This window comes from Monodelphis domestica, chromosome 5 (assembly GCF_027887165.1).
Source record: "Monodelphis domestica isolate mMonDom1 chromosome 5, mMonDom1.pri, whole genome shotgun sequence".
NCBI lineage: Eukaryota > Metazoa > Chordata > Mammalia > Didelphimorphia > Didelphidae > Monodelphis > Monodelphis domestica.
The window spans coordinates 125,088,602-125,198,235 of record NC_077231.1 but is presented as its reverse complement, the minus strand read 5'-3'; the positions used below and the strand labels follow the sequence as shown (position 1 = coordinate 125,198,235).

At 39.2% G+C, this 109,634-nt stretch overlaps 1 protein-coding gene across 4 annotated transcripts; it reads left to right on the top strand.

Moving 5' to 3' along the window:
• The first annotated feature begins 19,746 nt into the window (after positions 1 to 19,746).
• On the top strand, positions 19,747 to 103,171 carry SLC2A3 (solute carrier family 2 member 3). Of its 4 annotated transcripts, none has more exons than XM_056799282.1 (13): positions 19,747 to 19,885; positions 25,757 to 25,918; positions 26,160 to 26,263; positions 91,170 to 91,318; positions 93,316 to 93,408; positions 93,934 to 94,094; positions 96,377 to 96,617; positions 97,064 to 97,226; positions 97,469 to 97,656; positions 99,234 to 99,338; positions 99,860 to 99,961; positions 100,054 to 100,260; positions 100,707 to 103,171. In XM_056799282.1, the coding sequence occupies exons 4-13, from the start codon at positions 91,307 to 91,309 to the stop codon at positions 100,938 to 100,940; spliced, it is 1,506 nt and encodes a 501-aa protein (XP_056655260.1). In that variant the 5' UTR covers positions 19,747 to 19,885; positions 25,757 to 25,918; positions 26,160 to 26,263; positions 91,170 to 91,306; the 3' UTR covers positions 100,941 to 103,171. The 4 variants fall into 4 exon arrangements, with proteins under 4 accessions (XP_056655260.1, XP_007503680.1, XP_016281387.1 ...); XM_007503618.3 differs by having other exon boundaries at positions 91,165 to 91,318; XM_016425901.2 differs by lacking the exon at positions 19,747 to 19,885 and adding an exon at positions 20,212 to 20,540 and having other exon boundaries at positions 91,165 to 91,318.
• The last annotated feature ends 6,463 nt before the right edge of the window (positions 103,172 to 109,634 follow it).

Below are 109,634 nucleotides of genomic sequence, written 5' to 3'. Positions count from 1 at the left end.
GATAGATAGATAGATAGATAGATAGATAGATAGATAGATAGATAGATAGATAGATAGATAGATAGAAATGCGTGTATATGCAGATATATGTAATATATGTGTGCGTGTATAAATATATACACACATGCCAAAGTCTTTTATGAACTTGTTAAAGTCAAATTAACAAGCTTTTATTAAGTGCCTGCTATGTGACAAGCATTGCTGTAAGCCCTGGGGATACAAAGAATGGCAAAAAAAAAAAGTCCCAGACCTCTAAGAGCTCACAGTCCAATAGAAGACAGCATGCAAATAACGGTGTACAAACAACCTACGACCTATATACAGGATAAATGAAGTGCAATCCTAAAGATAAGCCACTCACATTAGGAAAAGCCTTGCAGAAGATGGGATTCTTAACACTATAGAAAAGCAATTATCCTACAGCTAATTTGGCAATCCCTTTAACAACATCTCCCTCTATTTCCAGACCTTTTATAGGACAACCTCATCCTTACCGCTTCTGCTCCCTCTTCAGGCCCCCTTTCCCCTTAGTACATATTAATGCCACTGTACAATCTTTTTTTTCTTTTCTGGGCTATTCTATCCGTACTCCCCCTTGCTCCCTGACCCCCCTTCCCCACCTGGGAAAAAAATAACAAAGCCCTTGTAACAAATATGTACAGTCAAGCAAAGCAAATTCCCACTTTGGTTCTGTCCAAAAATGTCTCTTATTCTGCATCTAGGATCCATCACTTCTCTCTCAGGAGGTGGATTGCATGCTTCATCAGTAGTAGTCCTGTGGTATCATGCTTGGTCATTAAACTAATCAGAATTATCAAGTTTTTCAAAGCTGTTTTTCTTTATAATGTTATTGTATGAATTGTTCTCCTTTACTCTGCATCAGCTTCTACAGGTCTGCACAAACTTACACTCTGCTTCTACCTACTCCTCTAATCTGTTACTCTTTTCCCTTCCCCTAAAATGCTCCTCCCCAATTCTGTTTCACAAATACCGTGAGGATAATAAAACACTGGCCATAAGTTATATAAACCAGTTACATATACATATATGTATAAACCAATTATATCTATATATAAATCAATTACACATATGTATATGTGTAGAGCTTGAGCAGTTATTTGTATGCGGTGTCTCTCCTTCAACTGTAAGCTAGAGGATAGGGACTGTCTTTTACTCTATCCCCAGCGCTTAGCACAGTGCTTGACACAAAGCAGGCATTTAATAAATGTTATTTGACTGACTGAAAAGACAGATAAATCATATGGCAAGGTTATTCAATTAATCTCTAATAAAATCCATTTCTCTCCTATTCTCCTTCTCCCTAAAAATACTATATTGTACTTTCTCCACATATCTCTATGAGACTAAAGTTTGGGGACAAAGACTGATCTGAAAATGATGCAGGAGAATAATGGAGGGTATTTGGGGCTGCAGAACTGGAAGATTACTTCAATCGGAACTAGGCAAGGCACAAAGTTGGAAACGCAGCTACTGAAGAAGAAAAAGTGGCATTCGCCTCGCTTTGAAGTCCAGATATTCACAACTATCCTGCTCCACCTTAAGATGGTTCAGTCACTCCCCAGCAACCAGCTCCGCCCTACCCCCACCTCCACCCTCCACCCCTGCTGCTTGGACTCAGGAACCTGTGTATGGGAGGAGAGCCGAGAGACGTGCAGAAAGGGGAGCTTGACACCAGAACTTGGGCTGGGGGTTCAAAAATGATACTAGGCTAGGTGGCCCCGACAAGGGGAAGGGGGATATATACCACTCAAAGATTGGCCTCTTTCTTGGAAGCGGGAAATTATAGGTGGGTGAGTAAGGGGGACTGGGAAGCCCACCTTGGCCTAGGGTGGAGAAAGCGTAAGAGGGGGGAAAAGCTGTGGCCCTCGAAGTAAATTCCACGCTGGATCAATAGGCTTTAATTGGGAGTTCAACCAATTGAAATCTTGCTCAAACCTCTTCCAAAAGAGAGGTCAAGCTTTCATTCCCCACCCCTACTGCTCTTTGCCTCACTCTAATTAGCTAGAGTCTGAGTAGGTTTGGCCCAAACCTGCTTCTCAATTGGCTAATACAACAGTCTGTCATGAGGTCGGCAACAAACGGGTGAAGGGTGGCTGCCTGGGCAGGAAATGGTGAAATTTTAGCCCCGCCCCTTGGCATACTGATTGGTTGGGGTTGAGGATGACGTAAGAAAAAGCATAAACAAAGCACAGTAGAGAGAAAGCTCTCATTGGTAGCCCAGTTCTCGCCGGGTTAGGTTTAGGTTTAGGAGGCGGGACCAAGAGAACCCGATTATTTATTTTAGAGAAGGACGGTAGAGAAAGAGAACCCGGAAATAGGAAGAGAGGGGACTGAGAGGAGGGGAAAAGTATATTTAATTAGTGGATCCCACCAAGGTCCCCTCACACAACTTCATTGATTTGTGTGGGTCTTGTTAATCCATTAAAAGTCAACATGCTTCCTGGTGACCCAGGATATATAAGCAGTATTTCCTTATGCTTCTCATCTGTCACACATACATACACACCTGTTACACATGACCTCACGCGGCTTCCGAAGGAGAAAAAGAAGGGAGGGAAGGAAAAAACCATCTCTCTCCCTAGAGAAGTCAGAAGACTGAGGTATAGAGAAACTGGGGGACTGCTCCCTGGGTCACACAAAATATCATCTTGCCTGCTTCAGGTTTCCAGGTGGTTTTTCCATCACTGTTAAATGTAGCAGATAGAGTGGTAAGAAGTGTAAGACTCTATGGCTTACAAGATTCATCCACATGGTCGGCCAGTCCTGTGACATCCTGTTTGGGGTAACGAAAAATGAAGAGTAACAAAAGAAGAGATGGACACTATATGAAAAGAGAGAAATAGTGTCAATTTTATTTGCTTCACACAGAACTTTTATAGGCAAAGACTACTTAGACAAAACCCACAGGAATTTATGATTCTTCATTCCAGAAACCCTAACCTTGGTCCAGGGATAGGCAGGTGTTCAAAGGTTAACCTACATTCTTCGTTTATTACAAATACAAACAAGGGGAAGAGGGGCAGACAAGGGTATAGGCGCCCACCTAATCGCAATTTGCCCTTCATAAATGTTATCCCGCAGCCTTCATGTTTACTGTTCCATCCTTGGTCCCAGGATGGGTGAAGGTCAATCCTCATCTTTGTCTGAAGCAAAGATAAGTAAGTCCACAACTTTATCTTAAGCAAATACAAATAAAGAAAAGAAGAGGTATTCCTCGACTACAAAGAAGGTGAAGAGCTAGGATAGCAGAGTCTCCACAAAGTAATTTGGCTAGATGTGCTTTCAAATCTAAACCTTTCCACCTGTGGAAAAAGTACCATTTCCCTCATCATTGCTTTCCTTTAAGTCCTTTTTCCCCTTACACATTACTTAACATACTTGTCTCACATTTTTCCAATGTACTTTTCCTATAAGGACCTTTCCAACTCTTAAGTATGTCATTCTATTTTAAAATTATGGTCAATTTTTTGTATCTCATATCACTCTACTAAATAATAAACCACATGATTTTTGAGCTGGACCTATGTCTTATCCAAACTTGCATCTCTCCCAGCACCTTGCGCTTTGTATTTAGTCCTGACTGAATCTTTGGCAATTTCTTGGTGGAGAAGTGGGAAGGGTTACAACTTTTGAATAGGACTTCTCTATAAGTTAGTACTGATTTTCAGGAGTTACTATGGTTATAAAAAACCATCACCCTGCAACTAACAATGATAAACCTCTCCAAATCGATTTAAACTGGTCCCCAATGTTGTACTTATAATTGATGCCTATTTCCTTTGTATAAATATTGAGAAGGATTTTCTCTCATCTGTCTCCAAAAGGAGCTAGGAAACATGATTGGGGGTGGTGAACAGTTTTACTCTTTGTCCACCGTAACAAGAAAGTACAAAAAGTAACTTGTAGTAGGAAGAGTTGAGTTGAAACAATATGAACCTTCACATGGTTGTTGAGAGATCATACAAGCCACCAACTGTGGAAGCTGTTGCTTCTTGGACATTTATGAAGATTATAAGTTGGTCTTTTGGGTCAGGCCACATGACCAAACATCAGTAATACTTTCACATTAGAAAAATTCTAGTGTGATATGAAATCTCAGAAAATGTCAACGTAATTAGTGTTAATATCCTACTGCTGTCCATCCCAAGATTAAATTGTTTTATAGATACTTTTTGCTTGACCAAAAGAACCTTTTATTGGGTTATTCTGTGATGGAAGACTAAGAGAATTGGTCTAGGGTTTAAAAAAATGGCTATGAATAACCAATGCCAGTGAGACTCTCATCCCCATCTTTCATCTTCTTGATAGCTATAATTTGGTAGTGAACAGAAGGAAGCAGGAAAATAAAAGTAACATATATTGCCATTTCTAGGCTAAAACTGGAGGATTATAGCTCATTTATATAACATTATAAATGTGTTATCTCATTTGATCTTCACAACAATACTGTATTAGATACTATTATCCCTATTTTAAACATAAGAAAAAAGGCTGAGATGCTCTAGTAAGTGCAATATTTGAATCTAAGACTTATTGATTTCAAATCTAGCTCTCTTTCCATTATACTGTTTTGCTTCATAGGACCATCAGGCAAAGGACAAGAAGGAAAAAATGGCTACAACTTTTGAGGGTACTGTATTTAATTCATGGAACAAGAGTAGATTTTTGTTAATGTTAACAAATATTGGGGGCAGCTGGGTAGCTCAGTGGATTGAGAGCCAGGCCTAGAGACAGGAGACCCTGGGTTCAAATCTGGCCTCAGACACTTCTCAGCTGTGTGACCCTGGGCAAGTCAGTTGACCCCCATTGCCTCACCCTTACCACTCTTCTGCCTTGGGACCAATACACAGTATTGATTCTAAGACAGAAAGTAAAGGTTTAAAAAACAACAACAATATATACTAATGTAATTTCTTTATTTGTTTGCATTTGTAATATTTGTTTTTTTTTTTTAAACCCTTACCTTCTGTCTTGGAACCAATACTGTGTATTGGCTCCAAAGCAGAAGAGGGGTAAGGGCGAGGCAATGGGGGTCAAGTGTCTTGCCCAGGGTCTCACAGCTGCGAATTGTTGGAGGCCAGGTTTGAACCCAAGTATATATAATTTTATGTCATTTATTTCTATGCTACTGATAGCAGGGTGTCTGAACCCTACCCTAATACTCTAAAAAAGCTGGAGAATCTGCCAGCTAAATGGAAGTAGTGTTGATTACGCTTAGAAAATTACAGAACCAAGCCACAAGTATCAAAATTTGTTTTCAATCACTGATTCTGGGGTTCCCTTATTTTAGAGGGAGTATAGGAGCTACAATAAAATACAAGCCCCTTTATTTGACATTTTAAAACCCTTTACAGGCTGACTCAAGCCTGTTTTTCTGAGCTGTTTGCATATTATTTCCCTTCAATACTCTACTCTAACCAAACTGGTCTACTTGTTATTTCCTAGTTCAGGACAGTCCAGAATATCTCTTCCCTAGCCTTTGTAGAGGCCTTTGCCCAAATTCCTGGAATGATCATACTTCTTTGTAATGTATTATTATCCTAAAATGCAAAGTTTAAATTCTTTTGAGAATAAATTTAGGATAAGAAATGTGCTACCTCCCCAAATCCATAAAGTAGCATGTTTCCTATCCTAAAATTACTCTCAAAAGAATTTAAACTTTGCATTATAGGATAATACACTTCTCACCTCTGCTTAGAGGAATCCCTTGCTCTACCTTTCAAAGTTCAGCTCAAGTGCCACCAGGCCTGGTAAAAGAATTTTTCTGATTCTCTGAGTTGTTAGTATCTGCCCCAAAAAAACCATTGTGTATTTATTTTGTAGATATTTTTATTTACTTATCTGTGATCACATATTCTCCAGTACTATCCTCCTAGAAGGCAAAGGCTGTCTCATATTTGAATTTGCATCCTTTGCCTAATATTATGCCTAGCATACAATAGATGCTTAATGCTTGATAATGATAATAATAATAAGTTGGTTAGTCAGACACAAAACCTAAGGCATAGGACCCTCATATCCTAAGGCTACGCTACTTTTCCCCTAATAAAACAAGGATAATCATAGGATTCTTCCACGGGGAAGCCTCATTGAGTACTAACAGAAAACCCTAAAAAGCCTCAAGGTGCATCAAGTTGGCATTTAAGGAAATGAAAGAATGGCAGGGTAAGGGAAATGATAAATGAAAGGCTTTAGATCAGGCAACATGGAGTCTTGGATTATTTTATTTTTGCATAATCAATGTATTTATATATTTCCATGAATTCCCCCTCCCCATACCCTTCCAAACCAATGGGTTCTGAGCCAGAAAAAGCATCACAGCGATGGCTGGAGAGCAGTAATATGTTGGATGAATATATTATTAATTATAAAAGCTGTTGACAAAAATTCAATAAATGCCAATGTGTACTTTGTTTTGTATATGTATTACTTTAGAATACAGCTTAAAACTGAACTTTGAAATCAAAAGATCCGGGTTTGAGTCTGGGACCTTTGATTTAATACTTTACTTCTCAATTACTAATCTATAAAATGGTATGCTCCTACTATGTATCTCACATCCCTACTTCAAATTCCCTCATCCCTACCCACTTTCAACCCTACCTCTCCTATCTCAATCCAGCTTTCCCACCCCTTCCATTAAGCCTTCTGGAACTCTCATTTTTATCTTTAAGGAATTTCTCTTCATTTTAGAGCTCATCCTCTCATTTTCTGGTACATACGTGGAGACCTAGCTCTACTTAGAAGACATTCCCTGACCATCCTTTCCAATATTCATTCCACCTTTTCCCATGTCTCCTCCAACACACCCCAATCCTAGATGGGAGTTGGCACACTCCTTGCTCCTTACTTCCACTTCTAGAGTCTCCCTCTGCCACTATTTCTCAACAACTTCTCTTCCTTTGAGGTTCACTCTATTCAAAGGCATCACCTAGTCCAGATCTTTAAGGCAATTGGTTAGCCTCCAACTCATTCCCCTCCAGTGTTCTTCCCCATCTCCACTCCTGCCCTTTTCCTAGGGAACTTCAATATACATGTTTATAATATTGATGTGCATCATTAACAATCAGCTTTTGCTTCCTGGTTTCTCAATTTCAACTTCCATAACTTACTCTTTTACTTCACCAGAGCCACACACAGGGATCCTTATACCCCTGATCTTCACCATCATCCATAGGTGTTCCCAGTGTTCAGAGAGGACTACCACCTCCAATAGGAGGGCTTGCTAAGCCCTTTTCTCATCCATCTGTCATGTCACCTAGTTCTTACCTGTGACTCCAAGAAGCTGTGGCATGATTAGAAAACACACTCCAGTATAACCATTGGACCAGATGGACTAACCCAAGTTGAGGGTAACCTCAAACACCTTGGTAAATTAAGGAGATGTCTTCCCTAGGAAGGTGAAGACTTCCTCCCATGAAATGGGCAGATGAATACAATTTGTTTCAATGTCCATTCAAGCAGCTGAAAAAGGCACTGTGGAGGACTCAGAGCTTGGTTAGACATCGATGATGCCAACATCATCCACTGCATCCCATGTCATCACCAGTTGTTCATGACTTTTGGCTTGTCACTGGATCAGATGATTCAGGAAGAGAAAGTAAGGCCAACACCTTTGTGTAACTCAGTCTCACTTAAATCCAAATCATATGCAAGACATCACCCAATGATATAACTGGTCCTCTTTGAAAATAAAGAATGAGGCCTTTTTGATTAGAGAAAAGCAAATCTAAACAACTCTGAGGTACCACCTCACACCTAGCAGATTGACCAATATGGCTGTAAAGGAAAATAATAAATGTTGGAGGGGATATGGCAAAACTGGACACTAATACATTGCTGCGGGAGTTGTGAGTTGATCCAACCATTCTAGAAGGCAATTTGGAATTATGCCCAAAGGGCTTTCAGAGATTGCATGTCCTTTGATCCAACTATACCACTACTGGGTTTGTACCCCAAAGAGACCTAATTTGAAAATGTTGAGTCTTGTTTTTCTTCTTTAAAAAAATTAGTAACTTTGGGGAGATTTCAGTTCAGCAATGAAGTGGGAAGATAAATTGGAAATAATTAAAAGAAGGCAGGTACTAGGATTAAGAGGGGCTGGGAATTTTTTTATTTTTCTGTAAAAGATGAGATTTTAGTTGGGAATAGAAGAAAGCCAGTAAAGCCAAGAGGTGGGGATCAGAAGGGAGAGCATTCCAAAGTGCTCAGAATTGAGAAACGGAGTATCTTGTTTGTGGAACAAAAAGGAGGCTAATGTCCCTGTATCCAAGACTCTCAAGGTCTCAAGGTGTAAGGTATAAGAAAAGTGGAAAGGTAGGAGGAGGCTAGTTTATGAAGGACTTTGAACTCCAAATGGGATTTTTTGGGTGGCTATATGGAGGATGAACTGGATTAGGCATAAATGAGGCAGAAAAATACACCAGCTAGCATAAGGTGATGTTATCAGAGGAGAAAAGGTAGTGTATTTGAAAAATGTTGCAAATGGACAGGCCTTGGCAATGGATTGGATATGGGGGATGAGAGGTAATGAGTTGAGGATGACCCCTAGGTTGTGAGCATGAGGGGCTAGGAGGATGTATGGATCTGTATTATATGTATGTATAAAGGTATGGAAGTGAGAAGTATTTGGGGGAAAAGATAGTAGACTAGGGAGGTCAGCAGAGAGGTTCAGACTAAATAAATTCCAGAATCATAAGCAAAGAGATAATTAAATCCTTGGAAGCTGTGATGAGATCACCAACTGAAGGAGTATAGAGGGAGAAGAGGGATGGGGAGCCTTGTGGGGCACCCATTTTAAGTAATGATGAGAGACCCGAGATCATAGACAAAGAACAAGGTTTGGTATGTCAACATGGAATCTAGGGATCCCAAACTTGTTACCTAGTGAGATCTGATGAACCCCAATTTTCAGGACTAGCTTATAGGTTGGAGACCCCAAAGCTTGTACCTGTTCCCTGTTCCCTGTTCCCATGGGAATCTACCCTGAAGGGAATCCCAAGCTAGCAGTTTCAGACTGAGTGGGAGACACTCAGGGAAATGGCAATCCTGGTTGGTGAGACTAAGCATATGCTAAGGACCCTTTTTGATTTAGGTAGTCTCCCCTATTGTATCAGACCCTTTCCCTAGAAGATCCACACCTGGGCAGGAACTGTCCTTTAGTATCTATTGTTAGTAGCCCCTTCTCTTATACCCTAGCCTATAGCTATGATTCCTTTCCCAAGCTTGATTATATCCTGTCAGTGTCGTTTGAACACTCCCATTTTCTTTGTAGCTATAGTGATGTCAATCATCTTTCCTTGTCCCTAGACTCCCCAAATGGTATATAGGTTCCCCAAATTCTTCTGTTCCTTGGAGTCCATCTTGAGTGGTGGCACTCCCAGGGGTCAGTGACCAGAGCAGCCAGAGTTCAATCCTCGGCCACTGTGCAGTTACATGGGGTAAGCAGCTCTGTTGTTGAGGCCTATTAGTGCTGAGGCCTATTAGCACTGAACCCCTTTTGCCCTTGATTAAAGAGTGATTTTGACTATTTAATAATTCTGTGTTTTTTCTAGTTAACAGGTATTAGAAAGCTCTAAGGTGAAAAGTCAATAAACTATAGTTAGATTAATAATTTCAGAGTTCATGAATATGAAGATGGTGAATTTACATGAGAATTTATAGAGAAATGAGGCCTATTTTTCTACTACTGAAAAGCCCTTTGCATCATCCTCTATTCTTACCTCTTTTACTTCATTCAGTCCCTGATGAAGACGTGGTCCTTCCACTGACAAGATCTATACTATCCTTCTGCATCATCTCTGGATGCCTCCTGTATTTTCCAGCAAATTTCCTCTGCCTCCCACAATCATCTTAAAGTTCTCTCATCTTTAATTTCTTACTATTATCTACTTCTATACTGTCTACAAATATGATTAGAACTCCTCAATCCAGTAAAGAAAAAAAAAAGCCTTTCCATGGATTCTTCAGCTCCCATATTGTCCCTTATCACTCCTCTTTTCCCAGAGAAATTCCTATATAAAGTTGCCTATGCCCATGATTTCCACTTCCTCTTTTCTCACTCAACTGCAATCTGGCTTCCCACTTCATCAATGAACTGAAATCTCTCCAGTTACTAATTTTTTTTAAAGAAGAAAAACAAGAACTTCCAGGTAAGCATGGCAGCAGTCTAGATGTGGGATGCTTCCTCTCCCCAGCACCCACTGAAATAGACTACCTCAAAAGAACATAAAAACCATTTTCAGAAGAATGGAGGAACTCTACAGCAGGGCGCATCATTGAAGGTACATGGGGTTTGGTCATTTCCACACTATAAGAGGGTAAAAAAGCTCCCACACAAATGTGAGCCAATCTACCCTCCCCCACCCCACCTATGGAGCCAGAGTTAGAGCCAGTGCCCACCAGAATCATCCAGTGATCGAGGGGCACCTCTAGAGTGAGCAAGGGGCAACTCTAGGTCCTTGGGAGCTGACTAGGACTGCCAGGGACCTACCCCTGACAGCAGTTACACCAGAAACCCCAGCGCACTGAGGCGTGCAGACCATGGGCGCTCTCGCAAACAGTGGAGGCTGTGGAGATTCGAGAGCTTGCCTCAGGCAAAAACCTTGCTCCTTAACTTTATAAACAGAGAATCTGCCCATCTCACTCAGATTTCTGACTAATAAGGGAAGGAAACACCACCACAGAGATGGCTAATTGCACCCAGGACCAACAAACACCCTCTAAGAAAAATGGGAAGAAGGCATTGACCCTGGAAAATTTTTACAGAGGGAAAACCCAAGCTACAGAGGATATAGAGGAAGAAATTCAAACAAAATAAAAAATTTCCAAAAAAATGGAAATTATCCACAAGCTCTGGAAGAATTCAAATTGGAGCTTATTAAAAACATGGAAGCCTTCTGGCAATAAAAGTGGGAAATAATTCAAAGAGAAAACAACAGTATAAGGGACAGGAACTCCCAATTGGAGAAACAGCTGGAAGTCACAAAAGCAGGATAGACCAAACTGAAAAGGAAAACCAGTCTTTAAAGACCAGAATTGGGCAACTAGAAGACAATGATCTTGCAAAACAGCAAGAATTAATAAAGCAAAATCAAAAGACTAACAAAATAGAAGAAAACATAAAATATCTCACTTACAAGGTGACAGATCAGGAAAACAGGAAGGAGAAACAATTTGAGAATAATTGGTCTACCTGAAAAGTCAGAAACAAACAGAAATCTTGGCACCATACTACAAGAAATCATCCAAGAAAACTGCCCTAATATTCTTGAACAAGGGGGCAAAATAGACATTGAAAGAGTTCATAAAATACCCTCTACACTAAATCCCCAAAAGACAACTCCTAGGAATGTAATTGCCAAATTCCAGAGCTTTCAAGCTAAGGAGAAAATTCTAAAAGAAGTCAAAAAGTGACAATTCAGATACCAAGGAGCACCAATCAGGATCACACAAGACCTGGAAGCTTCCACACTAAAGGACCATGATATTCAGAAAGGCAAGAGAACTGGGTCTTCAACCAAGAATCACCTATTCATAAAAACTGACTATATACTTCCAGGGAAAAGTATGGGCATTCAACAAAATAGAATATTTCCAAGTATTTGTAAAGAAAAGACCAGAACTAAGTGGACAATTTGATATCCAAACACAAATATCAAGAGAAACATGAAAAGGTAAATATGAAAGAGAGGGAAAAGGAGAAAAAAAATTTTTTTAATTCAAACTCTTCTTTAAGGGCTACAATTAGATCAAATTATATATATAAATATATGGGGAAATGTTATTTGTAACTCTCACAAATTGTATTCATTATCATAGTAATTAGAAGAATCACTCATAGGAAAAGACTGGGGAATTAAGGGCTATAAGATGATATGCAAAAAAAGAAAAAGGGTGGGGGGATCAATGATGGTACCAAGAGATACTTGAAGAAATAAAATAAATAGAATAATCTTTTCACACAAAGATACACATGGGAAGGGGAGGAGAAGAATACTCTTATAAGAAGGAGAGGAAGAGAGTGCTATTATGTAATACTTAAACTATACTCTCAGTGAAATCAACTCTGAGAGGGAAGAGCATCTAGTTCCATTGTGATCTTGAATTCTATCTTATCCTATAGGGTAAGGGAGAAAGGAAAACTAAGGGGTGGGGGTGGGGGGTAGGGAGTACAAAAAGGGAGGAAAGGAGAGTGGGGAGGGAACTTAACAGACCCTAAAAAAAAAACAAGAAGGGAACAAAAAGGGAAGGACCAGAAAGGGAAGCATATCAGGGGAGGACGTTAGGGGGATTGATTAAAAGTAAATCACTGCTTTAAAAGGATATATAGCAAAAGAAGAAAGGCCAGAACTAGGAGACGATATCAAAATGCTAGGGAATACACAAGTGACAATCATAACTTTGAATTTGAATAGGATGAACTCACCCATAAAATGAAAACAAATAGGAAAGTGGATTAGAATCCAAAATCTCACCATATGTTGTCTACAAGAAACACACCTGAGGTGGGTAAATACTCACGAGGTTAGAATTAAAGGTTGGAGCAAAACCTATTGGGCCTCAACTGATAGAAAGAAGGCAGGAGTTGAAATCATGATATCTAACAAAGCCAAAGTAAAAATAGACATGATTAAAAGGGATAGGGAAGGTAAATACATCCTGATAAAAGGGAGTATAGACAATGAAGAAATATCACTAACCAACATGTATGCACCAAATGGTATAGCACCCAAATTTCTAATGGAGAAACTAGTAGAATTGAAGGAGGAAATAGATAGTAAAACTATACTAGTGGGAGACCTGAATCTACCACTATCAAATTTAGATAAATCAAATCAAAAAATAAATAAGAAAGAGGTAAAAGAGGTGAGTGAAATCTTAGAAAAATTAGAGTTAATAGACATATGGAGAAAATAGGGACAAAAAGGAATACACCTTCTTTTCAGCAGTACATGGTACATTCACAAAGATTGACCATACACTAGGTCATAAAAACATGGCATACAAATGCAGAAAAGCAGAAATAATAAATGCAACCTTTCATATCATAAGGCAATAAAAATATTGATCAGTAAGGGTACATGGAGAGCCAAATAAAAAATTAATTGGAAATTAAATAATATGATTCTCCAAAATCGGTTAGAGAACAAATCATAGAAACAATTAATAATTTCATTGAAGAAAATGATAATGAAGAGGCATCCTTTCAAACTTTATGGGATACACCCAAAGCAGTACTCAGGGGAAATTTTTATATCCTTGAATTCATTTATTAACAAATTAGGGAGGGCAGAGATCAATGAATTGGACATGCAAATTAAAAAACTTGAAAGCAAACAAATTAAACCCCCCCAGAAGAAAACCAAATTAGAGATCCTAAAAATTAAGGGAGAAATTAATAAAATCAAAAGTGATAGAAATATTGAACTAATAAATAAGACTAGAAGCTGGTATTTTGAAAAAAACAAATAAAATAGGCAACATACTGGTCAATCTAATAAAAAAAGGAAAGAAGAAAGCCAAATTAACAGTATCATAGACGAAAAGGGAGAACTCACCACCAATGAAGAGGAAATTAAAGCAATCATTAAAAACAATTTTGCCCAATTATATGGCAATAAATATAACAATCTAGGTGATACAGATGAATATTTACAAAAATATAAATTGCCTAGATTAACAGAAGAAGAAATAGAATTCTTAAATAATCCCATATCAGAAAAAGAAATCAAACAGGCCATCAAAGAACTCCCTAAGAAAAAATCCCCAGGGCCTGATGGATTCACAAGTGAATTCTATCAAACATTCAAAGAACAGCTAATCCCAATACTATACAAACTATTTGACATAATAAGCAAAGAGGGAATTCTACCAAATTCCTTTTATGACATAAATATAGTACTGATTCCAAAGCCAGGCAGGTCAAAAACTGAGAAAGAAAACTACACACCAATCTCCTTAATGAACATAAATGCAAAAATCTTAAATAGGATGCTAGCAAAAAGACTCCAGCAAGTGATCAGGAGGGTTATTCACTATGATCAGGTAGGATTTATACCAGGAATGCAAGGATGGTTCAATATCAGGAAAACCATCCACATAATTGACCATATCAACAAGCAAACCAACAAAAATCACATGATTATCTCAATAGACGCAGAAAAAGCCTTTGACAAAATACAACACTCATTCCTATTAAAAACACTAGAAAGTATAGGAATAGGAGGGTCTTTCCTAAAAATAATAAACAGTATCTATCTAAAACCATCAGCCAACATCATCTGCAATGGGGATAAACTAGAAGCCTTCCCATTATCACCTCAATTATTTAACATTGTACTAGAAACTCTAGCAGTAGCAATTAGATAAGAAAAAGAAATTGAAGGTGTTAAGATTGACAATGAAGAGACCAAGTTATCACTCTTTGCAGATAATATGATGGTCTACTTAAAGAATCCTAGAGAATCAACTAAAAAGCTAGTGAAAATAATCAACAACTTTAGCAAAGTTGCAGGATACAAAATAAACCCGCATAAGTCATCAGCATTTCTATTTATCTCCAACACATCTCAGCAGCAGGAATTAGAAAGAGAAATTCCATTCAAAATCGCCCTAGACAACATAAAATACTTAGGAATCTATCTCCCGAGACAAACACAGGAACTATATGAACACAACTACAAAACACTTTCCACACAACTAAAACTAGATCTGAGCAATTGGAAAAACATTAACTGCTTATGGGTAGGACGAGCTAATATAATAAAAATGACCATCCTACCCAAACTTATCTATTTAGTGCCATACCCATCAAATTTCCAAAAAACTTTTTTACTGAATTAGAAAAAAAACCATAGCAAAGTTCATTTGGAAGAACAAAAGATCAAGGATACCTAGGGAAATAATGAAAAAAATACAAAGGAAGGTGGCCTCAAACTATACTATAAAGCAGTGGTAGTCAAAAGAATTTGTTACTGGCTAAGAGACAGAAAGGAGGATCAGTGGAATAGACTTGGGGTAAGTGACCTCAGCAAGATGGTCTATGACAAACCCAAAGACACCAGCTTTGGGAACAAAAATCCACTATTTGACAAAAACTGCTGGGAAAACTGGAAGACAGTGTGGGAGAGATTAGGTTTGGATCAACACTTCACACCCTACACCAAGATAAACTCAGAATGGGTGAACGACTTGAACATAAAAAAGGAAGCTATAAGTAAATTATGTGAATACAAAATAGTATACATGTCAGACCTTTGGGAAGGGAAAGATTTTAAAACCAAGCAAGTCTTAGAAAGAGTCACAAAATGTAAAATAAATAATTTTGACTACATCAAATTGAAAAGTTTTTGTACAACCAAAACCAATGTAACCAAAATCAGAAGGGAAATAACAAACTGGGAAACAATCTTCATAACAAAAACCTTTGACAAAGGTCTAATTACTCAAATTTACAAAGAGCTAAACCAGTTGTACAAAAAAAAAATCAAGTCATTCTCCAATTGATAAATGGGCTAGGGACATGAACATGCAATTTTCAGTCAAAGAAATCAAAACTATTAATAAGCACAAGAAAAAGTGTTCTAAATCTCTTATAATCAGAGAGATGCAAATCAAAACAACTCTGAGGTATTACCTCACACCTAGCAGATTGGCTAACATGACAGCAAAGGAAAGTAATGAATGCTGGAGGGGATGTGGCAAAGTCTGGACATTAATGCAGTTGTGAATTGATCCAACCATTCTGGAGGGCAATTTGGAACTATGCCCAAAGGGCGATAAAAGACTGTCTGCCCTTTGATCCAGCCATAGCACTGCTGGGTTTGTACCCCAAAGAGATAATAAGGAAAAAGACATCTACAAGAATATTCATAGCTGCGCTCTTCATGGTGGCAAAAAATTGGAAAATGAGGGGATGCCCTTCAATTGGGGAATGGCTGAACAAATTGTGGTATCTGATGATTTTGGAATACTATTGTGCTGAAAGGAATGATGAACTGAAGGAATTCCATGTGAACTGGAACAACCTCCAGGAATTGATGCAGTGAAAGGAGCAGAACCAGGAGAACATTGTACACAGAGACTGATACACTGTAGTACAATTGCAGGTAATGGACTTCTCTATTAGTGGCAATGCAGTGATCATGAACAACTTGGAGGGACATAGGAGAAAAACCACTATCCACATTCAGAGGAAAAACTGTGGGAATAAAAACACCGAAGAAAAACAACTGCTTAATGACATGGGTCAAAGGGGATATGGTTGGAGATGTAGACTCTAAATGAACATCCTAGTGCAAATACCAACAACATGGAAATGGGTTCTGATCAAGGACACAAGTAATGCCCAGTGGAATTGTGTGTTGGCTATGGGAGGGGCAGTGGGAGGGGAAGGAGGAATAGAAAATGGTTTTTATAACCAAGGAATAATGTTTGAAATTGACCAAATTAAAAACAATGTAAAAAAAGAAGAAAAAGAAGACTCACAATTTTCAAATTTGAATGTTAGTTAATGATTTCTTAATTGGCAAATCCAATGGGCTTTTTTCCCTTCTTGACTTCTCTGAACTCTGCTCTCTTCCTGGATACTTTTTCTCTTAATATTTTAGTGACACTGCTCCCTCTTGGTTCTCTTCTTGCTTTTCTGATCTCTCCTCAGGCTCCGGTAATAGATCTTTATAGTCCTCTCTCTATTTTTAAAATTAAATTTTATTTTTAAAGCATTTATTTTTTGTTCCTCCCACCTCCCCTACCTTCCCTGAACAAAAAAAAAAAGTAAAAAGTCTGGTAACAAAAATGCATGGGGGAAGGAGGGCAGAGGGAGTGACCATGTTCATTGGATTGAGAGCCAGGCCCAGAGAGAGATGTCCTAGTTTCAAATCTAGCTTCAGACACTTCCTAACTGTGTGACCCTGGGCAAGTCACTTAAACCCCATTGCCTAACCCTCACCACTCTTCTGCGTAGGAACCAATACACAGTATTGATTCTAAGATGGAAGGCAAAAGTTTAAAAAAAAAATGCATGGTCGAATAAAACAAATTCTCATATTGACCATGACCAAAAATGTATGTTTCACACTGTATATTTAGTCCATTATCTTTCTCTAAGGCAGCAGGTAACATTATTCATTATCAGTCCTCTGTAGCCATGTTTGATCATGGTTAATCAGCTCTTAAGTTTCTTAAACTTAAGGTTTTTTAAATTGTTTTTACAATATTATAAACTATTCTCTTGCTTATGCTCACTTTACATCAGTTCATTAATGTCTTTCCATCTTTTTCTTTGGGAAAATAACCATCCTTTTTATCATTTCTTACAACAGTATTTTGTTACCTCCATATATTCAAATTTATTCAGCCATTCTCCAATTGGTGGCATCCCTTTAGTTTTCTATTCTTTGCTACCACAAAAAAAGAGCCTCTATAAAGTTTTGTATATCTGGGACTTTATCAGTTTTCTTCTATCTAGATGGGGTATAGGCATAGTGGTGATAACTCTCTCCAAGGATATTCTCCAAGGCTTAGTTCTAGACTTTCTTTTCTTATAGGCCTTCTCTTGGTAACTTCATCAACTCTTCATGAATATAGTTAATTTCTCTATGGAGATGATTCCCAGTTCTATATAAATCTAGTTCTAGCTTCTCCCCAGAACTCCAATAAAGCATCTCCAACTACCTACTAGACATTTCAAATTTGAAATCTGATTTGGCATTCAAAGCTCTTTATTTATAATCTAACCTCCTAGCTTTTTATTATAAATTTTAGTATATTATATTATTATAAACCTTATTCACTTTCGCCTCCTTGATGTTCCTCAAAAATGATGCTGCGTCTCCTAACTGGACATTTTCATTGATTTTCCTCCATACATGGAATTTTCTCTCTTCTCATCTCCATTTCCTAGTCTCAAGTCCCAGCTAAATCCCACCTTTCCCAATTCCCCTTAATGCTATTACCTTCCCTCTGAGACTATCTTCAATTTATCCTGTATATATCTTGTTTGTACATTGCTCATTAGGTTTTGAACTCCTTGAGATCAAGGACTATTTTTTCTTTGCCTTTCTTTAAATCCCTGGTGCTTAGTACAGTGCCTTGCATAGTCATGTTTAATAAATACTTGGACTGTTTGACTCACTGAACATATCGAAAATGGAACTTATCTTCTCCCAAAACCCATCATTCTTCTGAATTTCCCTATTTCTTTCTGGCCTTCCAGGTTCACAACTTCAATCTTAAACTCCTTACTCACACTCATTTGTCAACTTTTTTATCTATACATCTTCCATAGAACCCTGAAATGTTCTCCCGTTTCACCCAAACCTTTTAGTTCTGTTCAAAGTTCAGCTTGGGCACCCCAGCCTTTCTTGATTTCCTGATTCCTGAGACTCCTCTCCCTATTAATTCAGTGACACCAGTACCCCCAAAGTAATAAAAAAGGAAAAAAAATGTATATATGCACAAAAATTATTTATAGCATCTTTTTGTATTGGCAAACAGCTGGAAGCTAAGGGGGTGCCTGTCAGTTGTTGAATGCTGATCAATTATGGTATATAAATGTAATTTTGTTGAAGGAAATAACTGAAAAATTCAGAAAAACTGCATTGAACTACTGTAGACTGATGTGATGCTGTAACAACATTGAAAAGATGAATAATTTTGAGAGGTATGTTTTTTCATTAGAATAATCATAATTCCAGATGATCTTTGATAAAGTAAAATGCTTCCCTCCTCCTGCCAGAGAGTGATAGACTTGGGATAAAGAATTTGGATATGGGTAATATGGGAATTTGTTTTGCTTGACTATCTGTTGCAAGATTTTCTTTTTCTTTTTCCAGAGATGAGGAGAAAAAATAATTTCTGTTCACTGAAAATAAAAAAATTTTAAGGTGTAAGGGCAAGTTACTATTAGACTATCAGGGTGGCCCCTTCCTGGTCAAGATCCCATGATGTTATAGTCTAGTATAATGGAAAGCTTACTTGCTTCAAAGTCTTCATCTTTAAAAATGGAGGGGTTTGGGCTTAGATGGCCTAGATTCTAACTAGGCCTCTAAGTAGAATGAATTCTCCCAACCCCAAATCCAAACCCAGGTCTTAAGGATATTGGGGGGGGGGGGGGGCGCAGTTAGGCAGCTGGGTGGCCCTGTGAATTGACAGCCAGGCCAAAGCCGAGAGGTCCTGGGGTCACATTGGACCTCAGACACTTCCTGGTTGTGTTTCTTGTACAAGTCACTTCAACTCCATTGCCTAGCCCTTATAGCTCTTCTGCCTTGGAACCAAAACACAGTGCTGATTCTAAGACGGAAGGTACAGGTTTAAAAAAAAGGTATGCTCCCATGGTCCTTCTGCCCAAATGATTTCAGGCTGTGTTTAAGAAACAAAACAAAAGCCCGGAACCCCGAGGTCAACCACAGTTTGGGGTCTGCTAGAATAAGCCCCACTTAAACCGCACCACACAGTCCGGGAGGGGTGGGAAGTAGGGAAGGGCGGGTGGGGGCGTGGACACTCGAAGGCTCGAACCCTGGAGAAGCCTTTTCCAGGAGCCCGAGGGGAAGAAGCCGTTGGCCTCCCGGGGCGGAGGGGGGGGCGGACAGTGGAACTCGCGGCCAACTCCATCTTTTCTCCTCCGTCTTTTTATCCTTCTCCTCCTCCCTAGAGGCTGCCCCAGCGACCTGGAGGCGGGGTAGCAGGAGGGGAATCTTGGTGGGGCTGAGCGGGCAGCGCTGAAAAAGGAAATGGGAGGAGACCCCTACGCGGCCACCGAGAAGGATGGGCCCCTAGAACATTGACAAGCCCAGCGTCGCCCTAAGCTGAACCTGGAGGAGGAACTGCAGCTCAAAGAGTGAGGGCGCCAGCCCCCGCCTAAGTAAGTGACCAAGGGGTGGGGTGGAGCGGGGCGGGGCGGGGGCGGGGCAGGCTTAGAGGAGGCCGGGATGGGGCGGGGCGGGACAGGGATGAAGGTGGATTGGACCGCAAGGGGCGGGGCAGGGTAGGGCTGGGGATGGGGAGGAGCTGACTGGGCGCTGCCGGGATGGGGATGCGTTTGGGGATAGAAATGGAAATGGGATCCTCAGGCCTCCGGTAGTTGTGTTTGAGGCAGTTCTGCACCTGGGTTCGAGCAGGTGAACGGATAAAATTCAAAAGGAACCTAGATAACGGATAATTCGAACTAGGTTCCTCCGGACTTGAACCTGCGGAGCCATGGGCAGGAAGACCCCGACTTCCCCTCGTCCCGACCTTGGTCTAGTTTCTCAGGGTTGGTGGCTAGTTAGTGCTCAGCTCCCGGTCAAGAAGGGAAAAGATCCCATCCCCACCTCCTGCGATTCCCCTTCCCCGGCGGGGGAAAACTGAGCTGAAAGGGCTCGTTCTAGGTCCGGTCGCTCATTGAGTGGCCCAACCAGGAGGAGAATTTCCTGCTCCGTAATGCCTTATCAATTGAGCTTAATCCCACCCCAACCTGCCTCGCCCCTCTGCAGTAAGTGGCCTCCAAAGAGGACTCAGCCCTTCAGAATTCTTACCAGGTGATCCTGAAAAACTAGATAAGGCTCAAGGGATCTATGGGGAGTTAATGGAGTCTTCTAGCACAAAGGGAGCAGAGAAGCAGGACCTCAGGGGAAAATGGGCTTCTCAGTTGGGCCTTAAGCACAGAGGGCTATGAGGAAATGACTGAGTAGTAACATTGGGAATAAATGGATCTGATCTGCATCTAAGTAACTGATCTCCCTTTGGGTTGTCAAAGTCCTTCAGTTGCTCATTATCTAATGTCTTAGATTCTTGGAGGTAGAAAAGATCTTAAGAGCACCTCTTCTCTCTTCCCTCCATTTTAGCAGAAGAAGAAACAGCCCTAGCGAAGTTTCTAAGGTCACACATTGAATTTGTCGTAAAGTCAAAACTGAAATGCAAGTCCACCCATTTTGTGAAGACTTTCAGGCCCTCAGGGTGCTCTGTCTCATCTCCAACTTCTCTTTTGGTGGTTAATATTTATTATTAGTAGTGGTTCTTATTTTTAAAAATGATATAGTATAATGTCCTAGATCTAAATTTAAAAGGGGCCTTCTAATCCAACATCTTAATTTTACACATGAGGAAATTGAGGCCTACCAAAGTTAATTCCTGGAGGCTTAAGATCATTCAGATAATAATCCTTAGAGGTAAGATTTGAAATGACATACTTGGATTTTAAGTATTTTCATTGTACCAAACCATCTCCCAGTAGTAGTTGATGGGAGAAAATACTCCAAGGGAATAGTAGGGAGGTTTAGGGGTTCATAGATTTGTTGGAATGCAGGAAGATTTGGAGAGAGGTCAGTCTATTTATTGGAAGTTAATATGTAGAGAGACTTTATCCATACTTCTAATTGTTCCTAGACTTTAGGAATATTTCCTCATTAGCTTGATATTCTTATTACCTCCATTCTTTGATGGGTGGAAGGAAGGGTGGGAGTAAATGAAGGACACAAATTTTCCCTCATCCTTCTTTGCCCTACATTATGATCATTAAAATGATTGTTAATAATAAGTCAAACCAATTTTTCTTCCAGCCCAAGATTATGTGTCTAATAATACCATAGCAACACTTTGTGATTAATAACTAATCTCTCTGTCATGTAAATTATAGCAAACCAGATCAAGAAAATGTTAAAGCTGTAAATGTATCAGTGACTGACAATCTCTGAGTGGGGAAGACTTGTATTCCAGTCCCTCTACGCCTTACCCAGTTTGCTATCTGTGTAAGCCTAGGCAAGTCATTTTATCCCTTTCTGCATTTTTCCTGAGACTAAATAGCATTCAGTGCTAACATGCTTCCTTAATGAAAGGCCTCTATCAATGAAAGTGTAGCCTAATTTTTAAAAATATATCAGACCTATAGATCCAAAAAAAGTTAAGCGATTTACCCAAGGCCACATAGATAGTCTTGGGCCTAAGATCTAGAGCCAGGCCTTTGACTCCAAATCCAGGACCCTTATCCACTCTAACCCCTCCCCCCCAGTCCCTTCCCTACAACAACAAAACCTCATAGCAGAGTATGAAACATTCCTCATCCAAGGTCACTTTTCAGCTGAGAAGGAGGTAGTATGGGTCAACATCAACTAGTTTGGAACCAATAATCATTTACTTTGATCTGATTTCTGTTCTATAGTATTGCCTCCACGTACATTCTCAGAATCACTCTATACATTATTTCCCTGTCATTTCTTTCCTTGCTTTGCATCAGTTCATATGTCTGGCCACTTTTCTCTGAATTTCTCATATCTGTCGTTTCTTACAGCCCAGTCATAATCTTTTACATTCATTGACCATAATTTATTCATTTATTTTCCAGGTGCCCAAATGAGCAGCTATTTCTTTTCTAGTTTTTAAGAGATAGCTATATGGCTAAGAAGATAGCTAGAAAGACTTGAATTCAAAACCAGCCCCAGGCACTTACTGTGTAACTCTGGACCACTCACTTTACTTCTGTTTGCCTCAGTTTTCCCAACTGAAAAATGGAGATAATAATGCCTACCTTTCCCTCTTCGGTATTGTTATGAGGTTCAATATAGTAGACAATAGGTGCTTATTCCCTTCCCTTACTACAAGAAGTGCTGCTACTAATATTTTGGTTTTGTCAGAAATTAAACATACTGGGGACAGCTAGATGACTCAGACCCTGGGTAAGTCACTTACCCCCATTGCCTAGCTCTTCCCTTACTGCCCTTCTGCCTGGAACCCATACTTAGTATCAATTCTAAGATAGAAGGTATGAGTTTAAAAAGAAAAGAGGAAGAAGAATAATTATTAAATATATCCTTATCACTAATGTCCAGGAATCTGTAGTTGATAGAGGACCAGTCTTGAGTCTGAGTCAAGGTCTTATATCTGATATACATCGTCTGGGACTATCTATTTTCTGTAACCATTGCCTCTTCTAATGAAATCACAGGTCCCTGCCACCTCCTATCCCTTCCCCCAAAATGGAATATTTTGGTAGATATGGGACCTTTCTATATTTGATCTTTTTAGTGTAAAGGGATCATTTTACTGCCTTCTTTTTGGATCACAGAATCATATTCTTAAAGTTGGAAAGGACCTCCAGGATCCCTGTCTAGTATAATAATCCTTATCTGAATAAGAATACTCACTATAATATATTCAAAGAATAATCATTCATCATGCTTTTCCAGAGAAAGGAGAATCCACAACTTCCCTAGAAAGAGATCATTTTACCTGGAGACAACTTTAATTAGAACTTTTCCCTTATTTTTGCCTAAATTTGCCTTCCAACCATTTTTCTTAATCCCATCTCTGGGCCAAATGTCTAGCTCAAAATCTTTCTCCAAAACAACATTTCAAATGCTTGGGAAAAGGGACAGAAGTGTCCCTTTTGGGGGCATCTGGGTGACTCAGTGGATTGAAAGCCAGGCCTAGAGAAGGAGGTCCTGGGTTCAAATCTGGCCTCAGACACTTCCCAGATGTGTGACCCTGGGCAAGTCACTTAACCTCCAATGCCTAGCCCTTACCACTCTTCTGCCTTAGAACTAATATACAATATTGATTCCAAGACAGAAAGGAAGGGTTTAAAAATAAATACATAAATAACTCTCCCCATTAAGTCTCTTTCCTGGTGCAAATAACCTTAATTTCTTTAAATGATTTTTTCCTGTGTCCAGAAATTGAGGCTGTTCAACAACCTAGTTGCCCCCTTTGGATGCTATTGAGCTTATCAGTGTCTTTTATAAAACATGGCACCAAGTACTGAACACAATACTCCTGATATCTGAGTAGTGCAGGGTAGAATAGGATTGTACATTAGATTGTGAGGTCCTTGAGGGCAGGGACAATCTTTTGCCTCTTCTTGTGTCCCCAGCACTCAGCTCAGTGTCTGATACATAGTAAATGTTTAATAAATATTCATTGACTATCACTTCCCTAATGCCTCCCTATACTGCCTAAGGCTATATTTTTCTTTTTGATTGCTTTTATTATAGTGTTTACTCACTAAGCTTTTAGTTCACTATAACTCCTGAATCCTTTCAGAAAGATTTACTGTTTGGCCATGTCTTCCATATCTTATATTTCTGAAACTGATTCCTTTGTAAAACTTAATTTTTAGCCCACTTAATTTTAAAACAAATTTTGAAAAAATTAATTTTGTTTTTATAGTATGGACATTTTTAATATCCCTGCCATAGTCTCCCCCTTATTACAATTAATAAATAAGGAGAAAAAAACTATTTGCTATATAGCCAGTAACTGAGCTAAGAACTAGGGGTACAAATGCAAAAGAAAATTAGGCCTTGACCTCAAGTAAGAAGTTAACTATATAGGGGAGTAGTGATCAGGAAAGGATAAAATCACAGGGATGATGAACCATAAAGTTGTTGACATACTCTTATCTAAAAGCAATGGCAAGGGGTAGCTGGGTGGCTCAGTGGATTGAGAGTCAGGCCCAGAGATGGGAGGTCCTGGGTTCAAATCTGACCTCAGACACTTCCTAGCTATATGACTCTGGGAGAATCACTTAACCACCCCCACCCCTCATTGCCTAACCCTTACTGCTTTTCTGCCTTAGAACTCAAGATGGAAAGTAAGGGTTTTATTAAAAAGATAATAATTAAAATAAAAGCAATGCAAGTACATGTACTTTGACACTGGCAATGAGATGCTAGGGTGAATGTGGGGGATACAGTTATGTATCTGGGGCCAGTTAGACACAGTACCTTCTACCCAATCATCCTGGTCCCAGGTTGGGAGCTAGACGTCCAATTGGGAAAGCATAGTTGGCATGGAGATGTTAGAACTGTGTTCCATATCCCTAAATCTTAATTAATGTAACTAATAAGATGCTCTAAGCTCTGATAATCTTTGTCAGGTAAGAATGCCTCTTTGAGTTACCAAATCAGTCAATTAAAAGTATAAGCTAGATGTGAATAATCCTAGGCACTTCTATTCTATCAAAGGTATAATAAACTAAGTAAAAATAAGATCTTAATCAATTTGTTAGACTAAATTCCTGGAATTGAATAAAAACTGATGATACCACCCAGGAAAAGTCTTGTGGTTGATTAAAGAGAATTCGTCATGATCTTTGGAGGTTAGATAAAACAACAAACCAATTTAGAATCTAGTGTTCCAATGTCAAGCAGCCTGGTTGTGGAGGAGCTACATCTTAGCCTCCAAGAAGTAATAGTTTGAGGAGGTTTGTTAAGTGAGGGAGAGAAATGCTCTGTCTCTCTCCTTCTCCTTGACTAGAGGATGTATGATTTTATAAACCTGAAAAGGTCAAAAGAGTTTTGCACCCTATTGGCCTAGTTGCCAGCGTGCCAGTGACAGGAAGCCAAGCATTAACTAGCCCACTAGAGGCAACCTCAGGAACCTGTGAAGTCACTCATCCTCACCAGAACTTAGGAAAGGCCTCCACCCACCAAAAGGGGGCTTCATGTGAGAAAAGAACTTTGGGAAACTATACTTTGTTTAAGCAGAGGTTCACTATCCCCAGGGAGCGAATGTTTATTTAGGGCATACTGTGCCCCCTCTGGGGTCCTAACCCCCCACCAGTGTTAATGAGAATCTGGGAAAACTAGTCCTTCTGAAGGGGCTATTTTCTGGGTAATTATACTTTGCTATAGTGACATAAAGGGAAAATGATGGTGAAGCTTTGTACTGCCTGAACTACTCTAGGTCTAAATTTTTTGGCTACTGAGGGGTGAATGGTTTGTCCTCCTACTGAAGTTTTATCTTCTCTATCAAATTTTAGGACAGGTATAAGAAATACCTCCTGCTTCCAGTACCAGGACGTCTAAATGACTTCAGACTTTTTGAGCTCAGAAGATATCCTCCAGGGCTAGATACATCCATCTTCAAAATCATCATTTGGTTTCCTGAGCTCAGGGAAAGAATCATAAAGCAGAAAGTATAGGTAGGAACTTGAAATGCAATCTCAGGCTTATTGAGACAATAACATGTATTCATTATTAGAGAAAAAAGTTAACCAAAACCAAGCAACCCAGCATCTGCTTCAATTAGTAGATTTTCAGTGTTATTTTAATTTGCATGATGATAAATATTGTAAATATTGTTTTCCTGGTTCTACTTTCTTTGCTCTGTCTCAGTCCATGCAAATCTTCCAGTGGTTCTCATTTTCCTTCCTTCTTTTTAAGATAATCAGAACATAAGAAAACCAATTCCAGGCCTTTGTCTTATTCAACTTCTTCAGTGAATTAGGATTCTGAAAAGACAACTTGTATCATCCTCCCATTAGAAGGTAAGTGCTTTATCTTTGTATTGTTGCTTTTAATTACTTGTTCATATTTACCTTTTTATCATTCTTACTCATGTATTGGTATTTCAGAGTTTCTATTTAGCTCTAATCTTTTCATCAAGAATGCTTGGAAGTCTCTTCCTTTAAATGCCCCTTTACCCCATAAGTTTATACTCAATTTGCTAAGTGATTTTTGATTGTAAATACATGTCTCTTGCCTTTTGCAACATTATAGCTCTCTGCCTTTTGCAACATTATAGCTCTCTGCCTTTAAAGTCTTGGCTACTAAATCTTATGTGATCCTGACTGTGATTCCATGGTATCTGAACACTCTGATTGCTTGCAGTCCTTGTTCTTTGACCTGGAAGCTCTGGATTTGGGCCATGACATTCCTGGAGATTTTATTTAGGGTTTTCTTTCAAGATATGCCCCAGGGATTTTTTTCCCCTTTGCAGTTTGCCCTCTGGTTCCAATAGATCTGTCAGTAAATATTTATTAAACAATTTATGTGCCAGGCACTGTGCTAAACACTGTGGATTCAGGGGGAAAAAAGAAAAAGAGCAGAAATCCCTGCTCTCTAGAAGCTCACATTTGAATGGGGGAGACAACATGCAAACAACTTTATAAACAAGCCAAATTCAAGATAAATTGGCAAATCAACAGAAGGCAAGCCAAGGAATTAAGAAAGATGGAGAAAAGGCTTCCTGCAAAAATGCCCTAGCAAAGGTGTATGAGAAAAAGCAGCTAGATAGAAGTGAGAGAAAGCAGTGTTACAGAAACCTAGAAAGAATAGAACATTAAGAGAGTGATTGAATAATATCAAAGGCTACAGAAAGGTCAAGAAGGATGAGGATTAAGAAAAGGCCATTAGAATTGGCAATTAAGAGATATCTAGTGACTTTGGAAAGAGGAGTTTCATTTGAATAATGCTATTAGAAATCATAAGGTAGAGAGTTAAGAAGTGAGTAAGAGAAAGGGAAGTGAAGACAACTATTGAAGATATCCTTCTCAAGGAGTTTAGTTACAAAAGGGAAGAGGTTTGTATAAAACAGTAACTAGTGGGAACTGGAGCATTCAAGGGAGGATTTTTGAGGATGGGACATGAGCATGAATGTAGGCAGTAGGGAAGCACTAGATGGGATAAAATGGGATCATAATGTGCATGTGCATGTGCCCGAGATGAAGGAGGAGATAGTGGCAGAACATATCTGAGTGATATTGGGGAAGTGGTGTTTTTGTGAGTGATGGCAAGATCAAGGCTATGATATCATTTTTGTGACTGAGTTGGAGAGAAGCAGGTCATGTGAAATGAATAATTTGAGGAACTGTGAACTTGGGATGTCTGAGAGTATCAACATATATGTTGAAGCCCCTAGTATGAGAGCAAGAGTTGAGTAAGAGAGAAAAACTGGGGGCCAAGCAGTGAGAGTGTCCTAATTGCCACCAGAATTTTAAATGGATGGGAGATATGGGTTGAGTGTACCTCAGACAGCAGAGATTCCTGAGGAATAGTGGTAGAGGGAGAACCTGAAAGTGGAAATGGGGACTAAGGAGTATTTCAACTCCCTTACTTCAGCCAGTGAGTTGGGGACAAAAAATGAAAGTGTAGCCAGTGCTAAAAGGGAGGTCAGGGAAGCTATGATGTCCTGAGGAGGAGGAGCTGGAAAGAAAAGGATTTGAGGTGAAAATAATTTTGTTACTTATGGAGTAGGCATTCCAGAGAGCACAGTGGTAGGAATTGGTAGGTTTAGGGAGATTAAAATGATTGAAATGGGGAAAAGGAATTAGACAACAAGGGATGAAGAGTGGCATTTAAATGATGATGAGTTTTCAAAATCATTGGAATGGGGAGGATTGGATGGATGAGGTGATAATCATTGAGCATGAATTCAGGCAGGTTTTCTTTGTAGGGGTTTTGCCTCAGGATAGAGTTCTCTCAATTCTGGTGAAGGACAAATGCTGGAAGTTGAAGGAATGGTATTATTATCCTTCCTCCAGAGCAAAAGACCAGTCTAGGAATTTATGGAATGGACTTTCTCCTCTTCCCTAGAATGGAGGAGTCTGGTGCTTATTAGAATGCTATTTCTCTTCCTGAAGGTGAAGGGAACCAGGAAGGAGAACTTGCTTGTTGAGATCTAGGCAGTTTTCTTTATGATTTCTTGAAATATGATATTCAGATCCTCTTTGGGGAGATGTCTTTCAGAAGTGTTTATGATTATTAAATTATCTCTCTTGGATATATTTTCCAGGTCAACTTTTTTAAAATTCAAGAAACCTTATATTTTCTTTTTTTTTTCAGGCTTTTAACTTCATTTTAATATTTCTTGTTGTCTTAATGGAGTTAATCGCTTCTGCTTGGTTCATTCTAATTTTCAAGGAGCCTCTTAAATGAGTAAAGTTGAGTTCAGGGACCTCCTGTTAATTCTCCTTTCAAGTCTTTTTTACTAAAGCTTTTTGTTTCTTTTTCGTTTATAATGTCATTTTTAAACTTGATTCATTTCTATTACAAATTTTAATTGATGTGACTGAAGTGTGTTTTCATTTGAGACATTCCTGACACCATAGCTCTCTAGTCTTTGTGTTGCTGTTATTTACTCATTTTTCCAGCCTTATTTCTCTAATTGGTACTTTCAGACTCTGGGCACTTCTGGAGGAAATGTCTGGCCTTGTTTCAACTATATATATTCTCTGGGGATCTTTTACCACTTTTTCCAGGTTTTGAGTGCTATTTTTTTTAGGATCTCAGAGGCAGCCCAAGCTGAGGACCTACAAGCTTTCATATTCTACCAAGTCTGATCCAGGGTAAAATCTGATTGTTTCCCACCTGATCTGTGTTTTGCAGGTTCTTGACCCTGGTTTGGGTCTCAATGACACAATAGGCTTGCCCTGGTTAGAATTCCAGTAGACTTTTACTGTCTCCAACCTTTTCCCTATCTTCAGCCTAGAAAGCCCTACTGGTTCAAAGCAACAGAACTCCATGCTCCACTTTGATGCAAGTTCCTCTCCCTGGTTACCCTACTGCAGGTTTCACATAGGGTTAGGTACTGAATCCATGACTCTACTCTGGAGTCAGTACCACACAGCTACTGCTCACATCTGTTCCTTTTCCCTGTCTAGACAAACTCAAAACCAGGTCTAGGCTGGATCTGGAATCTTCCTTTGCCCTAAAACATAGCCCCAGGCTCTGTGCCTAGCCATAGGCTCTTGCTTTTAGTCTATGCTCCTGTGGAGCAGCCCAGCTAGGGAAACAGAACATTGATTCACTGTAGCAACACAGCTGACATGCTTCTGTTCCTGTGTGGTATACAGGGTCAGTCCCTAATAGAGATCCAGCTGCTGCTCCATTACTGCTTGCAGTACACACCTGCAAGTCAGTCAATAAATATTTATTAAGCCCCATTATGTTTCAGGCATTGTGCTAAGTGCTGGAGATACAAAGAAAAATAAAAGACAGTCTCTACTCTAGAAGAGCTTAAAATCTAATGGAAACCTACAGACCTGCAAATATGCAAAACAACAACAACAAAACCAACCTATGAACAAACAATGTTCAGAATAAATGGGAAATAATCAACAGAAGGAAGTCACCAGAACTAAGTGAGATCAGGAAAGGTTTCCCATAGAAGGTAGAATTTTAGCTGAGAGTAGAAAGGATCAAGAGAAGCCAGGAAGGCTTTTTAGAGATGAGGAGAGAGACCATTCCAGTCCTGGGGGACAATCAGTGAAAATTATGATCTTGTCCGAAGAACAGCAAGGAGGCCGGTGTCACTGAACTGAAGAGTACGTGGAAATGTGGAACATAAAAAAACTGGAAAGGGAGATTGTTATAAAGGGCTTTGAATACCAAACAGGGGAATTCCTATTTGATCTAGGAGATGGTAAGGGATCTCTGGAGTTTATTAAGTAGGGAGAAGGGCAAGGTCAGATTTTTGGAAAATCACTTTGACAGCTAAGAGTGTATTTATTGATTGGAGTGAAAAGAGACATGTGGCAGTAAAACCAACCAGAAGGCAATATATTGTTTTAGTCTAATGGTGTAGTGCTAAGGACCTGCACCAGAATAATGAAAATGTCAGAAGAGAGAAGCAGAGGTATAATAAAGGTAAAATCAGTAGTCCTTGGCAACCAACTGAAGACAGAGCATAAGTAGAAGATGACACCTGGGTTGCAAGCCTTCCTGGTTAAATAGTGGTAACCTTCCACATTAATAGGGAAGTTTAGAAGGGGGAAAAGAGAGTTCAGTTTTGGATATGTTGAGTTTAAGAGGTCTTCAGAACATCCAGTATGAAATTTCTTGCAGCAAGTTGCAGATGGGAGACTGGAGTTAGTAGAGAGGTTAGAGATGGATGTGTAGATTTGAGATCATTAGTATTTGAATAATAATCTAATCATGCCAGAAGGGAGAAGAAAAAGAACCCAGAACAGACAGACCCCTCAGGGACACCCATGTTTAGCAGATATGATCTGGATGAAGATCTAACAAAGGAGACAGACCTAGGCACATAGCCATAGATCCATCTCTTAGTTCATGCTGGATCTACAACTCGGCTCTAAAGTCCGAGTGCTATAGCTGCTGGTTGGCTCCTGTTTCTGTTCCTTGGGATGGAAAAAGGACTTGTGTTTTCTTTTTTTTTTTACCCCTACCTTCCATCTTAAAACCAATCCTAGGTATTGGTTCCAAAATAGAAAACTTGTTAAAGGCTTAGGCAATTGGGGTTAAGTGACTTGCCCAGTCACACAGCTAGGAGGTGTCTGCGGTCAGATTTTGAACCCAGAACCTCCCATCTCCAGACCTGTCTCTCAATCCACTAAGCTACCCAGCTGCTCCCTGATTCAGTATGTTTTCTGTTTGAATTTCCTGATTACTACAAAGCCTAGTGTACTTAAATCTTTATTAGAGTAGTTGAGGCAGGAGAGTGAGACCGTTCTGCTTACCCTTACTCCATCATCTTGATTGGCATCTTCCTCATAATCACTGTTTCTTGGGATTTTAATAATATCCTATTACATTCATATGCTACAATTTAAATCTATGCTTTATCCAAATCATTGACAAAAGACATTAAGTAGGATATAGGCAATTTAAAGATTACTATGTTGTTTCACTAGAGACTTCTTGAAACCAATATTAAACTGTCAATGACCACTGTTTGGTTCAGACCTTTCAACCAGTTTTGACTTCTTCTTGCTATACTTTTACTGAGTTTACATTTTCCCATCTTGTCCACCAAAATAGAATGGAATATTTTGCCAAATGTATCTCTAAAATCTAGGTGTGAAAAAATTGAAGTAAATTACATTTATAGTATTCCCTTGATCTGCTAATCCAATAACCTTGTCTAAAAAGGAAATGAAGTCATTTATTATGACATGACCTATTTTTGATGGAGCCATATTGCCTCTTTGTGATAACCTCTTCTTTTTTCCCAGACCTCTCTACATATTTAGAAATTTATCTCGATACCTCTCCAGGCATAGATTATAGACATTCTCTGGATTTTTCAGATATTTTTGCTCCACAACATCTAGGCATTCTAGATTTTCTAGGTGTTTCTGGATATTCTAGATGGTCAACCATCTATTAAGTTCTAGAATTTTGCCTAGAATTGAAATCCATTGAAAGTCTTACCTAGAATTCACAGATCCCTTTCTCTTCCCTTTGATAGCCAGGACAACATTTGCCCTTCTCCAGTCCTGTGATACCTCTCCCATTCTACATGATCTTTCAGAGATCAATGACAGTACCTCGACAATTAGACCTACCAGTCCTTAAGTCCCCCAGGATATAGTTCATCTGGGCCTAGTGACATGAACTCATAAAAGGACAGGTAGGTGCTCTTGCTGTTTCCTTAAATTATGGTGAATTTAAAGTCTTTTTTTAGACATTTTTGTTCTGTCCTTGACAAAGAAATGAGATAAGGGGCAGCTAGGTAGCACAGTGGATAGAGCACTAAACCAAGTCAGGAGGACTTGGGTTGAAATCTGACCTCAGACATTTCCTAGCTATGTGACCCTGGGCAAGTCACCTAACGTCAATTGCATGGTTCTTATGACTCTTCCTAGAATCAGTTTAGTATTGATTCTAAGGCAGAAGCTTAGTATTATCATAAAAAATTTAAATAATTAAAAATTTTTAAAAAGAAAGAAACAAGAGACAACTTAATCACTATTTGTACATTCTCTCTGTCCTTTATTAACATTGTCTTACCTGTCCCAAGCAGCAGTTTCATTCCTCTTTTGATGCATTTTGTGTACCAGGACTGTCATGTTTCATAAACTCTTCATTGGTTTCCTCTTTTTCTAGGTAGTTTGTTGTATACTCCAATGACAATATCTGTTGTCAGAAATATTCTGTTTCTCTACATTGATCCTAAATCATTTCCACTTTCTCTTCCACCCTTCCCCAATCCACTTCTAGATTTCTTGATGTAGCACCTGGGGCAGCTTGGGATTCCCCCAAAACTACTCTAGGTTCCATACAAAATCATAAAGCACGTGTTTCCACCATTATGTTTACATCATAGCTAAAAAACACAATTCGTTTCAAGCAAAGGCATGTAATGAAATAGCAAAATAAGTAGGTCATTTCCTCCCCATTCTATAAACTATGCTTCTACTAATATAGCCCAAGACTGGATGGTTTTTATACTTACCATATCATAAAATGAATTCATTCGTCCTGAGCTTGGATTGCATTACTAGCTTAGGGTAAAGGGAATAAAAGTGCAATTTCTAAGAAAAATAGAAGAATATAATTGCTCCTGGAAAAAATTTATGGAAAATTATAATCATGCTGACCCTAAAGGATCAAATATACATTCATATGGACTCAATTTTTCTAAATATAGGTAGAGTTGAGGAAGTCAGAAGGCAATTGTAATTACAATAATTACTAGAAGTGAATTAATTGTTAGTGTAATAATGAGGTTAAAGAGGTAAAGTGAAATAGAATTGGCATAGTAGACACACAATCAGGAATGTTGATCCAATAATTACATAAGAGCAATGAAATCCTGTGGCTACAAAGAAGGTTGATCCATAAATTCTGTCAGAGATTGTGAATGAGGCTTCATAATACTCTATGGTTTGTAGAATTGTAAAATATAGTCCTAGTAAAATTGTGATAAAGAGTGCTTGAATTATTTGCTTCTATTACGCTGTGATGAGCTCATGTAATTGAGACTCCTGAATCTAATAAAATGTATGTATTTAGGGAGTTCCTCCTAAGCTTGGGCTACATTAACAGAAATATAATATTTATAGTGATGAAAGTCCACTGTCTTTTATATGGGGATATTGCCTATACATATATACATATGGTCTGAGTAACAAGACAAAACAACAACAAACATTCTCTACTCAAAAACATTCTGCTGGTGCCTATACAGTTTCATTAAGAATAGGTCATGCTGAACTGGAAGTTTCTTTTAGGTTTTTTAGACATCAAGACATAGCAGGGTGCCTTGCAATATAATAAAGACTTTATAAATGTTTATTAAATTGAATTAAGTTGACTAGGGAATCCCACTTCCTTTTCTGCATACTCATAAGCCATCTCTTTAACTTATACACACACACACACATATACATATACATATATATAAATAAATTTTTTAAAACCTTACTAAAGCCTCCTGGCCAGCGGGAAGCCTTATGGTAGGAAAATAGAAAAGGGATAGAAATTCTGGATCCCGCGAAGGGCATGAAAGAGCCAACCTTTGAGATGTCAATAATGAGTCAGTAATCAGTTATTATTAATATTTTGGAGCCGCAGCTATGCTCGATCAATGGACGTCACTGAAAGGCTATTTCCATCCAGAGATCCCAATTTAACACTGCACTGGTCAGAGGATGATATAGTTAAGCTGGGAGAATGAATAGAGACTAATAGAGAGAATTAGAGAATGCAAGGTATTAGCATTGGAAAAGAAAGAGAGACACCTGGCCGAAGGCCAGGCCTCAGGTAAAGATAGAGAGGAGAGAGAAAGGTGGAAAGAGTGTTGAGCAAACCTGTGAGATCGTCCAAGGAGAGGGGAGCTGGCCACGACTTTCCAATTTATTCTTTTTGATACACAAATGAACTCAATACATATTGATAAGTTACATAATGCCTCAATACATATAGATGAGTTACATTGTGTATTGCCATTGGATAATTGCAAATTACGACAAGGTGAAGGTGGAGTTTTTAACCTCAGGTGAGTGAGACAAAGGGAAGCAAGGTTTCGTGCCCTAACTCCAGCCACGCTGGGAACAGAGTTCATTGCCATGTGCAGAATGGCCATGTGCCCATGCACAATCCTTGTCTCTCCATAATACCTATGGGCTGGACTGCTACACTTACCTTTCATCTTGGAATCAATACTGTATATTTGTTCCAAAGCAAAAAGACTGGTAAGGGCTAGGCAATGAGGGTTAAGTGACTTGCCCAGGGTCACACAGATGGGAAGTGTCTGAGGCCCGATATGAACCCAGGACCTCTTGTTTCTAGGCTTGGCTCTCAATCCACTGAGCTACCCAGCTACCCCCTAACTTACATATATATTAAAAACTGTTGTTCTTACAAATTGATGTCATATTCACCAAGATATAGTTTGTAAAAAAATGTAACTTTCTGCTTTTGAAAATTGGAGCATTTTCCCACCTTCATTACTGTAGCACCTTTTCACTCTCTTTCCACTACCTTAAATCTCCCTGATCCTTCAGAGATCACTCACAATTTCAATTATTATATTCCCAAGTTCTTTTAGTATACTAGGATGCCAATTATCTGGGCTAAGTGACTTGGGAGGCAGCCAGATGTTTTCATTAACTCCTTGCTAGGTCTTAGAGTATAGTACGAAGAGGAGTGGTGGTGAGGGGTTCTTAAACTAGGGTCCACAGACCCTTAAGGGATCTGTGAAGAAATTTTAGGAAGTCTGTGAATTTGAATGGGTAAAAAATGTTTTATTTTCACTAGCCTTTGGTTTCCTTTGTTATTCTACTTTATTTTATGCATTTAAAAATATAATTCTGAAAAAGCATCTATAGATTTTACCAGTCTTCCAGAGGAGTCAGTAACACCCAAAAGATGAAGAACTAGTCACAATCACAAGGTTTCAATCTCAGCTCTGACATTTAATAGATATATGACCCCAAGGACAGATGTCACTGTACATGCCTCCCTTGGCTTCAGTTTGTAAAGAGGGATAATATTATTTATCCTACATACTTAGAAGGGTGCTAGAAGGAAAACATAAGCTATTGTTATAATTCTGGGTTTTGATTCCCTATTAACCATTCCATAGCTCCATTAAGTCTTTCTTAAGATGTGTAACTAGAATTGCATATACTCTTCAAAGTCCATATATAACAAGGTTCTGAACAAGAATAGCAAAACATCTTATAGTTTATTTGATATTTTTCTTTTTAAAACATCTTTTATTGATGCTTTTTGTTTTTATGTATAGAAATTTCTCAACAACTTCTCACTCAATAGAATTCCCCCCCCTTGTAATAAGGAAAATAAGTTAATTAAAATAACCATCAGAATGGCATGGAAAGGAGTGAAATGGAAAATTATTTATTAAGATTACTCTGGGCTAGCCTAGTACTGTGCTAAGGCCTGGAATACAAATAGCTCTTGCTCTCAAGTAGTCATGTAAGACATCCCAGAAAGGAAATTTTAGTTTCTTAGCTGATGGAAAGGCCTAATAGCAAAATAGCATGGCAAATGGCAAGGCCCCAAAGGCCATAGGGAAGAATGGCAAGACAGATGATCCCAGACCAAAAGTAAAGTAGGGTCCTGGAATACCTCCAACAGATGTAGAAACGGGAGAGGGAGGGTCAGCAACCAGCTGAGAGTTGGCATTGATGCCTGGTAAAAACTATCAGGGGACTAGAAATAGTTTAAGGGAAGATTCTGTATCTGATAATGTCTAGAACATCATATACTTATAGCCCACCATTTCTCAATTTAAAAAAAGTATATAAAACTACTGTTTCTCTGGAACCAAGATCTCTGAATTTAATCTAAATTGTAATATCCTTTTATTTGGTTTTCATTGACAGTATTATGATCATCATATATTATTCTCTTGGTTTTATTTTTTTATCTATGCCATTTCATAGAAGTCTTCCCATAGTTCTGTGAATTCATCTTATCATCTCTAATAGTACATTAATATTTCATATATCACAGGTCTGATTGGCATCCACTTAATTGCTAGTTTTTTCTTCCACAAGAAATTATGCTATTAATAATTTGCTCTCTATAAGACTTTTCTGTTTTTTATTTCCTTAGGGTATGCCCAGTAGTAGAATCACTGAGTCAAAGGGAGTGAAGAAGTTCAATTGTCTTGAAAATTCCAAATTATTTCCCAGTCTAGTTAGATCAATTCATAGCTCCACCATGATGGAGATCATTATTGGGCTAGTTTTCCTCAGGTCACTACAGCATTAACTATTTTAACCTTCTATTATTCTTCCCAATTTAGATATGAAGGAAAATATCAGGATTGTTGCAGTTGGCTTTATTGTAGTAGTAGTAATTTAAGAGTATTTTTCATATGTCTATTAGTCATTTGTACATCTTCTGTTGAAAGTTTCATTTTCTTTGACTACTGATATACTAGGAAGTAAGTAGCAACTGTTGGTCTTATTTGTATATTTATGTTGAATATCTTTCAATCTTAGATAGTAGATTTTTTTGTTTATTTAATTAATTTAGAATATTTTTCCATGGTTCCATGATTCATGTTCTTTCCCTCCCCTCCTCCCACCCCACTCCCGTAGCCAATGAGCAATTCCACTGGGTTTTGCATGAGACAGTAGGCTTTTATTAAAGATACTTGATACAAATGTTCTTTTAACAAAATTTTATATTAAAATTTTTTTTAATCCTTACCTTCTTTCTTAGAAACAATACAAGTGTTGGTTCCATGTCAGAAGAGCAAATAAGGGTTAGGCAAAGGAGGTTAAGTGATTTGCCCAGGGTCACATTAGCCAGGAATCATCTGAGGTCACATTTGAACCCAGGTCCTTCTGACTCTAAGCCTGGCTTCTTCTCCACTGAGTTACCTAACTGCTCCAATGGAAGTTTTATTTTTAAAAAATATGTTTTTACATCATGGTCATTTCCAGATAATCCTCTCTCCCCCTATCCAAAGAAACTTCCCTTGCAACAAAGAAAAATAGTTCAACAAAACAAACTGCCATAGCAACTGCATCTGTTCCATGCCTGTAGTTTCCTCTTCTCTCCCCTTGAAAGGTGGAAATGTATGTTCTCATCTTCTCTATAAGACCAAGATTGTTCATTAAAAATATACATGGTTTGACTTTTTTTTGGTTCCTTTTTGTTGTTGTTCTTCTGGATGTCCAGTATTTCATAGACCCCTTTGGACTTTTTTTCTCTATTCATTAAGGAAATAGTATGAAGTGGCTAATGTGATCTCAAGCTGCATTAAAAGGGAGGAATACAGATGTTCGAACCAAGGAGCTGATTGTCCATACAACATCTGGAGTATTTTATTCAGTTTTGGAGGCCATATCAGGAAGGACATTATAAAGCAAGGGCGACTAGAAGACAGAAAGGCCTTGAGATTATGTCAAATGAAATGACTGAGGACACAGGCTGGAGAAGAGACAACTTGGGGAAACATGGAAGGAAAACTTTTCACACTATCTCCACATTAAATGGGCTCCCTTGGGAAGTGATAGGTTATTCTTTAGAACAAATTCTGGACTCAAGACCATTTATCTAGGCTGTTTTACGGCTGATTCTATTCAGCTTTAGACAGATTAGATTGCATCTGAAGTTCTCTTTAATTCCTATTGTCTGTGATTCCTCAGAAATTTTTCTTGCTAGGTTATTGAGAATTTAGAGCCTTTCTTCCTAAGAATACAGTTTAGATACTTCCCTAAATGTATTAACTTGTCCTTGCCCACATTCATGTTTAATTTCCATTCATTCCTTCATTGAACATTTATTAAGCTCCTATCAGTTGTAGTTTAGCAATGAATATGATCTTGGACAGAGTTCAGGAGAGGGTGGAAGATAGAAGGGCCTCATGTGTGATGGTCCATGAGATTATGAAGAACAGAACATGAATGAATGCCTAAACAACATCAAAACTTGTAGTAAATTATGACTACTCACACAGTGCTAAAAGATTCTCCTGATCTTTATCAACATTGATTTCTTTTTATTTATTTTTTGAATATATTTTATTTGATCATTTCCAAGCATTATTCGTTAAAGACATAGATCATTTTCTTTTCCTCCCCCCCCCCACCCCCCATAGCCGACGCGTAAGTCCACTGGGCATTAGATGTTTTCTTGATTTGAACCCATTGCTTTGTTGATAGTATTTGCATTAGAGTGTTCATTTAGAGTCTATCCTCTGTCATGTCCCCTCAACCTCTGTATTCAGGCATCAACATTGATTTCTTAATTCCATGACCTCCCCAAAACTAAAGGTTACCTGTAAACATGAAGGCTTGACTGTATCCTGCTTCCTTCAGATTCTTCATTTAAAAGGGAGCGGTGTGGAGAAGAGAGAAGCATTGCAGGGTTATTTCAATTCACTACTTGTTTTTTCTCAAAACTGATTTCAATTTTGTTTTTGTCTCAACCTAGGAAGATATGCTTATATTCATGATACTCCTCTCCTCAGGATTCCTCCCCAAAGCATCCCCATGGAGAGAATAAACTTAAATGTTATAGAAATATAAGTGAGCTGAGAGCATATGAGAATGAATCTAATGAAGCTTTTCTGAAGAGTGGAAAAGGAAAGAATGACTTAGTAGGAAAGAGGTCTAACTAGGTTTTGGTCAGCCAGGGGTTAGATACCTTGTATGGAGAATGGAATCTTATAAGTGAAAATCTATGAAGGAACTGGGATAAATAGGGTGCACAGTTTAGCCATGAAACGAAGGGGCTCTTACTACAAAGCAGAGAGGTGATTTCCTTCTTCCTTCACCTCCCAACCAATTTATTCTTTTCACTCAAATATTCAGATGCCAGAAGGCCTTAAGTCAAGAACAAAGTAGCTCCCTTCCCAAAGAATGAATGGTGAATTATTTTTATTTTAAATTGTAAATGTAGAGGGCAGCTGGGTAGCTCAGTAGATTGAGAGCCAGGCCTAGAGAGGGGAGGACCTGGGTTCAAATTTGACCTCAGATACTTCCCAGCTGTGTGACCCTGGGCAAGTCACTTAACCCCCATTGCCTAGCCCTTATCACTCATCTGCCTTGGAGCTATTGACTCCAAGACAGAAGGTAAGGGTTTAAAAAAATAAAATAAATTGTAAATGTAAACTCCCTTCCCTGAGTATATTCTATATAAATTCTATATAAAGAACTGGGAGGCAGATCAGAGCTCCTTCCACGAAGGAAGTAATATTGGAGCCACACTTTGGAGGAGTGTGTGTGTGTGTGTGTGTGTGTGTGTGTGTCTGTCTGTCTGTCTGTCTGTCTGTCTGTGCCTGTCTGTGTGTGCGTGCACGCGCGTGTGTCAGGGCGCCACTATCAGGGGATGCTTACCCAGAATGCTCCGTAGTTAACCTGCAGGGAGCGCCTCGCTCTTATTCACAATCAAACCACCAGGTGGCGGTGCTTGTCAAATGGCACTGCACCCTTGGAAAAAGGGACCGCTTGCTAAAAAGCAGGGTTTTTTTCTTGGCCGTAAGGTCAAGCATGATCACCATCACTGGAGAAAACCCTAAAGGCTTTAAGTAAGATTGAGTTGAAGAGGATAAGGTGGGAGTTATTGCCTAGCAATCAGATCCGAGCACATCTTCTGAAAATATCCTGCCATGAAGGAATTCCAAAAGGGAAAGCGGGATTGAGGGAATTCAAGGAACTGACGAAGCCGGAGGTGGGGGAGTCCAAGAAACAGGGTCTGGAGAAAAGTTCCAAATGGAAAGGGAAAACCAATGAGGGTGGGGCACTGAAGGACAGAGCCTAGACAGAGCGGGGAGTGTGACCCTACTGTATGCCAGGTAGGAATGGCGGGCTGGGGCCGAAGGGAGGCACCTGTGCAGGGCAGCGGCACAGGTGAAAAGAATGATCAACTCCTATTTCTTATGATTAAGATTTGGGGAGAGGGGAGAAGAAGCCCATTGGGAAAAAAGCCCCAAAGAGACTTTTGCTGATGACAGAAGTTCAGGTGACTCTGTGAAGCATATGGACTCGTGCAGAAGGGCACATGGGTGACTCGATTTCCTAGGGTAGTAATTGAAGGATCACTGGCAACTAATGAAATCATTCTTCTGGGCAGATAGAACAGACAACAGTTTCTTGGGTCTTCTGTGAAGAATGCTGCCCCATAAAATGAGAGCATGGGGGGGGCAGCTGGGTAGCTCAGTGGATTGAGAGCCAGGCCTAGAGACAGGAGGTCTTTAGGTTCAAATCTGACCTCAGCCACTTCCCAGCTGTATGACCCTGGGCAAGTCACTTGACCCCCATTGCCTAGCCCTTACCACTCTTCTGCCTTGGAGCCAATACACAGTATTGGCTCCAAGACAGAAGGTAAGGGTTTAAAAAATGAGAGCATGCCCATGGCCCCTCAACCAAGGAGTCACCAGGAATATTCCAGCTACTTAACAGTTGCCATGAAGATTGTGTCTGTTTAATTAACTGTTAATTTCTCTCAGCTAATGGAAAGGAGTGTTAGTAGAGCCAAAACATCTGATAATCCCAAATAACTTAAATTCCATTTTGGAGCCTTTGTAATTATTTTTAGATTAATTCTAAAATTAAACTCCCTTCCCCAAGTACAAACTAGTGAAAGATGGTTCAGAAGGGTTCTGAATGGAAGACAGAAAGCAGTCTCTGAGACTCATATTTTGTCATTAAAAAACACACAAGTATAATTAATAGATAATTGAAATTAGACCCCTACACTTTAGCACAGGAGTTACATCAAGCCATATTTTTTCATTTAAGAGCATTAACATTTTTTTTATCTTTTCTAGATTACATGTCAATACAATTTTTAATATTAATTTTATGACATTTTACATTCCATATTCTCTCTATTGCTCTCACCCTTCCCCAAGAAGGCAGGTCATAAATCACTTGTACATATATTATATAATACATATTTCCATGTTTATCATGTTGTGAAATAAAACATGTTACATGATGAGAAAAAAATCAGTGGAAAAAAATGAAGTGAAGAATGGCATGTTTGTACTCTATCTGTTCTTCTTATGAGGGTGGATATTCTTTTTCATCACAAATCCCTTGGAGTTGTCCTGGATCCTTGCCTTACTGATTAATAGTTAAGCCATTCACAGTTGATCATCATACACTATTGCTGTTACATTTTACCTGATTCACCTGGTTCTGCTCATTTCACTTTGTATCACTTTAAATAAGTCTTTACAGGTTTTGGTTATTTTTTTGTGATCATCTTGTTTGTCATTTCTTATGGCAAAATAGTATTCCATTACAAACATATACTACCACTTGTTTAACCGTTTCCAAATTGGTGGACATGCCCTCACTTACCAGTTCTTTGCTACCACATTTGTTGCTATAAATATGTTTGTACAGGTAGGTTCTTTTCTGCTATTTTAAAAATATCTTTGTTTTATAGCCTTTTGGCACGGTTCCAGATTGCTCTCCAGAATGGTGGTATTTGTTCATAGTTCTTTTTACCAGTATCATATTAGTGTCCTGATTTTTCCACATTGACATGACACTAATCAAGTAAATTCATTTAGGAAAGAATTGTCATTTTTGTTATATTGGCTTAGCCTACCCATGAACAATTAATGTTTTTCCAGTTATGTAAATATGACTATGTGAAAAGTGGTTTGAAATTGTGTTCATATAATTCATGGGTTTGTCTTGGCAGATAAACTCCCAGGTATTTTTATATTATCTATATAGTTATTTTAAATGGGATTTCTCTTTCTATCTCTTGCTGTTGGGTTATATTGGTAGTACAGAGAAATGCTAATAATTTATATAGATTTGTTTTATATCCTGCAACTTTGCTAAAGTTGCTAAAATTGATTGTTCTGATTAGTTTTTTTGGTTGCTTCTCTAGGATTTCTTAGATATATCATCATGTCATCTGCAATGGATGAAAGCTTTATTTTTTCATTGTCTATTCTAATTGCTTCAATTTCTTGTTATTCTCTTATAACTATGGCTAACATTTCTAGTACAATATTGAATAGTAGTGGTGATGATGGGCATTGTTGTTTCACTCATATTGGAAATCATATTGGAAAGACTCCTAGTTTAATCCCATTAAAGATAATGTTTGCTAACAGTTTTAGATGCTATTTGTCATTTTGAGGAATGTTCCAATTATTCCAATCTTCTCTAGTGTCTTTAATAGAAATGGGTTGTTGTATTTTGTCAAAAGTTGAAATAATTGTATGGTTTGTTGGCTTTATTATTGATATGTTCAGTTATGCTGATAGTTTTCCTAATATTGAACCATTCCTGCATTCCTCATCATAACATATCCTTGTGATATATTGCTGTAATCTCCTTGCTAGTATTTTGTTTAGAATTTTTGCATCAATATTCATTCATTTTTATTCTTCCTGGTTTAGGTATCAACACCATATTTATATCATAGAAAGAATTTCATAGAGTTCCTTCCTCAGATATTTTTACAAGTAGTTTATATGGTATTGGAATTAATTGATTTTTAAATGTTTGGTAGTATTAGATTTATTGGTTGGTTGGACTTAATATATTTAATTGGTGGTCACCAGGGATTTAATTTCTAATTCCCCAAATGATTACTCAAGTAAACGGAATTATGGTAGTTTATTTTTCAGTAGAGGAAGATATTAAGAATGAGAGAGAGAGGGAAAAGGGAATTGATCTGCTCCCGCCTGATCTGAGCCCGGCAGGAGTTCAAAGGCCTTGGCCAAATGGCCTCTCCAGAAAGCCAAGGAAAAGGGGAGTCAGCCTTATCACTCACCATGTGACCATCTAAAAGGAAAGCAGTCTGAGGTCTCCTGCATGAGCTCCTCCAACAGTCCAGTTTCACAGCCAAGTGTCTGCACTCCTGTCGAGTGCCTGTCTTCCAGTCTAACTCCAAGTGACTGAATCATTCTTCTTCCAGTCTCTCCTCCGAATGATTCTTCTTCACTCCAAGGCCAAGTGATTCTAAGCCCCAGTGACTGGATTCTTGATTGATCCTTGTGTGCCTCTGTTTCCTTTATTTAAAGACCTTTTTCTCTTGTGTCATCTCTCCTAAATTTTTCTATCTACCAATCATAGCAAATGCTCCTCTCCAGGACTGCCCACTCAATGTATGAAATGGGTGTCACACCTTTTGTAGTTAACAACTTTTTGTGGTTAGGTAACACCTTCGTAGTTAACACCTTTTTTGGTTAGTTAATACCTTTTTGTGGTTAAAATGGGTAGATCTACTTTAAATACTGAGTTAACACTTTGGGGATTAAAATCTAAAAATAGACAGGGGATTACAATTTTATCTTCACTGAAAAGGAAGAGCTAAGTACCTTCATTGTTACAATTAGGAGATAGCCAAATCCAATCTTCACAGTAGAATTCACTTGTGAATCCATCTAGCTTTTTTCCTTAGGGAAATAATTGATGGCTTGTTCAATTTCTTCTTCTGAGATGGGATTGTTTATTCTATTTCCTTTTCTGTTAATCTGAGCAATTTAAATATCTTTAAATATTCATCTATTTCAATTAGATTATCAGATTTGTTGGCATGTAATTGGGCAAAATAACTCCTAATGATTGCTTTAATTTCCTCTTCATTGCCTGTAATTTTGCTTTTTTCATTTTTAATATTGGTAATTTGGTTTTCTTCTTTCTTTTTTGTGATCAAATTAACCAATGGTTTATTTATTTTCTTATCTCCCCCCTCCCCCCATAAAACCAGTTCTTTATTTCATTTAAGTAGTACAATTGTTTTCTTACTTTCAGTTTTAATCTCTCCTTTGATTTTCAGAATTTCTAATTTGGTATTTAATTGGAGTTAAAAAATTTTTAACAATCTTTTTCTAGTTTTTTTAGTTGCATATACCCAATTCATTGATCTACTTTTTCTTTGTTTTATTGATGTTAGCATTTAGAGATATAAATTTTCCCTTCCAAGTACTGCTTTAGATACATCCCCCAAATTTTGTTATATTGTCTCTGTTGTCTTTCTCTTCACTAAATTGTTGATTGTTTCTATAATTTTCTTCTTTGAACCATTCTTCTTTAACATGAGATTATTTAGCCTTTTTTCTCTATTCCTTGTTCAGGGTAACTTTTATAGCATTGAGGTCTGAAAAGGATGCATTTAACATTTCTGCTTTTTTTGCATTTGGTTGTGAGGCTCTTATATGATCAATTTTTGTGAAGGCCACATTCTGCTAGGGAAAAGATATGTTCCTTTCTATTCCTATTCAATTTTCTCCAGAGGTCTATCAAGTCTAACTTTTCTACAATTCTAAAATATCTAATTTTGAGAGGGTAAGGTTAATTTCTCCTTCCAATATAGTTTTATTGTCTATTCCTTCTTGGGAACTCATTTAGGAGTTTGGATTCTATGCCATTTGGAGCATATACATTTAATACTGATATTATTTCATCTATGGTTCCTTTTATCAATATGTAATTTCCCCACCTCCCTGAGTCCCCCCCCCTTCCTTTTGTGTCTGTCCCATCCCCTTCTTACTTCTCTATTAGTTATGATAGATTTCTATACTTAACTGAGTGTGGATGTTATTCCCACTTTGTGCCAATTCTGATGAGAGTAAGGTTTAAGCATTGCCATCGCCACCCCTACCCTCTTGTCTTGCCTTCCACTGTAATGATTCTTACATGGCTCATGTGAGATAATTTACCCCCAGCTTTCCTCTTCTATTTTCCTAATGCATTCTTCTTTTTCTTTGATTTTTAAAAAATATAATCACATCACATTCAATTTACTATCTGTTTTTTCTATATGCTCCCAAATAGCAAAGTATTTTTCTTATAACTTTATTAGTAATGTAATCAATTTAACCCTATTTGATTATCTTAAAGTATCTTGTATCATAAACATCTTTAAAATTCTAGTTATCACTTTCCCATGCAAGGAATGTAGTAATTTAAACCTATTGTTTCTATTAATTGCTTTAAATATATCAAGTACTTTAAGGTATACCTTGTGCTATAGAAATCTTAAATATCCTAGTTAGTGCTTTCCCAAACAGAGAAATAATTAGTTTAATACACCACTGATTTCCTCCAGTTTTTTCTATTTACCTTTTTATGCTTCTCCTGACTGTCAAATTTGATCACTGGTAGTTTTTGTCAGAAATGCCTAGAATTCCTGTATTTCATTAAATATATGTTTTTTCCTTTGGAGTATTGTGTTCAATTTCATTGAGTAGATAATTTTTGATTGTAGGTCTAGATCCTTTGCCTTGTGGAATACCATATTCCATGCCTTCCAGTCCTTTAATGTGGAGGCTATGTCATGCTCTTTGTGGTGGCAAAAAATTGGGAAAATGAGGGGATGTTCCTTAATTGGGGAATGGCTGAATAATTTGTGGTGTAAGATGGTGATGGAATACTATTGTACTGTAAAGAATAATGACTTGGAGGATTTCAATATGAACTGTGAGAACCTCAATGAACTGATTCAGAGTGAAATGAGCAGAACCAGGAGAACATTATACACAGAAAGTGAAACATTGTGGAACTATCCAATGTAATGAATTTTGCTACTAGTAGCAATGCAAGAATCTAGGACACTCCTGAACGACTTATGGGAAAGAATACTATCCACATTGAGAGAAAGAACTACGGAAGTAGAAATGCAGAATAAGAGCATATGACTTATGACTTATTGCATGTATATATGGGTATGTGATTTGGGGTTTAGGCTTCAAAAGATCACTCTATAGCAAAAATGAATAATATGGAAATGGGTATCAAATGATAACATTTATAAACTCCAGTGGAATTGCTTGTTGTCTCTGGAAGAGGGGAAGGAAGAGGGTAGGGGTAAAAAAATGAATCATATAAACATAGAAAAATATTTTAAAAAATAAATAAACATTTATTGTGGTTCCACAATATCTGGATTATTTTTTTTCTTGTTGCTTCTAGTATCTTCTACTTGGCTGGGAGTTTTAGAATTTGACTAGAATTGTTCTGGGATTTTAAAATTTGAGATTTCTTTCAGGAGGTGATCAGTAGAGTCTTTAAATCTCTATTTTCTCAATCACTTCTTGGTCTTTTGGCTAAGATCAAATGTAATATCAATTTCTATTTTCTCCTTTTGTTCAAGAACATTTCCCTGATAACTTCTTTCAGTATGACATCCAAACTCTTTTTTTGATTATGGCTTTCAAGCAATCTAGTAATTCTTAGATTATATTTACTTGATCTGTTTTCTAGGGTAATTGTTTTTCTAATGAGATATTTCAGATTTTCTAATATTTTTCCATTCTTTTAAATGTTTTATTCTTTCCTGCTGTCTCATGAAGTCATTAGCTTCCATTTGTCTAATTCTAATTCGTAGGGAGTCATTTTCTTCTTTAAGGTTTTGTATGTTATTTTTCTGTTTGAGGAATTGTATTTTCTTTTTTTTTTCTTTTCTTTTCTTATTTAAAACCCTTACCTTCCATCTTAGAATCATTACTGTGTATTGGTCCTAAGACAGGAGCCTGGTAAGGACTAGGCAATGGGGATTAAGTGACTTCCCCAAGGTCATACAGCTAGGAAGTGTATATTAGGCCAGATTTGAACCCAGGACCTCCTGTCTCTAGGCCCAGCTCTCAATCCACTGAGCTACCCAGCTGCCCCCGTATTTTCTTTTTTAGGAACTCTTGTTCCATAATTTTTTGTTGTAAGCTGTTGATTTTTTCTATAATTTTCTTTTCTAATTTTTCTTCTTAGCCTCTTATTATTTGTTCTTCTGTCTTTTTAGAGCTCTTCCAGGAGTTCATTTTGGGCTTGACATCCTTTTTGAGGCTTCACACATTTTCATTTTTGTATTGCTAACCTCTTAAGAGCTGACATTTTGGTCATCTCTCTTACTGAAATATTTTTTTATTTTCTCTTGCCTTTTGCTCATGTGGGGGTTATTTTCTCCCTTAATTTTATCTATATGCTAAGGCTCAGCTCTCTTTTGGGGAAGAAAGAAATACTGTCCATTGCTTATCCTGTATCTTGGGTTGATTCGGCTATCTCTGTGCCAGACTGAGCACTCTGGAGGGTAACACCAAGAAGCAGGGAAAGCTTGAAACACTCTGAGAATCCTCTCCAACCAATCATAAAATAACACCTCAAAACGAATACTGGAATGACAGAACCAACAAGGAGATAGAGTGAATTCAACTTTCCTACAGAAAGCAACTTGAAAGGTAGGCAGAGAGGGTCTGCTTCACTGGGGTGAAAGGGAAGTACAGCCCACAGCAAGGCCACATAGCCAGCAACAAGGTTGTACCAAGGAGTTACCAGCACAAGCCAACAGCAAGTCACACACACACACACACACACACACACACACACACACACACACACACACACACACACAATCTGCTGTTACAAGTTCTGAACCTGGACCCAAGAAAATTTCAAGACTCTGAGACCCTGCCTAGGCCAGCAGAAGTGCAACTCCATATATACCTCTTTAAGTTGCAAGCCCCAGTACAAGCCTGCTGTGAGACCCCCAAGCACTAACACAAGGCAGACTGCAGAGTGCCTGGCTGGTACAGGCCCAGAGGGAGACTGAACCTCTACCCAAGCCCAAACTGAAGCCCTAAGCCCCAACACAAGGCAGTTGGCAGGGTACCTAGCTGGTGCAAGCCAAAGAGGAGGTTCAGAGCCCCTGTCCAAGCCCAAGGAGACTATCTGCAGTGTGCCTAGCCTGTTCAAGCCCAGAGTGAGACCCAAAGCCCCTGAGACTAGGCCTATAAGGTAGCTCATAGTCCTAAGCAAGCCATCAACAATCCCAGAGAAAGATTGAATCATATATACCACCTGAAAGCTGTGATTAAAAAAAAAAAAGCCTAGCCATCATAAAAAAATTATCAAAGAAAATTGCCCTGATACTCTTTTTTAATTGAAATTTTTTATTTAATTTAGAATATTTCCCATGGTTACATGATTCATGCTCTTTCCCTCCCCTTCTTCCCCCTTCCTTCCAGAGCTGATGTGTAATTCCACTGATTTTACACATATCGTTTACCAAGACCTATTTCCTTATTATTGATAACTGCACCAGGGTGATCGTTTAGAGTCTACATTCCCAATCATATCCCCATCAACCCATGTGATCAAGCAGTTGTTTTTCTTCTCTGTTTCTACTCCCACAGTTCTTTCTCTGGATGTGGACAATATTTCTTCTCATAAGTCCCTCAGAATTGTCCTGGATCATTGCATTGCTGCTAGTAGAGAAGTCCATTACATTCAATTGTACCACAGTGTATCCGTCTCTGTGTACAATGTTTTCCTGGTTCTGCTCCTCTCACTCTGCATCACTTCCTGGAGGTTGTTCCAGTCTCCATGGAATTCCTCCACTTTATTACTCCTTTTAGCACAATAGTATTCCATCACCAACATATACCACAATTTGTTCAGCCATTCCCCAATTGAAGGGCATCCCCTCATTTTCCAAATTTTTGTCACCACAAAGAGCGCAGCTATGAATATTCTTGAACAAGGCTTTTTCCTCATTATCTCTTTGGGGGTATAAATCCAGCAGTGGTATGACTGGATCAAAGGGCAGACAACCTTTTAAAGCCCTTTGTGCCCTGATATTCTTGAAGAAAAATAGAAATTGAAAGAATACATAGATCACCTCCTGAAATAAATCCCCAAATGACAACTCCCAGGTATATTATAGCTAAATTCAAAAGCTTCCAGGCCAAGGAAAAAATACTGCAAGGAGCCAGAAAGAAACAATTCAAATAACATGGAGCCACAGGCAGGATTACACAGGACTTGGCAGATTCCACATGAAAGGATCAGTAGGCTTGGAATATGATATTCCAGAAGGCAAAAGAACTAGGTTTACAACCCAGAATCACTTACTCAACAAAACCGAGTATATTCTTTCAGGGAAAAACATGGTCATGTTTTATTAATAAAACAGAAGATTTCTAAGCATTCCTGATGAAAAGATCAGACCTAAACAGAAAGTCTGGAGTTTAAAATCAAACTCAAGAAAAGCCTAATGAGGTAAATAATATGGATTGAGCAGAGGCCTGCTTTGCTGTGTGAAAGTTTTCACTTGCTGAGTTTACCTGGGTTAAGTTGGGTTCTGCTGGACCTGGTTGGGTTGAGTTCCTCCCACTGCTACCCATGCTGGGTCAAGCTGAACCTCTGGATCTTAGGAGGCTGCTTTCCTCCCCTTGTTACCTGTTCTGAATTGCCTTGGTTTCTGTTCTTCCCTCGCTGAAGTTGACCCCAACCAACTATGCTTTTTCCCCTGCTGCTTGCACTAGATCCTGTCTGAGTTCCACTGAGGCTTGGTCAGCGCTTTCTCTTCATACCCCAGGAGATAAATCCTTCTTGCCTTCTCTTATCTTTGTTCTGGGTAGGAGCATGACTTCACACCCTCTTCTGTTTGTTCTGCCACTCCAGGATTTATTCTGAAGCATTTTTATTGTTCTATGGTAGTTTGCAGGGTGGTTGACAGGGCCCCAATGTTTCTTGCTGTGCCATCTTGGCCTGGGATAGCATTTTACAAAGGTGATTGTTGCAGGAACATCATTTCATTCACTTTCTCACCTCTATTGGAGAAAACACTGTCTCATATTCAAGATAAACTTCCCTCAGCAAAAATATTTTGCCTCTCATGTGGCCAGATTGTTATGTTAGGGAAGGCCAACAGTCCCAAGAGAGACATGTGTATAGACCATCGGGGTTCTGGAGAATGAAAAACAGTTCCTGATGATAAAGCAAAGTACTTTGTAAAGCCAAAGACTGAAGTATACAGAAAGTTCTGGCATAGACAGTCAGGCACAGAAACAATCTTGTTTCCCTTTTTCCCTCAGAACCCAGATGGTCCATGCACATGTCTATAGACCTGCCCTAGAATAACATCCTAGCTTTGCCAAGAATAGGGATGCTTTTGCCCAGTGAAGTTTATCCGGTATTTGAGAAGAGAGGGTTTCCTTTACTCATGATCTGAAAATACAACCGCCTCTTGGGCAGTCAGGGTGGAGATGGCATGGAGTATTCAATAAGAGTTCCATATCAAACCCCGCAAAATGCTATCATGTCAAGGAGTCATTTGTGGCCCACTTATGAATCAGATTCTCTTTCATTTAAAATTTCTTCCTACTTTTATTAAATGTTTTATTGATGCAATCCCCACCCTATTTTTTAAAACATCACTGTCATTTCCCAATGACTCATACATTCCAGCAGTTCTTTTGTAACAATTATTTCAGAGCAAGAGCGATTAAAATAGAGAACAAACCAAAACCTTAGCACAGAAATTTCTGAACTGCTTAGGAACTTTCTATCCTTTTTCTAAAATAAGGAAGAAATTTGGAAAGTATATCCTGGACTGGAATTCCAAATTCTTGATATATATTTCAGCTTTGGTAAGGAGTATGGTTTAGTGCACTGAGTTAGGAAGAGATCAGGAAATGAAAGGTAAAATGTCAACAGTCTATGGAGTACGGTTTTTCTTTCCTTTGTCTTAAGAAGCAACCACTTCTCCCCATGGAACAGCCACAGATATAAATAGGTATTTCCCAGCCTGCACCATCTTTCTCACTGAGAAGGCTGTTGTGTTCCAGGAGAAACAGGAAGCAAAAGGAGAAGGGAGACTTCTTAGTAAAATTCACTCATTTCAAGAATAATATAGAGCCAGAACAGCAGGAAGCCATAGAAATTCTCAGGAACCCACACCCATTGAGTCCCTGATTTACTCAGGCGCTGCAAATATGTCTTCCTGTCTATCTAATAATTAGGTAAATTGGGAAGGGGCACAGTGGATAAAGTGCTGGATCTGGAGTCAGGAAGACTAATTTTCCTTGAGTTTAGATCTGGCCTCACACTAGCTATGGCCCCTGTGCCTTGATCCAGTGGAGAAGGGAATGGCAAGTCACTCCAGTATCTCTTGGACTGTATTGGCATGGGCCAATTGGCAGGGGCACAAAGAGTCAGATATTACTGAGCAACAAGGAATAGGAAATCTTAGAATCCCAGAACCTTAGACTTTTAAAACTAGAAGGGACAGTAAAGATATTTTCTGATTCTTGTACCTGACTATGGCCCTAAAACAGGAAGCTAGTTCTTCAGTCCTAAGAAGATGGTACAATGGCCAGCTTATGACCACTTTTAAGCTTTAGCCACTATTCCCTTCTTTTACACTCTCAGAGACCTCCAGGTTCTTTTTTTTTTTAAACCTTGCCTTCTGCTTTAGAATCAATATTGATTCTAAGGAAGAAGACTGGTAAGGAATAGGCAATGGGAATTAAGTGACTTGCCCAAGGTCACACAGCTAAGAAGTGTATATGAAGCCTCGCTTCCTTGCTCGCAATCCACTGAGCCACCCAGCTGCCCCCCCCCCAAGTTCTTAAGAACCTTTTTTGTCCTTCCTAGCCTTATAGAACAACAGTTGGAGGCAAAGCAAATATTTACTGTATTGGAAAAAAAGAGAGATAAAATTAGAGATAAGCTTAGGCAAATGCAGGCTATTCTGAGAGAAAGGAGAAGGGTCTATCACAGGCTGCTTAGGCTAAAGGGGAAAAATTTGTAGGCTGAAGGGGGAAAAATAAGATGTACTCTTTTTCTAATTTTGTTTTGTTTTTAGGTTAGGAAGAGCTTTATTTTTTCCTAGTTACATGTAAAAATAATTTTTAAAATAATTTTTTTTTAGTTTCAACTTGTTTCCCTCTCTCTCTCCCTCTCTCCTCCTCTCCTCCCCCTCCCTCCATCTTTTCCTCTCTCTGAGATCATAAACAATCTGATACATATTTTCACATGTACAATCATGTAACACATTTTTCCATATTAGTCCTTTTTTAGAAGAAAACTTGAACAATAAAACAAAACAAAAAAATCAAGGAAGAAAGTAAAATATAATTGCTGTTGCTATGTACAATGTTCAGGTTCTGCCCACTTCTCTCTGCATCAGTTCATGTAAGTATGTCCAGGTTATTCTGAAATTGTCATCCTCTTCATTTCTTATATCACAATAGTATTCCATTATAATCACATACCACGACTTGTTCAGCCATTCCCTAATTGATAGACATCCTCTTACTTTCCAATTCTTTGTTAACAAAAAAAGAACTGTTTAAATATTTTTGTGCAAATAGGTCCTTTTCCTTTTTTTTTTAAACTCTGGGATATAGACCAAATAGTAATATTGCTATGTATGCACAGTTTTATAGCTCTTTGGGCAGTATTCCAAACTGCTCTCTAGAATAATTGAATCAGTTCACAACTTCCCCATTACTAATTAGTCTCTCAATTTTCTCCCATCCACTCCAATATTTGTCATTTTCCTTTTATGTTATTTAGCCTCATAGTTATTTTTAATTTGTATTTCTGCAATCAATAGTGATTTAGAGCATCTGTTGCATGACTATATATAGTTTTGATTACTTTATCTGAAAACTGCCTTTTCATATCCTTTGACCATTTATCGATTGAGGAATGACCGATTTTCTTTATGCAGTTGACTCATTTTTCTATATATTTGAGAAATGAGGCCTTTATTAGAGAAACTTATAGGGTTTTCCCCCACAGTTATGATTACTGTGCATTTTCCTCCATCCTATATCTCCTCCTGTTTATCTTAATCTCTCTCCTTTTACCCTGTCCATTATCAAAACTGTTTTCCTTCTGACCATCATCTCCCCAAATTTGCCCTCCCTTCTACCCCCCTATCCCAACTCCTGCCCTCTCTTGTCCCCTTTCCTTCCTACTTCCTATAGGTTAAGATAGATTTCTATACGCAATTGATGGTGTATATTATTCCCACTTTGAGCCAATTCAAATGTACCCCCTCACCACCTTCCCCTCCACTGCAAAAACTCTTTTGGACCTCTTTTATTTGAGATAATCTATTTCATTCTACCTCTCCCTTCCCCCTTTTCCAGTGCATTACTCTCTCTCACCTCTTAGTTTTGTTTTTTTAGGTATCATACCTTCATATTCAATTCATACCCATGTCTTCTGTCTATATATACTCCTTCTAACTGCCCAAGTAATGATAAAATTGTTGGGAATTAAAAGTATCATCTTCTCACATATGAATATAAATAATTTAACCTTATTGAATCCTTTATGATTTATCTTTTCTGTTTACTTTTTTATGCTTCTCTTGAATTTAGAATTTGAGTCATATTTTTTATTCAGCTCCAGTTGCTTCATCAATAATGCTTGAAAGTCCTCTATTTCATTTCTACCCAACCCCCCCCCCAAAAAAAAAGAATTAAATTCAGTTTTGTTCTATAGATGATTCTTGGTTATTATCCTAGTTCCTTTGCCCACTAGAATATTATATTCCAGGCTTTCTGATCCTTTAACATAGAAATTGATAAATTGAATTCTGACTTTGCCTCTACAGTATTCAAATTGTTTTTACTTGTGGTATTTTGTCCTTAATCTGGGAGCTCTGGAATTTCCTATGATTTTCCTAAGAGTTTTCATTTTGAGATCTCATTCAGAAGATGATCATGGTATTCTTTCCCTTTCTATTTTAACTCTCTGGTTCTAGGCAGTTTTCCTTGGTGATTTCTTAAAAAATGATATCTAGACTCTATTTTTTTATCGTGTCTTTCAGATAAAAAAAATTATTAGACTAACTCTTACCTTCCGTCTTAGAATCAATACTGTGAAAAAAAAATCAATACTGTGTATGGGTTCCAAAGAAGAAGAGTGGTAACTGTTAGGCAGTGGAATTAAATGCCTCACATAGGGTTACACAGCTAGGAAGTGTCACATTTGAAACTAGGACCTCCCATCTCTAGGCCCGACTCTCAATCCACTGAGCCACTTAGCTGTCCCAAGGTTAATATCTTTTGATCAATCTAATACTAAGCAATCTAGCAACCCCCCAAAAGTTCTTTTCTTCATTGAATCTGTGTATATCTTTTTCCATGTGGCCAATTCTGCTTGTTCAGGAGTTTTCTTCTCTATTAGATTTGTGGGATTTTTCCTTAATGGACTTCCCTGACCAGCAGGGTCCCACAAGGGAAGGGGCTCACCTTTGTGATGGGACCCGAGGAGAGGTAGGAACCAGGGTGGAAATGAAAGACATGGACAAGTCAGTGGTTGGATAGGGCAGGCAATCCCTATGATACTCCCTTTGATAGGAGAGTATGAGTACAAAGGAACACAAGGTGGATGAGGAGATTAAGATAGGAAATGCAGGCCGAGATGGTTACAGCCTCGGGGAAGGAGAAGGCCAAGAGGAGAGAGAGACACAGTCATTGAGGAGCCCAGTGGAGCTCCATGGAAGGGAGAGAAAGGCCAAGAGGAAGTTCATGGGTTTGCCTCTGAAATTATTCCTGTCCTGCCTGGGCGGTACTCCCAAGCAGGTAGTAACCACATCACAAAGTATAGACAATTAAGATTGGGTGGCAAGGTAGAGGGAACACCTTTGGGCGTGTAGATTGCAAACCTCGCTTTCCCGGGGAATTGAGTCCGAGCATGTTAATGAGTTTGTCTTAGCCAAGGGCCACATGGCCAGTTCAAGGTTACATTCACAAGCCTCATTGGTATAACCTTATGCTTGGAGACACAGTAGCCATACAGTCATTTATATTTCATAGATGTGAATATGCTTGGGATGCTACAAGATTTTTATGCTTCTTTTACCATTTGGTCTATTCAGTTTTTTAAAGATGTTTTTTCTTCAGTATATTTTTGTGGCTCCTTTACTAAGCTGTTGACCTTTTTCATGTTTTGTTTTTTCCCAACTTTTCCTCTATTTCTCTTATTTGATTTTTTAAATCTTTTTTAAACTCTCCCAGTAATCCTTTTTGGGCCTTAGTTCAATTCACATTTTTCCTTGAGGCTTTGGATATAGCATTTTTGACTTTTTGTCTTCTTCTGAGTTTGTATTTTGATCACCCCGTCTCCATAATACCTTTATGTGGTAAGTTTCTTCTTTTGTTGTTTGCTCATTTTTCTAGTCTTTTTTTTTCTTGACTTATAACTCTAAAAAGTATTAAAGTTGGGTTCTGTTCCTGTGATAGCGGAAGCTCTGTCCCAAGTTTTAGGTTACATTGTACAGTTGCTTTCAGAGCTACTTCTGGGTATCTATAAATTTTCTTTTTTCTTTTTCTTTTTTCCAATTCTTACCTTCTATCTTAGTAACAATTCTAAGACAAAAGGGGGGAAGGTCTAGGCAAATGTGGTTAAGTGAATTTTTGTTGTTTTTCAGTTGTGTCCTGACCCTTTGTGATCCTATTTGGAGTTTTCTTTATAAAGATGTTGGAGTGGTTTGCCATTTTCTTCTCCATCTCATTTGACAAATGAGGAAACTGAGGAAAATAGGATTAAATTATTTCTGCAGGATCACCCAGCTCGTAAGTGCCTGAGGCCAGATTTGAACCCAGGAAGATGTGTCTTCTTGATTCCAGACCCGGCATTCTAACCAATGTACCACCTAGCTGCCCATTTATTAAATATCTACTACTACAGTGGGAAAAATAAGCCCTCAAGGAGCTTATAGTCTACTGTGGGTTATGTTATAAGGAAAGTAAGGAGCAGGAGATCCTACAAGGCAGTAGCAAGAAGGTTCCAGAACTCTGGAGAAGTGACAGGGCTGTTGCTTCTTCTCAGAGAGACAGTTAAGCAGGCAGGAGGTTGAGTTTCTATCTAGTCACCTAGGGTAGACCTAGAGAGCTAGATATTCTCTCTCCTGTGGCTTTCCTTGTGATCCAATCTGTTCCTGTGGAACCTATTGATGCTGAGATATTCCTACAGAGCTTCTGAAGACACCAAAAGCCATCTGTCAGTTATCTCTCTACCTAAAGGTCCCAGTTCCTATAATATAATACACTTCTCTAACCCAAATTCTCCCCTTGGATGGTGATAGAGTTAGCAAGGTAGGAAGGTAAGCAACAGCCCTGTCATTTCTCCAGAGTTCTGAAACCTTCCTGCTTCTGCCTTGCAGGATCTCCTGATCCTTCCTTTCCTTATAACAGTTGTTAATATTTGTTTGTAAAGAATTATCTGTGAAAATTACCAAATTACAACCAGGAAATTAATAAACAAAGGGAAGAAGATTGCACAAAAGGATATCCTATGTATCACAATACTTTACCTTGGAACATCTGACTGAGTCCATTCAGAAATATTTAAAGACAATAAAGACTAGTCTAGGAAGAACAGGATTGATCAAAAGATATTAACCTTGGGACAGCTAAGTGGCTCAGTGGATTGAGAGCCAGGCCTAAAGACAGGAGGTCCTGGGCTCAAATCTGGCCTCAGACACTTCCCAACTGTATGACCCTGGTCAAGTCACTTAACTCCAAATGCCTAGACCTTTCTGCTCTTCTGTCATGGAACCAATACAATACCAAAACCAATTGAGTCTAAGACACAAAACTTTATATATATATGTATATATACATATATATAAACATCTATTCATGGCATAATAAATTTGAGGTGACATATTTAGATAGCAGTGCAACAGCACTAGATTAGGAGTTACAGAAATTCAATAAACATTTGCATATAAGGCATTCCTTGCCTCTCAAAGAGATTTTATTCTCATGAGGAAGGCACAGAATATAGCATATACTCAGATAACAAGGAGCCTCCCCCAAATTACCCAATGGTTTCCACACATAAGAATCCGGAGATTTCAAGGTACACAATGGGTATGCAACCATTCAAATTCATAAGCAAGCCCCCACTAATGTTTTTACTTTTTCTAATCAGCCAGAAAACATAATTAGTTTGAAAAAGGCGTATTTTTTTTAAAAGGCAATGTTATAAAAGAACCATTTTCCTCATAAACTTAAGTACTTTTCTACAATACAACCAGCATTAGGAACAATGGATACATCTTAGTAACATGTAACCAAGGTCACCATGTGGAGGGGCACTTTTGTAGGGAACATGTCCTATCTTTTTCAAGTGCTTCAGATGAATCCTTTGATTGCTGCCACATGCAGCTCCAATGGATATGGGGTGTTGAATAGCTTCTGTGTTTTTAGCTTCTAACTTTAGTTGAATTTCTTTACCTGAGGAAATTCTTCCTCCCCCATCAAAGCAAGAGTTAATTATACTCTTTTAGCTTGAAGCTCAAAGGTTCTTGTTTTCTATTTTTCAAGAAAAACAGACCTCACATAAACTTAGTTATGAGACTAGGCTAAATTAAGCATTTCCCCCCAGAAGAAAATTCCATGATTTAAGTGCCAAACTTTTTTAACTTAGATCCTCATCTTACAGATGAAGAAACTGAGAATCAAAGAAGTATGATCTACCTTTCTTCTCTGGATAAAAATCAGGAAAGTAAAAGATATCTCTGAAAAGAAAAAGAACACATAGGAAGGGTTGGTTGATAATGTCAGCAGAGTTTGAGGCCTGAGAAAAGGTCACTAGGTATCATTTGAGAGCATGGTTTTGGTAGATGGGAGAAGAATCCCAATTGCAATGGGCTGAGAAAAGAGGGCGGAAAGTGACATATTAAGTGTAGATGAGTTAATCCTACTACTGTGGTACTTTGCTTGTTATACTATAATAACAATTCATTATTGCTATAATAATGATAGACATTTATACAGTATTTTAAAATTTGCAACGTGGTTTACTTCTCATAATGTCTTATTCATGTTGGCTGCATTCCTTATTAGGAATGTTGGGTTCTGAGTGCAGATTTCTCAGCTTTGTTCTTGAGTTGTCCTAACTCTATAAGAAGCTCAAAATTGCATTGGGATCATTGGGGAATGCTCAAAGATTCTCCATTGCCCAATTGTAATTATCTTACCTACTTATTCATAATTCAGACTGTCCTGATTTTTTATAGATAAGGAAATTGAGGCTAGGACAATTCAGTAATAACTGCCCGCTGTCATAAGTAATAAAGCCCAAATTTGAAACTAGTATCTCTGACTCCAAATTCAGTACTCATTCCACTGCATCATGGTGCACCGTGCTTTAGTCAGTCAGAAAGCACTGACTGAATCTTTGATGTATATTTAATCTTTAGGGGCTAGTGGGGGAGGAACACAGATGAGTTCTGGGACACCCATTTGTAGGAGAGAATTTATTATTGTTGTTGTTATTATTATCAAGCTCATCAAGCCTGCCCAGCTTTTGTGAGGTTCATAGTACAGGGAAAGGGAATAGATAACCAAAGCTTCAAAAACCTTGCAGCAATTTAGCTGCAAGTGGTCTGGGGTTTCTTCTCATTTCCCTCAGTATCATTCCCCCAACAGACCTGGTTTGCTGATCCTCTGGGACAGGCAACAGAAGCTTAAATGGGCTGCCAGTGCTTCAATTTAACTGATGTTTATTAAGCTCTCACTGGGCTCCTGAGGTTATGCTAGATTTTCAGAATACAAGTAGAAAAAAAAAGAGGTAATCTTTGCCTTCAAAATGCAAATGCTTTGTCCTGGGAAAGACAGGTTTTGGTTTTGGTTTAAGTTTGGTTTTTTGTAACTTTTAGTAGGGTAGGAACATTAAAAGCAAGGATTAAGAAGCAGGTACCTGATGAAGCTAACCTTGGTAGAAGAAAAGGATTAAAGGAGATGGAGATGAGGAAGGAAAGTCATTCTAAGAATGGAGAACAGACAGAACCCTCCTATATAACAAAATATGAAGACTTTTTGTATTTGTATTCCCCTACAGAGGTGGGAGATATATATGTTGAGTTTAAGCAATAATTAAGTAGTCCAATTTGGCCAAAACATAAACTACATGAAGAATGGAAATAAGAAACAATGTTGGAAAAGTAGAGTAGAGTGAGATTGTTGGAGTAGCTTAAATCAGACTAAGGAATTATTATTTTATTGTAGAAGAAAACCACTGACAGTTTGGAGAGCAGAAGGGCAATGTGACTGATTAGATCTTTGCTTTGGAAAGATTTAATTGGTCAGCTCTTCTGTAGATGGATTAAACAAGAGAGAGTGTGTATAGGGTGACCAGTACCTCTAGTGAGGAGGCTTGCCAAGCCCTTTCCAGAGCTGCTCATTCACCTTTGGTGTTCACCTGTCACTTAACTCTCACCTGTGGCTCCAGGTAGCTGTGGCATGCACATCAGCCCCACCCCATATACCCAATATAGTGGGCTAAAACCAAATTGAGAACAACCAGCAGACCTCAAACACTTCAGTGAGTTAGAGTTTGAGGGAATGTTTACCCTGAGCATGTGAAGACATCCCCCATTATAATAGCTGGGTGAGAGCAGTTCATTCCCACAGCCATGAAGGTGGCTAAAGCAGGAGCTAGGGGATCCTTAGAGCTTGGTTAGACATCAAAGATGCCAAGGTCATTTGCTGCATCCTGGGACATCACCAATTGTCTTGACTTCTGTCTTGCCACCGGATACTGATGACTGGAAGAAAAAGAGAGGCTGATGACTTTGTGCAACTCTGCTTTACTTAAATCAAATTTGTGCACAAATCAAGACATTGCCCATTACTAACTGTGTGTAACCTCACCTCCAACATCATGATGTTGTTAGTTTTCTTTGAAGAAATGAACAATAACATTGCAGGAGAATGGCAGGAGGAAGGGAGAGTCTAATCAGGAGGTTATTTTAGTAGTCAATGTAAAATAAAAACTACCAAATGCTCTGCTTAAAGACAAACCCATCAGTTCTTCATCTCAACGAATCACCTTTGTGAACCTCAGGGCATTATTTATCCATCTCCAGACTTTTATGAGATCTTCTCTTCTCCCTAATTTTTCAAACTGAATTTATTATGGCCTGGAGACATTAAGGGAAGCTCAATGCTCTTCTGTAGAAGGCAGCTGGGTAGCTTGTGGATGTGAAGTCAGGAAGATTTGAGACTTAATTTCATACTTGGCTTCAGATATTTAGTACTTATTTTACCCTGAGCAAGTCACTTGTAAGGGGGGAAAAGGGATCACTTTTTTAAGGGTTGGATTTGATTATTTAAGAGCTTGGTCACCAAGAATTTAATTAATTCCAAAGAGATTTTATTTACAATTTATTTACAAAATGTAGAAAGAGTGATGCAAGAAATCAGAGAAAGGATAAGGTAAGATGTCTAGCCTGAGCACTAAGTAATTTACTCCAGACCCCTCCCCTCCGGGCAGGGAGAATTAGTTTCAGCTGGCCTTGGCAAAGCTGAGGACCCCGGAAGTCTCTTCAGAAAATCCAGCAGTTAAGAGTCAGCTTTTCACTCACCACGTGTCAGTCCAGTCAGTAGATTCTTCTGCCCCTCTTCACCAGCCTCAACTCAAAAGCATGAAGGATTTTACTCCAGCAGAAGTGGAAGTCCAAGTTGAACTCTGCTCCAAGAATCCCCAAACTCTGTGTAGCAGAGTTTAAAGGCATTTTCTCCTATGTCACTTCCCCTAATTCCACATCTACCAATCACAGCTGACACTCTGCTCTAGGACTGCCCAAAAGACAGTTAGTCAATTCTGATTCATTACCCACTATCATACACGTGGGTCACAGACCTCCCACTTCATGATTAAGTGGGATATTTGCACTTTTGGTGATTAGACCTAAAAATAAGCAGGTCTCCATACTTAACTTTTAAGTCTTATGGGGATTTATACTTATGGGGATTAAAATCTAAAAATAGGCATGAGTTACAATTTAAATCTTCACAATCAGGGAAGAGCTAAGTACCTTCATTGTTACAATCAGGGGAGAGCCAAATCCAATCTTCACAAATCTTCACACACTTAACCTCTGCCTTAATCCTAGATCTTTGCCAAAACAACAACAACAACCACCATGGGTCCCAGAGGTAGACATGATTGAATAACAGTATTCTTTCTACTTCTTCCTCCCCCATGTTGGACTTTAATTCCCCCTTAGCTATGTTTGTTCTATACTTTTAACTTTGGAGAAAAAGAGAAGAGAATACACATTTATATAGCACCTATGATATACTAGGTGCTGTGCTAAGGGCTTTATAATTATTATCTCATTTGATCCTCACAACAACTCTGGGAAGTAAGTGTTGTTATCTCCTATTTTACATTCAAGGGAACTGAGACAAACAGAGGTTATTCTCAAGATCATACAGCTAGTAAGTGTCTGAGCCTAGATTTGAATTCTCAGTTCTTCTTGACTCCAGGTGCAGTGCTGTATTCACTCTGCCACCAACTGAATATAATATTTTAATTTAATTTTCCTTGATAAAAGAAGGTAAAGCAAAGTATTAGGTGAGTACACATTGAGTTGCTCTCTCTATTATCTGCTAACCTTAAACCAAGGTATGGGACAGTTTGAAGAATACACCAAAGAAATCCCAGTCAAGCCCATCACTACACTGTGTTCCACTGAATGGCATGAAGGAAGGTAGAGAAGGAGCTATGACTCTCAAATGAACCCTGGGGTGCTTGGGGAAAGGGGCAAAGAATTTACCTCAAGTCAGTGGTTGAGACCCAAGCCATTTCTTAGAGCTTATGGTAGCCTCATGATGACCAAAGAGGAAATAAATATATTTCAATTATAAATTTAATAAATAATAACACACTTCATGCTTGGAAGAGTTGGTGGTTGTCCTTTGTATTCAAAGAGGACCAAAATGGCATCACTATGTCAAGGTCAATGTACAATGTGTCCAATAGTGGTTGATTAGACCAAATGAGCTGAGAAGGCTCTCCTAGACGTCTATCAGGCACAAATAGCAGGTGTGAACATTTGGGCTAGAGGTGTTTCTAAATTTGCACAACTCATTTCTTTTGAGCTTCTGAAATTCATAGAGCATGGCACCTTCTTTGATATGGACATGCCAAGGTCTCCCATCTCTCACAATTGATAACAGAGCTCTTCAGAGAGACCTTGAGAGTGTCCTTATATTGCTTTTTCTGACCTGCAGGTGACTACTTACCTTGTGTGAGTTCTCCATAAAATGTATATTTGGCATTCAAACATCAGAGTTTTACTCTCTGCAACACAGTTTGAATGTTTGGCATTTCGGCTTAAGAAAGGATCTTAGTGTCCATTACCTCATCTTGCTGGGTGACCTTCAGAATCTATCAGAGCCAATTCAAATGGAAGCCATTTAGTTTCTTGGCATGGTATTAGCAAACTGTCCAGATTTCACAGGCATGCAACAATGAGGTCAGCATACAAATGGAAGTAAAAAAACAAAGGACGGGAAGAAATATTCCTTTCAAGAGTAAGTAAAGGCATCCAAGTGGCTCAGTGGATTGAGAGTCAGACGTCCTGGATTCCAATTTGACCTAGTTGTGTGACCTGGGCAAGTCACTTAACCTCAACTGTAATAGCCCTTTTCATTCTTCTGCCTTGAAATTGATACCCAGTTTCAATTCTAAAACAGAAGGTAAGAGTTTTTGAAATAAGAGTAGTGAGACAAGCTGTCTTAGGCATGGCTTATCAGATATGCCTGGTTACTCTATTTAAATACTAGAATATAGGGAAGATCCAGTATTTCTCTAAAAACATTTTGGTTCCAGGAAAAGCCTTTCCTAAGTTTGGGAGATGAATTTATAAAATAACTGGGGAATAATTAGCAACGAAAATCAAAATTTGTTTTTCAATTTAGTACCTTCCTTTTATGGCCAACAAGCACTTCCTATAATCATATATGGTCAAACCACTTTACCAGGCTCTGGAAGATTACAGAGATTAGCATCTACATGTACAGATATGGTTTCCTCCCTCTTTAGTCTTACTGCCCATCTTTAAAAGTCGGCACCTCAGTTAAATGACTGGGAAATTATTTTTACACCAACATTGGTAACCAGTTAAGGGTAAGGTAGCTAAGTCTTCCACTTTGGCCCTTGTGTTTTTCTTTAAGAAATTGCCCTGCCTTTCTTCTAAAAAAAGAGAAGAGTGAGAAGAGTACAATACAGATAGATAACAGTTATGACTATGCCCAACTGGTATGCTTTGGCCAAAGATAAAACAATATCCAAGTGAAGTAAAAGATTGGGAAATGAGGAAAAGTAGAAGCAAAGGGTTTTGTGTGAGTCTACTAGAGACTGAAAGGAATTGAGACATTTCTTAAGTGTCCATACTGGGTAGGTTACATCAAAAATACTAAAAGGATTTCAACTCAGACCATGGAGGTAGGAAGTGGTGGCTGCAGATTTTGAAAAGCAATTTGGTGACTCTGATGAGCAATGGATTTAGAATATGAAAACCTGGGTTCAAATGTCAGCTCTGCTCCTTATTAGTCAGGGGAAGTGGGGCAAGTCACTTAACTTCCCTGACCTTATCTGTAGAATGTGAGGGTTATATGAAATAATCTCCATCTAAATTTTATGTTTTGTAGTCTCATTTTCTTTGATATTTGTGATAAGTATTTTTTTCTCTTATGTTACTTCTTTCAAGGGACTGGGTGGGCACAGAATATGTAAAACAAAGCAGTGAAGTACAGAAATATGGCATTTACAGTAATTTCCTAAATTGTAAGATGTGAATAAAAAGATCAATAGATAGAAAGATGGAGTATTTACTGGTGCAGGGTACCATGGACTGAGGATACAAGCAAGCAAGACAAGTCCTTGCCTTCCACAAGTTACATTTAATTAGGGATGCTAGAAAGGGGGAGGAAAAGCTGATGTTAGTTAGTTTAAATAGTAAACAAGGGTTAGCAATGGATAGGAAGCTGTCATGAGGGTATATATCAGATTAGAGCAGTCACAACATTTCAATGTCTCAGGATTCTCTAGCATTTTCAATTAGAAAAGAGTTAGTGCATTTATAGGACTTTCCTGATAGTTACTCAAATAAAGGTAATTATAAAATTTTACCTATGAGACAGCTTAGCTCTCATTTGGTCCAAAAAAATTCTGACCTTTTTTATTCTCTGAGTTTGTCAAGACAAAGGCCTTGGTGCAACATTGATAGGAACCTTCATTATATTATATTTTATTTTTTTTATTCATTATATTTTAAACTGAAAAATATTCCATAGAAAAATCAGTTTGGGAAAAGTAAAATGAATTTGGGGAAAAGATTTGAATCCACAAAAGACTAAATATGTAGAGTGGTGAGTATATAAATGTATCTGGGGGAAGGTGAGGAATGTAAGAGAATAAGAGATTTTTTAAAAATAGCTAGATAGAAAAGAAGAAAGCTAGATAGAGAGGAATAAGACCCAGAGATACAGAGGATGATGTATCTTAAATGAATTATTTCTTAGTTATTGACCTTGCAAAGGTCCAGTCTGTAGATTTATAGGGCAGCTAGGTGATACAGTGGATAGTGTGCCAAGCCTGAAGTCAGAAAGACATTTTCTTGGGTCCAAATCTGGCCCCAGATATTGGGTGACTCTGGGCAAGTCATTCAACCCTATTTGCCTCAGTTTCCTCATCCATCAAATGAACTGGAAAAGGAAATGGTAAACCACTCCTGTGTATTTGCCGAGAAAATTCCAGATAGGATGACAAAGATTCAGATATGACTAAACAACAATAAAGAAATGACCCAATATGATGTAAACTGCCCCCACCCAAATAGATTTCTACAGAATTGAATTATTCCTCAAGCCATTTCTCTATGGGAAGTAGATCAGAACAAAAAAGCCCTACCCAGGACTGTGTTTGATCTCTAAAGGTTTTGTTCAGTCCACAGTTCATCCTTCTGACATCTGAGTTTATGTTCTCTCTCTCTCTCTCTCTCTCTCTCTCTCTCTCTCTCTCTCTCTCTCTCTCTCTCTCTCTCTCTCTCTCTCTCCCCCCCCCCCTTTCCTCTCTTTCTCTCTGTCACTCTAGTCAGTGATTCTTAACTCATCTTGTATCTAGATTCTGCACTTCTTATCCTCTGAATTGCCTCATCCACAGAGTCTTGCTGTGGTTAAATCCACATCTATTTCTCTGTTTTTGTGAGACTTTCTTATTGTGCTGTTATTCTTTATGCCTCTTTACTGTATTTCTTTCAGCTTGTTTGCTCTATGATGACACTGTCTCCATGGCAACCCCTTCTCTAGGGAAAAATGAGGGTGATGAGAAAAAGAATGAGTAAGAGAGGCTCTGTAGATAAGACAGTGAGAAAGACATGCAAAATGGAGGTGAATGGGAAATCCAAATGTAATTTCTCTTAGGAATAGAATCTTATAGGCAAGTACCTGGCTTCTCTACCATCCTCATCTGGGTCTTCCTCCTCTAGGCAAGGCTCATTAGGTACAAACTCATCTCCTGTGATCTGAGTCAGCTGTGGCTCCTATTTTGAACTAGGCTTCATGAACTAGGCTTCATTTGGTGGGTATAGGGTCTCGGAAGTGTTCAGAGTAAAGAATATTTACATAGAAACCACAGTTATCCTCCCATTAGAGTGAGTATTCATCTGTAATTGGTTTAATTGTTGGCATCAGATATTAAGAAGGAACAAATATTTTTTTAAAACCCAAGAAGGACATAGAAGAAATCAGAAATGGCTGCAGAAGAGGGAAACATAGAACACTTTGGAAAAGTTGTAAAACAGGAATAATAAAGGTTTGGGGATCATTTCTGTAGTTAAAAAAAAAGGCTATAGCATAACTTTCTTTTTTCTTTTTTAAGAAATTCATTTATTTTAAATATATTTTTAATATTGAGTTCCAAACTCCCTCCTGCCCCTCTGAGGGATACCCACTGAGAAGGAAAGCAATGCAATATGAATTTTACATGTGAAATCACATAGCAGTTAAATATCACATAGAAGTTAAATGGTTTAAATGATAATTATTATAGCACCCCAAAAGATGGCTACTACCTTCAGGTCAAGGGGTACCCTGGAGTACCCCTTTTTAAAACTAGTTAATAGGATTGATGTGGGCAGCAAGATCAAGGTTTTGTCAGAAGAGCAAGCAATTGTTTTAGGGAGGAATGGTGGTGGTTTGGCTGCAGAGATGGAAAACCTCACAGGTTTTCAGGAAGGCTTTTTATCTTGCTTGGCTGTCAGGGCGGGGCATTTGTGGCATCACTTTACCCATGATTCACTCTGTTGGCCCAGTTTGAGGGATAGTGGTGAAAAGGAAAGGCCCAGGTAGACTGTCTACACCACCTGACTACTTACAGAGCTCTGCCTGCATCCTTACAGCAACCTGTCAGCATCTGTGGACCAGCCTGTAACCAGAGCTGGGAAAGTGGAGAGGTCACAAATTTAACCAAGTGCTTACATAGGCATGGGCCAAATGGCAAAGAAGCACTAGTAAGTCAGGACATGAGGGAATGCCAGCAGGTGCCTGAGAAGAGGCAGGACTTACCAGAGTACCAAAGGGAAGCCCATCATTAGCCGGGGGTTCAGTTTGGGGTCCTGACAGTCTGCATTTTCCTGGAAGGGAACCTGAGGAGCCCCTTCCCCTTCCCCTTCCAGCGAGGGAAAGGAGGAGGAGGCATAGCTTTACCCATGGCTCACTTTGGTCCCAGTGGCTCTGCCCATGATTCATGTTTATCTAGAGGGGCAGCAGTGAAAACCACAATGCAGATGGGAAGACCATGAATTGACCTCCCTGGAGCTACTCTGGGTCAAATTTGACTAGTTGTGTGCAGGCTCCTAGGAGGGAAAGTCCCTGGGACGCTGTGCCTGTGCCTATGGCTGGGTTACAGGGCTCCTGCCTGCATCCTTCCAGCCACCCGTCAGCATCTGTACACCAGCCTGGAGATCTGGTCAGGATGCCCCCATGATTCTCCAGTCAGTCACTGTCTCAGCAGGCTAGGAGCAAAGACACTGGCCACATGCCAAAAGATCCTCTTCCTACCCCAGGGCACCTCCCCATGAATACACATGAAATCCATTGAGCTTTAGGAACAAAGCACACACAGCCAAGACAACTGTCATGATTTAAGACTTTTGATACTTTTACATTTACTTTTTTTTTAAGCCCTTTACCTTCCATCTTAGAATCAATACTATGGATTGGTTTGAAGGCAGAAGAGTGGTAAGGGCTAGGCAATGGGAGTTAAGTGACTTGCCCAGGCTCACACAGCTAGGAAGTGTCTGAGATCACATTTGAACTCAGAACCTCCCTGTCCCCTGAGCCACTTAGCTGCCCCACCTTCTTTTTCTTATTTAGCATTTCCTTCATGATTAAGTGTTAGGTTTGGCCCCCCCCCCATAGTATCTAGCCAAAATAGTTCCCCAATCTTCATTTGCGGACCATTTGCCTGCCATTTATCAGCAATTCCAAGTCTTAGGGCTACTTGGGCTCTAGTTACAGTCAAGTATTCTTTTAAAACTGTTTTTCTCCCAAGGGCCTGGGGGAAAGGTAGAGAAGCAATTCAGGCCTTGGGTGCAAACTGGAGAGCTCCATCCATCTGAAAGGGCTCCACTCCAATTACTGTCTGAGTGGGACCTTTTGCCCCTGGCCCACTTGCTTGTCAGAAAAAGGTACCACTTACGCTTAGTGTACAGAGACAGTTGTAGAAAGTGTCCACCTGGAATCTAGAAACCCCAAACTTATAGCCTAGTAAGATCTGATGAACCCCAAGTTTGGGGTCTAACTGATAAGCTGGAGACTCCAAAACTTGTACTGGGTGAGAATCCACCCTGAAGGGAATCTCAGGCTCAAGGTTTCAGACTGAATAATGGACCCCAAGGTAAAGGCAATCCCAGTTTGGTGGGGCTAAGCAGGTGCTAAGTACCCTTCTTGTCTTCCCCATTATATCAGAGACCCTTTCCCCAGAAGACCCACACCTGGGCTGGGGCCATCCTTTTAGTATCCTTTATAGGTAGCCCCTTCCCTTAGGATTCCTTTCCCAAGCTTGATTGCATCCAGTCAGTATTTCAACATGCCCATTTCTTTGTAGCTATGGTAAGGTCAATCATCTTTCCAAATGGTATATGGGCCCCCCAAATTCTTTGGTCAATCTAGCCCGGTTGGCATTCCCAGGGGTCAGTGACCAGAGCCACCAGGATCTTGGGACTCTGCATGGGGGTCTGAGTAGAGGCCTAGAGGAAAGTACTGAGCCCCTTTCCTTTATTAAAGAGTGGTTTTTCTGAATATTTAATAGTTCTGTGTTTTTCCCAGTTAACAAAAGCCCCCCCTTTCACAGCCTCAGTAGCCAAACTAGTGCCCAGAGGGCAAATTCAAGAGAGTTCGGGGGGCACGAAAAAATGTCCTCGGGCCAGAGGGGGAAAGGAGCAGCAGCCAGCCATGCTCCACACAGTGCCTTGTGTCTTCAACTAAGAACAGGTGATGTTGATAAGGGCGTTATTGAGCTTTACATGCATTAGAGGCTATAGATATCATTAAATTAGACTTCTCTATGTACCTATAGAGGCATATGCAGCACTAATGTATGAGAGAAACTATCTACACCAGGGGAAATGGAGGTACATCAATCAGCTGGGCTTTCCACAAGTGGTGATCTTAAATGACAGCTATTTTAGGGCCACAAGGCCCTAAGAGACAAGGAAGATCAATTTTTTTCTACCCATTTCACTTAATACCCTTTGGCAGCAAACGCTTGTCTAATTGGGTGTTTTTATGGCAACCTGTTTCAAAATTAGGAAAGGAAAAAAGTGAGCCCATGCACAATCCAAACAATAATTGTTGAATGATGTTTATGTGTAGCCAGGGAGGGTATATACCATGCAAGTTTTCAAGTTGGACATTTGGGTTGGATTTCAATGAACTGTTGGGGCTGCTGCCTGATGCTGGTGTCCTACCAGGCCATGTACCTCCAAATGTGGCTTCCTGCCCTGTTTTCTTTAGTTTCCCTCTCTTCCCTAGAATTTAGCTTTGGGATCTTTGAGTGTACTATTGGTTGAGATGGGCAAAGGAGAGAAGGAAGAGTTTGGGGTATTCCTTGAAAACTTTGAAAATATATTAGGCTTTATTCTCATAAAGGAAGAATTTTCCCTGGAGGGCCTAGGCTAGACACTGCAAAAGATTTGTCAGTAAATTTCTCAGGAATTTATGCCTCTGCACAGGGAGCCATTAGCTCATAAAAGGCTCTGTGGCCAAACAAAAGTGCCATTAAGTTTACTGACAGCTTTGAACTCTCCAGAGCCAGTTTCCAAACTCCAAAACACATAGTAAGTGCAACAGGTGTTCTTATATTCATTCAAGGCTTTTAGTTCAGTATTTTAGATACTGGAATGCCCTCAATCTATGACATGGGCTAACAAGTAATTTAACAGGGGTGGAAATAGACCTTCCAGAATGACTCTCCTGACCTCTTTCTGTGCTCCCCTGAACTTCCTAGTACTATGCCTGTTCTAAAAATATGGTTCCCTTATTGTCATTCCTTCTGATGGTGGCCTCTGCCTGTGGAACTGATGCTATGCTCAGGCTTCTATACTTGAGAAATATTTGATAGTAAAAGAGGAAGTGAGAAACCTGAGTGTCAATTCTAGGAAAAAAGATGAGGTTTACATCAATATCCTTCATGGCAAAAGAACTTCCTTCCTCTCTTTCTTGCATCTTTTTTTTTTTTAAACCCTTACCTTCTGTCTTGGAGTCAATACTGTGTATTGGCTGCAAGGTAGAAGAGTGGTAAGGGCTAGGCAATGGGGGTCAAGTGACTTGCCCAGGGTCACACAGCTGGGAAGTGTCTGAGGCCAGATTTGAACCTAGGACCTCCCATCTCTAGGCTTGGCTCTCAATCCACTGAGCCACCCAGCTGCCCCCTTGCATCTTTTTTTTTTTTTAATAGTTTTTCTTCTTTTTCCTAAACCCTTTTCATCATCTATTGCTTTATCTCTCAACTTTTTTAGATCCTCTGCTTTTTCCTCTGAAGTCACTCCCTGTTTTGCAGCCTCCCATCTCTTTCATAACTCTTCTCCCGGATAGTAGTATATGCCCTGCCCACAAGTAGTCCCTTCCAACTGCATTCCCAAATTTGTCCTGCTTAATATTTGAAATGCAGGCCATGACATTTCCAATCTCATTAGGGCAACCCCCTAGGCTTCCAGGAAATTCTTCCTCTTTTGGGTCCACTCTTCTTTCAGCCCTGGGAACCATTCTTTAGCTTTTGTCTGGTCTGACCTGATCTGGCCTGCTCTGCCTGCCCTCATATTTTCCTTAGAGGAAAAAAACTCATTCCTCAAAAAGTGAAGGCAGCTGATTAAGATACCAGATTCTAGAAGCAGGATTTGCAGACCAAAGTTTATGAACCCCAAAGGGAGGGGAGGGGAGGGGTAAAGAGATGCGAGTGAAAGTGAAGGAAGGAAGATGGGGCTATGGGACTACAGAAGGTGGACTGAATGAGTTAGAAGCCTCTGCCTAGGAGCACTGAGAATAAAATAGGGAAGCCTGGAAAGATCTTTAAGGGCTCAAGTTAGTGTAGGAGACTCCAGGGACCTCTGAGAGAAGAGGAATTTTATAGACCACAAGAGGGACTAGCAAAATCCAATGGGACTCAAATGTCTGTTTGGGGGTGAGCTGTCCAGGGCTGAAGCATCCTTCTGCTGCTGAAGGGTTGGGGGAGCTGCAGGACTCTGCCTTTGGTTGCTGAGGACGTGTTGGGTGGCACGAGAGCTCAACATACATCCTGTCCCCACCAAGATCAGACAAGAGCTCCCTCCTGGTCCTTTTCAAAGGGATTACCTGATGAGTCAAAAGAGAAAGACTCCACTGGGTCCTCCATTTTTTTCTCTCTCATACCTCCCTTCTGAGCTCAGGATCAATATAGGGAGAAAACCTGAGATGGAGAAGAGATAAATATGAAAAGAAAGTGAAAATGGGAAAAGATAGAAAAGAGTAGAGAAGGGAGAAAAGGATTTTGGAAAGGGTGATGCATATTTTGACTAGAGCTAGGCTGAAGAGGAGGGGATTGATATAACATGGAAAGATTTGGTTTGGGTATTTTATAGAGATAACAAGTATAATGAGAGAACTGAAATGGGGGAAAGTTGGAAATTGACAATGTGTAAAGGCAGTAAATGTTAGAAAGAGAAAAGTAGCCTAAAATAGTAATTTACAGATAGTGATTATAGTCATTTTGAAGTTAGCAAGCTCCCTAGTTCATTTAAAAGACTGTTCAATGGGGGTAGCTGGGCGGCTCAGTGGATTGAGAGCCAGGCCCAGAGACAGGAGGTCCTAGGTTCACTCAGACACTTCCTAGCTGTATGACAGGGCAAATCACTTGACCCCCTTTGCCTTGCCCTTACTACTCTTCTGCCTTCAAACCAACACACAGTATTGATTCTAAATCGGAAGGTAAGGGTTTAAAAAACAAAGAAAAGATAGTTCAACATACAAAAATGACATCCAGCTGGCTTTTCAGAAAGTCATCTCTTGAATACACCTGGTAAAGTATAGCTGGAGGGTTTACAAATGTTCTGAATTCCTTCAGTCCCTTCACACACATCCCCTAATCCCTTACACTCCCACCCCATCAATGCCTTCAAGGGAGAGGTGAAGACAGAGATCTTCAGATCCTAACCTTTGATACTATCATTCCTTTAACACATTCAATTTTCTTACTCTGGTTAAAGTAGAAGGCACTTATGCTAAAAGATACCCACCCCAAACCCACAGTGGCTTGAAGTTTCTGGTCAAAGAAAGAGAATCTCCCAACTTCTATCATTAATGATTGTTCTGAAATTCTTTTCTTAGGTCACCAAAATAGACAAATGGCTAGTCAAATAGGGAGAAGAGCTAAGTGGATTGGTGATATGAGGAACTTAAAAAAAGAAGCTTCTCCATTATGTGCTTGAGACTCTAGGTCTTAAAAAGTTTTCTCTTGGAATCTGGGTATTAATCACTGTAATATCCCTTTAAATTAGGGAAGAAAAATAAATTTATTAGCTTGGGTTTGATTTGTGCTTTTTTTTTCCCCTTCTCAGAGAGAGTTGCTAAAACCAATGTCCCAGGATGAAGCATGTCCTCCTCATGCTCCTAGATAGTTGTTTTTGTTCACATATTCCTAGGAAATATGTAGGAGAAAAAAACAGAGACTATATTCTGGGTCTCGGTTTTGGCTCTTGTCTTCTTTTTCCTCCATCTCTTTATGCTAATTTCTTTATGTAATTCAACTGAACCTTTATGGTTTTGATGTCTATGATTCAGACAGTTTTTAACCATTCAAAATATACATAACACATACACCTCTCCTAACACTACCCTTTTTTGCTATATCTTCTACTCCAATTCAGCGGGGAGCTGATGTCGCTCTGAGATCTTTCCTTTATGTGGTTTTATCTGGTCACATTCAGCCTGAGCAGAAATTCCCAGCTCAAACTGAAGCATGACTTTCTTTACTCCTCTTGGCTTCTCCTGGTGGTGGAGTCCAAAGAGTTTCTCAGAGTTCACCAGTTGCCTAGCAATATTCTCTATGATGAGACTTTCTAGATTTCTGAGAACCTTCTGTGCTTCACTTCACAACCTTCAGGGGTCTACACTGGCACTCATCTCTTTCCCCTTCCCTCAAGTGGAACACTTTATCGCTAGCCCCAGATTTCCTCAACCCCATCTGTGCTTCCTGTTTACCATGAGCCACTTAAGAAGGAGGCCAAGAGTAAATTCCATTTCCAAAACCTAAAGTGAGATGAGGAGTTGGAAGATTCTCCTTTCCTTTGGTTTTGTTTTTTAAAACCTTTCACAGTAGGCCAGAAGAAATAGAGCTGAGACTCCTGCCAGTTAATTATGCTACTTAGCCTTAGAAATGACCGGCTCCCTATTTTTTGAACTGCCTTTTTATTTATCCATGGTGGTTATGCACATTTTGTGTAATTATGTGCATGAATTCCTATGAAAGAATATATAAACATACAGTGATACAATGGAGTACTCATGCACATAAGACATGATACAGGTGAACCGCGATAGAAAAGTCTACTTACTAAGCACTTGGCTGTTAGGGAACTTCTATTAGTGTTTCATGACTAAACTCCCGGGCACCCACCAATCGGGTGTGTTAACATTAGAGGCACATGCAAGAACATATTCAGGAACAGTTAAGCTCCATCAGAACATACACAAATATGTGCTGGCCATAAAAAAAGAAGAGCAAAGAAAGAACAGGAAAAGCACATCTCAACCCCCCCCAAAACAACAACAACAAACTCTTAAGATGCCAGCATCCCTGCTTGGTGAAATTGGAACAACCACAGGAATCGATCACAGATCCTTTGGGGGGAGAGTAATGACGAGCAAAGGGGCGGGCCCATCCGCTTTATGGAAAGGATCCCCTTAGCTACCTCAGCTGATTCTCTGCACGTCCTCTTACGCAGGAAGGTGGAGCCAACGGAGCTGATGCGAAATGTGCAGCCAAATCTCCAAGGTGGGAGGAAGGAAATAATTGTTTGGTTGCAAGGCCCGCCTCAGCCAAGTGCTCCAGGGCTGAATCGGCTGAGGATGGGCAATTAAGTAGCGCAGAGAGTGCTTGGTCATTGGCTGCATTCAGAGTGCAGGGCGCTAAATGGCACGATAGTGCCGTGTTGTACCTGATGAAATGATAGGAGTAGAGTGGGGAAATATCAAATAATAGAATTACTCCGATAGGTATAATAACTATTGATAATATAATAAAATGATTGATCTCCCTATGAACTCTCTTTCCTTGTTCCCAGAGAAGAGAGAGGGCACCCTCTTCTGTCGTCGTCCCCATTAGACTGATATCTTTTTGAGAGCAGGGTCTATCTTTTACCTTTATTTGGATCCTCAGTGCTTACACAGGAAAGGGAACAAGCATTTAACCAGGACCTACTATGTGCTGATGGCCTTTATAAATATGATCTCATTTGATCTTTGCAGCAATCCTTTGAGAAAGGGACTGTTATTATCCCCATTCTGCAGCTGAGGAAAGTGAAGCAACTAGAGCTTAAGTGATTTGCCTGGAATCCCACAGCTAGTAAATGTGTGAGGCAGGACTTGAATTCACTTCTTCCTGATTCCAGGCGGAGCACTCTATTTACTTTTCCATCAAGCTGCCAGGTGGCCTAGCACATAGCTGGTATTTACAAGTTTATTGACTGACCTGCTGATACTTCTACCACTGGGGTGCAGATTGTTATCCCCTCCCATCTCAACTCTTGCAGTTGCTGACTGGTCAGTCTCCCTGCCTCAAATCTCTCCCCAGATTCCATTCAGCTGTTAACTTAATCTTTTAAAACTCATGGTCTGACCATATTACCGCCATATACAAACAATAGTGATTATCTACTGCCTCCAGGATGGCTTTTTTTTTTTTAACCCTTACCTTCTGTCTTGGAGTCAATACTGTGTATTGATTCTAAGGCAGAAGAGTGGTAAGGGCTAGGCAATGGGGGTCAAGTGACTTGCCCAGGGTCACACAGCTGGGAAGTATCTGAGGTCACATTTGAACCCAGGACCTCTTGTCTCTAGGCTTGGCTCTCAATCCACTGAGCCACCCAGCTGCCCCCCCAACCCCCCATGGCTTTTTAAAGTCCTTTATAGCCTGGTCTCTTTATATCTCTCCAGGCTTCTTAACACCTTAATCCCCCTTCACATACTCTTCCTTCCTATGTCATTGGCCACCCTGCTATTCCCAACACAAGACACTCCACCTCTCCATTCACCGGCTGTTCCCATTCCTAGAATCCTCCTCATCTACCCTTGTCTTCCCTGGCTAAAATCTTCTACAGAAAACCTTTTCCGATGTGCCCTGACTAGTGCCTTCCCCTCAAATTCTTCTATAAATTTGTTTTCTTGTTGTCTAACCCCATTTGACTGTGAACTCCTTGAAAGCTTGGAATACTTTTTACCTTTCTCTGCATCTCCAAAGCTGAGCTGAGTTCCTGGCACATAATTGGTGCTAGTTAATTGGTCGGTCAAGTGATCTCTGGGGGTTATCCTTTCTAGGTCCAGAAGGCTTGTTTTGCATTGGCCTGCTCAAATTCCCCTTAGGCTACCCAACTCCAGCTCTATTCCCCCAGTCCTAAGGAAAAACAATGCACCCTTTTTTTGCCTTATTATTTCCCCCTCTTCTTTCATCCCCCAACTAGGAGGGAAAATTATAGTCTCAGAGATGGAAAGGAGCTTATCCCTAGTAATATGCTTTCCATCCAGAGCAGGTGAGAGAAGTTGCATCTATGTCAGCATCTCTACCGCTACTCCTTTGAAGCCCCAGGAATTTATGACCCCTCCCTTCCCCCTTTCTCTTTGGAAGTCTTGCTGATCCTAGTGTCTTTCTAATTCTGTTTACCAGGCATTTTCACAGTGTGAGATTCCTGAGGAGTACCACATAGATCTTGCAAATCTAGAGGAGGGTCACAGTCATGGGGAGTTGGAGGTTGTTGGAAGCCTAACTAGGAATCATTGTGTTTGTCAAGCTAGGAAAGGGTCCATATCTTTGTGCACAGAAATAATAATAACTGTTAATAACTCAGAATACAAAGAAATAAACTTACCAAAAAGAAGCAAAAAATCTTACATAAAACCCTTAACCTGTTACAAGGAGGAACTTGTATATACAAACAAGCTAAGAAGATATCTTCATAAGGTATGCAGGCCTACCCCTTTGGTCCTTTTTCCCTTCTCCCCACCCCCAACCCCAGCTCCCCCCAGTTCTGCCCTTCTTCCTTGTAATTAGGTTGTAGTTCTGGTTTTGCTGATTTCCATTCTAGGATAATGTATAATTCATCAGTTGTCTTTTTACATCCTTGTATAATTTATATGTATATGTTTATTATATTTATTTAATATTATTTATTAATATATTACTTAATACTGTATTTTAAAGATATTTAATATTGTCAGGGTGGAATCTAGAAATCCCAATTTGTAGCCTAGTAAAATCTGATGAACCCCAAGTTTTAGGACTAGCTTGTTTCATCAGATCTTACTAGGCTACAAGTTGGGGGTTTCTAGATTCTACATTGACAATATTAATATTTAATATTTATTTTTTATGGCATTATAATACTCCATTATATTAATGCACTATAATTTTTCAGCCATTCTTTAATTTCTTTATACATGTAGGTCATTTCTAACTTCTGATTACTATAAAGAGAGGAGTTATTAATATTATTGTCTAGCTATTAATGGTTGATTTTTTGAGATCAAGTCCTATTTAATAAGTATATATCTAGAAATTATCCAGTTTTGTTGAATACTAATGCTAATTGCTAATAATGCCTAAATGCATTTTGAGGCTTTTAAAAGCGCTTTTTATGTGTTTGATCCTCACAATAACCTTATGTGGTAGGTCTTATTTTCATTTCACAAATGGGGAAACATGGGCTGAGAGAGGTTCAGTCCCATGGCTAGCAAATACCTGAGGCAAGATTCAGTCTTCCTAAATCCAAGTCCAGTGTTTAACCTTGTAATCGGAGAATGGAGACTCAAACATTAGCAATGTAACTGCCCAGGTCTTGGTGTTAGTATCTGTCCTGTAGACCTCTATAGCCATTGTGTGGGGTGGGGGAAAAGGTGATTATTTTGCTCTCTCCTTGGTGAAATATATTTGTAGTTCTAAATGGGAAATTTTACTTTGTGCTCTAGTTTTTTCTTCATTATTTTTTGCTGGAATGATGATACTAAGGGCACAGTGGAGATCAGATTAAAAGGAGTCTAGGTTGTGACACTGCCCTGTGACACTTCCTTCCTTGCCCTTAGAACTTCCTCTCCCCATGGTGAAAATAGACAAGGTTGTCAGATATATTCTCAACAGTTTAATTTTTCAAATGCCATGTAGGAAATATCTACTGTATTGTTTATTTATCATTATGAGAAGCAGTTAGCATAGAGAAAAAATGCTGATCTGGAGTCAGAAAAGACTTGAATCCTAATACCATCTCTGATACTTTCTAGCATCATACCCTAGGCAAGTCACTTTACTTTTCCAAATATCAGTTTCCTAATCTGTAAAATGGGGATAATAATGTGTGAAAGGTGCCTTGTAAACATTAAAGTGCTCTAAGATTTCAGAAGTTTTATTATTCTTATTATCAACATAGTAGTCTAATAACAACAATAACGAAAGCATGATTGTGCAGAACATACTTCTCTCTGATGAAAGAATGTCCACACCCAAAATATCAATCACAGAATTGAAAGAGAACTTAGAGGTTACCTAGTTCTTCCTCTATCTAATATATAAGTTCCCTCTACAAACCCTGACAAAGGGTCAGCAAGCCTTTGCTTGAATATAATGTTAGAGCTGACAAATAGACTTAAAAGCATAAAATGAGATATCTTAAGGAGATAAAATGTTGAGGTAAACATTTGCAAGATAACTGACCAAGGTTAGGAGTTGTGGCTCTAGAATAGGGTGCAGCTATGAGACCCTAATAGGGAATTTCATAAATTACCAGTTGCTGGGTTCACTATCCTGCTAGTCTTGTATATGCTGATATATAGTCAGACAGAGCATAAAAGAAAGAAGGTATCTGGTCTTAAAAAAAAAGGATCAAATTTTGCCTCTATTCCAAATTGGGTTGTCTTATATGCATTTGTAGAGCCCTTCAGAATGTTCTATAGGCAAATGATTATGTCTTTACTTAGTGAGGTAGAGAGCAGTAGGCATTTGAGTTAGTAGAAACATAGTTAATACAGATTTTTTGGTCTTCCAAAGACAGCATAGGAGAGTGTACAAAAAGTTGAAATCAGTAAGTCCTGGGTTCAGGTCTAGTCTATGGAACAACAATTAGTTGGGGAAAAGGATAGAATACTGGACTTGGAGTCAGGAAGACTGAGCATCTTGAACTCATCCTGAATTCAAATGGGCCTCAGATAATGCTGGGTGACCCTGCATAAGTCACTTAACCTTGTTTGCTTCCATTTCCTCATTTGTCAAATGAACTGGAGAAGGAAACGGCAAACCTCTCCAGTATCTTTGCCAAGAAAACCCCAAATAGGGTTACAAAATGTCAATGTCAAACATGACTAACTGACTAAGCAACTACATGGTCCACACTGGCTGGATCACCCTAGGAAAATTCAGCTTAATCTTTCAACACCCCAGAGAGCATGATGTGACCATAAGGGTGAGAATGTGTCAGCTCCATTGGTGGAGGGAGTCCAGAGAGTTCTCTAGAATGAAATGACAAGTGTAGTCCTTATCCTAGTTACCCAAATCCAAAAGTTTGTTTTTTGTCTTCTTCGGCCTCTGTCCCACTGGACTTCACTGTGACGTCTGGCACTGTTGACCACCCCTTTCTTTGGACACTGTTTCCTTTCCTGACTACCATTACACTTTGCCCTCTTTTCCCTCTGTAGACTCAATCATTTCCTTGGCTGGCTCCACTTCCTGCTCCAGGCTTCCATTAAGAAGTTTCACCTTGCCTCCCTTTCCCTTTCCTTTCTCCCACCACTGTATTGGAATGACTCATTTAGCTTCTTTAACATTGAATTATCCTGGTTCTCATTGCTCTTGGCATACAGTTGGTCTTTCCTGTGGAATGATCTGCCCTAGCTTATTGGGGTAGATTAAAGAGCAGGTATCTCCGAGTTAGGATGTCTGGGGTTCAAGGCCTACTTCTGACACATACCAGCCATGGGACCCCAGGCTATTCTTCAAGATTAAGCTGCTTCCCAAGAAGTTCTCCATACCAATAAAATTGCGGGTCCAAGCAGAATAAACCATACACAAACCTTGTCTTGTATCAGATCTTATAACAAATGAAAATGGTTATTGGACAAAGGAAGAAAACTATGACCCAACTGAACCAACTCGTGTCAGCCATAAGAATAGTCTTCAGGTACTGCCAGAAAGACAAAAGCCAGATGACAAGAAATGAGAAGGGTTTGAGGAAGTTGCAGTAGTGAGGGTAGACTATACTTTTTTTTTTTTAATATATTTTATTTGATCATTTCCAAGCATTATTCATTAAAGACATAGATCATTTTCTTTTCCTCCCCCCACCCCCCATAGCCAACGCGTAAGTCCACTGGGCATTAGATGTTTTCTTGATTTGAACCCATTGCTTTGTTGATAATATTTGCATTAGAGTGTTCATTTAGAGTCTCTCCTCTGTCATGTCCCCTCAACTGCTGTATTCAGGCAGTTGCTTTTCCTCGGTGTTTCCACTCCCATAGTTTATCCTTTGCTTATGAATAGTGTTTTTTTCTCCTAGATCCCTGCAGATTGTTCAGGGACATTACACCGCCACTAATGGAGAAGTCCATTACATTCGATTATACCACAGTGTGTTTGTCTCTGTGTACAATGTTCTCCTGGTTCTGCTCCTCTCGCTCTGCATCACTTCCTGGAGGTTGTTCCAGTCTCCATGGAATTCCTCCACTTTATTATTCCTTTGAGCACAATAGTACTCCATCACCAACATATACCACAGTTTGTTCAGCCATTCCCCAATTGATGGGCATCCCCTCGTTTTCCAGTTTTGGGCCACCACAAAGAGCGCAGCTATGAATATTTTTGTACAAGTCTTTGTGTCCATTATCTCTTTGGGGTACAGACCCAGCAGTGCTATGGCTGGGTCAAAGGGTAGATATTCTTTTGTCGACCTTTGGGCATAGTTCCAAATTGCCCTCCAGAATGGTTGGATCAATTCACAACTCCACCAGCAATGAATTAATGTCCCTACTTTGCCACATCCCCTCCAGCATTCATTACTTTCCTTTGCTGTCATGTTAGCCAATCTTAGACTATACTTTTTAAAAAGATATTTTATGTTATCAGTTACCTGTAATAGCAATGTATAAGTTTTCTGAAATTACAAGATCCCAATTGTCCCCCTCTCCCCGCCCCCTTCTTGGAGATGGGAAGCAATTTGATCTAGGTTCTACTTGTATTATCATGCAAGACCTATTTTCATATTGTTCATTGTTGTAAGCCAATACTCCTATAAAGCCCAAACCCTCAAATACAAAATAGTGAAAAAGAGCATGCTGACTCCAACAGCTCTTCCTCTGGAGGTGGAGAGCCTTCTTTGTCTCAAGTCCTTCCCAAGTGCCTGAGATCATTGTATTGCTGAGAGTAATTAGCACAGCCACTCATCATACAGTATTGCTCCTAACGTGTAGAATGTTCTTCTGGTTCTACTTATTTAACTCTGTCTCAGTTCATGTTGGTCTTTCCCAGCTCTTTCTAAAATCATCCTGTTCATCATTCCTTACAGGACAATCGTGTCATTACCACAATTTGCTTGGCCTTTCCCCACTAGATGGACAGATACTCAGTTTCCAATTCTTTGCCACCATAGAAAAGGGTGCTATACATATTTTTATACAAGTAGGACTCTTTTCCCTTTTCTTGTCCCTTTGGGATACACACCCAGTAGTGAAATTGATGGGTCAAAGGGCATAGTTCCAAATTGCCCTCCATTTGTCCCAATTTTGCCACATCCCCTCCAACATTTATCACTTCACTGTCATATTGGCCAGTCTGATAGGTATAAGGGAGTACCTCAGAGTTGTAATTTGTACTTCTCTAATCAAGAGTGATTTAGAACATTTTTATATGATTATTAATAGCTTTGATTTCTTCACCTGAAAATTACTTGTTCGTATCCTTTGACCATTTGGTTAGACTAACTTTTTGAGAAATTTGGTGCTGACTGAAGGAATAAGGATAGTAAGCAGTTGGAGGGCCTCAACAGACCTGACAAAATATTTCATAGATGGAAGAGCCCTGAGCTTATTTGGAGTAGGAAGAAGAGAAAATTAGAGTGCTAGTAGAATTGATACTGATAACTAGGAGAATAGAGGAGTGGCTGACTAACAACACAGGCATATTTTGAGAAAGCTGAGGAAACTCATACTGTATGGTTCTCAGCAAAGTGAGTGAAAAGAGGTAGGGGCACAGTTGGGTGCTTAGATTAAACCATTTAGAACCACTATTTTGGTGAAGTGGATAAAAATGTACAAGAGATAAATATCATCCAAACACAGTTGAAGGCTTAGTTAAGGTGAAATATCGTGAATTTAGAGTGACCCCAACATGACAAATATCTTTGTTTTCTCTAGAATGACTTGATAGCCTTTGAATAAGAGACTGAAAGTCCTACCTTTTTAAAAGTGTGATTTCTAGCCCTAACGCAATGCATTTTTGTTATCTTCAAATTTCTTGATGTTGACATCTTGATATGCTGACTACACATGGGCCTTTTCTAATGGCAACAAGATAAGACCATATTCCATTAACCTTTCTAGAATTTGCCCCATTCATCACTGCATAGGGACTTTCCTCCCCCTTAGGGACTTTTCAAAGTGAGGCAGCATTTATTGTTGCTCAGTCACATCCGACTCTTCATGACACTATATGGGGTTTTCTTGACAAAGATAATGGAGTGGTTTGCCATTTCCTTCTCCAGCTCATTTTACAAACGAGGAAACTGAGGCAAACAGGTTAAGTGACTTGTCCAGAGTCTGCTGGATAATAAGTGTCTGAGGCCAGATTTGAACTCAAGAAGATGACTTTTCCTGTCTCCTGGTCCAGTGCTCTATCTACTGCATCACCTAAGTGCTTACAGTTTATATTTAAACTCTGTTATTAACACTAGTTGTAAAACCATGTGCTAATAGTCAGTTAACCTCAGTCTCCTCATCTTTAACAGTAATTATGCCTGTAGTATTTATCTTGGAGAATTTAGCATCATGTTTGTAAAGTGCTTTGCAAATCTTGAAGCCCTGACTATGTATCTGTTACTATAAGTATGCTTTCAACTGAGTAATTTGAAAGCCAGCATGTGAAAAGTAGTGAAAAGCAATACTGGAGTACTAGTGAATAGGCCTGTCTCCTGTCTTCCCTCGGCCACATACTGGCCATGCAACTCTGGTCTTCCCAACATGATGCCTTCCCACATAGGAACCAACCTTGAATTGAGGAGAATTGCATTTATAGATATGAACAGATCCATAGCTGTTGATGTCAACACTAATAGACTGCGAGGTTTATTATATGTGAGTCAAGAGTACTATAGAACAGACAAAAATAGTTCATTTGATCACAGGCTCTAGGAATAAGTAAGTCACAATTCAATTCTCAGTTCTCCTTTCCCAACTGTCTCAGAGAGTGCAATCTTCCACCTGTGCAACTAGTCCCTAGAAAGAGTAGATTCAAATTTGTATCACAAAGATACTGACATATCTAGATAGAGAACAGATGGCAGATGTGAGATACATCCTGATTCCTCTTCCTTAAAGGACCACTTTTCTTCAAGAAATCCCCACCAAGTTTACATTAGGAGAAAGTGTACTCCTGTTCAGCTAAGTTGTCTCCTTTCAGGACATGGTGTCTAGGCTGATGGGCTATTCTGTGACGGGGCTGGAGCTTTTCCCAGATTCATCTGAAACTACCCCATTCATCATTTCTCAAAGTACAAAAGCATTTCATCATATTCATCTGCTTTAATTTATTCTGCCATTCCCCAATTAATAGATACCTCAATCTTTTTATTAACTCATTTATTTTGATTAATTTTCATTGAATTAAAATTTCAATTAACAGGCATGTTTTTTCTATCCCTTCCACCCCACCCTACCACTGAAAAACAATTCAACCTTGTAACAAATACCCATAGTCAAGCAAAACAAATTCTCACTTTGCCCATTCCCAAAAATGTATGTCTCATTCTGTATCTCGATCTCATCACTTCTGTCAGAACAGGTGAATACCATAGTTCATCATCAGATCTCTAGAATCACAATTGATCATTGCATCAGTCATTTGTTCTGTCTCAATTGTTTGTCTTTGTATTCCTGTTGTTATTATATACCTTATTTTCCTGGTTCTGCTCATTGCACTTTGCATTGGTCCATACAAGTCATAGGCCATAATTTGTTCTATTGTCATTCCTGAATTAGTGGCATCTCTTTGGTTTCTTTTTTTTTTTAACCCTTACCTTCTGTCTTGGAATCAATACTGTGTATTGGTTCCAAGGCAGAAGAGTGGTAAGGGCTAGGCAATGGGAGTTAAGTGACTTGCCCAGGGTCACACAGATGGGAAGTGTCTGAGGCCAGATTTGAACCCAGGACCTCCCATCTCTAGGCCTGACTCAATCTACTGAGCTACCCAGCTGCCCCTGATCCCTTTGGTTTCTAGGTCTTTGCCATTACAAAAACAGCTGCTATAATTTTTTTCAACATCAGTCCTTTAAAAAAAGAAAAAAACTGTTGATATCTTTTGTTTTTACTTTGCCAAAAAGTGAAGGTAAGAAAGGTGAATAATGAGGCTTGATGAGCAACCAGCACAAAAGCAGGAAGGTAGGTGGGAGATGGGGGAAGGAGCAGCAGGGAGGTCAAGTTGTATTGGGAACATAGAGTACCTGAAGGGAGATGTGGAACCATCCAAGAAAGACAGTTTAGAGCCAAAGTGTGAAGATTTCTAACTGCCAAAGGAGTTGGGTTTTCTGAAGTAGAAAGCAGAGTGTGGCAATTGGGTTTCAGAAGACTATTCAGGGACACCAATTAGGAGACTATCATTGAGGGGACAGCTATGTGGCAAAGTAGATAGAGCACCAGGCATGGAGTTGGGAGGACCTGAGTTCAAATTTGATCTCAGACATTTCTTAGCTGTTTTTTGACCCTGGGCAAGTCCTAGCCTTTGCCCTTAAGTCTTAGAGTTGTTACCAAAATAGAAAGTAAGGGGTTTTTGTGTTTTTTTATTTTAAGGAAGCCTATAAGTTAGGCTTGAGATGATAAGGGTCTGGACTGTGGTTATTCTGGGAGTAGAAAGAGACTGTGGCAGATGGATAGATGTGGGGATATAATTAACAAGACTTTGGAATTGATTGGATAGAAGAGGGGTGTCAACCTGGAAAATACAAAAATAAAAAAACAGAACCAGCAAAAAACAAAAGAATAAGCCTTTAATCAGGGCATGGGAGACAGTGCTCTTATAGCCACCATGGAGTCATGGGCACACACAACACCAATAACATACTGAGCTATGGGTCCCAGAAAATGCACCACAAAAGGGAATCTTCATCATGGGAATTGAACTGAAGAACTTGGGGGCTTATATATCCTTTAGGGAGTATAGGAAAGGAAGGATGACTGCTTGACTTACATGGAGGCAAGGATTCCAGCTAGGGTCCACCTGGGAAAGGCCTAGATACAATGGGAGAAACTTCTAAGATAAAAGGATATTTAGGGTTGGATTATATCAACTAATCCTATCAAAGATGATTCAGGAATTCTTGAGGGTTTCTTAAAAATAAGATTGTCAGAGGGGGTGAGTGAAAGTGAAAAGATGAAGATGTCTTCTAGGCTGTGAACCTTGGTGACTGTAAAAATGGTGGTACACATCACAGGAATAGGAAAAACAAAGCAAAAGCCCAACCCTCGCCTTTCTCCAGCCCCCAACTCTTCTCCCTCCCCTCGTTTCCTAGCCAACTAAAGGTTGGTCTATGGGGAATTTCCCCAAGGAATAATAAATTACCCTTGTGTGGTGGGGGGGGGGGGGTAGGCAAACCTGTTTAGGTAAGCCATTCAATACATTTCTTCATCCTTAGGGCTTCATATATTTATTGCTTTCTGAACAAAAGGCAAACTCTACCTGACAAAAAACAATGTTTAAAAAAAAGCAAACAACTAATAAAAACCAGCTCATAAATGTGATATTATTATAAAATAATTCAGACAGCAGTGAAATGGACATCCTTTAGCCTTCCCCAGACCATTAGGTAGCTGGGGGTTGGCCTTAGCTCAGGTGTACTCAGGTGCCTTTGAATGCCTTACACACTCTATGTGGAGTAGAGAGAACTCCATCATCAGGGGAAACTTAGATGGGTATGTCAGGTCGCAGAGTTAGCTTGAGGATCATGATGTGTCTCTAAATGCTGGTAAAGTCTATATAAAATAATGTTATGTAAAGATCTGCCCTAATTATTGACCCAAGCTAAGGAAACCAGAAGTCTTCATATCTTCAAAAGTGTTGACATGTATGTATTTGAAAGCACCAGCGATCAGACTAGCTAATAATCTAGTCTTGGGAGATTCAGGATAGACTAAGAAAAGATTTGCTCTTTTGAAGTCATTTGGTTCTGAAATCTTATGAAGCCTGTAGAACGGGAAGATAGCTAGAAGTCAATTAGGTCAGAATATCAGATGACTAGAAGAAATCCTGGAATATTGTTTATCGCCCCAGGTCAGCTTTGCCTTGATTGTCCAGCCTGGTGGCTGAAGCAGTTTCTATTCAACTCAATTATAAACTGATTCCTGCAGGGGGAAATGAAGTCCCTAAATTAGTTCTAAAACCACCCTAAATAAGATGATATACCAACTCTGATGGATCCACTGATTGTGATTTCTTTTATTAGAATCTGGGAATAAGAGATGAGGATATTCATTGCTTTGTTATACTTAAAATTCAAAGTGTCTCCCAAATGTAACCTTTTAAAAAAAACCTATAAGATTAGTATTAATTTCCATTATTTCATTAATTTTCATGCATTTCCATATCCTCTAAACAGTTTTAGGGGGCTATTTCAGTTAAAACAACTGAGCTAAGATAAGTTTACCTCTCAGGTGCCAAAAAGAGAAAGTTTTGAACTAGTGATATTATTCATAAACCATCTTAGCTCCAATTTCTTCCCTTCTGGTCAATTTTTTCAGCACGGTCCTAAAACATTTAGGGTCAAAGAGGCAAAAGTTCCCCAAAGTTTCATGTCTGGTTTGATTAGAATTGGAGGAGGAAGAAAGAAGCTACTCTTCCATCCTTCTGGTGGTACTTGTGGCTAGGAAAAAATAAAAAGAAACCCTACTATAAAATTGCTCATCTATTGGATGGGAAGGGAAAGGGAAAAGACACAGCAGAGAAACTGATAAAGGAAAACAGGGGCAGCAGAACCTAGCTTTCTTTATTTCTCCCAGTTCCTCTCCTGGCTAGAACAGCTTCTACCCCCTTACTCCAATAGCCTTTTTGTAAAATTAAAAGAGAAATGACCCCTAGAAGGTTTGCATGGGTACCTAATTCTAGGCAAGTTATCTAGCCTTTGTTTGCCTCAGCTTGCTTATCTGTAAAATGGGAATAAAAACATCCCTAAATATGTATAGAAATGTGATCTTATGTAAAACTCATTTAATGCTATATCCTCCTTTCATCTAAGGGCCTGGCTAAGGGAAGAAAGATAACACATAATGACTAACCTGGGAACAGTGAATGAATAAAAATACATACATAAAATGCTTACTATGTGTGCCCTAGGTCTAGTAGTTTAAACTTTGTATCACTAATCAAAATGTTTCAACTCTTCCCACCCTAATACTCTATAATATATATATGTACATATATATATATGTATGTATCTATTTGCTTCTTTAGTCTTAGCTATACCTCTGCAATAATCCCATTAGAAAGCTTCTTATGGAGCCATCCCCCAATTGGTAAATGGGCAAAAGATAAAAACAATTTTCAGATGAAGAAATCAAAGCCATATATAGGTATATGAAGAAATGCGCCAGATCTCCAATTAGAGAAATGCAAACCAAAACAATACTGTTGGCTAAAATAACTAAAGGGCAAAGTGAGGAATGTTGGAGAGGATGTGGAAAAGCACACTAATGCACTGTTGGTGGAGCTAAGAACTAATCCAACCATTTTGGAGAACAATTTGGAATTACACCCAGAGAGTTATAAAACTGCCTTATATTCTTAGACATAGCAATACCATTTATGGGTCTGTTTCCCAAGGAGATTAGAGAAAGAGGAAAAGAACTCAGATGTTCCAAAATAGATATAGTAGCTCTCTTTGTGGTGGCAAAGAATTGGAAATTGAGGGGATGTCCATTTATTGGGGAATGGTTTAACAAATTGGTGGGATATGATTGTGACAGAATGCTATTGTGTCCTAAGAAATGATGAACAAACTCATTTTTTAAAAACCTAGAAAGAACTATACAAGATAGTGAACACTGAAATGAGTAGAACCAGGAGAACACACATAGCCACAGCACTAATACTAAAAGAATAAACTGAAAATATTACCTCCAGAAAATGAACAGAAAGAAAAAATATGAAATATTTAATTTATATGAACATGCTGACCTCATGACAATATCCTATATGATGCAGAGAAGGTGGGGAGGGGATGGGAGGGACCTATTATGTAGATATGAAGAAAAGTAAGTTAAAACATACGGGAGATCTATGATTTCATTTGTGTAATATCTTCTTATTTTTCATATATGGAAATGATTGTTTGGATTTATAAAAAAAATAAAAAAATAAATATATTCCTTGAAACAAGACTTATTTTTGCTGTCCCTTCATGTGTAGCCTTCCTTTTTCTTTCACTTGATCATTTTGACCATTTTCCTGAGTTTTCTTTTTTCTCTATTTGAAGCTTCCCTTCTAGTGCTTTCATTCCTCTTCCCAAGCCTCTCCATTTTATTTTCCTCTTCATTTTTGTCATTCTTTACCTTTTATTTTTGTACCTTCAATTTCCCCTTAGCCATTATCTCAGGTATTTTACCTGTCTTTCCAGAAATTCAAAGTTCCTAGTAAGATTTTGGCCTTGTTAGCAAAAGTCATCTGTCTTCCTGTAGAAAGGGGCATAGGGTGGGGTAAGAGGGACCTCAGGTATTCCTTTGTTTGTTCTGAAGGCCAGGAGGGGAAAACTGGGGAAGGATTTCTACTGGTAAACAGTTTTGGAAATGCAGTTAGAATTGGGAAATTTCTAGGTAATCAGCTGGGTACACCTTAACTTAGTATGTTTCGGATAGCCAGCTGTGCACATGTTATCTTAGCATATTGTCTTTCATAAGGGGTAAGAAAAAAAATTGCTTTCTCCTGTTTTATGGGGAAGTGAATAGATTGTGGTTACAAATGGTAGTAATATCAACTATTTCAGAAAGAGGAAGTTACCTTGGGTCTGGATGATTTGGTGTGTCAGAATAAAATCTCACCCTATAATTCTATTCCCATCTAGGGTCTAACTGACTTTTCAGAAGAGTTTGACCAGATGAAAAGTTTAAGTGGGAAAACACAAATAAGTTATGGGAAGTAGCACGGAATGGAAACTTGTTCTCTGAGTTAAAGTTGCTTCTCTGTTCATTTGCCTGAGGGAGAGGGAGAATTTTAGGAATGAGAAGACTGGGGCTTTGCAGTGGAACCCAATGATATGTAGTGTTGTTCTAGCTAGGAAATCATTTGGCAATACCTGTTGCATCACCAGAGATAGTATTTAATCCTGAGACTAAAAGATAACATTTCATCTTCTAACAGTCTCTGTACTTAGTTTTGGAAGATTCTTGCCCCAGAATCTTTGCTGGGGTATTTCTATCCTGCTTTCTTAGGATTTGCCAGTTTTCTTTATCACTTCTAGCTTTTTAGATGGTGTTGTTTTGTGCAGGACTGTGTGAATATTCTTCTCTATTTCAATGGAAGAGCCTACAAAAACTAAAGTGGAAAGGAATATAGCCAAAATTAGATCACCATGGCTTTATTCTGTGACATGAGTCAGTCACAAATTCATCAAACATTTATTGAACTTGTCATTCATCCTTCATTTTAGAAGAGGATAAGGATTATTCTATAGAGCAATGTCTTGACCTTTGCATGAATTGGATTTAAGTGAGGCAGAGTTGCAGTCATCAGACTCTCTCTTCAGTGGCAAGACAAAGTCAGGATGACTGGTGATGGTATGGGATGCTATGGATAGCCTTTGCTTCTTTGATGTCTAACCAAACTCTAAGTACTCCATAGCAATCTACTTCTGTTGACTTCAGGGCCACTGGAACAAATTGTTCTGGTCTGCCTCTTCTTGGGAGTGATGGGAGGAATCTTCACTTGCCTGGGATAGACACTCTTCCCCCCAACTCACCAAGTTCAGCCAACTCACCTGTCAGTTACCCTCAACCTAGTTTAAGCCCATCTGCCAAGATGGTCATACTGGGGTGTGGCTGCTGTGATTGCTACAGCTTCTTGGACCCACATGTGAGAGCTGGGTGGCAGGTAGACACCAAAGAAGGATGAGCAATCCTGGAAAAGGTTCAGCAAGCCCTCACATCAGAGGCACGCTAGATCCTGTACTTCTCAATAAGAGAAGAAAAAGAAATTGAAGAAATGAGAATAAGCAACAAGGAAAGGAAATGATCACTCTGTAGATATGATGGCATACTTAGAGAATCAACCAAAAAAACTATTTCTTGAATAATTTTTATGGTTATGTTAGGTGCTTGAGGGGTGGGGTAAAGATCATCAATATAAAGAACTTGATCCTTTACCATCAATATGTAATGACAACCAAGTAGATGAGATAAACTATATTTTTAAAAGAAAAGCAGGACAAAGAGGAAGACTTAAATGAAGAGGAATCCAGTGGATAAGGTAGGAGGGGAAAGAGTGGTATAGAACACTGGAGAAATATAAAGAAGAACCAATGGAGATTATAGGGAAGGAATGATGAAGGTAGAGAGGCAGTTTGGGGCAAAATAGTACAAAACCTCAATGAAAGAGTTTGGATTTCATTCTGTACACAATGATAAGCCATTATTTCTCCAGAAAGAGAAAAAATGAGGTGTTCCAGAATATTTTGGAGGGGGAGCATCCAGATTTCCAACTTGTCCAAGGAGGGCAGCAATTCAGACAGTCTAGAATACATTATTTTTACCTTCATTCTCAGTTCATATGGTCATTCAACTGCCAAACAAAAAGCATCCAATAAGTTCAGGATATAATAATAATAATAAAATAATAGCTTGCTTTTATATAGGCTTTGTAGTTTAAAATTTCCTCATAAACTCAAAGATCCCTTTTTAAATTTTAAATAATTTTTTTCAATCAACAAAAATGTATCTTCTCTTTTTCCCATCTACTTCCTAAAAGACCTTTGTTCCAAATGTATAGAGTCAAACAAAATAAATTCCCCAATTGACCAAGTTCCACTCCCCCCACCAAAAAAAAAAATATATATATATATATATATATCAGTCATCACTCTGAATCTGTCACTCCTTCATTTGGAGGTAGGTCATGTTTCATTAGTCCTTTGGAATAATGGTTGGAAGTTTTTCAAAACTAACAATGTTATTGTAGAAACTGTTCTACTTATCTACTCACTTTACTCTGCATCAGTTCAAGTATTCCCAGATTAGCATAAAAGTCTTCCATCATATTCATATGCCATAACTTGTTCTGCCATTCCGCAATTAAAGAATACCCAAGATCCTTAACTTTTGAAACTTATTTTTCAGTTAAGGAACATATACTTCCTATCCCTCTTACTGGACCACTGAAAAACAACCACTTTATAACAAAGTTCTGGTTCTGTTCATGGTTCATATGAGTCATAGGCCATAATTTGCTCAGTCATTCCCCAATTAATGACACCTCATTTAGGTTCTAGTTCTTTACTACTACAAAAACAGCTGCTATAATTTTTTTTAACATGAGTCCTTTAAGAAACATGAACTTTATTGATAACTTTTATTTTGACACTCCCCCCATCTCCATGGCACAAAAAATATTTTTTATATGGATCCTTTTCAAGTACCTCTTCCAGCTCTAAATATGTGGTCCCAGGAATCCTATGAAGCATATATTCTAATTATCATTATCCTCCTTTTACAGCTGGGTAAATTGAAGCAAAGGTTGGGTGACTTTCATGAAATCATAAATATAAATAAGCCAGACAGCTTTGAACCAAAGCACTCTTTCCACCTTGAAATCTCTCTCTCTTTTTTCTTTTTTCTTTCTTTCTCGCTTTTTAAAGCAACTTTAACCCTTGTTCTCAGCATCACTTTCTGTGTAAAATGGCCTTCCTTGCCTACTCAGCAAGGTGGTTTTGTATGAAACCCAACCTAGAACTACAACCAAAGGAATTTACCCTCCCTCATGCCTTTTCGGAGACTCTACGACGACGAGAAACATAGAGAAGTTCTGGTTTTTGAGAGGGGGTGGGGGCAAAAGAGGGCGGGGATGGGGGAGTTCTTGCTTTGCTTAGGTGGGGGCTTGGGAGGGTGGAGGTTTCTGAATTCTGAAAGGTCACAAGATTTGTGATGGGAAGGCAGGTCTAGCCCCACCCCTCACAAAAATTATAAATAGTTGGCTGGAGAAAGCTTTTAACCTCAGATGCTTTTCTCACTAAGTGAAGGTCGGGAAATTTTGCCCTCTGGGACCGAAGACAGCTTGCCTGCGCTTCAGAGACCCGCCACCTTTCCGGGAGAAAGGCTGCTGGCTCCAACTCCCCGGATTCCTGACTAGGGATTTGTAAAGGATTCGGCTGGAGCCATGTCAGCTAGGGTAAGGATCGTGCTATTCCGTTATTCTTGGGTATCTTTTCCTGGTCCATGAAGATGAAGTCAGGGCGCTGTTGGGAGGGAGAAGGCTGGAGCTCGGGAGGGTGGGGGAAGGAGTGGAGAATGATGCCTGCAGCATTGGGATGCGCTTTACTCCTGGTATACCATCTTCTGGGCCTTAAATATCCATATATTTACACACACGCACATCTACGTCTCCGTCCTCTTGCCCTAGTGCTTTTCCAGGCTTTTCCCTAGGAGGAATTTCTCCAACCTGTTTCCTTACTTAGGGAGCGGGGCGCCGCTGCACTGCCCATCCTTCGCGGGCATTCTTTACTGAAAGAGCCGCGACTGAGCAAGGCAGGGATGATGCCTCCGTAGGGGATGAGCAGAGTGGGTTCGGGATGGATGGATGGATGGATGGAAGGAAGGAAGGAAGGAAGCCAGCTCTTGCTTTGATTAGGTTTTCCCAGCCTAGCCTTGAGCGCGTGCCCGGACGACAGGCAGCTCCAATGTCAAGCATGGCCCGATGGCCCTTGGAAGCCATAATTCTTGATGGGAATGGCCTCCTGTTTCTGTAATCATAGCTACCTGGGGATCCTGGAAAACTTCCTTGGGAAAAATCAACAAATTTCAAGTTGCCCTCTACTATGTGATAGGACCTGTTTAAACGTTAGGGTTGGAGAGCGTGATCCGCCTCTTAAGAATTATTTTGGGAGTCTTTTAGGGTGATAGTGAAAGAAAGAAGCTTTTGAAATGAGAGGAAACGGAAACGTAGCTATTAACATAAAAAGTACCCTGTCCCAGCTATTCTCCCTCGGTAGGGGACGAGTGGGTGGGGTCTCCCTACCAAGGTCACCCCTCCCCGGCTTGGCCCCTAGCTACTTCTGCCGAAGGTGGCAGGAGCTGGAGATAAGAGCCTTGGAGGCAGAAGGCGGGAGCGGTCTGCTGATAGCCCCTGGCTGGGAAAGGAATCGGTTATACCCGGGGTGGAGGTTCTAGGGACTCTTGTGGGTTGGTTTCCCCCCCTGGAAATGCTTGTCTAGTTTACTGGTTTGGGAATGAGTAGGTAGTCTCTTTTGCGCAATTTAGAAAGTAGGACTCTTCAGAGACTGGCAGAGGGGGGAGGTAGCAATTTCAGATGAGACTCAAGGAGACAGTGTAAGGGAATTATTCTGGAAATTGTCTCAATTTAAGGACAGCTAGGGTTCGGTTGGCTCTAAGGAACTTTAAAATGGTGAGCCCAAAGGAATTAGAGCTGTGCTTCTTGCTATTTCTGGTCATGTCCACCTTGTCTTTAACCAAGATCAAATTCCCAAATGGTTAGGGTTAGGGTTTTTGTCTTGTATTATGCCATTCTCTGACTGAGGGAATATCCGCCCACCTCCTCAAGCTCCCCATTGTTCCCCACCCCTTTCAAAATAAAAAGAACATTTTTTTAAAAATTGCTAGTTCTCCCTTTACATAAACTTTGCTTTCCCCCAGTGTCATACTTTGCACTCCCAGTCCAGAACGTCCATTTTCACCTTGAGCCAGCAATAATATGCTCTTAATAAATATTGATTGAATTTGCCTTACACTCTGTTTTACCTTAATGCAGTCATAGCTGAGCTGCTCTCTATAACTGATCCCACTTTGAATGTGTGCTTTATCAACCATTCAAGAAGCCTGTGTTTTTTTCTTAAGCAGTAGGGATACAATTTGTATATATGGAGGGGCACCCCAGTCGTGATACAAGGTCACCTGAGAGGGGAAGGCATTTAGAGCTTGGGAGGGATTCGTGGACATGAGGGACAGACAGCCAGTGCAAAGGCTAGGAGACAGGTGTAAGGAGGTCCTGTGGAAAGGCCAGCAAGTAGATCAGTATGGCTGGACCTTAAGGTGCTTGGAGGAGGGGAGTAATGTATACTGTCCAGCATGGCTGGCAGAACTATAACAGCCTCTGAAAGAAGGTAATAATCTGACAAGTGTGGTAAAGATTTCTGTTTCTTTCTCCCTCAGATCACCTGCCCCCTCGTCTTTGCTGTTACTACAGCTGCTATCAGCTCTTTTCAGTTTGGCTACAACACTGGAGTCATCAATGCTCCTGAGCAGGTAAGAACCAGCACCTGTTCAATAGCATTAGTGAAGAGAAGTCAGTCCCCCCATTCCCTTCTTCCTCACTTGAAGAAGGAGGAGGCAGCAGCTGGGAACTGGGTGGGAGACACAAGGCCTCAGAGTTAGAACACTTCTTCTTAATGAGTCATTTGGACCAAAACAGTCATTCATTTGTTAACAGTTGTCAACCACCTTACTTGCTCTCACTGATGGTTTCATTGATGGTGGATCAATTAGCATCAAATCCTTCATCCCATGGGGAAGGCAAGGGGTGGCAATAAGCTCTCTGGTGCTGCCACCTACTGAAACCTATAGATAGACTGACTGGAAATCTGGAACACATGAGGAATAAGGATTCCTGGATCAGCCTTCTGGCTCTGCTTCCTCCCTTTACCCCCTATGTCTTTGGGGAAATTGCTTAGGTTTCCCTACCCATGAAAGCAGAAAAATTATTTTACCCTACTTCTCCACCTGCCACAGTTTAACATAATCCAATCCACCATTCCTTGGTTTCTTTTACAGATCATTAAGGAATTTGTCAACTTGACTTTGGAAAGCAAGTCTGGTGAGCCAACGACTGAGTTTCTACTCACTTCACTTTGGTCCTTGGCTGTGGCCATCTTCTCAGTAGGTGGCATGATTGGCTCTTTCTCTGTTGGATTCTTTGTCAACCGATTTGGCAGGTATTATTATTCAAACTCAATCCAGAAAAAATGGGTGAAGGGAGGAGTAGGTTGGCTTGCTCAGTGGATAAGAGAGCCAGGCCTGGAGATGGAGGTCCTGGCTTCAAATCTGGAATAAGACACTTTTTTAGTGATGTGACTATGGGCCAGTAAGTCACTAGAGTTTTTTAGTGGGTTAATCTGACTAGTATTAGAGCAAAACATGTGAATGAAGGACAGATAGAAGCAGTTCTGAAAAGGAGCAAACTTAAGGCTTGTGAAGTCTCATTGGTTTAATTCTAACTTTTCAACAACTCTGTGACATAAATACTACAGATATTAGTTTAACCTATTTAAGGCTCAGCTTAAGTGATTTGCCTGAGCTTGCACAATTAGGTAAAATATCAAGAGGCAAGATTTGGACCCAAATTTTCCCTATCTCCAAGTCTGGAACTGCACTATAAGACCACTTTCATCTTGACCTCTTTGGAACTGTCTGGAATATTGGAATATTTTCTGTTTGCCTTCTATAATAACAGTTATGTTCATATAGCATTTACTATGTGGCAAGCACTGCTAAGTGCTATCTCCAGTTATTTATTACTACAAAAAAGTACTGCTATAAATATTTTGGTATATAAGAAACCCTTTTGATCATTGATCTCCTTGGCACACACCAAGTGGTGGCATCTCTAGATGAAAGAAAATGGACATTTGGTCACCTTAGCATAAATCCAAATTGCTTTCCAGAATGGTGGGAACAAGTCACAACTTCACTAAGAAGGCTTTTGTATCTCAACCCCTCTAACACTGATTAGTCCTATCTTTTGTCACCATGGCTAGTTTCTCAGGTGAAAGGTAAAACCTTATCAGAGTTATTTTGATTTTTGCCTTATTAGTGTGTAATTGGACATATGTTACCCTAAAACTACATTTCCTAGGAGCCTACTGTCATTAGGTCCTGACATAGACAGAGGGATAAATTTGGTGGGGTTCCTGATCTCGATCTCTTTGCTTCCTGGGTTACAACTGTGGTGACAAATAAAAAAAGGTAACAGAATAAAAACCATAGTCAACCTGTTCAAAAATCCTGCTTAACTGACAGGGAGTCAGTGGGCTCCTGGGAAATGTAGTTTTAGGGTAACAGATTTCCAATTACACATTAGTGATTGGAGTATTCTTTTACAGGGCATGTTGTTAATAGCATGCAAATTTTTTTTTAACCCTTTGTGTCTCAGTAACAACTTAAGACAGAAGGGCAAAGGCTAAGCAAACAGGGTTAAATGACCTGCCCAGATTTGAACCAAGACTTCCACCTCCAGACATGGAAGTTCAATACACTAAGCTACCTAGCTGCCCATGCAATTGTTTTTTGAAAACTGTTTTGTTCCTACTCTTTAACCACTAATCCATTGGGAAATGGCTTTTGATCTTATGTTTCTGTTAGAAGTGACTGTACCTCATTGATTTCTTCACATTTCCATAATGTGGAACCATATTATTATGAACTTAAAGGAAGCACTAAAGCTTTCCATCTTTAGAGGAGAAATAGCTGTCCTTGCTTGAGGTCACCTATCGAGTGAATGTCAAGAGATATGATTTGAACCCAAGTTTCCTGACTTCCCACTCTGCTTTTCCTAGAAGCCTCAGTAGCCTGAATGTAGAACCTTCCCCTACTTGCTGATTTCAGCAATAATGGGACTTCCTGGGAATACCAATATGCTACAAGAATTGGCGAGGGATTGGCATTACTCTAAATATATCAAAGCTCTTTCCTGGCTACCTATCTCATTTGCCAGGACCAAATGATTTGTATGTATAGGAATTTGGAGCTCCATCTAAATCCTATTTTCATTTTCTCTCACAGCTGAGCCATTTGATCATATCTCAATTTCTTTGCTTTTGCCAAGAAAGCTTTATATGATCTAAGGATTAGGCAGAAGGTAGAAAATGTTGATGGCATATAATAATATGTCTCACAAAACAAGATACTTCAGGTAGTGGGGAGAACTGAAGGAGCCAGTTTACAAATTGGAAATGGAATGATTTTTATATGTCAGAGTAACTATGATTGCTCCATCTTTGTCCTAGTCATACTAATGGAACTTAATAGAGAGAAAGGCTAAAGAGACAGATAAAAATTGTGAGGAAAAAGTGAGTTGAAGGAATGAGGACAAAAGAATCAAAACAGAGGAAATAGTGAGGGAATAAAACTCACAGAAGACAGCATAGAAAGGAGAGAAAGTGAAAACAAAGGACTAGAGAAACCATACTTATTCACAATTATCTCCTTCCTTCTACAGGCGGAACTCCATGCTCATCAACAACATACTAGGAATTATTGGTGGTGCCCTCTTGGGCTTGGCAAAGACTGCCAAGTCAGTGGAGATGCTGATTTTGGGCCGTTTGGTCATTGGTTTCTTCTGTGGACTTTGTACTGGCTTTGTACCCATATATATCGGAGAAGTCTCCCCAACTTCCCATCGTGGAGCCTTTGGTACCCTTAACCAGCTGGGTATTGTTGTGGGAATCCTCGTTGCCCAGGTATTCCATATATTCTCATTTTCACTGGGTGGAAGTACATAAGGGAAGGCACAAGGGACCTTATTTTTGCCTTTTCTGTGATGGGCCCTGATGTGATCAAAGGCACTGAGAGCCAATGTTCCAACAATTTTATATTCACTAAGGATGAATGGCTTGTTTCCTTTCTTGATACTGAAAAGACTTGATAGGTTATCCCTTTGTTAGTCCATTGTTCTGGGAAAGGAATACTTTTTTTTTTTTAGTGATTTTAAGATGATGGGCTAAAGTGGCTAATGAAAGTAAAGAAGATTTTTAAAAATAGGGTGTCCATTTCACTGTAGAAGAAGGGTTTTTAATTAGGTAAGCAGTAACTGTTCAGTTTCTCCAGAAAGCATTTGAGAGATTATCTTTGAACATGTACTTTCAAAGGTTCCTTGGAATATAACAAAATTTTTCTGGATCCTTAGATCTTTGGACTACAGTTCATCATGGGAACTGAGGAACTCTGGCCAATGTTATTGGCCTTTACCATCATCCCTGCTCTTCTACAATCTGTAGCCCTTCCCTTCTGCCCTGAAAGCCCAAGATACTTACTCATCAATAAGAAGGAAGAAGATCAGGCCCGAAGGGGTAAGTACTAACTAATTTCTGATAGCATGACCTAAGATTTGTTTATCTTTCCGTAGAGTTGAGAATAGTTTCTTTTAAGTCACAAGTTATTGAAGGAATCCCAACTTAGTGACACTCTTAAAGCATGACAAGATAGAAGTGGGCCAAAACCCCCTGATTTTGGTATGCCTGATCTCTCCCCAGGCCACACTTTGGGAAAATGAATTTGGAAAAACCAATTTATCCTTTCTTCCTATTCCCAGTACTTGAGAATTTGTGGGGCACTATGGATGTAGAGCAGGATATCCTGGACATGAAGAGTGAGAGTGCTAAAATGGCACAAGAAAAGAAAGTAACTATGTTGGACCTCTTTAGGGCACCCAATTATCGACAGCCCATTATCATTGCCATCATGCTCCAGCTTTCTCAACAACTCTCTGGTATCAATGCTGTGAGTACCTAAATCCTTTATTTAGTTATTATGACTTGATTTTTCTGGTTCATTATTTTCTCTTTTTACAATAATTGTAGCTACTTATCGGTCTTTCCGATAAGAGGAAACGAGCCACAGAGGATAAATGAATTGCTTATTTCTTGACTCTAGGTTTGTCATATATCCACTGTGGTTCCATGCTTCATTCTTGTCATTTTGTCAGGCTGTTCCTTCTTAACTCAGTTTAGTACTTTTCTAGTATGAAAAATAAGTCCATAGTATTAGGCTACTTCCTTCCTTCCTTCCTAGTAGAACAGGCAGGAAAAAGGACCCTTCCTGTGGTAGGCTTTGCTGTAGTTTCTTTAATTACTTCCCTTTAAGCTGTAATTACACAATTTGAGTACTCAACCCTCTAGGGCAGGGAAAGAAGAAAAGGTAGGAGGACTTTGAAGTTTTAAAATGGTTTTTTGAGGACCAGAAGGGAAATCAAACCAGTCTACATAAGAGATAATGACAGTATGTTTTAAAACTTTTTGTTTTATTGTCTTAAAATTTTATGGAAGTTACTTCCCCTTAACAAGTTACTTCTCTTAACTCTCACTTCCCTCTTTCCTTTTTAACAAAGAAAAGCATTAAACAAAACCACACAGCAATTGAGGGCATTCCACCTCAAGTCCTCTTTGTTTCTATGGAATTGAGGAAGGTGGGCTTCATTAGTTGTTTTCTTGGACTGAGATTATTTGCCTTACAATTCATTAACATTGATTTTCCATGCTTTTGTTCACATTATTAGTGTCACTGCCTATATTCAGACAGTTCTGCTTTCTACCACTTCCTGTAAGGTTCAGGCTATCATAGCTTATACAGTATTGTATAAGAACTTTTAAAAATCAAGGAGAGGACTAAGTAAGTGTCCTTACCACCTTCACTAAAGTGAAGATGGATATTTTAATCATTGATGGTGAGGATCAATACTTCAACTGTTTTATGATCTTACACCTTGAAGGACTTATTAATAAGAAAGTTAATAAGGGAAATATAAGGTTCAGATCAATTAACAGCCCATTTATTCAACTGACAATGGGAGACAATGATTGTTCCTTAGACAAATGAGATCTTGGAGCTAGGAGATAAGTTACTTTAAGTTCTCATTCTGATACTGTAAACTGATTTTTTTGTACCTTAGGCTAGTTAACTTATTTAATGGCACCTCCCAGTTTAGTTCTTGGGATCATTTTTTCAAGATCAAATGAAAATACTTGTGAAAGCATTTTATCTTATTTAAGTGGGAAAACTGCATATAAGTGAACCTAGAGCCCAAGTTGATCAAAAAAATTATCTCACAAGGATGAAGCTGGATTAAGGAAGGAAATAACCCTGACATTTACCAGTATGATTTGAAGACCCAAGTTAAGTGTTTCAGATTGGAGGGAAGAAGGTTGCTCGGGAGGGAAGGGGAATGAATGTAATTGATTATGTCAAGGAAGGGCAACCTCATTTATCTTTATCACCAGTTTATTGCTTAGAGCTCACTGAAGTTTCCAGAGCCTTCTTTCTAACATGGCTACCCCCCTCTTTTTTTCCCCCCCAATTAGGTATTCTATTATTCTACAGGAATCTTCACGGGTGCTGGTGTTAAAGAGCCAATATATGCTACCATTGGAGCTGGTGCAGTTAACACAGTGTTTACTGTAGTTTCAGTGAGTTGGACATTTTGAATTTGGGGACAAGATAAAAGGAAACTATTCTGGGGCAGATGGACAGTTGAATTACCTCAAGGTTAGGTTTTTGTACTCTAGTTAAACAAGGATGGTGGTATTAATGCCTTTGGGAGGAGGGGGTGGGTGGGAAAGAAGTATATTCTAGAGGTGAAGTGATTTGAATGATGGTGTAACAGAAGAGATACTTCAATATTAGAAAAATGAATAAGGGAAGGGAAAAAGAGGATGAATTTAACAGGAAATAACTGAATCCAGTAAGTCCCTGGCTTCCTCAGGGGAAACATTCCTCCATTTCAAGATAAGTGGCTGAAACAGAGGAAAAGGGGGTCCAACTATACTTAGAACCCACCTACCCTTTGAGGTAGGTGAAAGAGTGAAAGCAAAGACCAACCACTATTGTGCAGTGTATTTAGTTGGGTAATGCTAAAAATTTCTGACCATAAAGTATTTTGAGTAGGAAAACACCATTTTAAAGGTTTTATTTGACATTATTCTCCTAGCTCTTTCTGGTGGAGCGAGCAGGAAGGAGAACCCTCCATCTGGTGGGCTTGGGTGGAATGGCCTTCTGTTCTATTATTATGACTATTGCCATGTCTATGAAGGTGAGTATTCTTTTTGAGGGGGAGGAAAAAGGAAGGGCCTCTGTCTGGGCTATCTTGTTCTCATTCTTAGCTTCTTGATGTTCTTCATTTAGGGTGGTGATCAGGTGATGATGAGCTATATCTGTATTGGCGCCATCTTTGGCTTTGTGGCCTTCTTTGAAATTGGCCCGGGTCCTATCCCGTGGTTCATTGTTGCCGAGCTTTTCAGTCAAGGCCCCCGCCCAGCTGCTATGGCTGTGGCCGGCTTTTGCAACTGGGCCTCTAACTTCCTTGTGGGGCTGTGCTTCCCAACAGCTGCGGTAAGTGAACTCCATCCTCCTTGAATCTTGCTTGAAACCAGTGTTAGTCATTAGCTCATTTAGGACGAGAGGAATGAGTTATAGCTTCTTAATACAGAATAGGATACCATTTATACTAATATCTAATCGACTAGCCGGGTCATCCAGGTACACTAGAGATGAGTTATTCACTTAATAAAAATAACCAGGTCCCGTCCCCCCTCCCCCCCTTCCCTAAATCCCAGTAGGCATTTGAAGACATTCCTCAGGGACTGGAAATTGGCATGAAAGCAGAATTTGGATCTTTAGGGGTTTGGTCCTAAATTTTTTAAGGGTGCAGACCCAATCTGGATTTTCCAGAAAAGGGTCATGCCTGCCATTATTGCCATAAATTGGGGAGGGGAGCCTTGGTTCTTGGGCTGGGGATAAATGACTTTGACAGAACTTTTTCTTTTCTTTTTTTTTAGAAATATTTGGGATCCTATGTCTTTATTATCTTTACTTTCTTCCTCACCATCTTCTTCGTGTTCACCTTCTTCAAAGTCCCTGAGACCCGGGGCAGAACTTTTGAGCATATTGCCCAGGCCTTTGAGGGCAAGAATCAAGGTGCCATCAGCCCCACCTTGATTGCAGAGAAAGGCTCCGTTGTAGATATGAACAACATTGATCCAAGCAAGGAATCTTCCGCCTCCGCCCTCTAGAATCCCACCTCCTTCTACACCTCTTCTTTCAATCTCCCAACATGGAAAAACATCTCCCTGAGGTGGGAGTTCCTCACCCAGATATCTATAACCCAGGACTGTTTCTGATTGCTGCTTCTGTTTTTCTTTTTCACCTTTATTCCATGAGCACTGAGTCAAAGCTAGTGCTAAAGTCAGCTCAGCTGCACCGGCTTTAAACATTTAGTATCAGGTCACTGTCTGTGCTCTGCTAAAGAGAGGTCAAATGAACTTGCCCTCATTTCTGGAGGGATTGGCTCCTAGGCACATGTGCCAGTCTTTGCCACCTCTTCACTTCCTTGGGTTCTAATGAGGACTCATTGAGGAATAGATAGAAAAACTCCCATCCCAATAACTACAAGTTATTTCAGTAGTACATAAGAGTTAGGGGTAGGAGAATGGTTGGGGACCACATAAGAGAACATCTTCCTTATTTTTTTTAACAACTGCAGAGTGCATTTTATTTTATCTGCCGGTTTTATTTCATAAATATTTATTTTTTTAGTCTATAAAAAAAGAATTGCACAAAATAATGAAAACTGTTGAGGACAGAGAGAAGGGAGAAGAGGTATAAATCTATAAACAAGGGACTGGGGGAGAAGTAGAAATTATTTTGGCGGAGTTGATGCAATAAGGATAGAAGAAATACAGGGAGGGATGGAGCAAGTGCATTAAAGGACACGTGAAATTTGGTACTGGAGGTTTTCACATTACCTTTAGCAATTTCTATACTCCATGAAAATGATAATAAACTTGTGAAAGAAGTTGGGCAGTGTTTGTAGTGCCTGCAAAAGCTACTGGTTTCCTTCGGGATTTTTTTTCCTTTTTTTGATTAGAATATATAATAGTATTTCTTGGAAACTACACTATTGTTGCCATCCTAGGCAGTGAAGTTGAATGCGGTTGGTGGGTTCTAGCTCTGGAGAAAGATGGATTTTTGAGATAATTTTTCTGAAAACTCTTCTCACCAGATGCAACTCCTTTCACTTTATAGTTTTTTTTTCCTTCCGTTTAGATGGGAAACTAGTGTTGAGGATTGTTTCGCAACACAAATTTTTCCTTGGTTTTTGTTCTTTGGGGTTTTTTTAGGTTTTGGGTGTCTTTGGTTTCCCCTGCCCCCAAATCCCAACAGGCATTTGAGAACAGGATTTAAGGGGTAATGTAGTATTCATAGGGGACTAGAATTCGGTGTGCAGGGGATTTGGGGACTAAGGGTTTCAATTCTAGAGGATTTACCTGGGCTTCCTTGTTCAAGTGAAGAAATGGCCATTGCTTCCTTGTAAATATGTATTTGCATCATCCCATTGGAGAAGACTTGAGTGAGGTAAAGAAGGCCCACTCAGTTCATATTTGATTTAGATAGTAAGAACATATATGTAATGTCATTGTCTCTTCCAGGGGGCAAATGGGTATTAGTCCATACTGTTATGATTTATGTGTAAAGTAATTACTCATTCTTTCTGGAATGAGATAATCCTAGTTTCCCAGGTGTATAAACTGCTGCCTTGGAGATTTAGCCAGTCTCCCTAGTACTCCTTGAATCTTCAGAGCCCGTTCATAAACCCACAAAACATACCACTCCACCTCCTTCAATGCTGGCTATATTATACATTCCATTGACCCACACCAATTAGAGTCCCTTGCTGAAGATGAAATTAAAGCCTTCTAAAATAAGCCTTACGATTGGAGGTGGAATGGGAAGGATGTGCCCAGTATTTAAAAGGTTCAGGACAGAGAAGACTTGACCACTGTAGGCAAAATGGGTGTGTAGATTAAGATTAGGGTGTTAAAATTAGGAATGAATCTGAACTAGAAAGGGAAGAGAGGAGGACAAGATATCATTGCTGGTGAAGTTGAATATCTTTCCAAATCTGTGGGCTTTGTTCTTCCAGAAACTTTGAGGGATTGTCCTTGGTGCTTATCTCCTTCTGACCTACCTTGTCTGTGGACAGTATTTAGTGCTCAGTTCTCCACTTTTCCTGGTCATTAGAGGGGAAGATCGATTGAGGAAAGCTTCCTTGCTTTTCTGGTCCTACCTAGTTCCATCCTAGATTCCAGATAGAACCAGGGTCTGAGAATTGGCAATAGTAGAGTTTTAACAGTGTCTCCCTCATTCTCCATAGCCACATTGTAAATATTTCCATATGTATTTTCTATGCTTAGTACTGTTAATGTGGTTCTGTTTTTAAATAAAAGTTTTACTGTAAATATGGTATCATGGTCATCCTGTGTGTTACTTGATTTGTATACCCTTTTGTGGACTTAAGTGACAGCTTTTTGATTACGCCCACCCAGGAGCCCAACAAGACAAGATGGGTATATACAGGTTGATTGTGTGATTGGTATTTATATCATCAGGACTGGGGAAAAACTGGAAAAATTCTAAAGGCCTGAACAATAACAGTTATAGTTAACACCTTTGCCACTTTTCTTCTAATGAATGTAAAAAAAAATTATATTTTTCAAAATTATAATTACAAATCTAGGGGTATCTTGAGTCAGAATTTGAATTCTGAGCTTCCTGACTCCAGGTGCAATTCTATCAAATTACTACTTCATGGGTATATTGTAGAGCACAAGTCGCATTATCCAAAGTTTAGGTTTGTGTCAAATTCAAAAACATCTACTAAATCGTACATTATATATATATATTTTTTTAATTAAAAAAAATTTTAAACCCTTACCTTCCATCTTAAAATCAATACTGTGTTTTGGTTCCAAGGCAGAAGAGTGGTATGGGCTAGGCAATGGTAGTGAAGAGACTTGCCCAGGGTCACACAACTGGGAAGTGTCTGAGGCCAGATTTGAACCTAGGACCTCCTGTCTCTAGACCTCTCTCTCTCGATCCACTGAGCTACCCAGCCTCCCCTATACATAATATATTTTAACTTTGGAAATTTTATTGTGTGTTTTATGGTATATATTGCTTTTGTTAAGTATTTTCTAACTAGTTTAATTTAGTTCAAGAGATAAATGGCACACCATGTCCAATTTAGGGTATGAGTAGCAGAATATTTCCCAGAAGCAGTTGTTTTTTTTTTTTCCACAAGGACTAGGCCAGGGATCATAGCCATATTTACCACTCTACAAAAGGCAGTAAATAACTTGGATCAACTTAAGCACTCGCTGAGTGCTGGCACTGTACAAAGTGCTGGAGGTAGGTAACAACCAAACAAGCATCTACAAAGCATACTATATAGATATAAAATAATTAGGAAATAGTTAAGAGGGAAAGCACTGGAATTCAGAATTCAGAAAGGCTCATTCACTACTTCATGGAACAGGATGGCCTTAAGTACAACCAACAGCTCTCTGGAGGCTCCAATATATATAATCTGAATGCAAACACAGCCAGCCAGTATCAAAACAGAATGGGAAAGAAGCTAGAGGGTTTGAGACTTCCCATCAGCATCCCAGCACTGTCCCTTCTGAATAGCAGCAGCTAGAGGTAGATTACATGTTGGGAACAAAGAACAAATTGGACATTACAGATTCAAGAGTCCAGGAAAGAATCTGGGGGTGGGGGGTTGGGATTGAGAACTAGGTGAGTCCCTTAACCCTCACTGCCTAGCCCTTACTGTTCCTTCTACTTTGGAACCAATACATAATATTCTAAAGTAAGGATTAAAAAAAATGTAATAGGACAAAAGGAGAGCTATTTTGAGAACCCATAAAAGGAAGAAAGGACTTCCAAGTGACCAAGAACTATGAATTATGTCTTTCTAAACTTGAGCCCACTCCCCACCCTAGTCCCAGATTTTTGAGGGGTGGGGATATTTTCTAAGAACAGCTTTCCTTATATTTCCTTTTCCCTTTCAAAAGGCTACTTATGGTTGACTGATTCCCAATTGATATTCTTGGGAGAGGAATAAAGTCAGTGTGGAGGAGGAGTCTACATTAGAAAAGATACTTTTCCTAAACCTTCAGGGTATCTTTAGAGGATAAAATAGCCATGCTTATTGTATTCAAGGAGATGACTCTTTCCTCCTGATCAACCCCTTGTATACATTATATAGAATTATGCCCAAAGTGCTTTAAAAGGACCAGCAATACCACTACTAGGTCTGAATCCCAAAGAGATTTTTATTTTTTTCCCATGATATTCATTTATTCTTAAGTTTTGGAAAATTTTTATTTAATTAATTTAGAATATTTTTCTATGGTTACAAGATTCTTGTTCTTTCCCTCCCTTCCCCCCACCTCCCTCCCATAGCTGATGCATAATTCCACTGGGTTTTACATGTGTCACTGATCAAGACTTCTTTCCATATAATTGATATTTGCACTAGCGTGATCATTGAGAGTCTACATCCCCAATCATATCCCCATCAACTCATGTGATCAAGCAGTTGTTGTTGTTCTGTGTTTCTGCTCCCACTGTTCTTCCTCTGGATGTGGATAGTGTTCTTGGTCATCATAGGTCTCAGAATTGTCCTGGATCATTGCATTGCTGTTAGTAGAGAAGTCCATTACGTTCAATTGTACCACAGTGTATCAGCCTCTGTGTACAATGTTCTCCTGGTTCTGCTCCCCTCACTCTGTATCAATTCCTGGAGGTCAGTCCAATTCACATGGAATTCTTCCAACTCTTCGTTCCTTTCAGCACAATAGTATTCCATCAGTAACATATACCATAATTTGTTCAGGCATTCCCCAATAGAAGGCATCCCCTCCTTTTCCAATTAAAAAGTCAGAATTGTCCTGGATCATTGAATTGCTATTAGTAGCAGTCTATTACATTTGATCATCCCACGATGTTTCTTACTGTGTATAATGTTCTCCTCGTTCTGTTTATTTCATTCTGTATCAGTTCATGGTGATCTTTCTGAAATCATCATTCCTTATAGTACAAGAGTATTTCATCACCATCATATACCACCAATTTGTTCAGCCATTCCCCAATTGAGAGACATCTCTTCAGTTTCCATTTTTTTTTGCCACCATAAAAAGCACAGCTATAAACATTTTTGTACGAACAGATCTATTTCCATTTTTTAAAAATCTCTTTGTAAACTGGAGGATTTGGGGAGGAATCCCCATTTCACATGTCAGTGTGAAAGTTGGGCTAAGTTATTGAGATTCTATTGCTCACTTCTTTTGAGCCTTCATCAGCTAGCCTAGAAGACCTCAAAGATCAGGGCCCAGAAACTGGGGGGGGCGGGGGAACTAAGGAGGCTATTTGTACTGCATCTGCTAGTTGACTGAAAGTCAGCCCCAGAACTTGTGAAAAACAAATCAATTTAATATTGATTCATTGATTACAGAGGTGTTAGGGGTCTCTTTGTCTCCTTTTCACAGAGGGGCTTCTGTTCTGAGCTCAGTTAAGTACCAAGTGTGATCCATGGAAAAGGAGAGGATTTCCTTCTCTTTTCCCACTAAAAGGGACCCACTACTCTGGACCCACCAACAGCAACTGGTTTCTTAAAAAGGTGACAGAAATCAGAGTTCCTATCACAGAAGTAAAGTTTAGTCTTTAAAGAGATTCCAGAACACATGGGACTCTTCCCTACTGGAAGTCACTACCTCATCCTTGGGCACTTGAGTCCTAAAAGTGGGTGGAACAAGGAATGAACTTTTATCATATTTCTCTGAGTTTCTACTTCTTGCTCTGATCCCACTCACAGAATAGATTTATATTTTAAAATTCATCTGAATCCCTATAACCACATAGGGCAACCTAAATTTTCTATAGGGATCCCTAAAATACATAGGGAATTCAGCTGTAGGTCCAATCAAAATTTTCAAGGTGTACTTTTAATTAATTTAAATATTTTTCCATGGTCACATGATTCATATTCTTTCCCTTCCCTCCCTCCTTACCCCCTCCTAGAGCCAACCAGCAATTCCACTGGGTTTTACATGTATCATTAAAAAAAAAAAAACATTTCCATATTAATAGTATTTGCAATGAGTGATCATTTAAAGTCAACAGCTCCAATCATATCCCCATTGAACCATGTGATCAATCATATATTTTTCTTCTGCATTTCTACTCCCACAGTTCTTTCTCTGGATGTAGAGAGCATTCTTTCTCCTAAGTCCCTTAGAATTGTCCTTTTCAACATGGGGCATACCAAATCTTCTCTTCTCAGAATCCCTGTATCATAGGTGATTTCCTTAAAGATAAAGGTAAGCTTTCTTTACATCCCATTGTCAAAAGGCACAAAGAATGTCTTTATAAAAATTCCTGCCATTGTAATGAATGATAATCTTAATGAAATTCTATGACGAATTATGACAATTTGGTTTTATGAAACTCCAAACTGACCTTTGTTCCTAATAACCTGTCTTTAAAAAACTCCCTTATTGACCCTGGTCCCAGACTGAACCATAAACTTCAAGCATCCCTTGATCCCTTTAGATAGGATTTGCAGATAGTTTCTCCTTTTGTATCTAAACTACTCCCAGGTACTTTAAATTTTGGTTGTTGCTGCTAGGCCTTTCCCAGCCATTTTAGACTATGGCTAAAGCAACATTCTGTGGTTCAGTGAAAATCCCAGGACTGATTCACTGTGGTTCTCAGATTAATCTTTACCTTGATTAAATATCCTTAGGATAATTACCTTGGTAGTTCTGCATTTCCTAAGGTTCACAAGTAGGTTCTGTTAGTAACAAAATAAAAATCAAATAGATCTATGGGTAAGGATCTATTTATGACCAAACAAAAGGCAAGATATGTAAAATGGATTATTTTAACTGCATTAAGTTAAAAAGCTTTTGTACAAACAAAACCAGTAGAGCCACGATTAAAAGGAAAGTAGAAAACTAGAAAAAAACAATTTTATAGCAAATATCTCTGATAAAAGTGCTCATTTCCCAAATATGTAGAGAGAACTGTGTCAAATTTAAAAGTATTCCTCTGTTAATAAATGGTCAGAAGATAATAGGCAGTTTTTAGAGGAAAAAATAAAAATCATAATCATAGTGTAAAGGGCTAAATTTTGGAGGTAGGAGTTTGAACAGAAGTCAGGAGAGAAGTTAATTAAACACAAAACACTTAGTTTATTATTAGGAAAATATGGATAGGAAATAGAAAAAGAAAGAGAAAGAGTAATCTTCTAATAGCTTATAACTATACCTAAGATCCCAATCCTAACTACAATTTTCTAAAAAAAACACAACCCTAGATCTATCTGCGTTTGAGGGCAGTTTCTTCTGCTAGGCTGAAGCCCACTCTCCTAATTTGTCTATCTAATAATATACCTACTATCTATCGATCTATCAACCCAAGTTAATAAATAATCAATAAGGCTGTTAAGGCCTCTGTCTCCAACTAGAGAGAGTGAAGTACACGCCCTCTTCCCAGGAGACCCAGAGACAAAAATCCCCTTCCAACAGTCGGTAACTTACTCACCACACACCACACTTGGCTCCGCCCTTCTAACTGTCACTAACTGACAAATTGCATAGCAGGGGGTCACCAATTGATAACCTTCTCTTACTCAGAAATCTTATTACTCCTTTGCCTCTTATATGGAAAAAGAGGGAAATTAATAAAAACTTTCTTAACAATAGGAAGAAATGCTCTAAATTACTATTGAATGGAGAATTATAGATTAAAACAACTTTGAGGTACCATCTGACATCTATCAGATTGGTTAATATGTAGTAGTAGTAGTCTCTCGGTAACCGAGGATGACGATTGTCTTTGTGCGTTTTCATCTATGGTGTATAGATGAGTGTGCACAAAGACACTTGTGCATGGAGATTTAAGTGGAAAAGTCATTGCACAGAGACAGTCCCACTCTCTCGGCGTTGGAAGCCTGGGTCCAGTGGCACAAAAAATCGTTACGCCTGGAGACTTCCTCAGCTGCATTGGATGGCTGTGTTGTCCTTTGTGCTCCAACATGCCCTAAGCACTCCACAGTGCTTTGCTGCATCGCTATCTCAGCCATTGAACCTTCTTATTGGTTTCTTCCATCTGTTCAGCCAAAGCAGCCTTCACATGCTGGGTGTGACAAGGAAATCACTTTAAAGGACTGATATATATTAATTTAAGGTCGCCAAGGAATTCAGCTATGTAATTCCTAAATGAAAACTCAAGTCAGCCGTCAGCCTTTTATAGAGTTTAATTACAAACAGGAGGAAGAAAGGAATTAGAGATAGAGAGAGAGAGAGAGAGAAAGGGGAGAGAAGGGAATAGGGCTTAAATACCCCCTCTGTTTAGGCTGGGCCAAAAGGCCCAAGCCCTTAGATAGCTGGGGCAAAGAAAGGAGATCAGTCCCTTTTACTCACGTGATTACTCACGTGACCAAAATGGAGAAACAGTCTCTGGGGCCTCCACCTCCAGCTTCCTTCAGAGCAAGCTTCTCAGAGCACCTCTCCAACCACTCAGAGCCAAAACTCTCCCACCCCTCTCAGTCCTCAGACCCCTCTATCTTTAAGGAAACCATCCAAGTTCCCTCCCCTCAGTTCTCACATCTACCAATCACTGTCTATCATTTTCCCTGTGCCAATGGTGGCTCTAGCTTAACCCAGGACCGCCCAGAGGTCTGTGGCTTTGCACATGTCTGTTGGAGGTCATATTCTCAAATAATTAAATCTTGATCTTTTGCTACAGCCCTTCCTAAATCCTGTTACCCTGAGTTGGGTAGAGATTGGAATAATTAAATTTTGATCTATGCTGCAGCCCTTCCTAAATCCTGTTAGGACTGAATAGGGTGGAGATTGCAATTT

Excerpts from the sequence above, each read along its gene's own strand:
- SLC2A3 (XM_056799282.1), top strand. Across the intron at positions 96,618-97,063 it reads TGGGAATCCTCGTTGCCCAG|ATCTTTGGACTACAGTTCAT; the intron begins GTATTCCATATA and ends CTGGATCCTTAG. Across the intron at positions 100,261-100,706 it reads TGTGCTTCCCAACAGCTGCG|AAATATTTGGGATCCTATGT; the intron begins GTAAGTGAACTC and ends CTTTTTTTTTAG.